The sequence below is a fragment of the Eutrema salsugineum genome, unplaced genomic scaffold (assembly GCF_000478725.1).
Source record: "Eutrema salsugineum unplaced genomic scaffold, Eutsalg1_0 scaffold_1, whole genome shotgun sequence".
Taxonomy (NCBI): domain Eukaryota; kingdom Viridiplantae; phylum Streptophyta; class Magnoliopsida; order Brassicales; family Brassicaceae; genus Eutrema; species Eutrema salsugineum.
This window is the reverse complement of record NW_006256909.1, coordinates 12,253,742-12,394,811: the sequence shown is the minus strand read 5'-3', so window position 1 is coordinate 12,394,811 and position 141,070 is coordinate 12,253,742. Positions and strand designations below refer to the sequence as shown.

Genomic DNA, 141,070 nt, shown 5'->3' with positions numbered 1-141,070 from the left:
AATTCAAATCTTGTAATAGTAATTTTAACTTTCAAATCATGATTCAACTCTTTATAACTCCATTACTTACGAAAGCAATCCTAAGTAACTTAGTGTGTTTGTCCTCCTTTAGTTTTAGATTAGTGACTCAATTTTGCATTTATATGTTTTTTCTACCATTTTGTTTTTCTTTTGCGAGGTGTTTTACGCTTCAATATGTTTTACAATGACTAATTCATTTTAGCACAATTAAAATGTTCAATACCTTTCTTTTTATTCTATGCCAAACTATCACGGTATTACCTAGTTTTTTAAAGCTCTAGATTTCATAATCCCTATTGTAAAAAGCATCGACCAAGACAAGAACTTGGCAATGCGATAGTATTTCAACAAGACATGCAGATAATATGAAAACTGATAAAAATTAGATCCCAAACGTCTTAAACATAAAAAAAAAAAAGGAATACCAAAGGCGGTTCTTGAAACAACATATATAACAGGTTTTCTCTTTTTATTACGATTGACTGGATTGAACATCATACCATTACGATATCGAGCTCTCTATGGCCTTTTGGAAGTTCGTTTAAGTTGGCCACTGCCCCCTCTATCTCCAACTTGTTACTTGGAGAAAACGACGATGGTTTGATTAGCATAGTCTTGCCTACCATCCCTTGTGTTATCAAACGCGAGACTAAAGTAAACTCTTCTTTTGAATCGCTAAAGTTAGACAGCCTTACAGTATATGCACTGAAGTTAGCGTGAGAAAATGGTTTTGTCTCTTCCCAAAACTGCTTCTGTGTTCTTGCAATAGAAGTCTCAACTTTCCTCGGAGAATTGCTTTTCTATATATGCAAAAGAAAATGGAAAAAAAGTCAATGTATCGGACATCTAGATAACTATAGGTATGTATATATAGCTTAAGCAAACGTTATGAAAAACACGAACATGGATTATTATGTATATCCGTCCAATTATTATTCAAAACATGAAATATGAAATGAACGTACCTTGAATAAGATCTCAAGTTCTTCCATTTCTCTAGGACATGCAGCTAAGATTTCATGTAGCATCTCAACTTCTTTTGTATTTGCCAAGTCTACACTTACTGACATCGATGCAAATTCACTCAAAAAGTCACGTGATCTCCTCATCAAGAATTCATGTCCAATGCTTTTTTTCTCCTTATATTCATAATTAATGTGTCAAAGATGTCAAACTAAGTATAGATTAGCTAAATACAATTGAATGCAAAGAAATAAATACCTGATCGGGGCATGATATACTATAGCTGATGTGAGCATATAATGTAGTCCAATAGTTTCTGTAAAACTGGAGTCTAGGACTCGCAATGACGACCTTCTCTTTCTCATACAAGAGATTTCCGATGGTGAGGATGTCAAGATTTGGTGAAGACACTTCAATGGCATCAATACTATAACAGGATAGATACAAGAACTTTAAGTTGGGGTTCTCAATTTTCAGAAGACCTCTTCCTTTGTGGCAATTGATATCAACTACAAGCACTTCAAGAGAAGGGCAAGACATGAGGACTACGTTAAAGACTCCAACCCCGGCGGAAATGCCAGTGAGTTCTAGCTTCTTTATATTCCAGCAGTTGTCGAAAGCATGTGAGGTTTCTATGTTATACCGACTTAAAGTCAGTGAATCTAGGGGTGGATGGGAAAATGATTCTGGAGGCAAGTCGAGTGTGATGGTAGGGTTTGGTCTAAAAGGGCATATAAAGTTTTTAAGTGTGAGATGCTTGATGTGTTTCACATGAATCAATGACCGAATCCAAGCCTCGACCATCCCGTCTTCACATTGATATGGGTAATAAATGATTGTGCATTTTTCCAAATGGCCATGGTGATCGTTTATAACCTACAAGGACAACTAATGATTTAGGACATGTATGTTTCTATGTCGCAAAAACAAACATAAAAATTGATATATGTAATTGATATATATATATATATATATATACCAAAAAAGTTGTAGGAAGACACAAATGTTAAATTGTTAAATACTAAATCAAACATGCAAACTATAATTTCATACAAAAATATAAAGAATATATTTTGTATGCAAGTAATTATATGTGGAACAAGGCAACATATTTATGCTTCCCTATAATTCCTGTTCACCACGATAATAATAAATTCATGACCTATATTCAATTTCAAATACATTTTTCTTTTTGTGCCAATATGGAAATTCCATATCTTGTTTACATCTATCAAAACCAGGATCAACCTTTGATAAATCATCATTTCCAATGGAAATCGAACTAACTGATCTTAATACATTGATTATAAATAGTTTTTGAAAAGTTGAGTTTTCTGCTCTAAATACTGTTAACAATTATCTTTCACATTGTAAATTCAAAATATAATCCAATAAATACATTACAATAACAGCCAAACATGTTAAATATCTCAAATAATTTGGAACCTCTTTTTTTAAAAAGTCATGTACTTTGATAGCAAACTATAGAAAATGTATTCATGGGTTATCTAGGTTTTGCTTTTGCACTTAGAACAATTAAGGGTAACCTAATTTATAGAATTCATGGGTTATCTTAGAGTTTTGCAACATAACAATAACCTAGATCATCAGTTTATAGATCAGACCTATTGTTTTTATCCAAAAAGCCATTGATTTAGCGGCATGATGATCAGTAGAATAGTACCAAAGAGGTCTGATTACGGCCAACTTTCATAGGTTGAAGAAGAGACGAGACACATCCTTCCACACATGCACCCGTCGATTTGATAGAACACGTGTCCTCATGGCTTCTTTGAGGGACAATCTTGATAAGATCTTAACCAATAGATCGTTTTGGAGTTTGCTGATGCGATCATCGGTATTGATCGCATCAACACTATTTTTTTCTCGTACATCAGATGTTAAAAGTGATCTCTCCATGGATAGGATCGATGAAAAGAAGTTTGGAATCTTTTGTGAAGAACAGAGACACGAAAAAAGAGAAAATGCTTTTTGATTGAGTTTCTTCACGTACGTATAAAGTATAAAGCGATATGAAGATGGAATTTTATATATACTTGATGTAGTTAATTACGTGGAGACACAAAAAGATTAATTAGAGATAAATACAATGTATGGGGTTGTTGTCAGAAAATAAAACCTTAGTTAATTTTGCATCTGGTAAATTTCAAATTATTTTCTTTTAGCACCCAATGGAAACAAAATAAAATATAATAAATGCTTTCTTTCTTGACAGATTTGTTACCAAATAAAAATTGTTGTCTCTGCAAAAAATCCCAAAATATATATATGCAAAATAAACTAATATTGCAAATAATTCATTAATTAAATTATGTGGCTCTATTACATTAATTGTATGGAAAGAGAAAGCACTTGAGAAAGAAAATCCTAGTATTTATAGAAAAAAAAATCCAACAATTTTTTTTTAATAACTATAATTATAAAACTGTTTTTAGTATTGAATCTTCGAATAAATTTAGCGACAAATGTCAATCTTGAATATTGGTAAGGAGTAACAGAATACATAATTTCTTAGAACCAATTTTTCTTCTCATACATACATCAAGGAGATTTATTACTTAAATCAGAATGATATATATACATATATATATTCCTTAAATGGATATTTTGTAAATTTTAGAGTTAATTAGCAAAATAGCAATATGACATCCGCCTCAACCCGATAATTAAATTTGGTGTTGCTCGGAGACCTATTCCGAACCTGCGCTAGTCCGGTTAGGTCGATATGGTCTACGCTAAAAAAAACCACAACTTAAATGGTAGTTTTATAAAGAAAAATTCTAATAATGCCCAAAAACGCTAAAACCACGTTAAGTCTTCATACCACAATCACGTTTAGACCAGCCTCTGTATTGTTCGGACTGTAACATGGTATCGTTTATTTGATTTTTTTTTTTTTTTTGCAACAATGAGTTGAGACAAAGAAAGGAGAAATAATTTTTGTTTTTAGTTGAGAGAACCAGGATTGGTTTTGGTTATACGATGAGAGGGAGGCAAGAAATTGTTATATAGCAAAGAGGTAGAGAAGCATTTTGGAAAACGGAAAACCTATTAAGTGACCTAAACAAAGTCGAGCTGAGAAGAACATAACTTTGAACCTGAGCTAATTCTCTGAAGTAATGATCATAAAAGCAAGATGTTAGATTCATGGAGTCATACAACAACATGTTGTGGTCTCGGGCCAGGAGTGATTATAGGCTTCGGCCCAGAATCTCTTGATAATTCCAAAAAAAAAATAATGAGGATATAAGTTTATATATGCTTGAAGTAGTTAATTATGAGGAGACCAGTACCCTCGTTATTACAAGTTAATTATCATTTGGTCGATTTAAAATTATATTTTTTGAAAACCAATGAAAACAAATTAAAATGGTAAAATGTTTTCCTTTTTGACATAATATTGACCAAAAAATTTTGTTTTGATGTAAAATAATAAATAGATGTGTAAAATAAAACCTAATGTTGCAAATAATTCATTAAGTGGATAAGATTACAAAATTCTATGGTTCTGATTACATTACTTATATGAAAATAAAACAACAAAAGATGAACTAAACAAAAATATACTTGAGAAAAAGAAGAAAAAAAAAAGCAAAAAGCATTTCTTAGAAAGAAATCCTATAAAAATTAATTTTTAATAATAAAATTATTAGTACATACAATTTTAGTAATGAAATTACTAATAAATTTAGTGACAAATATCACTTTTAAAAATTGTAGAGAATAATAAGATAATATCTTCATTTCCTTCATACAAATGCATCAAGAAGATTTCATGCTTAAATTAGAATGTCGTTTTTATATGTACATATCCCTGCAATCACGACATAATCATAATCGTTCCGAATTACTTACGTAATTTTCATAAACTTATAATAAATATTTATAATTTTCAACTTATTTTAATCTGAAATTCTGAATCATACTTTCTTAAAGTTGATAAATTTACCAATTATTTGAGTTTTCATTTGTAATTTAATTAAAAATCACAAATCAAACTAAATCTAATATTTGATAAAAATATATATATATATATATATATATTGAAGAAAATACTTAGATATTAACAGATACCAACTAATTATGTGGTTATCATAGTAAAAAGAAAAAGTGAGTTGTAGAGGTATTTAGTGAAGAAGAGGAGAACAAAAACATATTTTTCTAATTGTTTAAGTTGTTATGTGTGTTGTGTTGGAACAATTTGTTAAAGCTTGTGGGCTTTATACAAATGTGTGTGTGTGTGAATTGAAATGAAAGCTTTTGAGCTTAATGAAAAGCCTTATGAATTGACTAAACTTAAATAATGAAATATATCATTGGTCCCACATTGGTGGATTAAAATTTTTTTGAGTGATATAAATAAGGATTATGTTATATCCTTGGTCAAAGTGTGATGGAGAAGAGAAAAGACCACACGAGCGCCGCCGCCGCCTGGCCTGGCCGTGGCTCGTGGCTCGTTGCTGGTTGCTCGTTGCTGGTTGCTCGTTGCTGGTTGCTCGTTGCTGGTTTATTGGCTCTTAGGACTCTTAGGGCTCTTAGATCATGTTTATCGGTGACTCTTGCTGGATTTCTTGGGTATATTTTAATAATAAAGCTGATTAGAAAAAAAAAAGATCCTTATTTAAAGATCTGAAGGATCGATCCCCGTGATGATGTGGCATGCGATGGTTGGCTAGAGAAGAAGAAAACATTTTTCTCTCTCCTCTTTTCTTTTTTCATTTCTATATCTCTCTTATGACTCACCTTAATAAAAAAATATTATTTCTCTCTCCTCTCTTTTATTTGTTATTAAATATTATTTGAAAACTCTTTATTAGTTTCTCTGATAAACATGCTCTTAGGCCTCTTAGAGCTCTTAGGGCTCTTAGGGCTCTTAGAGCACCTTCAACAGGGTTTTTTAACCCATTTTGTGGCACAGTTTCATAGGCAAGATGATAAAAAAAAATTGTAAGAGCCCATTTTTCTTAAGGAGTGCTCCTTATATAAGGAGCTGAAGAGACCATCTCTTAAGACATGTGGCAAGCGTTCATTGGACGTTTATTTTTTTTTTCAATTTTGTGTAATTAATTTTAGGGGAAATTTTTTTTTGTCGGAGAAAAAGAAAAAAACTATTTATCTATCCTTTCTCTCTCGGTGGATGCGATTGTGAGTGCCCTAGTAGAATTCGGAGATCGTATCGCAAAAACGGTGTGTGTCGTGTGGATGCGATCGATGAAGATGGGTTTGTTCAATCGGATAGTCCAGAATGGATCGAGCTTTGCTCCAACGCTCCTTATGGCCCGAAACACTTTAGCGAGTTATGGTCAAAGCGATTGGCTCGATGATCAAAGGTTAGCCGGTGATTATGATCTGGGTCTACAGAAATCAGAGGAATACAGCGAAAGTGTAGCGAAAGAGAAGCATCTTGAGGAAGATTGGTTGGGTTCGAGTGGAGAAATGGAATTGATGAGCTCTGATGAAGGAACATTAATGGACAGTAAAAACATATTAGTTTCTTAGCTTTTTCTCTCTCCAAAAAAATTATTAAATTCTTTATATGAAACTCAACATGAGTAACACTAATGGAGATGTTCTTAGGGCTTTTAAGACTCTTAGGGCTCTTATGGCTCTTAGGACTCTTAGGGCTCTTAGAGCTCTTAGTCTCTTTGGCTCTTGGGCTCTTATAGGTAGCTAATTGCTGGGCCGTCAAGCAATTCTTTTTGGGCCTATTTTAGATCGCCGCCCTTCTAGAATATTCCGCAAATATTTTGAGAATATTTTTGTGCGTGTTGTTCAAGTCGGCGAAACTTGATCAACACGGTCGAACCCTAGCTCTCTCCTCCACTATATATAGACTCGCCTCTCTTGAGAGAAAGGCATCCACTTTCACACAAAAAAACACACCCAAAAAACTTACAGCAAAGTTCCTTCAATTCCCTATTGCTAAGAGTAAGTCTTCGAAAGTATCGTTGTTTTTAGTTCGTCAGATCTGTTATCAAGTGTCGTGATAACAGATTCAATGGTTGTATCCTGCGGTTCTAAAATTGATCTTCCCTCGCACTATGGGCAATTCTTTGAGTTACGGAAAGAGAGTTATCTCGCCTCCATTGTTTTGTTTATATAATCGCTTTTCAATATCTGTTTTGAACTTCTCTTTCTCGTAACGTTTATTTCATATTCGTGATTAAATCACTATTTTTATTTTCGTGCGAATTTTTTGGTCCTACATATTGTACTAATATTTTTATTATAAGGTTAAATTAAGTTTTGATTAGTTGTTAATTTATACTACATAAACTAACGTTTTCCTAATACTAAATAACAACTAGTAAACTTAACTTAAAAAATGGACCTTTCAATTATTTTTTAAAAAGTAGGCTCGTAGGGCAATGTTTATTTTTCATGTGCATAGGCATGGCCCTGTAAACAATACATTTTGTATGCAAGTAATTCTAAGTGGAACAAAGCAATAGATTTATGCTTCCCTAGAATTCATATTCAGTATTCACCGTGATAATAATAAATTCATGGTCTATATTCAATTTCAAATACATTTTTCTTTTTTGTCAATATGGAATTTCCATATCTTGTTTACATCTATCAAAACCAGGATCAGCCTTTGATAAGTCATCATTTACAATGGAAATCAAACTCACTGATCTTAATATATTGACTATAAATATTTTTTGATAAGTTGAGTTTTTCGCGCAAAATACTGTTAACTTTTATCTTTCACATTGTAAATTCAAAATAAATTCTAATAAATACAATACAATAACACCACCAAACATGTTATATATCTCAAATAATTTGAAACCTCGTTTTTTCAAAAGTCATGTACTTTGATAGAAAACAATAGAAAATGTATGTATTCATGGGTTATCCAGGTTTTGATTTTGCACTTGAACAACCAGGGATCAAATAATCTATATTATTCATGGTTTATCTTAGGGTTTATCAGCATAACAACAACCGAGATCATCAGTTATAGATCAGATCTATTGTCTTTATCCAAAAAACCAGATATATGAGAAACTAATGAGAAAAAAAATGGACCTTGGTAATCGATCTAGCAGCATGATGATCACATGCACCCATCGTTTTGAAAGAACACTTGTCCTCATGGCTTTTTTGATGGACAGTCTCGATTAAGATCTTAAGCAATACATCTTTTGAGAGTTGCTTAAGATCTTATCGAGACTGTCCATCAAAGAAGCCATAAGGACAAGTCTTTTGTCAAATCGTTGGGTGGATGTGTGGAAGGACTTGTCTTATCTCTTCATCGGTCTGCGAAAGTTGGCTGTAATCATTGGATATAAACCCAATAGAGAGAGAAAGGAGAGGGAGGATTAGTTTTGATATTGGAAACATATGTAAAGGCAATATATAACAGTCATAAGGTCGAGGAAGCTGAGAAAGAAAGAAAATATATGATTCTTACTAATTTAAAGTCGTTGACCAAAACAAAATTTTTGGAAAGACATATAGTAATCAATTAACATAAACCACGCGATTCAATGGATTCTTATAAAATTTGCACATATTTTTTTGTCAACAATTCCTGAGAGACTTATGTTTGATTGATTGGTCAAATGCATTTAATACAATTGATGTGAAAATAATCTCTACATTTGAGAATATAAAAAAAATCGTTGCTACAAAAACATTAATGTGTCAGAGGATTCTCAAGGATTTTTGGTTTTCTTTAGAATTACTAGAACTTAAGTTCCTATTAAAATCGTGGAAGAAAATGTCGTAATTTATTTTTAGTGAATATTTATTTAAAAACAGTTATACATAAAATTTTAAAGATCTAAAAAAGATGATCAGGAGACATGCATCAAAAAATTCTCTATTATTGTTACGATCAGAAGTAGGAAATTAAAAAAGATGAAAGTATGCTACATTTCAAAGCATTTTAAGGATTATTGAAATATGTAATGAAAATGTACAGACGACTTATAATGGTATGTGTGGGCTTTCATAGAATTTATGAGGACATCAAGTCATCATCAGACAAGGAGGACGGAATCAAGAAACAAGGAGAGGAGAACATGGACCCAAGTTCAGATTTATTACTTGGATTGCTCTGCATAACCGTCTCAATCTCACTAGAGGAGATCATATGCAAGCTTGGAATTCAAATATTCAAACTGCATGTGTACTTTGCCATTATTCACTTGAATCACGATTGCGAAACCACTTACTGCATGTGTACTTTGCCACCTACTCTAAACAGGTGTGGACAAACTTAGAAAAATGAATCCTTGCTCAAGACTTCTTCGGAATGGCTTGACATGGTCAACCTAATCTCAATTCCTCATCAAAATATATTGAAGGGATTCATTTTTCGATATCTTTTTCAACCCATCATCTAAACTCTGTGGAGGGAAAGGAATGAAAGAAGGCATGGATCATCACCATCTCCAATATCTATGCTGATTAAGTTCGTCTACAAAGATGTTTGAAATCGGTTTGGATCAATACAGATTCTCAAGGATAAACGCTATGAGAAAGGCTTACAACTCTGGGATTCATGGAGACCAGTGGACTAAGGAAAACTCAGCTAACAATCTTTTGTTTTTAATTTATGATATTATATTACAGCTCGCATTAATAATATGAAAAAAAAATTATTTATTCTTTTAGTTTAAATAAAATTTAATATTTATCCAAAAAAAAACACCCAAATCACTGGTCTTCTCATTTCCTTTTTCTTTATTAACAAGAAGAGGTTGAAAGGAACACAAGATTTGGTTCTCATTTATATAAGACTGTTGACCAAAGGAAATTATGGCAAGATTTGGTTCTCATTTATATGAATGAGCATTTACTTGGTATTACAATGAATCATATATATGAAAAGAGGTGAGCCATCTCCTACAGCTCGCCACATCAGCACTCTATAGACCAACAAGTGTCCATCTTAAAAATAAAGTTAATGATATTTATTCTAACTAGGAGAGAACTCGCGTGTATGCGCGGATCATGTTTTAATTTATATTTAAATAGTATATTTTAAAAATCTGTATTGAAATAATTTTATGTTTATTGTCAATGTTTTTGCGTTTAAAATATTTATATTTTCTTTGATTTCTTTTTGATGATACATTATTGTAATCTCTTCTACACCGGTTGTGCTTAATAGTCTAATTTTTCTTCCAAAATTATAAGGAATTAAAAATCTACTATTTAAATTTTTGTATGAAAACGTAAAAATTCACTTAAAAATATACGTTAAATATCAGAGAGGAATATTTATTTGTTCTTCGATCTTCATATTCTTTTTATTCTTGTAAATCTTACTAATATAATACTTGTTAACTTTTTCCATTTACCATTTTGAATTTTTTATTTATATATATATTATTGATTCCATTTTTTTATTTTAAAAAAAACCATGTATGACATTTTTATGTGCCGGCCTTTCTTTATACTATTGTTTTTTAATAATTTTTTATCTCTTTAATTGTTTATTAAATATTTTTTGTGTTTTATAATTTATTAGTTGAAGTTTTATATAAGAATATTTGAAACTTCTTAATTTATTCAATCTTAATTTTTTTCATTTGCATTAAAATTTAGAATAAATTTAAATCACTTGAAAGAAGAAAATAGAATAGTACGTTTAAAAATTTTTATATTATATAATATTTTTTGTTTTTTATATTTAAACTAAATTTGAATTACATTAATGTATATATATATATTTATTTATGTTTTTAATGTGTTTGGCTGTAAATTTAATTAATTAGTTATTTTTTTAATTTTTTGATGTGCCACATATCACTCTCTCCATTGCTGATGTGTCACTCAGCTCGAGAGAGTTGATTGTCTTTTATATATAAGTTTTTCAATTTATTAAGTGTCAATTTCATCTGAGAAATTTCATCAGTCTTTTTTTAAAGACTGTGGTGATACTTAGAAGTGATACAATTTAAGAGTAATTAAAAGCTGATTAGTGGAAGAATGAGAAAGGTCTAACGGTAAATGCTTAATGTTAATAATGGAACTTCAAAGCATAGTTAGTGAAAACGTATTTTGACATTGGAGATTGAAGATTAAGGGTTAACGTCATGTAAACAGCAGTTAATAAAGAAAAGGTATATTCGAAATTTGGATTTTAATTTTTGATTTTTTATATATATGAAAAGAGGTGAGCCTTCTCCTTCAGCTCACCACATCAGCACTCTAGAGACCAACAAGTGTCCATTTTAAAAATAAAGTCAATAGCATTTATTCTAATTTTTAATTTATTAAGTCTAAATTTCATCTGAAAAATTTCATCAGTCTTTTTTTTTTAAGATTGTGGTGGTACTTAGTGTGGTACAATTTAAGAGTAATTAAAAATGGATTAGTGGGAGGAATGAGAAAAGTGTGACGATAAATGCTTAATGTTAATAATAGAACTTCAAAGCATAGTGACATTGGAGATTAAAGACTAAAGGTTGAAGTCATGTAAACAGCAGTTAATAAAGAGAAGGTATATTTGAACTTAGGTTTTAATTTTTGAATTTTAATTGTATTGGTAAAGGTCACAAAGACACTTTTAACGTTCAAAATACATGTTTTAATTGTGAAGAGTTTAAATTTTAGTTTCATTTATTTAATTTAGTATATTTCATAAGCTCAAACATACTCTCAATTTTAGTTTTAATGGTGATACGTAGATTCATCTGAGAATCATGACAATTGTGCATGTTATAAACATAAGAACATTAAAATTTGGAAGTAATTATATATTTTCAAACAATTCAATCCAAAAATGTGGTTTTAATCTATGTTTTTTTACTCATACCCTGTTTATGATTTCTAAAATGGTAAGAATAATTTTCTTACTTGTCCTATTTCCAATCCTAAAAACAATTATTTTTAAAAAATATTTTGTTTTTAAAGATTAACTAATACTAAAAATCAAGCAAATTATCATATTTTATAAGGAATTATTTGTATATATCAATATAAATATATTTATAAATTTTTTATGTTAAACGAAACCGCATGTATGCGCAGGTACAAACCTAATTCTTATTAATTCTGGAAAGACGTTTGCTTGTTCAATAATTCCCGTTGAAATATTTGTCAATATACTAATCAGTCAACATTTTGTCAACATATTAATCAGTCAACTTTTTTTTTCCTTGTCAATCCCACTATTAATTAAACTTATTTAACCGGATGAACAAAAAACCACGTGAACAAAATTTACAAAAATATAAGTTTCAGAAATATTCTTACAACGAGTATATAACAAGTCCATCATCTTGTTCTAGAACACTGGCCACTCGTAACGGATTATGTGTCGTCATCATCATTTGGAATTCTAAAAGAGTCTATCCGAACATTCCAATCATTGATGACGTCGCATGACTTTATCGAACATCCCTCACGTTATGTCAATTCCGAGAAGAATTTGTTTTTTGTGGCATTAAGGATTTTCTAATCAGATTACTCAGTAAAACTATTATCATAATGTTCTATATATATGATCAATCAAAATATTTTAAAATGATAAATAAATATTTTATCGTAGAGTGTGTATTTTATGGATAAACACAATTTATAAGAATATATGTGAAATATTATAAAACATAAAATTAGGAGAGTTAAAAATGTAAACACAAAAATTATTAAGATTAATTTGAAAGTATATAACTAGAAGGACTGAAATGTAAATAAAAAAACCTTATAAAATATCACCTCATTGGAATGCATAAAACCTTATATTTGAAATTATAAGGTGTCTTTTAGAGATACTCTTATACAATTTCTCTTAATTTTTCAGAAAACGATAACTGTTTGTCAAACCACCAATTGCCATTTGCTCGGTCCTGTTATTACAAAAATAGTAACTAAACGTTAACATTATATGATATGATATTAGAAAAAAAAAAACAACACCAGGTATATACCCAAATAGAATTCTTTCTGCTTCTAATTGATAGCTTTTTTTGGATTTTTCACACATATTAAAAGCTTGAATGGTATATATCTTATGCATGTTTTAATGTTTTGAAAACGTGATTCGGCAGTCATAATATTAAGTATGAAATGATAAAACATTAAAACTAACAGTAAATATTTTTCATCTAGCATGTTTTAATTTATTACTAGGATTACACCTGGTGCTACGCACGGTTATAAAGATTAATTTAAAATAAAAATTTATGTGGCTTTATGTTTTTTTATGTGGCTTTATACGTTTTATTCCCTTATTACATACTATAGCTCAAATATTGACAACACAAAAAACTATTTGATCCAAAAAAAAAACTTAATTGAACATGGTCGTTAATTTGAAGAAGGTGGCATTATAAGACAAACAAAAAAAATTCAGATACAAACTTACTATTATATATATTGGAGTGGCTTGTTGTTAACTCTTCGGTTTGCATGTTACATGCATGGAGTATGATCTCGGCTGCCTCTTCATCTTTGTATTAACCACCTCATCTTGCCTTTAGCACCATCTCTGATCTCTTTCGTCGTTGTTCCCATGATCTCGTTTGTTTTTTTCATATTTACGCATCTATACTTGTCTTCTGAATCTAACCAACCCTTTCCATTTTCACAATATTAGTTTACTCACAGAATATACATATGGAGAAAAGTTCAGATTATAGAAGAGAGACCCATAAGCTCACACGAGAGACCAGTCCAAGCTTATCAAAGCTTCTTGACAGGACATCATCATCCACATCAAAATTGCAACTTTCGTTGAAGTTTTCGTCGATGAATGTTTCACTTTGCATGTTAAACTCGTCCTTTCTCGTGGGACGCCCTGGTTTAGCATGAATGAGTTGATGACCTCTTTAACCTGCATTTGATCAGTTTGTTAGCAAAACACATAAAGAAGACATAAAAGAATTAAGAAAGGGATTATTGATGAGCACCTCTTGTTGTATGACTTCATCATACTTGTGAAGCAGGGTGCCTCTTCTACTGTCTAGCTCTTATTATCCACAGATCTTGTGATAAGGCTCTGATAATCTACCAAATTCCTCTAAAACTTATATGTCATTCAGGAGAAGGGACAGATCTAATTAATGATTAATTTAACAAAAGTGAATGGTGTTGTCTGATGAGTATAAGGTGTAATTTACATGAAATATGCTTTAACGCAGTAGGCCACGACCGCAGAAGTGGAGAATGTGGGCAGTTTTTTCCCATAAAATTCGGATTAAATGTTGGATATGCTTCTTTGGCTAAAGGCTCAAGACATTATTAACAAGTCCGTTAATAATACGATAGGCCTAAAAGGAAGTTTTCCTAGTTCTATTAGAAGTAGGATTAGGGAATCAAGAAACCTATATATATGTGTTTATTGAGTTGTGATAAACACAAGATAAGCATAAGAGCTTAGATGTTTAGTTTTGATCTATTTTCTAAACATTAATAAGAAGAGTTATTTCTTATACGAAAGCTGTATTTTGCATATACGACTTTATTTGGTGTCAGAGCAAATCGAGAGGAATCAATTCCTACGTCGATCCAATGCCCGATGGTGACGTCTACAAATTATACAATATGGGCTATGAGGATGAGAGTAATGCTGCGACTTCATAAAGCTTGGGAAACGATCGAGCCAGACTCGACAGATCCTGATAAGAACGACATCGCATTGGCACTACTCTTCCAGTCAATCCTGGAAACCCTAATTCTACAAGTTAAAGATCAGAATTCTCTAAAAGCAATTTGGGATTCGATCAAGACACGAAATTTAGGGGCAGAACGCGTCAAGGAAGCATGGTTACAAACACTGATGTTTGAGTTCGAAAGAATGAAGATGGCGGATTCAGACACCGTCGATAGCTTTGCTGGGAAGTTATCTCAGCCTGCATCGAAAGCTGCTGCTCTCGGAGAAACAATTGAAGAATCAAGACTTGTTAATAAATTCTTAAATAGTTTGCCCAGAAGCAAGTATATACAGATCGTTGCTTCCCTCGAAGAAAAAGACAACAGGTTATGAAGACATTGTTGGGCGAATAAAAGCATACGAAGAAAGAGTCTCAGGAGATGACAAAGAAGATAAGACTCAGGGAAAGCTTCTATACGCAAAATCAGACCAAAGCAACTCGCGAGGTGGCAGAGGAAGCAGAGGACAAGGAGGACGAGGGAACAGGGGACGAGGCAGAGGAGGAGGATCTAATCCTCAAGCTCAAGAAAAATCGGCAAATCAAACCAAGGAGAAGAAGGACATATCAAGTGTAATCTGTTACAGGTGCGATAAGGCTGGGCACTTAGCCTCAGTTTGTCCCGACAGAAAACAAAATCAGGAGGCCAAAAAAGTAGAGACAGAAGAGGCAGACAAAGCTCTCTACATGCTCGAGTCGGTATTCCTGAATGAAGAGAACTTGGTACCTATGAAATACGAAAAGGAGAAAGGCGAAGAAGGTACCTGGTACTTAGACAATGGTGCAAGCAACCATATGACATGTGTGAAATCATTCTTTTTAGAGTTGAATGAAAACATAAAAGGCAAGGTAAAGTTTGCGGATGGCTCATGTATTGACATTGGTGGCAAGGGATCGATCTTGTTCGAAGGAAAAACAGGCAAACAAAAGATAGTTCCAGACATCTACTATATCCCTGCTCTTAAAAGCAATATTCTTAGCTTAGGACAAGCAACCGAACATGGTTGCGATGTTAGAATGAAAGAAAATTTTCTAACACTACACGACCCCGATGGAAGACTCTTAGTAAGAGTACTAAGATCAAGCAACAGGCTTTACAAGATAAACCTAAAAATTGAGAAACCAGTTTGCTTGCACTCAAAGATGGAAGAAGACAAATGGAGGTGGCATGCCAGGCTCGGTCACATAAGCTTTAAAACCATTAAAAGCATGTCAGCGCTCAAGATGGTTCAGGGTTTACCAAGGATCGAGAATGAAACACAACTTTGTGAGTCATGCTTGGTTGGAAAACAGACCCGTCAATCATTCCCAGCTGCAACTCGATACCGATCATCTCATCCTTTGAAACTCATACATGCTGACTTATGCGGACCAATATCACCAGCGACACCAGCTCGCAACAGATATATCTTTGTGATCATTGATGATCATACAAGGTATATGTGGACGATATTGTTAAAAGAGAAGGGCGAAGCATTTGTGAAGTTCAAAGGCTTTAACAATATGGTAGAAAAGGAATGTGAGAAAACGATAAAAACACTTCGAACGGACAGAGGTGGCGAGTTCACATCGAATGAATTCCAGGAGTTTTGCAGCATAAACGGAATTAATAGACATCTGACTGCCCCCTACACCCCACAGCAAAACGGAGTGGTCGAAAGAAAAAATCGAACACGAATGGAGATGAAAAGAAGTATCTTAAAGGCAAAGGGGGTTCTAAACTACTTGTGGGGAGAAGTCGTTCGACATGCAACATACTTGTGAAATCGAGTCCCCACAAGAGCTTTGAAAAATCAAACGCCCTATGAATGCCTTAAGAACAAGAAGCCTAGTGTCGATCATCTCAGAGTTTTTGGTTGCTTGGCTTACGCGAAAATCAAGCCTGTCGACATGAAAAAGCTCGACGATCAATCACAACAGTTGGTACATCTCGGAATAGAACCTGGATCCAAAGCGTATAGGCTTGACAACCCAACGACAACGAAAGTCGTTGTAAGCCGAGATGTAGCTTTCAATGAAGAAGCATCTTGGAATTGGAAGGGAGCCAATACAGAGGACAATGGTGAACGAGGGAGGTTTCGAATGATTTGGGGAGCAGTCACAGATGAAGGACAAGGTCCTTACAAAAAAGTTTCCATTCCACCCGAGACCAACGATGATAAGGAAGTTCAACAAGAACAAAATAGTGACAGCGATGCACACAAAGAAGCAATGGAAGAACAAAGTGATGAAGATGATCAGATAAACGATGATCACATCATCGAAAATCAGGCATGATTCACACGGTCAGGAAGACAAGTGAATTTACCAGGACATCTCAAAGACTTTGTTCTTCTGGCCGATATTGAGTCTGAGAGACTTCTCTTGTCACTAAATGATGAGCCAATGAACTATACTGAAGCAAAGGACTCGGATGAATGGACACAATCTTGTAAAGACGAGATCTCTTCGATTAATAAAAACAAGACTTGGACACTAGTCGATAAAACAAGAATTGTCAAGGTCATAGGTCTCAAGTGGGTTTTTAAAATCAAGAGAAACGCAGACGGCACAATAAACAAATTCAAAGGCAGACTTGTTGCAAAATGATATGTTCAAGAATCAGGAGTAGATTTTGACGAAGTATTTGCACCAGTGGCTCGAATAGAAACAGTGAGGTTGCTCGTGGGATTAACTGCTTCTCACGGGTGGGAGATTCATCATCTCGACGTCAAGATGCATTCCTACACGGAGAGCTGAACGAGGATGTGTATGTGTCTCAGCCTGAGGGGTTTGAAAAGAAGGGAGAAGAACAGAAGGTTTTCAAACTCTCAAAGGCTTTATATGTCTTAAGACAAACCCCGCGTGCATGGAACACGAAGCTTGATCAAATTCTGAAGGGTATGAACTTCAAAAGATGCTCAAAAGAAAGTGCTGTGTATCGCAAGGCTGAAGGTGCGAAGCTTTTAATTGGAGCTGTATACATCGATGACCTGTTTGTAACAGGAAATTCGCTTGGGATCATACATGAGTTCAAAGCAGGAATGATGTCAAATTTGAGATGTCAGATCTCGGCAAGCTTACCTATTATCTTGGTATAGAAGTCAAACAGATCAAAGAAGGAATTGAGATGAAACAAGAAGCATATGCTCGAAGAATACTAAAGGAAGCTGGGCTAGATGGTTGCAATCCAACACATATTCCTATGGAGTTTGGTTTAAAGCTGTCTAAAGCCCAAGAAGAAACACCCAAAGATGCCACTCTGTATCGAAGGAAGACAGGTTGCTTAAGATATTTTCTGCATACAAAGCCTGATCTTGCTTTCTCAGTCGGAGTAGCCAGCAGGTATATGCAGGATCCACGGCAGTCACATGGCAAAGCGCTGAAGCAGATTTTACGGTACCTCCAAGGAACAGCAGGCTTCGGCCTAACATATAAACGTGGAGGGACAAAGGAAATTGTGGGATATAGCGACAGTAGCTATAATGTGGACCTAGACAATGGAAGAAGTACCAGTGGTCATGTGTTCTATTTCGGTGAATCACCAATTACTTGGTGCTCGCAGAAACAACAAACTGTTGCGTTATCATCTTGTGAAGCTGAGTTCATGGCTGCGATGGAAGCATCGAAGCAAGCCATATGGCTCCAAGAGTTGTTGAGTGAGATCACTGGTCGGAGTTATAAGAAGACGACAATCCGAGTAGATAATAAGTCGGTCATTGCTCTAACTCGAAACCCTGTTTTTCATGGAAGAAGCAAACATATTCACAAGCGATATCACTTCATCCGAGAGTGCGTCGAAGATGAGCAGATCGAAGTGGAGTTTGTATCTGGAGAAGAACAGTGTGCAGACATTTTGACAAAAGCCCTTGCAAGAATCAAGTTCAAGACAATGAGGAGTTTGATCGGTGTTCAAGACCTCGCAGAAGTGGACTCGAAGCTTAAGGGGGTGATTGTTGGATAAGCTTCTTTGGCTTAAGGCCCAAGACATTATTAACAAGTCGGTTAATAATACGATAGGCCTAAAAGGAAGTTTTCCTAGTTCTATTAGAAGTAGGATTAGGGAATCTAGAGACCTATATATATGTGTTTATTGAGTTGTGATAAACAGAAGATAAGCATAAGAGCTTGGGTGTTTAGTTTTGAGCTATTTTCTAAACATTAATAAGAAGAGTTATTTCTTATACGAAAGCTGTGTTTTGCATATACGACTTTATTAAACTGATGCTTTTTAATCTTTGATAAATTCATTTTTTTTTCATTGTTGTATTTTCATAATTTTGGAAAACTTGCCACATGTGATCAACATTTAATTGCATAAATGACTTGTGCTTTAGTATATAAAAGATAACTAGTTTTTACAAAACTTCATTCATCTAGTAGATAGTAGTTTTTTGACGTTTTGAGATTATTCAGTGTTAAAATTTTATCGTCCTATTGATTCTGCTATTTTATTATGAGACACTTACAAATTATATCACTTTATGTCTTTTTATTACACAGAATATCAATTTTTGCTACTATAACACTTTTTTAGCTTTTACATTGGCTAGATTACAATTTTATCATTCTTTTACTCTTTATAATATCAAAAACTTGATTTTTTTTCTTTTTTTTTTTAAGTTGAAAACTGAAAAAGCGACTCATCTTAATAATTTCTTTTTTCCATCTAAATACAATAATTCGACTAATCTGATTTTTTTTTATTCTAAAGTTCCATAAAAGTTATATTCTCTTAAAAGAGAATTGACCAGCATGATGTGAGTGATTCTTACCTTTGTATAGACGAAGAGCCTAGAGTTGAGGTTGTCCTTGTAGTACAATGCTGGATTTACCTGAATTAGTGTGTTGTGTTTTTAGTTATTATATAAAGCCGAGGATTGAGGTTGCCCTTGTAGTACAATGCTGTACATGTTTTGTTAGGTATAAAGTAAAACCGACTTTCTGACATACAATGATACCGATTTGGATGAAATCATCTCCGACCTGAAAGTGAAGCCGAGCAGAACTAAATTGGTTAGGCTTAAATTGGATATACAAAGATCCATTGTAGCTCCATTGTAGCGCATTCCTATGTCCTTAGTTCGACCCGCGGCATACTAATTTCATTCAACATGACCAAAGATATTAATAATATATCAAACTTTACATCGATGATTAGGTTATTTTTAATTAAAAAAAGAAACAACTTATATGATGTTGGTCATGAACATCATTATTAGGATCATAAGTGGTAGTGTTCCAAGAACCACGAGGTTTACTATATTTATCGTCGTCTAACGAGTTTAAGCTCAAGAGATCGTCTTTGGTTAATCTTCGTATAGGAACTGTACCAATGGGACAACCCACACCATTCTCCCATAAGTAACCAAACCCGGTATTGTTTGTCTTACCTTTTCGGGATTCCACATCTGTCGCATCTAGGATATGACACAGAAAGAAACTATTATTGTTTTTTTTCTTCAAATGTTTCCAAGAATCTTATATATCGGGAATGGATCAAAAAATTTACACCATGTAATCGTATGTGTGTTTTTTCATAGAAGGGTGATCAAATGCTGGTTGCTTGAAAAAATCCACACAGACGTATCGTTCTCCATGGATAGTCTATCATTTGCAGCCACAGAATATAGAGCTTATTATATAATTCATTAATCATATATAGTTAATTACGACAAGATTATGAGTGGACCTTGATGATCTTGACAGCAGGTTTGTTGATTGTCTTTAGTTTCCTCTGAATTTCTAGATCTTCAAACTTAGACAAGCTTATGGCTTCGATAAAGCCTTTGTTATGACTTGTAATTATGTGACCAAAGATGTAACACATCAAAGTCAGCCACATCACTGGGTCTCTCACTTCCATTTTAACCAACAAGAGAGAGATGATTAGTTTCGATAGGAAGAAACATAAAAGACTTTATATAACATTCATAAGGTCGAGGAGGCTGAGAAAGAAAGAAAAGGTATGATTCTTACTAATTCAAAAGACCGTTGACCAAAACAAGATTTCTGGAGAGACATATAGTAATTAATTAACATAAACCGAGAAATTCAACAGATTCTTATTAAGTATGCACTTATATTTGGGTCAACAATTCCTGAGAGACTTATGTTTAATTGATTTATTACTCAGTTAGCATTTAATACAATTGATTCTGGAGAAAATAATCCCTATATTTGAGAATAAGAGAATTAATTATTGCCTAAGAAATCATTGACGTGTCCGAAGATTCTCAAGGACTTGTGGTTTATTTTAGAATTACTAGAACTTAAGTGTCACCAAAAACCTTGGAGGAAAATGTCCTAATTTAATTTTAATGAATCTTTATTAAAAAAAAAAAAACGTTAGAAAGAACTAAAAGTGATGATTAAGAGACACGCATCCAAAACATTATGTATTATTGTTAAGATTAGAAGTAAGAAAGTAAAAAAGATGAAAGTATTTTCAATTTCAAAGCATTTCAAGGATTATTGAAACAACGTAATGAAAATGTACAAATGAGTTATATGAAACCCTTCAAATCATTTTTATGCAAAAATACACTTTCAGTTTATGGACTGAAGAGGGATATTTAATATTTGATCCTGGGTTTTCTTGTGTTCAAAATGAAGAACATAGCGATAACAACATGTGTTTGCTCTCATCGAGGTGTTTTTGTGAAAACATTGTACCACAAAGGCCATATGAAGTTGGAACAAGTTGTAAAGAAGATCATATATACCCATACATGATACATCTTACGAGGAGGAAGATACTGGTTTTAAGACACCAAGGCTAATAGTGTCAATCATCAAAGGAGATAGTGAATATATCTAGTATCTACCAATGGAAGATCTTTGATCAGGATTACGCCGAAGCTTTACAAAAGATGCCTTATAGGTTAGACGAAGCGTGACTTCTTTCTAATAATCAAAGTCTTCTTCAACATACGTTTTTAGATGACAAATTCATGCTAGCACAATAAAAGTGTTGTACATATATTGTTATATTATGCCTAGCTTTTACGGTATTACCTAATATTATTTTAACTTGTTTCAAAATCCCATGTGTAAAAGCATTGACCAAGATAAGAACATGGCGATGAAATAATAACTTAACAAGATATTCAGATAATATGAAATTGATACAAATTAGACCCCAAAATGGGTCAAACTTAAAAACAAATACCAAAAGAAATTCTTAAAACAACATATAAAATTATCGAATTCTTTAAATAAAAAGACTGTAAAGGGGTTTCTCTTTCTAATACGAAAGGATGGATTCAAACCAAATTTCATTAGGCCATTATGATATCGAGCTCACTGTGACCTCCTGGAAGTTCCTTTAGGATGGCCACTGCACCCTCTATCTCCAATTTGTTACTTTGAGAAACCGACAATGGTTTAATTATCATAGTCTCCATTACAATCCATTGCCTAAAACGCGAGGCTAATATAAACTCTTCTTTTGAACCGCTAAAGTTAAACAGCCATACATTAAAAGTTAAACAGCCATACATTATCTGCACTGAAGTAAACGTCTGAAAATGGTTTTGTCTCTTCCCAAAACTTCTTCTGTCCTCTTCCAGCAGAAGTCTCAACTTCCTCCCTCGGAGTATTGCTTTTCTATACAGTAAAACCTCTATAAATTAATAATATTGGGATCATGATAATTTATTAATTTATCGTGATATTAATTTATCTATAAATTAATAATTATTAATTTATAGAGAAATTTTGTTTTCCGCATTTAATTTTCTAAAAAAAATTTTGGTAATAATGTTATATTTTAAAATTTTAACAAATCTCATGATATAAATTATGATTAATCATAACTATCACAATAAAATATTTTTTAACACCCTATTGGATTGTCCATGTAAAAATATACATGTTCATAAGTTTAAAATTTATTAAAAAAAACCATGGCTACTATCAGTATTACTGATAATAAAATTGAAAATAACACTACAATACATTTAAAAACACTTAAAGATAAGAAAATCAATTATCACATTAAAAAATCATCATAAATGTTACATGTATATAGTAAAAGAGCAATAAAAGCTACTGATATAACAATTAGAGAGATGAGAACCAATGAGATATCAACTTTAAGTAAAAATAAACACATTAGTCATATTTTAGAATTATATTTATATATATTTGCATAAATTTATATCATTATTAATTTATGTTTTTGTTGGGACCATAAATTTACATAAAGATTTCAAAAAAATTTATTATCTTATTATCTTATCGAATTTAATGGATTTTTACATTGGTCCGACTTGGGACCAGCAAAATTTATTAATTTATAGTGATTATTAATTTATCGAGTATTAATTTATAGAGGTTTTACTGTATATGCAAAAGAAAAAAGGAAAAAGTCAAAGCACGAAATGAACGCTATGAAAACCAGAAACATGGCTAATATTCACATAATTTTTATTCAAAGCATGAAATGAACGTACCTCGAATACGATCTCAAGCTCTTCCATTTCTCCAGGCCATGCAGCTAGATTTCTAGTATCTCAACTTCCTTGGTATTTGCCAAGTTTACACTTACCGACATCGATGCAAATGTTCTCTTAAATGTATGTCCAATGCTCTTTCTCTCCTTAGATTCATAAACAGTTTGTTAAAGATGTCAAATTAAGTATAGATTAGCATCATTTCGTTCTCTACCAAACCACAATGAATGCAAAAAAAAATAAAAAAGTATATTTTATATATATATATATATCGGGGCATGATATACTATAGCTTGTATAACAATATAAGTTCCTGTAGACCACTAGTTTCTGTGAAACTGGAGTCTAGGATTTGCAATGACGACATTCTTTATCTCAGATGAGAGATCTCCGATTGTAAGGATATCCAGATTTGGTGAAGTTATTTCAATGCCATCACTTTCATAACAGATAGATATCTATTATATAAAAGTTGAGTTGTGTCTCACAATCTTGACACATCAGCATCTATTATTTTGACACATCAGATTTATAAAATAATTTATAACTTATTGTATTGATTTTTAATTTGTTTAGAAAACACCAAAATCCTAAATCATTAAATACAATACAAAAAACTCTTAGGAACAATAAACTTCTTATATTCTTTTATTTTTTTTTTTGGTTCAAATTCTTCTCCTTTGATTTTAGTGAGAGAGAATATACCATTACTTCTTCTTATTCTATTGATTATTGATGAAGATAGTCCAACAAAAAATCAAAGTCCAACAAAAAATCAAATGTAATTTGAGAAAACAATAAAATATCAACTGCATAATCTCTGAAAAGCTTAATGAATATCAGGAAGTCAACAACATAAAGTTATGGAACTAAAGGTGAATGATCATCTCTTTGTTTATAGCCTACATTTGGATTACAAATCTTTATAGTTTGTATGTTGCCTTCAGATTTTAAATCTTGACAAATCTTTGTTCTGTTGTAATCAAACTTATTTGTGTGCTCAAAAGTCCAAATAATATCTCTTTAAAAGGAGTCAAGAAGATGAATACAAAATATTTAAAGAAAAAAAATTTTAGTTGTAATGACTAATGATGACTAAGGAATTTTTGTTTTGTAAAAAGTCGTATTTCTCTCATGCAACAAATTATGGGAAGTAATTGTAAAATTTACTAATATGTTTCTCTTATGCATAAAACTTCGCAACTTTAGACGTAAAAACCAAAATTTGTAACCAAATGAAGGGACTGATAAATCTTATTAACTTTAAAATTAGAAATAATACAACTAAAATCATGGAAGTAAGTAACTATTTTGGAAACAAATTTAAATAAAATAAAAATCCCATAATTGTAGAGATTGGATTTTTAAATTATTTTTTCGTATTCTATAGTCTTTTCAGACAAATTTCATAATTGTAAGATTTGGATTTTAAATTTGTTTTCAATTTTTATATGTTTCTTTGCCTAAAGTTGTAGATTTGGGTTTATATGCCAATTTTCTGTACCAAAGTTTTCTACTTCTACATAAAGCATCCCAAAAAGTAAAACAGATGTTAAGAGGATAAAATTATGTGACCAAAACCTCGATAATCTTTTCAAGTATGCAAGTGTTCTTAAGATTTAGCATATGGAACTATGGAACCATAAGACGTCACTTTGAAAAAATTTGGGCTGATAGTTTTTAAATTCGCTTTAGTTACCGAATATTAAAGATAGCGATTAAATTCAAGTGAAAGATTTAGCATAGAAGAGTACTATCTCCAACATGAGATTTATAATGATTTCATTCTAAAAACTTGGTGAAGAAAAATGGTCATGGGTTTAATACAATTTGGGATATCATAGTTAGAACTCCATAATATTCATTTTTGATTTCAGAAGAGCTTGTGAAAGCCTTTACCAATTAAAATAGAAAAATCCGAATAAATTTATCTATTTATTTATAGGATATGCCTCTTGAGTTTATAACCATAAGTTGATATTTTATACTTAGTATTTGTTGGATTATCAACTCTAGATTTTGTTTAGTATAATATGTGTTTGATTAGCTTCTTTGAAGACAAAATAATAGCTAAAAATAAACTAATAAAAAAATTATTTTTAAAAGAACTATATAACAACTTTTTTTTACATATATATGATAACATCAAAAAGAAAATTCTGAATTGAATTTATTTAAAGTTACAAAAAATCTTAAAAATATTTTAAAAAATATAAAAAAAAACTCTGTGCATTTGCACGGGTAATCATCTAGTAAGAACTTAAAGTTGGGGTTCTCAATTGTTGATATATGAATATCACACAAGGGGCAAAACATTAATTTAGATCGAAAACTCAGATTTTATTAGATCGGTCGAAATATAACTGAGTTCGTTTATTTGAGTAATAAACGAACTAAGACTTTAGAAACTAAGAAGCTAACAAATGGATTGAGTTCTCGGTCTCTAAGTCTCTTGGGAATTTCTTGTGTCTTCTGGTGTCAATTCCTCTTCTTTTATATATACACTCTACGTCGGTCTTTGCGGGTCTCCTCTGTGATATGGGACCGAGAAGACTTTTCTTTTTCCTCAGTAATTTCCTTTTTCCTTGGTAGTTTCCTTTTTCCATTTGGAAACTTTTCTGTTTTATCCGAACTCAAGATACTTCTCGATTCCTTCGAGAAGTTTCGACCGACTTTGGCTTATCGGGCCATGTTCGGCTCAAGAGCTCGCCCGGTCCAATTTTTTCGATACAATTCATTCGTCAACCGGGCTTAATTTGTGCCGATCTTGGTTTGTACCGGAGAAAACCGAGAGTGTGGTTTTCACTTCCAATAGTTAAACCCCCCCCCCTCAGTTCGGCGAAAGGGGGTTGCTTTTGGTCGAACTTATTCGAGTCATTTCCCAAAATTAGGTCACAAACCGAGCATGGAAAATTCAGTTCATCCATTTTCTCGGGTGTTTCATAATTCGAATTTAATGTAGCGCATGAATTCCGAGATTTCACGGAAATCGAGGAACCACGATTCCCACTGTTTATTTATAAGAAAAACCTACCTCGCATTCATTATTCTTGCATTCAGCATATATAAGGTACGTCGCTCTCCCTTCTCTCTAGTTTTGTTTCTCTCTCTAGATTCTCCACTCGCAGATCTCGTTAGTTCTCTCTAATTTTTCGCCGTGCTCTTTAAATTTCTCGGTGAACCTTCAAATTTTTCCGATCAATCTTCAAATTTTTCTGGTCCACATTCAAACTTTCCGATCAATCTTCAACCTTTTCCTCATTTTCTTCAACTATCTTTCAAATATTCTTCCGACCTCAATCTACCGAACTAAAATGTCTTCCGGCTCTTCATTTAATTCCTTTTCCCATCAAATCCGGAGGATCGTCGCGATCCTTCAGAGCCGAGCTCCTCTTCATCGAGCCCTTCTAGGTCGACGAACAATCCTCCAACTCTAGTTCGCAAAAACTCTAAGTTGGTGGGTGCCAGCAGCAGCCGACCTCAACTGAGAATGGAGGCGCCTGAACAATTAACAGCCGAGACTCGTGAGACCGGAACTCGGGTCGCATAAGACGCTGGAGACGGTGATAACGAAATCGAGGAGGTCGTTGAGCTCAAGAGGAGGACTCCTGAAGAAGGAAACAACGCTGAGGCCAATGATGGCGAAGACAACCCCAAAGCGGTGAACGCTGCCTTGCCACCAATGCCAAAACAGAAAGTTGTCCGGCCTTGCGATGTCTCCAACGGTGATTCGCTCCGCACTCGAGGCCTGCAGACTCACAGATGACGCTGTCTTTATCACTTCCGACGCCGGAGATCGCCCATGGGACGTCCCCGAAGACTTCATCTGCATTTACTTGACCTACTTCACGCAATGCGGGCTTACCTTCCTGATTCCTTTCCGCCTTCTTGGATACTGTAATCGTCGAGGCGTAGCTCTCACTCAGATGATGTCAACGTCAGTGACAAACTACACAGGCTTCCGATCCTTGTGCGGCGAGCTCAATGAAAATCCAACTAACCGACTCTTTGAGGACCTTTTCTCGGTTAACCTGCACGCGTCGAAGGATTGGTATTTCGCAGCTAACGCCAAACCTCAAAAAGATATCGTCACCGGGATCAAACCCAGTAAATACAATGACTGGGAGTCCCAATATTTCTTCCTCGAAATCAATGAGCTTACAGTCAGCGATGTTGACATCCAAACTCAATCGGAGTGAAGATTCCGATCGGTAGCTTTAGACGATCCCATTTTTCTTTTGACCACCACTCGCATATTTTTCTAACTCTTTTTGGCTTATCTTCGCAGGTCGTCATCTTCCAAGTCGTCTACTCAATTCCGGACTCACTCCGGAATTCCAGGCAGCTTTTAGTGAAGCCAGTAAGCGTCGCTCGCCCGAAGCTTGGGAGGAGATATTTCAACGTCGAGCTACGAAATTAGGTAAAAATACTTAGTTACTTTTCCTCTTCTACTTAAATTTCTCCGAACTCCTTATATTCTTTTTGCCTTTCAGCCTCAGTTAAGGAGCCAAAGCCTCTGAAACCAGAAAGCCGAGCTAAAAAGCCTCGTCGTCCTCCTAGACGGAAAGCGCCGAAACCAAAAAAGAAGCGTTCGACAATGCTTTCGTTGGATGAAATCACAACTTTCTTAGATGATGACGAGCCAAACGATGCAATGCTAAATCATTTTCCCACTACTAAAGGGGACGAACAGAGAGATGAGGAAATGGCTCCGATCGCGAACTCACCTAATCCGACGGGTCAAAAGAGATTAAAGAAGAAGACATCCTCAAAGAAGATCAAGAGGATCGAGGGCTCTTCTCATCCTCAGGAAACAGCCGCCAAACTCAACCCTCCGGTCCCTACTGCATCAGAGCTCGCTATTCCTTGGGATCAGGCTGAAGCCTCAAACACGAGAAAGAGGCAAGAAAGGGATCACGGCGAGCAGTCCTCTCAGTCAGAGCCGGTTAAAGGGGCCAAGGTCCGCTTTGACTATGACGACGAGGGTCCTTTGGAAGATAATATCGACGCTTGTGCTGAGCTCTACCACAAGATCTCAAGCGAGGTCCCGAGTCTGCCGAAGATCTCCGAGCTGCGGTTCCTGAACCTGTACAAGGGAATTGCACACACAACTGCCTTGGTAACTTTCTAATTTCCCCCTTTTTTCATTTATTTCCTAAGTATCAGTTCTGATTTTTTTTCTACTTGCAGCTCGCTAGTCAGACCAATACTCTGATCGCAAGATATAAAGTTGCCCTGTATGATGATCAGGTTAGGGTTGCGGAGCTGGAGGATCGGATCTCCAAAGTCGTCGAACGCCTTGCTACCGAACTCCAGATAAACAACGAACTCCATAATGCTGTCGATCTGCTGAAGCGGGAATGCTCGGACCTTAAAGCCGTCAAGGCTGAACTGACGAAGGCTTAGGCCCTCTTATCTCGGGAGTTTAAACAAGACAAGGAACGGTTGCAGGGTATGGTAGCTCTCTGGAGGGATCGGGCAAAGAAGGTTCACGCTAAAGCTTGTGAGCATTTGAAAAAAGTCATCAGAAGTTTGGATGATGCCGATCGTGCTCATAAGTCTTACAAGGTGGTGATTCAGCTCACCGGAGTTCTCGGCTTCATCAAAAAGCTGAAGAACAAAGGTCTGTACGAGGTCCCTCCCAAGATGGTGGCCAAGCTAGAGGCAAAGCACGCAGCGGCACTGAAAGAGTATCATTCTGCCAATGCGTATGTCCAACTGAAGATGACAAACGGATGTCGCCACTTCCTGAGGCTGATGAGGAAGCTCCCGCCGAAAATCCAATCGGAGGAGGACAAGAGCAGGCAGGAATTGAGCAATTCAGCTCGAACGAAGACAAGATCAATGCGGTTCAAACCGCTGCTTCCAAGACTGTTTAGTCCCTCTATCTCTCTTTCTTCTTTTAATCGAACTCAGTTGCCCTTGATGGGTCTTTATGTTTTGTACGCTTTTTTTAACCCTTGGAGGGTTTTCTTTTATCTTTTGAACTTGTCTGTCCTCGGTGGGTGATATATCATGGTTTTATGGTTTTTAACCATGGTATATGTCTTATTTATAGAGTCTTTTTAGTGTCTTTCGAGTCTTTTGGAGTCTTTTCAGGTCATAGGTACGTTTGGAGCTTAACTGGAGACTTTGGAGCACTTTGGAGCTTAATCAGGATCAAATTCGTCAAGTATGGATTTTGTGCTTTAGTGACGCTCGACACCATGGAGAGTGACGCGCGACACTTGTCAGAGAAATAAGGAAAAGGCGATTTTGTTTCCTATTTGAAGAAGGAGTTGGGCCCAAACGTTTTCAAGGAAGCCCAAAACGTGTCTTAGAGATATATATATATAGGATTTTTATTCCCTTTTTACGGACACACTTTTAGATTTTAGAGAGAGAGATACTCTGAGTTTTCGGCTTTTGCGATTTCTAAGCTTGGGGAGACAAGTCTGTACTCTGTTCGTTTAGAGAGAAGATTTCGAACCCCTTTATCTATTTCGATTTATTCTATTGCTTTCTATTCATCATGTTTGTTATTTCAATAACCATGTCTGAGTAGATTACCTGTTAGGTTTAGGGTTAATTAGGGTTTTCTTTGAATGTTTGATTAACTTGCCTGTTAGGGTTCATATCTATTTGTTCTTCACCTTAGGTTGTTCTTAAAGCTAATTCTGGACTGATCACCTAGAACTTAGATCTTAGGTTGCTTAATTGACACGGGAGTGTAATTGAATAACTCGAAAGAACCTGAGTTGAGCAAAGTAACTATTCGCAAAGGAATTTGGTTTAGGAGCTTTGTGAACAAATCGAACTTGTGCATTAAGGCTGGTTTAGATCTGTAGGATTTACAAAGGAATTTGGAATTCTAGGATTTTAACTTAGATAATTCTCACAACGGAAGTTGGTTAATTATAGTTCTGTGTTTCGAGTTCAAGAATCGTGCTTAATAACTGAATTATGACTTGTTAAGTTGATTTGCATTCATTGATCTCCTGAAAATCACCCTAGACCTATCCTTCATCACATCGAATTTACAATTGTCTTCATTGCTATTCTATTTACTTTTGTCGCAACACTATTTATTTCGCATATCTTGGCTTAGCGTAACTCTATCTACATAAGGTTTATTGAGTGACTTCTTGTCTCTGTGGTTCGACCCCTAGATACTACAACTGCACATCTGTGCTCTTGCAGAGTAGCTTAGGGATTTAACTTTGAGCATATCAAGTTTTGGCGCCGTTGCCGGGGACTTGATTTCGCCATTAAACCTAGTTTTTGAGTTTCGACTAAGTTTTTCGACTTAGTGTCGAGCGATACCACTTGTGGTGTCGCGCGACACCTTCTTTTCTTTAACCTAGTTTACTTATTTTCGTTTTCTCTCTTTGTTTTTGGTGTTTCAGGTTTATGCATACTCGTGGAACCAGGAGCAACAAAGACACCCCGCTAGTGAATTTGAGCAACGAACAGCTAGCTGAGTTAGAGCGAACGAAACGGAAAGCAAGAGATCCGGCAATGATGGAAAACGCCAATGGACTTGTTCGTGATGATGATGGAACCTGGAGAGACCGAGAGGGTCATCTGTGCAATGCGAGAGGCCAAAGGATTGATGGAGATGGTAACATCATTCCACCAGCTCCTTTACCAGTGGATGTTGTTGACCAGAATCCACCACCTGCACCGCGTGGGAATGCTGTGATTGTTCCAAATCAGAGGAACGTTCCAGAGGATCGGAATGCGAGGGAACCTGCACCTGCAGTTGGACGTGGACGAACACTTGGAGACTACAACAGGCCTGAGCAGTTCTATGCAAATCGTTCTGCGATTCGCGCTCCTGCGTTTCAAAGAAACGATTTTGAGCTGAAGCCTGTGTACTACACTCTTGTGGGTCAGCATCCATTCCATGGCCACTCTCATGAGCACCCTATGGATCACATCGAGAGGTTTGAGGATTTGGTCACCAGCATCAAATACAATGGAGTGTCCAATGATTTCCTCCTCTGCAAGCTGTTTCCTTACTCTCTTGCTGGAGAAGCAGCTAACTGGTTGAAGCAATTGGAGCCAGGATCACTCACCACTTGGGAAGAGACCAGGAACGCCTTCCTGCACAACTTTTTCGACGATGCTAGGTCTGAGGAGTTGAGGACGAAAATTTCGACTTTCTCTCAGGAACCTACTGAAGCGTTCAAGGCTTCTTGGGTGCGATTCAAATCGTACCAGCGAGACTGCCCTCATCATGGTTTCAGCGATGTGCAGTCGCTGGGTATTTTCTTCAGAGGCATCGACTGGAGGTATCAGATGGCGCTTGATGCAGCAAGCAATGGCAACTTCAACACTCGATACCCAGAAGAAGCTGTTGAGCTCATCGAAAACTTGGCATCCAGTAATAGCACCAAGAATGCTGATCTTGAGCGAAAGAAGCAAGCTGGGAACATGGATAGATCGCAGATCGCTGAGGTGAAAGCTAAACTTGATTCTGTGCACAGCCTTTTAGTGGGTAAGAAATCTGTCAGATTCGCACAGGAGGTGGAGAGTTTCGAACCTGAGGATGCAGCTGAGGAAGAGGATGTCAACTTTGTCAGTGGATCAGGATTTCAGGGTCAGAGGTTTGGTAATCAGCAAGGTAACAGAAGCTACAGTGGAAATTACAGTGGAAACAATCAGAGGAATACCTTCAACAGTAATCAGAACTTCTCTGGTTACACGCCTAAGCCTCAGTACCAGAAACCTTTTTCGAGCAACACTTTTTCCAGAAACTACAGCACTCCTTCATCTCAACCTCAAAATCCTGACAATGAGATGAAGTCTATGCTGGAACAGATTCTGGAAGGTCAGCAGAAGCTCACCGTGGACTTTAATGGGAAGATGGATGCTCTCTACCTCGATTTGAATGGAAAAATCGAAGCTCTGAACACCCATGTCAAGCAGCTCGATACACAGGTAGCCCAAACTGCAGGTTCTGTTAAAAGGCAAGAGGGTTTTCTTCCTGGGAAGACTGACACCAATCCAAGGCATCACTGCAGTGCTATCACGTTGAGGAATGGTAAAAATCTGAGTTCTGAGCCCACGAAGACGCCTCCTGCACCTGAAGTCGTGGACTTAGAAGATTCTGAGGCAGTTCCTGAGATTGCAGAGCCGGTGACGAGCGACACCACCACTAGTGTCGCGCGTCACCAATTGCAGAGCGAAGCTGTTGATGCTCCGAATCCGAAATCTGCAGAGGAGAAAGTCTACAAACCTAAAGTTCCTTACCCAAGGAGCCCTAGGAAGTCCAAGCAAGAGCTTGATGATGCACGATGCAAAGCTCTGATGGAAAAGCTTGTGATTGAGATACCTTTGGTTGATGCTGTAAAAAGCACTCCTGTCATCAGACGCTATGTGAAACGAATGGTAACCAATAATCTCAGCCATGAACAGGGAGTGATGATGATATCTGAGCAAGTCAGTGCAGTGATTCAGAACCGAATTCCAGAGAAGCTATCTGATCCAGGAAGCTTTGTCTTGGATTGCTCTATCTTCACAGAGAGATTCAAGAGATCGCTGTGTGATCTGGGTTCAAGTGTTAATCTCATGCCTTATTCGGTAGCTGTCAACCTCGGCATGACTGATTTCAAGCCAACAAGGATCTCCCTCATCCTAGCTGATCGTTCGACAAGGATACCTGAAGGGGTGCTAGAAGATGTTCCAATCAAGGTTGGAGACTGCATGATACCGACTGACTTTGTGGTTTTGGAGTATGGAGAGGAGCCTAAAGATCCTCTTATCCTTGGGAGACCTTTTCTAGCTACAGCAGGTGCTATCATCGATGTCAGGAAAGGCAGGATTGCTCTGAATGTTGGAGATCTGGTAATGAACTTTGACATGGACAAGCTGATGAAGAAGCCCACCATCGATGGTCAGACCTTCTATGTCGACACTCTCACAGAGTTTGCTGAGGAGTTTTTCCATGAGATGCTTCCTACAGACCCACTTGAGAGAGCTTCGACCACATCTGCATCTGAAGCTGAACACTTGGACGAACTTTCAGCATCTTACTCAAAGATGTTGGACTCTAGCGAGCATGTGTTGCAGCTGGCATCGCAGGTTGAACAGCTTGAGACTCCTGCAAAGGTGAAGCAGTTATCCGACTGGAGTGAGGAGAAAGCACCTAAGATTGAGTTCAAACAACTCCCTGCAGGACTAAGGTACGCATTCCTAGGCTCTAATTCTACTTATCCAGTCATTATCGATTCTTCTTTGAACAATGCTGAGGTTACCTTACTACTGAGCAAGCTGCGCAAGCATCGCAAAGCTTTTGGCTATTCTCTTGATGATATTTCAGGTATCTCACCAGACTTGTGCATGCACCGAATCCACCTGGAGGATGAGTCGAAGTTGTCGATCGAGCACCAGCGCAGGCTGAACCCTAACCTGAAAGACGTCGTCAAAAAGGAGATCATGAAGTTGCTGGAAGCTGGAATCATCTATCCAATTTCAGATAGTGCCTGGGTGAGTCCTGTGCACGTGGTTCCCAAGAAAGGAGGGGTTACAGTTGTGAAGAATGAAAAGGATGAGCTGATTCCGACGCGCACAGTGACTGGACACAGGATGTGCATCGATTACAGGAAGCTGAATGCAGCAACCAGGAAAGATCACTTCCCATTGCCCTTTATCGATCAGATGCTGGAGAGACTTGCAAGCCATCCCTACTACTGCTTCCTCGATGGGTACTCAGGATTTTTCCAGATCCCTATCCACCCAGACGATCAGGAGAAGACCACCTTTACATGTCCATACGGCACTTTCGCATATCGCAGGATGCCCTTTGGACTCTGTAATGCTCCTGCGACGTTTCAGCGATGTATGATGTCCATCTTCACTGACATGATTGAGGATTTTATGGAGGTCTTTATGGATGATTTCTCAGTTTACGGATCATCTTTTAAGGACTGTCTGGATAATCTCTGCAAAGTTCTGGCTCGCTGTGAAGAGAAGCACTTGGTCCTTAACTGGGAAAAGTGTCACTTTATGGTCAGAGATGGGATTGTGCTTGGGCACAAGGTTTCTGCAGCTGGCATCGAAGTGGATCGTGCGAAGATTGACGTCATGACGAGCTTGCCACCACCTGATTCTGCGAAATCGGTTAGAAGTTTTCTGGGTCATGCAGGGTTCTATCGTCGCTTCATCAAGGATTTCAGCAAGATTGCACGTCCTCTTACTGCTCTGCTCTGCAAAGATGCTAAGTTTGATTTTACAGATGAGTGCCTTGCTGCGTTCGAACAGATCAAGCATGCTCTGATAAGCGCCCCCATTGTGCAGCCTCCTGACTGGAATTTGCCTTTTGAGGTGATGTGTGATGCTAGTGATTTTGCTGTTGGTGCTGTTCTAGGACAGAAGAAGGATAAAAAGCTTCATGCCATCTACTATGCTAGTCGAACTCTGGATGATGCTCAAAGGAATTATGCTACCACTGAGAAGGAGCTGTTGGCTGTGGTCTTTGCTTTTGAGAAATTTCGGCCATACCTTGTGGGATCGAAGGTGATTGTGCACACAGACCATTCTGCCCTCAAATACTTGATGCAGAAGAAGGATGCGAAGCCAGGGTTGCTGTGATGGGTATTACTCCTTCAGGAATTCGATATTGAGGTCAAGGACAAGAAGGGGGTTGAGAATGGTGTGGCAGATCATCTCTCACGCATCAGGGTTGAAGACGACGTACCCATAGACGATTTCCTGCCAGAAGAGAATGTGTATTATGTGGAAACCAAATTCCAGAGCAGTTTTGACGAAGAATTGCAGGTTTTTCGAGTTGGAGGACCGTTAGTGACGAGCAACACCACCACTAGTGTCGCGCGTCACCTTTCTCAGGCGAACACAGAGACCTCCCAAATTCGCAACAGACTTCCTGAGACCAGTTCAGCTGCTGTATCCGCTACCCAACGCCCTTGGTATGCCGATATTGCCAATTATCTTGCTGCAGAGGCTGAGCCTGAGAACTTTAAGGGCTATGCAAAGAAGAAGTTCCTGAGAGAGCTGCGAAGATACCACTGGGATGAGCCATATCTGTACAAGCACTGTTCTGATGGGATTTACAGAAGATGCATTGCAGAGTCAGAAGTTCCAGAAGTGCTGTTTCATTGTCATGGATCCGAATATGCTGGACACTTTGCAACATTCAAAACAGTGTCTAAGGTTCTTCAAGCAGGCTTCTAGTGGCCTACCATGTTTCGCGACGCACATGCATTCATCTCGCAGTGCGATGTTTGTCAGAGGAGAGGAAAGATCAGCAAACGACATGAGATGCCACAGAATTTCATCCTTGAGGTTGAAGTATTCGACTGCTGGGGTATCGATTTCATGGGTCCTTTTCCCTCTTCTTATGGGAACAAGTACATCCTGGTTGCTGTTGATTATGTCTCAAAGTGGGTCGAAGCCATTGCCAGTCCCACCAACGATTCTTCAGTGGTCCTTAAGATGTTCAAGACCATCATCTTTCCTCGCTTTGGAGTACCTCGAATTGTTATAAGTGATGGTGGTTCTCACTTTATTAACAAGATTTTCGAAAAACTCCTAAGGAAGCATGGAGTTCATCATCGAGTTGCAACTCCTTATCACCCTCAGACAAGTGGACAGGTCGAAGTGTCGAATCGTCAGATCAAAGAGATTCTGGAGAAGACAGTGGGTAAAACTCGAAAGGATTGGGCTGCGAAGTTGGACGATGCACTCTGGGCGTACAGGACAGCATTCAAAACACCTCTAGGCACCACACCTTTCCACCTGCTCTATGGAAAGCCCTGTCATCTTCCAGTGGAGATTGAACACAAGGCAGCCTGGGCGATAAAGCTGATGAATTTCGACATCAAGTCTGCTGCAGAGAGGCGACTGATACAGCTGAATGAGTTGGACGAAATCAGGCACCATGCCTATGAGAATTCGAAGTTGTACAAAGAGAGGACCAAGGCGTATCATGATTCAAAAATCCTCTCTAGGCAATTCGAACCGAATGATCAGGTAATTCTGTATTCGTTTGCAATTGTTTCCTGGTAAACTTCGTTCTCGATGGTCAGGTCCTTTCATAGTCAAAGAGGTTCGCCCCTATGGCGCTCTCGTCCTCCTCACACCAGATGGTAGCAGAGAGTTCACAGTGAATGGACAAAGAGTGAAGCACTACTGGGCCAAAGCTGAGATTCCGGATGGACATATCGTACCTCTGGATGGTGCACCTCCTGCCTGACTCGCCATCAAGTCAAGCTAATGACTTTAAACAAGCGCTTGGTGGAAGGCAATCCACTGGTGAGTCTGTAAATAAGTCTTTTTGTTTCAGTTGATTTTCGTTTTTCTTTTCATGTTTCAGGTGAAACAGGGCTGGTGTCGAGCGACACCATACTCGGTGTCGCCTGTCACTTGTTACCTTTTATCAAAAAAAAAAAAAAAAAAAAAAAAAAAACAAAACAATTTAGGACCTAGCTTAACCGAAATTCCAGAACCGGAGGGGAATCAGAAGCGGATCGGGCACGAGGACAATACCATTCGCACTTTGCAAGTGTCGCGCGTCACCACCCTAGGTGTCATCCGTCACTCACAAACAGGTAAGTCTTCTCTTTCCCACGTTTATTTAAAACCTTCACCCTCACACCTTTTTCCTCCCTTCCTCCTCGCCGCACTCGACACTTTCGCCATAACCACCCTCACCACAACCGAAATTACTCAAATCTTCACCGATTTGAGTGATTCCAAAGCCTAACCTCATCCGATTTTCGCCCTCTATCTGTTTCTCTCATCGATTTGCCATTCCAACAAGATGCCTCCACGCAAGCGACAATGCAGGGACGCCGCCTCCAGTTCGCAACCTCCAGTCGAAGTAACCTTCCAACTCGGAGACCACGTCGAGGTTTTGGATGGTCACCTGTGGCAACGTGCAACCGTGAAGGCTGTACTCGCACAATCTCGTTACATGGTCACATTCCTTGACTCCCAGGAGTTGCAGGTGTTCCCGACTTCCCATCTTCGCCCTGCTGCACCACCACGAGCCTCCGCCTCACCGCCACCATCGCCTCCTGCACTCCCTGATTCACCTGACGAGAGGATTAGGCGCCCTTGGCCTAAACGAGAGAATCTGCGCATTCCAACACGCAGGATCTGGGACGAGCCACCTCGAGCTGTTGCTGAGAGCGTTGAGTGTCTACACAGGCCAATTTCCGATGACTGGGATGATTACGACACTTTCTTCTACAACGCCTGGCTCAATGTGAAGATACTCCCCACCAGGTTCTTGGACATTCTGGATATGAGGCGTTTGGGTTTGGATTCTGAGCTCCTGCGTTTGTTGACGAAGCTTGGATTGGGATCTATGGCTACCAGACCCTACGATCTGTTTCCTGACCTTGTTCGTCAGCTCCTCGCCTCTATTCGCATCTACTACACCAACGGACATGCTCCAAATGCGCAGGAGGGCACTCTGACTTTCATGATCCGCGGAGTTCATTACAGGCTCCCCTTTCGCGACCTATGTGCCTTATATGGGTTTCGCAAGGATCTCCCGAGAGTCACCCTCCCTACTCAGATGTTCGATGTGCAGGATTTCTGGTCCCATTTTGGGAATGGGCGTTATGATTCGAAGACTACGTCCCAAACCGACGTGCGCCACCCTGTTCTGCGATGCCTTCTACGTGTCCTGGGCAACACTATTCAGTGCAAGTCGACCCCGGGTAAGATGCGTCTCTCTGAGTTGGCTCTTCTTTATGTTGGCATTGGTGATTTGACAGATGGTGAGCATTACCGGAATTCCGCGCACGCTACTGATGTCAACATGGGAGCTGTTTTCGCTCATCACTTGGGTTCTTTGCAAGCCAAGCCTTTCTCTGGAGCAGGTACGACGCAGCGCACTGAGTCTGTTGGTAGCTTGCTGACCCCTATCTTCCAGTATTTTCGGATCAGCACGGAGAACAGCACCATTGTCACGACTCGCCGCACTATTGATTTGGATCACCTACGCCACGCTTCCTGGATTAACCACAACAATCAGTGGTCCTTTCGCACTACAGCTGGTTCATACCGGATTCAGGTCCCTGATCGTGCACGCACTGACATAGGCACCACCTGCGCCGCACTTCGTTTCATGCCCGAGAGGAGAGTCTTGATTACTGTGTCTCGCGGTTCTTCTTCTAGAGCTCGTGCTTCCACTTCCGAGGACGATCAGATACCTCGCTCCGCAGACACCACAGTACCTCTCCCTGATCTTCCCACTGAGCCAGAAGTTCCCATGGAGGTTGCTGCTTTCCAGCGGTATGTCATTCAGAGTTTTCAGAGCATCTGGAGTGCCATCGCTATTCTCTCTCGCTGCGGATGTGTTCGCCCTACTCGCCCGCGATCTCGCTCACCCACGCCCTCTGATGATGCTACTACTAGCGATGAGGACTAGTTCCTTTGTCATTCTGGTTCTGTTTTCTTGTCTTATGTTTTTCTTCTCTTTTATTTTCGTTTGTTTGAGTCTGTTGTGTCAGCTACACCTGTTGTGAGACTTTGTTGGATTTATGCATCTATGGGTTGTATTGATACTACTAACTTTTCTCTGAGTGATCTGACAGTGCTAACATAGATGATCGCGACGATTGCTCTCTGCACTATGGTGTCGAGCGACACCATCTTTGGTATCACGCGTCACCGCCCTTGCACTTTCGACCTAAGCTTGTTTTCATCTGAATCTGAGCTGTGTGTTGGTCGACCTAAATGAGTAGTAAGATATTCTAACCCGTTGCATTCTTCTTTCTGACTTTCTCTTTTGTCACCAACTTCGGATTTGATAACACTGGGGACAGTGTTGTTCAAGTCTGGGGGAGGTAGTTGCTGACATTGTGTTTGTTTTTCTTAAGAGTCAGTTGTGTCAAAACGTTTTTGAGTCAAAACTTGTTGGAGATCATGATGCTTTTCCTGGAATTATTGTGCTGACCTTTCATCTAAGTGACCACTGCTGCAGATTCAGTCTACATCCGACTAATGAAAAATCCAAAGGCTGACCAGCTGACTAGAGGCGTCCATGTTTCCAACAGAATCCACTAACCTGAGCTAAGTTCTGAACTTCACTTTTAACTCGTTGATGTGACTGATGCCTTAGAGCTTGATTCCTCGTTCGTACTTGATCAATGAAAGCCTGTGTGAAATTTAATGAAGTGATTTCTCTCCCTTGTGACGAGCTAAGAGAAGGCAAAAAGATTGAGATGATTTTCGCTTAGAAGTGAAGGGCTAGGAATGTTTCCAATGATCCCATTATTTCACTTCTAAGTTGGAATGATCACACAAAGGAAGGAAGTGAGGGGTAGGAATGTTTCCCATGACCCCACTATTCGCTGAAAACCTTTGATACAAGGTAAGGGGACAACTCGGGGACTTGGTGGCAAACACCATCAGTACTCGCAGCTTTATCTTTATCGAGTATGCGCCATAAGAAAAGAGATGATGAATGTGCGAAAGGAATAAGTCTGGGGGAGAGAAAAGGTACCAAAGTTTGTAAGGCTGATTTGTTTGAGTACAGAATGGGAAAGAATCTAGAAGGTTCTGGGCATTGGAATCATCAGTGAGATCCAGCGAAGAGGGTTTATGGACAATGTTGTGGAATTTTGGACTTAATCTGGAAAGCTGTGAATGTCTACGGAGAAGTACATGGTGGTTTGATTTGGAATGATGAAGCAGAAGTTGAGTTGCAGGGTGATCAGTCAAAAGCGATGTTCCAATGAAAGGTTGAGTCTCTGTGTTTTCAAACTTCTTTCTCTTGTTTGGTGTTCTGTTTGCTTGAGGGCAAGCAAATGCTAAGTCTGGGGGAGTTGATATATCATGGTTTTTATGGTTTTTAACCATGGTATATGTCTTATTTATAGAGTCTTTTTAGTGTCTTTCGAGTCTTTTGGAGTCTTTTCAGGTCATAGGTACGTTTGGAGCTTAACTGGAGACTTTGGAGCACTTTGGAGCTTAATCAGGATCAAATTCGTCAAGTATGGATTTTGTGCTTTAGTGACGCTCGACACCATGGAGAGTGACGCGCGACACTTGTCAAAGAAATAAGGAAAAGGGGATTTTGTTTCCTATTTGAAGAAGGAGTTGGGCCCAAACGTTTTCAAGGAAGCCCAAAACGTGTCTTAGAGATATATATATAGGATTTTTATTCCCTTTTTACGGACACATTTTTAGATTCTAGAGAGAGAGATACTCTGAGTTTTCGGCTTTTGCGATTTCTAAGCTTGGGGAGACAAGTCTATACTCTGTTCGTTTAGAGAGAAGATTTCGAACCCCTTTATCTATTTCGATTTATTCTATTGCTTTCTATTCATCATGTTTGTTATTTCAATAACCATGTCTGAGTAGATTACCTGTTAGGTTTAGGGTTAATTAGGGTTTTCTTTGAATGTTTGATTAACTTGCCAGTTAGGGTTCATATCTATTTGTTCTTCACCTTAGGTTGTTCTTAAAGCTAATTCTGGACTGATCACCTAGAACTTAGATCTTAGGTTGCTTAATTGACACGGGAGTGTAATTGAATAACTGGAAAGAACCTGAGTTGAGCAAAGTAACTATTCGCAAAGGAATTTGGTTTAGGAGCTTTGTGAACAAATCGAACTTGTGCATTAAGGCTGGTTTAGATCTGTAGGATTTACAAAGGAATTTGGAATTCTAGGATTTTAACTTAGATAATTCTCACAACGGAAGTTGGTTAATTATAGTTCTGTGTTTCAAGTTCAAGAACCGTGCTTAATAACTGAATTCTGACTTGTTAAGTTGATTTGCATTCATTGATCTCCTGAAAATCACCCTAGACCTATCCTTCATCACATCGAATTTACAATTGTCTTCATTGCTATTCTATTTACTTTTGTCGCAACACTATTTATTTCGCATATCTTGGCTTAGCGTAACTCTATCTACATAAGGTTTATTGAGTGACTTCTTGTCTCTGTGGTTCGACCCCTAGATACTACAACTGCACATCTGTGCTCTTGCAGAGTAGCTTAGGGATTTAACTTTGAGCATATCAGTGGGTTTTGTTATCTATTTGCTATATTTCAATATTTTTGTAAGGTTTTTATCTTCATATAATTTGTTCTTTAACGAATGAAGTAGTAGATCGGTTCTTTAACGAATTAAGTTCGAACTCAATTTTATTTTTAGGTAGCAAGTTGCGTTAACTCGGCTTATATTTGCAAGTGTTGAGAACTTTTCTTATAATGCGAATCTCAAGAGTTCGGCTTTGGGTGCAAGTGTTGGAGCTCGGCGTGGGGAACCCAAGTGAGTTGTATTGTACTGGAAGAGTGATTTGGTCGAACTCTTGTAAGCGCACGATACAAGCTCAAGGTTTTTCTAAGTCGACCCTAAGTGTGCGAGATGAGCTCGGCTTATTGTCCTCGGTGACTTATAATTTTTAGTGCGGGACTGGCCCCGGCTTTCATAATGTGGAGTTTACCATGACACCGTGTGGGTGTTAGCGAGACGGATCTCGGCTTTTTTAGTTCGCATTCATGTGGAATGCTATCGAACAACTGGCCAGGAAGTCGATGTAGATAAAGTAGGACTAAAACATAGACGTTTTCACTTAATAAAATTTTATTGATGTCATATCTGGACTCGGTGACGAGTTACCTACGTACCCTTCGAAAAGAGATCAAGCCATTCGTAGTTCTAAGTACAACAGGTGTCCTCTCCGAACTAAGTAGTTCGGAGGTTTTTTTTTTTAAAGATCGGAATGAACGATCTAATAATATTATCGTTTGAGATGCATTGAATTCCAGGATCTCGGGATCGGGGTTCCGTCTAGCTTCATCAGCTGGTAAACACTGGGCTTAACGACTTTCATGACTTGGTAAGGTCCTTCCCAGTTCGCATCAAGTTTTCCTGCATTCTTCTCTTTGCGAAGTACTAGATCTTCATCTTCGAAGTGACGGCCTTTAACATTTTTATTGTAGTAACGAGCTGCCAGTTGTTGGTAGTTCTGTATCCTGAGTAACGCTCGTTCGCGGTGTTCTTCGACTAAGTATATCGTGTCGAGCATCATGTCCTTGTTAACGTCGGGCTGCTGAGTGAGCATAGTTCAGCGGATACTAGGAACGTTGAGTTTGGCGGGACACATAATATCCGTTCCATACTCGAGAAAAAAAGGTGATTGACCGGTTGAACGTCGCGGCGTAGTTCGGTGAGACCATAAAACACCGTTGAGTTCCTCCGCCCATGTTCCCTTGGTCGTATCAAGCCGCTTTTTCAGACCATCGATAATGGTTTTGTTCGTTGCTTCGGCCTGCCCGTTTTCTTGCGGGTACCTCGGAGTGGAAAAACTTAAGCGTATTTTCCACTTGGTGCAAAACTCGGTGAAGATTATGGAAGTGAACTGAGTGTCATTGTCCGTGACGATCTCATATGGGACACCATATCAGCAGATGATGAACTTCCAGACAAAATTCTTGACGTCGATACCGTGGATCTCGGGATATGCTTTGGTTTCGATCCATTTGGTGAAATAATCGGTAACGACAAGTACCTATTGTTTCTGGCTTGTAGATCGGCGAAAGGGGTTGATAATATCCATTGCCCAGCGCATGAAGGGATATGGTGCGGTGGAAGTCATCAGGAGTTCGGTAGGGAAGTTGATCATCGGGCCGTGGCATTGGCATTTTTTGCAGCGTGCGGTATACTTTTCGCAATCGGAGAGCATAGTTGGCCAGTAATAATCGGCCTTTTTGATCTTGAATGCCAATGAACGAGCGCCGGAGTGATTTCTTACTTCTCCTTTGTGCATTTTCTGCAGAACTTCCATGATATCATTGCCGTGAACACAATTTAAAAGTGTGCCAGATGCATCCCATTGGAGGAGAGTGCCTTTGATGACCACGTATCGAGCTGCTCGAACCTTAAGTCGCCAAGCTGCCCATTTGTCCGCAGGAACCATTCCATCGCCAATGTATCCGACGATTCCAAAGTCCAGTCTACGGGCTCATCGTCGCCTTCAGCTTCGATGTCGATTGGAACGTGTTGTCCTTCAAATTTGTCGTCTGGATTGGATTCGTTGTCACTCTGTTCATTCATATCAACATTGAGATCGGTGACTGCTTCCGTAGTCTTCTTCTTTCTGGTGAGTGGTGGTGCGAGGTTTGGATGAGCCTCGTAGTCGCAGCATCGCGTGATGATGTTGCACACGGGGGCAGGTTCGATACTAGGTCGATCCATTGCCTCATTTGGAATTGTTCACTGATCATATGTAATTGGTATATATACATGACGGCACCAAGGGATACACAAATGATAAAGAAGTAAATACTAAGTATAACTTGAATACTAAAATGTAAATATGAAAAATATTTTGCTATTCTAGGTGGAACAAGGCAATATAGATTTATGTTTTCCTAGATTTCGTAATCCCTACGATAACAAAACTCATTTTGTTAGTATGGAAATTCCAAATCTAGTATACATCTCTCAGAACCGGGATCAGCCTTTGAGAAGTCATCATTTCAAACGGGAATCAAACTCATTGATCATAATATATTGACTATAAAAAGATTGAACAACCAAGTTTTTTCACGCGAAATACCGTTAGCATTTATCTTTCACAAACGTAACACAACCACAGCATGATTAATATTTCAAATAAAAAGGAACCTCTTTTTCAAAAAATCTTGTACTTTAATAGCAAACAATAGAATTGTAGTCATGGGTTATCCAGGTTTTGATTTTGCTCTTGAACAACCAGGTCACCTAATTTATATGGTTCATGGGTTATCTTAGGGTTGTGCACTATTAGAACAACCTAGATCATCAGTTTATATATTAAGTTATTAAACTTGTATATGTTTGTCCTACCGTTTTCTTTTATTTTTTAATGGTGTTTGACACTTCGATATGTTTTAGAATGACTAATGCATTTTAACTTATACAAGTTTAATATATATATATATATATAATTTTGTTTATCCACAAACTCTTTGTTTTTCTATATCATTTTATATGTTTTGATACTTAAATATGTTTTTGAATGAAGAATTCATTTTAGCACAATTAAAATGTTCTTGAAATTTTTATCTTATGCCTTACTATTATTACCTAGTACTTTTTTCTTTTACTCCTGATTTCACAATCCCTTGACAATGAAATAGTAAATCCACAAGACATTCATATAATATGAAAATTGATACAAATTAGATCCCAAACATCTCAAACATAAAAACAAATACCAAAGATAATTATTCAAACCAAATATAGAATTTCCAATTTATTATAACAAGAAAAAAAAACCAAACAGGCAAACAGTTTGCAAAGGGGTTTCTCTTTCAAATATTAATTTCATCAGAACATCATGATTTTCGGATCCAAATCCACCCATCGAATTGATAGAACTTTTGTCCTCACGGCTTCTTTGATGGGCAGTCTCGATAAGATATTAAGCAACACCTTGTCTGGGAGTGTGCTGATTCAATCATCGTCATCGATATTGACTGCATCAATAAAGACACTTCTTTTTCTAGCCCATCATATGGTAAAAGTGATCTCTCCATGGATTGGATCGCTAAAGAAGGATATGGATTCTTTTGTGAAGAAGAAAGACACGAAAAAGAGATATGATGCTTTGCTGACTTGGGGTTCTTAACATGTAAAGAGAGATGAGGATATAGGTTTATATATGATTAACGTAGTTAATTATGAGGAGACCAAAACCCTCGTCATTACAAGTTAATTATCATTTGGTCAATTTAAAATTAATTATATTCCTTTAACACCCAGTGGAAACAATTAAAATGATAAAATGTTTTCTTTTTTGACATAATATTGACCAAAGAAAAAATTTTTCGATGTAAAATAATAAATAGATGTGTAAAATAAAACCTAATGTTGCAAATAATTCATTAAGTGGATAAGAATACAAAATTATGTGGTTCTGATTACATTTCTTATATGAATATATAACAACAAAAGATGAACTAAACAAAAAATATACTTGAGAAAAAGAAAAAAAGAGCAAAAAGCGTTTCTTAGAAAAATATCCAATAAAATTTAATTTTTAATAACTAAAATTATTAGTACATACAATTTTAGTATTGAAATTACTAATAAATTTTGGTGACAAATGTCACTTTTAAATTTGTAGAGAATAATAAGATAATATCTTCATTTCCTTCATATACATGCATCAAGAAGATTTCATGCTTAAATTAGAATGCCATTTTTATATATACATATCTACGTATTATTTCTGAGTCAATATAATTCATCTAATTAAGAAAATGGAAACTTTTATAGATTACTATTAAAAATTGACATAATAGTACAGAAAATGATGGTGTGTAGTTGTGTAAGATTATTGACAAAAAAAAAAGTAGTTGTGTAAGATCGGTGTTAATATCAGGGCGACAGAAATAGTCACGTAGACTGTTCAGAAACTTGTTCAGCTACTTCAAAAGAGTTTTTAAAAAAATAGATTAGGAATGGAAACGAAAAAGAATTTCGATTACGACATGTGGCAGAAAGGGACATAGATTAGATGCATTACATGGTCATTTCAATATGTGTTTTAGGTTTCATGTGGAGAAAATGCCCGAAAAGAACATCATACATAGAGCTCTGGTCATAGAAACCTTGCATGTCAATATATTTTAGTAATGGATCAGTTCTCAAACCTTAAGAAACCTTTTACTAGTTATTTTTTCTCCTAGGTACAAAAACATTCCATCTCGTACGAAGAAATGCCTCCCATGATTGAACAAAGGCAAGGGGATTCAACCACCTGTTTACTTTTAATTTTAGGCTAAATTTTCAGTAACAATGTTAGAGGAGTTGGTTAACAGTTTTGTTAATTAATTTTTATCGGCACTGTATACAATGTTTATATTGTGCCTAGCTTTTACGGTATTACATTTTTTTAACTCGTTTCAAAATCCCATGTGTAAAACCATTGACCAAGACAAGAACATGGCAGTGAAATAATAACTTAACAAGATATTCAGATAATATAAAATTGATACAAATTAGACCTCAAACGGCTCAAACTTAAAAACAAATACTAAAAGAAATTCTTAAAACAACATATAAAATTTCCAAATTCTTTAAATAAAAAGAAAGGGTTTTCTCTTTTCTATTACGAAAGGCTGGATTCAAACCAAATTTTATTAGGCCATTATGATATCGAGCTCACTGTAACCTTTTGGAAGTTCCTTTAGGTTGGCCACTGCACCCTCTATCTCCAACTTCTTACTTGAAAAAGACGACGATGGTTTGATTAACATAGTCTTGATTACCATCCCTTGCGTTATCAACCACGAGGCAAACGCAATCTCTTGTTTTGAACCGCTAAAATCAGACAGCCATACAGTATATGCAGTGAAGTTAACGTCAGAAAACGGTTTTTTCACTTCCCAAAACTGCTTCTTTGTTCTTCCAATAGAAGTTTCAACTTCTGCACTCGGAGCATTGCATTTCTATGGAAAAAGTCATGTATCGGAAATTTAGATAACTAGGTGTGTATTGCTTACAAGCAAACGTTATGAAAAACAGAAACATGGCTACTTCTATTTCTATATACTACCCACATAATTATATATTATTCAAAACATGTAATGAACGGACCTTGAATAAGACCTCAAGTTCTTCCATTTCTCCACGCCATGCAGCTAAGACTTCATGCAGCATCTCAACTTGTTTTGTATTTGCCAAGTCTACACTTACCGACATCGATGAAAATTCACTCAAAAATTCCTGGGACCTGCTCATCATGAATTCATGTCCAATGCTCTTTTTCTCCTAAGATTCATAAATAATAAATATGTCAAGGATATCACGTTAAGTATAGATCAGCATCGTTTCCTTCTCTATCAAAATACAATGGAATGCAAAAGAAATTAATATATATATATATATATATATATATACGGATATACCTGATCTGGGCATGATATACTATAACTGGTGTGAGCATATATTTTTCCTGTAGTCCAATAGTTTCTATGAAACTGGAGTCTAGGATTCTCAAAGACAACGTTCTCTCTCTCACACCAGAGAGATCCAATGCTGAGGATGTCCAAATTTGGTGTAGACACTTCAATGCCATCAATTTTATAACAGGATAGATACAAGAACTTTAAGTTGCGGTTCTCAATTTTCAGAAGACCTCTTCCTTTGTCGCAATTGATAACTACTACAAGCACTTCGAGAGAAGGGCAAGACATGAGGACTGCGTTAAGGACTCCAGCCTCAGCCAAAATGCCAGTGAGTTCTAGATTCATTAGATTCCCACAGTTATTGAAAGAAAGTGGAGTTTTTATATGATACCGACCTAAGTGTAGTGATTTCAGGTATGGATGGGAAAATGAATTTGGAGGCAAGTCGAGTGTGACGGGTTTTGTGTTAGGTCTAAAAGGGCACAGATAGTTTATAAGTGTGAGATGCTTGATGTGTTTCACATGAATCAATGATCTAATCCAAGCCTCGACCATCCTGTTTTTACATTGGTATGAGTAATAATAGATTGTGCATCTTTCCAAATGGCCGCCACGGTGATCGTTTATAACCTAAAAGGCCAAAAAAGGATTTAGGACAAGTATGTTTTTAGGTGGTAAAAACAAAACAAACACAAAGTAAACCAAGTTATTATGGTGGAAAAAAAAAATCGTTGTACACTTAGAGAAATGAAAATGGTGGATTTAATATATTTCTCTAAAACATATTACGATTTGAAGTGAAAGATAGTGGAAAATAGTGCAACTAATTTCGCAAAAACAAAAAAAAAGTTTATTTCTCTACTAATTTCAAGAGAGAAGGATGAACAAAATTATGCTTCTATCACCCCTATTTCACTTCTCTCTAATCCATTTATTTTTACACCACAAATTCCTGTAATGATGACCATTTATGATATATGGCATATTAATGTCGGATTTCACAAAATCTGGTTTCATTTATAATGGTTGTCATAAAATTCCATACTAAGTATACATCTCTCAGAATTAGGATCAGCATTTCATTTCCAACGGAAAGAACTCACTGATCATCAGATCATAGAATATTTGAAAATCTGATTGTTTCGCCCTTAAGACATTTAACCTTTATTTTCGTAACAGAGAATCAAAATAAACCCAGTAAAACACAGTATAATAACAACACAAAACATGTTTTCTCAAATAAATAGGAGTCTCCCTTTTTTTCTGAAGTCATGTACTTTGATTGCAAACCAGGTTGATTTAGGGTTGTGTACTATAAGAACAACCTAAGTTTATAGGCCAGATCTATATGTGTAATTTCTTTATCCAAAAATCCATAAGAAAAAACTACTGAGAAAAAGAAATAGACCTTGGTCATCGATCTAACGGCATCATTATCAATAACATGGGGCAAAAGAGTTCTGAATTTGGCCAACTTTCGTAGGTCCAAGAAGAGATGTGGCATCTCCTTCCACAAATCCACCCATCGACATGATAGAACACTTGTCCTCACAGCTTCTTGGATGGACAGTTTTGATAAGATCTTATGCAATACCTCGTCTGGGAGTCTGCTGATTTGATCATTGGCATTGATCGCATCAACACTACTTTGTCTCTTCATGGATCGCTAAAGAAGGAGAGAGGAGTCTTTTGTGAAGAACATATACACACAAAAAAAAAGAGATTTGTATTTTTGACTTGAGGTTCTTCACTTGTTAAGCGAGCTGAGAATGGATGTTTATATATGCATATTGTAGTTAATTACTAGGAGATAAAAAAGATTAATTAGAAACAAATAAATATTTGGGGTTATTGTCTGAAAATAAAATCCTAGTTGATTTCCATTTGGTCAAGTAAAATTATTTTCCTCTAACACCCCAATGGAAACAAAATAAAATATAAAAGATTGTTTTCCCTCTTGGCATGTATTTACCAAATAAAATTTCTTTTCTCTAAAAAAAAAAGAGGTGAAAAATAAAAATTAATTGATCTGCTCAAAGTTTAATCCCTAAGCTACTCTGCAAGAGCACAGATGTGCAGTTGTAGTATGTAGGGGTCGAACCACAGAGACGAGAGATCACTCAATAAACCTTATAGAGATCGAATTACGCTAAGCAGAAATATTGTAAATAAATAGCAATGCAACAGAATTAGACTAAGCAGCAATAAAAACGGTTTGTAAGATTCAGATGGATGGAGATTAGGTCTAGGGCGTTTCTCAGGAAATCAATGCATGCAGATCAATCGATTAGTCAGGGTTCAGGTTTAAGCACAGTTTTTGAACTCAAATCTTGAAATTATAATTAACCAACTTCCGTTGCGAGAATTATCTAAGTCTAAATCCTAGAATTCCAAATTCCTTTGCAAATCCTAAAGACATAAACCAGCTTTAATGCTCAAGTTCGATGTTCACAAAGTATCTAAACCAAATTCCTTTGCGAATAGCTACTTTGCTCACCCTAGGTTCTTTCCAGTTATTCAATTACACTTCCGTGTCAATCAATTAACCTAAGATCTAAGTTCTAGGTGGCCAGTCCAGAATTAGCTTTAAGAATAACCTATGGTGAAGAACTAAATAGATTATGAACCCTAACTAATCAATCAATCCAACATCCAATGAAATCCTTTAAGAGAACCCTAAACCTAACAAGCAAACTACTCAGACATGAAGATTGAAGCAATAAACATGAATGAATAGATTGCAGAAAACAGTAAATAGATTAATAAACAGGGGTTCGAAATCTTCTCTCTCCGGAACAGAGTTTTAGACTTGTCTCCCCAAAAGCTCTCAAAAACAAAAGTTCTCTCTCAGAAAATCTAAGGTATCGATATATGGTGGCTAAAAACCCTATTTATAACTTAAAAACACGTTTTGGGCTTCCTTGTAATTATTGGAGACTTTTGGGCCCAACTCCTTCTTCAAACAGGAAACAAAATCACGTTTTCCTTATTTCTGCAACAAGTGTCGAGCGTCACTCTCCATGGTGTCGAGCGACACTAAAGCACAAAATCCATACTTGACGAATTTGATCCTGATTAAGCTCCAAAGTGCTACAAAGTCTCCAGTTAAGCTCCAAACGTACCTATGACCTGAAAAGACTCCAAAAGACTCGAAAGACACTAAAAAGACTCTATAAATAGGACTTATACCATGGTTAAAAACCATAAAAACTATGATATATCAACTCCCCCAGACTTAGCATTTGCTTGCCCTCAAGCAAACAGAACACCAAATAAGAGAAAGAGGTTTGAAAACACGGAGACTCAACCTTTCATTGGAACATCGCTTTGACCGATCACCCTGCAACTCAACTACTGCTTCATCATTCCAAATCGAACCACCATGTACTTCTCCGCAGACATTCACAGCTTCCCAGATTAAGTCCAAAATTCCACAACATTGTCCATAAACCCTCATCGCAGGATCTCACTGATGATTCAGATGCCAAGAACCTTCTAGACTCTTTCCCGTACTATACTCAAGCAAATCAGCCATACAAACTTTGGTACTTTTCTCTCCCCCAGACTTGTTCTTTTCGCACATTCATCATCTTTTTTCTTCTCTTTTTTATGGCACATACTCGATAAGAGTAAAGCTGCGAGTACTGATGGTGTTTGCCATCAACTCCCCGAGTTGTCCCCTTACCTTGTATCAAAGGTTTTCAGCGAATAGTGGGGTCATGGGAAACATTCCTACCCCTCACTTCCTTCCTTTGTGTGATCATTCCAACTTAGAAGTGAAATAATGGGATCATTGGAAACATTCCTAGCCCTTCACTCCTAATCGAGAATCATCTCAATCTTTTTGCCCTTTTTCTTTCTTTCTTAGCTCGTCACAAGGGAGAGAAATCACTTCATTAAATTTCACACAGGCTTTCATTGATCAAGTACGAACGAGGAATCAAGCTCTAAGGCATCAGTCACATCAACGAGTTAAAAGTGAAGTTCAGAACTTAGCTCAGGTTAGTGGATTCTGTTGGAAACATGGACGCCTCTAGTCAGCTGGTCAGCCTTTGGATTTTTCATTAGTCGGATGTAGACTGAATCTGCAGCAGTGGTCACTTAGATGAAAGGTCAGCACAATAATTCCAGGAAAAACATCATAATCTCCAACAAGTTTTGACTCAAAAACGTTTTGACACAACTGACTCTTAAGAAAAACAGACACAATGTCAGCAACTACCTCCCCCAGACTTGAATAACACTGTCCCCAGTGTTAGCAAATCCGAAGTTGGCGAAACAAAAGAAAAGAAACAGAGAAACGCAGGAAAAACAGAGAACTTACCTGGCTGCAATGATGGTGTCGCGCGACACTGATGATGGTGTCGTGCGACACTTTTTCTCTTCGTACCAAATTGCAGCAGACTAATCCGAATTTCTGGTTTGACTCCGGTTTCCTGATTTCCTAATTTTTTTTTTTTTTGACAGAAGCAAGTGACAAGCGACACCAACGGTGGTGTCGCTCGACACCAACCTCTGTTTCACCTGAGACACGAAAAAGAAAAACGAAAATCAACTGAAACAAAAAGACTTATTTACAGACTCACCAGTGGATTGCCTTCCACCAAGCGCTTGTTTAAAGTCATTACCTTGACTTGATGGTGATTTAGGCAGGAGGTGCACCATCCAGAGGCACGATATGTCCATCTGGAATCTCAGCTTTGGCCCAGTAGTGCTTCACCCTTTGTCCATTCACTGTGAACTCTCTGCTACCATCTGGTGTGAGGAGGAAGATGGCACCATAGGGGCGAACCTCTTTGACTATGAAAAGATCTGACCATCGAGAACGAAGTTTACCAGGAAACAATTGCAAACGAGAGTTATACAGAAGTACCTGATCATTCGGTTCGAATTGCCTGGAGAGGATTTTTGCGTCGTGATACGCCTTGGTCCTCTCCTTGTACAGCTTCGAATTCTCATAGGCATGGTGCCTGATTTCGTCCAACTCATTCAGCTGTATCAGTCTCCTTTCTGCAGCAGACTTGATGTCGAAATTCATCAGCTTTATCGCCCAGGCTGCCTTGTGTTCGATCTCCACTGGAAGGTGACAGGGCTTTCCATAGAGCAGGTGGAAAGGTGTGGTGCCTAGAGGTGTTTTGAACGCTGTCCTGTACGCCCAGAGTGCATCGTCCAACTTCGCAGCCCAATCCTTTCGAGTTTTACCCACTGTCTTCTCCAGAATCTCTTTGATCTGTCGATTCGAGACTTCGACCTGTCCACTTGTCTGAGGGTGATAAGGAGTTGCAACTCAATGATGAACTCCATGCTTCCTTAGGAGTAAATCTTGTTAATGAAGTGAGAACCACCATCACTTATAACAATTCGAGGCACTCCAAATCGAGGAAAGATGATGGTCTTGAACATCTTAAGAACCACTGAAGAATCGTTGGTGGGACTGGCAATGGCTTCGACCCACTTTGAAACATAATCAATAGCAACCAGGATGTACTTATTCCCATAAGAAGAGGGAAAAGGACCCATGAAATCGATACCCCAGCAATCGAATACCTCAACCTCAAGGATGAAATTCTGTGGCATCTCATGTCTTTTGCTGATCTTTCCTCTCCTCTGACAAGCATCACACTGCGAGATGAAAGCATGTGCGTCGCGAAACATGGTAGGCCACCAGAAGCCTGCTTGAAGAACCTTAGACACTGTTTTGAATGTTGCAAAGTGTCCAGCATATTCGGACCCATGACAGTGAAACAGCACCTCTGGAACTTCTGACTCTGCAATGCATCTTCTGTAAATCCCATCAGAACAGTGCTTGTACAGATATGGCTCATCCCAGTGGTATCTTTGCAGCTCTCTCAGGAACTTCTTCTTTGCATAGCCCTTAAAGTTCTCAGGCTCAGCCTCTGCAGCGAGATAGTTGGCAATATCAGCATACCAAGGGCGTTGGGTGGCAGAGACAGCAGCTGAACTGATTTCAAGAGGTCTGCTTCGAATTTGGGAGTTCTCTGTGTTCGGCTGAGCAAGGTGACGCGCGACACCAGTGGTGGTGTCGCTCGACACTGTTGATATGTGAATATCGACAAGGGACAAAACAGTAATTTAGATCGGAAGCTTGGTTTTATTAGATTGAGTCAAGGCGAAATACAAATGAGTTCGGTTATTTCGATAGGTAATAACGAACTGAGACTTAAAGCGATTAAGAAACTATCGTAATGAGTTCTAAATCTCTAAGTCTTCTTGGAATCCCTCCCTTTGCTCTGTGTCGATTCGTCTCCCTTTATATATATCTCCTAAGTCGGTCTTTAAGCACGCCTTAGACGATATGGGACCGAGAGGAGTTTCCTTTTCTCTCGGTTCCTTTCCTTTTCTCTCCGAAGTTTCCTTTTTCCGTTAGGAAACTTTCCTGTTTCGGCCGAGCTCAAGGAAACCTTCCATTCCTCTGAGAGGTTTCCCACCGACCTCGGCCTAATGGGCTATCTTCGGCCCATCTTCGCTCGGCCCATCTTCTCTCGGTACATCTCTTCGTAAACCGGGCTTACGGTTCGCCGATCTCAGTTTGTACCGGAGAAAACCAGGGTGCGGTTTTCACCTCCAACAGTTAGCCCCCCCTCAGTTCGGTGAAAGGACGTGACTTTCAGTCGAACTCAATTCTTCGGTTATTGGATCACAAACTGAGCTTGGTAATTGCTGTCGTTTCGCATTTCCGGACGTTTCGCGCCTATCTTCAATGAGGCGCGTGAATTACGGGATATTTCGCGAAAATCGAGGAACCCTCGATTCCCACTGTGTATAAAGGGCAAACTTCTTCTCGCATTCATTATTCTCGCCTCAAGCATATATAAGGTACGCTGCTCTCCCTTCTCTCTAGATTTCATTTCTCTCTCTAGTTTTTGTTCTTCGTTTTCTCTCGTTTCTTCAACTCTCGCCGCCGCGAACTCTTGATTTTTCCGAGCAACCTTCAAACTTTCCGGTTGATCTTCAAACTGTTCTTTATTTCCTTCAAATCTTCTTTCCCAAACCCTAAAATGTCTTCCAGCTCTTCGGTTAATTCTTCCTCGAATAAAATTCTTCCGGAAGACCACCGTGAGTCCTCGGAGCCGAGCTCCTCTTCTTCAAACCCTCAGCAGTCAAGTTCATCACGGGAAGAAAGCAATCTTCCCCAATTAGTTCGTAAGAACTCTAAATCTGCGGAAGCTAGCAGCAGCCGTGCTAGAGTCAGAATTGAAGCTACCGAAGATCTGACTGCAGAGGCTCGCGAAACGGTGGCTCGGGCTGGACCGAACGTTGATGCTAACACCCCTGAGATCGAGGAGATCGAGGAGGTCGAGGAAGAATTTCAGGGGGAGAACGTTGCTGATACTGAAGTCGACAACATTGAAGCGGTTATTCATGCTTCGCCACCACTTCCGAGGCGGAAAGTAGTTCGTCCCGACAACGTGCCCTCTTGTTCCCTTTCTCCTGGTGCCGTTCGAGCCGTGCTCGAGGCAAACGGTCTTGCGGACAAGATTATTTTCATCATTCCGGAGGCTAGAGATCGGCTGTGGGACGTTCCCGAAGGCTTCCTTTGCGTCTACCTGACGTACTTCACCCAGTGCGGGCTTTCTTTCCCCATTCCCTCTCGCCTACTGGGATACTGCAATCGGCGCGGCGTAGCTCTCACACAGGTGATGCCGGCCTCAATAACGAACTACGTTGGGTTCGTTTCCTTATGTGACGAGCTTGGCGAAGTCCCATCGAGTCAAATTTTCGAAGACCTCTTCTCGGTCAATATCCATAAGTCCAAGGAGTGGTTCTTCGCCGCCAATGCCAAGCCAAAGAAGAATTTAGTTATGGGACCTAAGCCCAGTAAATTCAACGATTGGGAGTCCCAGTACTTCTATATTGAAATGAACGATCTCACCGTCAGCAATTCTGACATCGCAATTCAGTCGAATTGGAAGATTCCGATTGGTAGATTAGATGATTTCACACTTAGATAAATTTTGACTTTTACTGCTTGCTAACTCGACTTCGTTTTATTTTTGTAGGTCGTCATCTTCCGAGTCTCCTTCTCAACTCCGGACTCACCTCTGAGTTTGAAGAAGCATTCAGCGAAGCCGGTAAACGTCGTTGGCCGGAGGTTTGGGAAGAAATCCTACAACGTCGAGCTAAGAAAGCGGGTATGTTCATCGAATTCTGTCTTTACTCACTTTATTCTGAATTTACTCCGAACTCCTCCTTAAACACATTTTCATTTCAGGCTCTGTTCGAGAACCCAAACCACGCAAGCCGAGAACTCGAGCTAGCAAGCCTCGAACCGCTCCCAAACGCCAATCACTGAAGTCGCGAACTCAACGCTCCCGAGCTGCCAGGATGCTTTCCATTGACGAAATCCCAACTCTCTTCGGTGAAGAGGAAACGGATGTGGCTGAGCCGACCCCAGTCCTTGCTGCTGAACAGACCGAAGTGCAGCCAGAAGAGTTGCCACCTGCTGCGGGCTCACCTGATCAGGTTGATCAGAGGAAGACGAAGAAGAAGAAGTCTTCGAAGAAGAGTAAGAAAGCAGAGGACTCTTCTCGGGTGCAAGATACTCCCGCCGAGCTCGATCCACCGGCAGCTGTGGCGTCGGGCCTCGCGCTCTCGCAAGATCGAGCTGAAGCTTCACACTCCCGAAAAAGGCAAACCAGAGACCATGTCGAGGGCTCTCAAGAGCACGGGCCGGCTAAGAGAGTCCGAGTTTGTTTTGACTACGACGAGGAGACTCCTTTTGAGGAGAACGTAGATGCCTGCGCCGAGCTCTATCATAAGATCTCCTCGGAGGTACCTAGCCTTCCCTCGGTTCCCGAGCTCCGGTTTCCCAACATGTACAAGAGAATCGCTCACACGACTGCTGTGGTAATTTTACTTACCCCTTATAGACTTGGATATTCTTCTAAGTATGACTTCTAATTCCTGTTTCCTCTGTGCAGCTCGCCAATCAGACCAATAACTTGGTCGCTGCATATGAAGTAGCCCTGTTCGACGAGCAAGTAAGGGTCTCCGAGCTCGAAGAAAGGATAGCCAAAGCAGAGGAGCGTCTCGCCACTGAGCTCCGAATCAACGAAACTCTGCACTCTCAAGTTGACTTGCTGAAAAAGGAGAGTGCAGAGCTGAAGGCGGTGAAAGACGAGCTCACCGAGGCCCAGAATTTACTCTCTAAAGAGTTCGAGAAGGACAAAGGGCGGCTACAAGGTATGGTGGCGCACTGGAAGAATCGAGCTAGGAGCGTTCACGCAACGGCTTGCGAACGCCTTGAGAAGGTCATTCGGAGTTTGGACGATGCTGACAGGGCTCGGAAGCCGTACTTGGTCTACAACCAGCTCACCGGGGTCCTCGGTTTCATCAAGCAGTTGCGGAGGAAGGGTCTGTACGAGGTCCCGCCAGAAATGGTTGCGGATATTGAAGCAAGGCATGCCAAGGCGCTGGAGGACTTCAAGGCGATCGATGCTTGCGTGCTCACTGAGGAGGACAAGAAGATGTCTCCGTTCGTAGAGGAAGATGACATTCCGGTCGTAAATGTGACCCAGAGCGCGCAAGATCCTGCGAGGGGCGAGCAGTTCGGCTCAAACGAGGACATACTCAACGCTGCTGCCTCGAAGACCATCTAATCTCTTCCTATTTTTCTTTTACTCTTCGAACTTAACTGCCCTTGCATGGGTTTCTTTTTGTAATTCTAATTCCGAGCCCTTGGTGGGTTCTGACTCTATTTGCCTCTCGGGGCTTTTTTATTTTAGAAAGACCTTCGGCATCTAACCTTCGGTTTAACTTTATGTCGTCGTTAAGATTTGCGGTTAATGCTAAAGTATTAGATCGGTATATAGTAGATATTCGAACGTGATTATTATCTTTTGATAGCGAATTGCGATAATTCGGCTTACGTTTTGCGAGTGTTGTGAACTCGGCTTACGGTGCGAATCTGAGGAGTTCGGCTTATTGTGCGAGCGTATGAGCTCGGCCTGGGGAACCCAAGTGAATCGTTTCGTACTGGAAGAGTGAATTAGATTCGAACTCCTGTAAACGCACGAAACGAATTCAAGGTTTTTCTAAGTCGAACCTAAGTATGCGAGATGTGCTCGGCTTATTGTTCTTGGTGACTTAGAAATTTAACTGCGGGACTGGGCCCGGCTTTTGATATGTGGCTTAACCACGACACCATGTGGGTGCTCGCGAGACGGATCTCGGCTTTTAAGTTTGCATTCATGTGGAATGCTATCGAACAACTGGCCAGGAAGTCGATGTAAAGACAAGGAGTTCGGTCCCTTGTGATTTCGAACTAACACTTTGTCATATCATGACAATAAAATTTTATTGATGTTATAGCTGGACTCGGTAACGAGCTGCCTATGTACCCTTTAAAGGGATCAAGCCATTCGTAGTTCTAAGTACGAAAGGGGTTTTCGCTCCGACTAAGTAGTTCGGAGGCTTTTTTATTTTTTTTTATTATTTTTTTTTTTTGGCGCTTCGAAACGAACTAGTAGTAGTATCGTTTGAGATGCATCGAGTTCCAAGATCGCGGGATCGGAGTTCCGTCTAACTTCATGAGTTGATAAACGCCGGGCTTAACAACCTTCATAATCTGATATGGTCCTTCCTAGTTCGCGCCAAGTTTTCCTGCATTCTTCTCTTCAGTGTTTTGATAGACTTTACGAAGTACGAGGTCGCCGTCTTCGAAGTGACGGCCCTGATCGGGATAGTTCGCCGAAGATCAGGATCGGAATTAGTCGTGAGTGCGGCTAAGGCGTCGGCAGTTGCATTCTCGTCTCGAGGTATCTTTGTAAGCTCGAAGGTGGAGAACTCTGAAGCAATATCCTTAAGAACTTTGAGATATGCGTCCATGCGGTCGTTCTTGGCCTCGTATTCGCCGTGAAACTGGTTGGCTACGAGTTGAGAATCGCAATAGGGGTGTACGTGCTCGGCGCCGATACCTTTAGCGAGTAGTAGTCCGGCAATCAATGCTTCGTACTCGGCTTCGTTGTTGGATGCCGGGAAGCCGAGCCGAAATGACTGCTCGATTACTTCTCCTTCGGGTGATTTGAGACGTATTCCAACTCCGGATCCTTTATGGGATGATGAACCATCGGCATGAAGAATCCAAGGTTGTACGACCAGATTATCTTCGACGAGCTCCGGTGGGAGTTCGACCAAGAAATCTGCTAGGACCTGAGACTTCGTTGCCGTTCTGTTCCGGTATTCGATGTCATATTCACTAAGTTCGATAGCCCACTTAGCGAGTCGTCCGGAATGACTTGGGCTATGAAGGAAAGTGCGAAGAGGGTGATCGGTCAAGACCACGATTGCGTGAGACTGGAAGTACGGGCGTAGTTTCCGTGCAGAAATAACCACGGCAAAGGCGAACTTCTCCAAAGTCGGATAACGATACTCCGATCCGTCGAGGGACTTGCTCGTGTAGAAAATTGGTTTTTGTTCGCCGCGATCTTCTCGAACAAGAACGCTGCTAACTGCGAACTCCGAAATCGCGATGTAAAGATAAAGTGTCTCGCCGGTTTCTGGTTTGGATAGAACTGGCGGAGTGGACAGATATTTCTTTAGCTCGGCGAAGGCTTCTTCACACTTCTCATTCCATTCGAGGTGCTTGTTACCGCGGAGAAGTTGGTAAAAGGGCAAGCACTTGTCCGTTGATCTAGATATGAATCTGTTAAGCGCTGCAATACGTCCGGTAAGTCGCTGAACTTCGCGTTTGGTTGTCGGCGAGGGGAGCTCGAGAATAGCGGCGATCTCCTTCGGATTAGCTTCAATGCCTCGCCGTGTGACGATATATCCGAGGAACTCTCCAGATGTTACGCCGAACGTACACTTAGTTGGATTAAGCTTCATACCATATTGATTCAAGATATCAAAGCATGTGCGAAGATGGCCGACGTGCTCGGAAGCGATGAGTGACTTTACGAGCATATCATCGATGTAGACTTCCATAGTTCGTCCGAGCTGGCTCGCGAACATCCGGTTTACCAGTCGTTGGTACGTTGCTCCAGCATTCTTCAGGCCGAATGGCATGACCTTGTAGCAATAGATGCCACGGTCCGTGATGAAGGATGTCTTCTCTCGGTCCTGCGGATGCATGAGAATCTGATTGTATCCGGAGAACGCATCCATGAATGAGAGTAGTTTGTTTCCGGCAGTTGCTTCCACAAGGCGATCGATATGAAGTAACGGAAAGCTATCTTTCGGACACGCTTTATTGAGGTCGGTGAAGTCGACGCAAATTCTCCATTTACCATTCTTCTTTTTCACGACCACGGGGTTTGCCAACCAATCTGGATACTTAACTTCGGTGATAGATCCAGCTTTGAGTAAGCGCTCGACCTCGTCGTTCACGGCTTGCGCTTTCTCTGGCCCGAGCTTTCGGCGTTTCTGCTTGATAGGCTTGTACGTCGGATCGATATTGAGCTCGTGGCACGCGATCTGCGGGTCAATCCCGGGCATGTCTTCTACCGACCAAGCGAAGGTTGAGGTATGCTGTTTCAGGAAACGAATGAGTGGTTCACGGATGACTGGGTCGAGCTCGGCACCAATTCCAACTTGACGCTCTGGCCTGAGTTCGTCAATGCTAACTTGAACGATCGATTCCTGCTTAGGCTTTGTCTTTTGGACGATGAGCTTGTCAGTTGGTCCGAACGAACTAATAACGCAAGCTTGGTTGGCCGAGTGGAGTCTGCACTCATTTATGTAGCACGATCGAGCAACGGCTTGGTCTCCTCGGAGTGTGTACACACCGTCGGGGGTCGGGAACTTCAAGCATTGATGGTACGTCGAAGCGACCGCTTTCATTGCGTGCAGCCATGGCGTACCGAGAATAGCGTTGTAGATTGCCGGTTTGTCGAGGATAAGGAACTGGATCATCTTTGCGATTCCGCCGACGTAGATTGGGATTATGACAGTGCCGATCGTCATACAATGTTCTCCATCAAATCCGGTAAGTGGCTCGATGAACGGATCAATCCTATCCGACGCCAACTCGAGCTGGTCAAGTGCTTCCTTGAAGATAACATTGACCGAACTGCCAGTATCGATCAGAATGCAGCTAACTTCGACGTCGTCGAGGAGTAGATCGACAACGAGAGCGCCATTATGCGGCTTGTGAATTCCGATCGTGTCAGCCTCGGTAAAGACCAAGGGCGCTCCCTTCGGCGGATCCTGCGGGGTTTTCAGTGTGCTAGCGGCTTGTTTGCTGTATTCCTTGATGGCTCGAACGGAATAACTGCAAGCTTCGATGGCCCCCATTATCATGTTGACACGTTTTCGCGCCTTAGGAGCAAGATTCTCCGGAGCTCGGTCATCGCGATTCCGTTTCTGTTGCTCAGACAAAGCAGGCAGATTCGGTGGCGGTGGTGGTAGTGTCGGTAAAGCCGGTGGAGTTGGTGGATCTTTGGCGAGTGCTTTCTCGAGATGTTCGTTGTTCGGTCGAGGCATCGAGAGTTGCCCACCGCTCTTAAGCGTGTTTGAGCGTCGGAGTTCGTCGACCGAGATCGGCTCCTTGCGATACAGGCCGAGTAGATATTCTCGCAAATGCCTGCATTCTTCGGTGCTGTGGCCCCTACGGTTATGGAATAACGACTCGTCTTGGTCTTCTTCACCGCGGACCCATTTATTATTCCACTGCTTGCTTGGTTGTTGGATTGCGTTAGCATAGAGTTTCTTGCGGTTCTCGTATCCTCGACCGTATCCCGACTGCGGCTCGTTAGTCGCGGGTTTCAGACGTTCGGGTTGTTTTGTTGAGTGACTTTGCTCGTACGCAGCTTCTTCTTCTTCTTCAGCAATGTAAGTATTAGCTCGGTGTAACGCATCTTCTAACGTCTGCGGTGGGTTATGCGTGATCGCGCTTCGGAAACTGGTCTTTATCCGAGCTCCTTTCTGAAGGCATAAGAGAGCGGCTTCGTCGATAATCGTGCAGTTGGCGACGATTGCCTTGAAGCGCTGGATGAAGTCGCGAAGGCTCTCGCTTGGTCCTTGAGCTATTTGCCATAGCTCGGAGTTCTTGGTATTCTGTCCAATGAACATGGAGAAGTGCTTGACGAAGGCCGTCGTTAACTCTTTGTAGCTGTCGATTGAATTGGCTTCGAGCCGTGAGAACCAGTCGAGAGCTACTCCTCCCAGACTTTCCACAAATAGTTGGCACTGAACCGTGTCTCTTTATTCGGCAGACTTAAACTGGTATCGGTTCATGCAGATACCGAACGATGTCAGGAAGTGTCGAGGGTCAGAGTTGCCCTCGTAGATTTTCATCTTCAGTTTCTCCATGTGCTTGACCGGCGTCCCTGCGATGCGCGATGTGAAAGGAGTCTTCTGTGTTTCCTGAATGACGCGCTCGATCTCCGGAGCCGCGCTTGTGGCTTGATGTATTTTTGAGGTGATATCGCGAAGCTGTGCTTTCATCGCTTCAAACTCGGCGTCTCGGCTTAAATCCGGTGCTGGTGGGTTTGCTGACCCGACCGCGGCAGACCTCATAGTTCCGGTTGGATCTCCGTCGGCATTGAGATCGTCAATGATGTTCCGAACTCGGAGAGGAGTTCGTGTCTGACTGAGTTCGGCGATCTGTGCCGCCATCTGACTGAAACGTTCCTCGCTCCTTTTGTTGATGGCTTCGAACTGAGCAGTGAACATTTGGAGTAACAGGTCGGTTACGGCTGCGGGAGTTTGCTCGGTAGCAGTTCCGGCGTTTTCTCCAAGAGTTCCTCCCGTTTGCCCTGTTTGGGCGTTGATGTTATTTCCCCTGAGAGGGTTTTCTTCTTCGTGAACGTTGGATTGGTCTGCCATCGCTGATTCAATCTTTCCGAAGTCCGATCTAAAATCTGAGATATCTGTTTAAAGCCTCCTTCCTGGCGCGCCAATTGTTGATATGTGAATATCGACAAGGGACAAAACAGTAATTTAGATCGGAAGCTTGGTTTTATTAGATTGAGTCAAGGCGAAATACAACTGAGTTCGGTTATTTCGATAGGTAATAACGAACTAAGACTTAAAGCGATTAAGAAACTATCGTAATGAGTTCTCAATCTCTAAGTCTTCTTGGAATCCCTCCCTTTGCTCTGTGTCGATTCGTCTCCCTTTATATATATCTCCTAAGTCGGTCTTTAAGCACGCCTTAGACGATATGGGACCGAGAGGAGTTTCCTTTTCTCTCGGTTCCTTTCCTTTTCTCTCCGAAGTTTCCTTTTTCCGTTAGGAAACTTTCCTGTTTCGGCCGAGCTCAAGGAAACCTTCCATTCCTCTGAGAGGTTTCCCACCGACCTCGGCCTAATGGGCTATCTTCGGCCCATCTTCGCTCGGCCCATCTTCTCTCGGTACATCCCTTCGTAAACCGGGCTTACGGTTCGCCGATCTCAGTTTGTACCGGAGAAAACCAGGGTGCGGTTTTCACCTCCAACAGACACTAACGTTTCTCCAATTCGAAAAGCCTGCAATTCTTCGTCAAACCTGCTCTGGAACTCGGTTTCCACATAGTATACATTCTCTTCTGGCAGGAAATCGTCTATGGGTATGTCGTCTTCAACCCTGATGCGTGAGAGATGGTCTGCCACACCATTCTCAACACCCTTCTTGTCCTTGACCTCAATTTCGAACTCTTGAAGGAGTAACACCCATCGCAGTATTCTCGGCTTTGCATCCTTCTTCTGCATCAAGTATTTGAGTGCAGAATGATCTGTGTGCACAATCACCTTCGATCCCACAAGGTATGGTCGAAATATCTCAAAAGCAAAGACCACAGCCAACAGCTCCTTCTCAGTAGTAGCATAATTCCTTTGAGCATCATCCAGAGTTCGACTGGCATAGTAGACTGCATGAAGCTAAACACATCACCTCAAAACGCAAATTCCAGTCAGGAGGTTGTACGATAGGGGCGCTTATCAGAGCATGTTTGATCTGTTGGAACGCAGCAAGACACTCATCTGAGAACTCAAACTTAGCATCCTTGCATAGCAGAGCAGTAAGAGGACGTGTGATAGATATAACTTTTTATGTCTCAGGGCTATCAATCCCCTTTGTCGAAGTAGCACAAAGAGGTATCAATCCAGACAAGTCAACGAGACACTAGACTATGATGTTTGTTCATTTAAGTCAAGACAAAAGGTGAAGGTTTCGAACTAAGCTAAGTGACTAACGATTAAGCATGAAAGGTAAAGCAAATGATTAGATCTAAACAGAGACAGGATGCAAATAATAGCTCAACAATTCAGATGATGATAATATGCAATAAAGCAAGGGACTTTAGACGAGATACTTGACTCGGGTGCTTCCAAGTTCAACTAGTTGGTTAATGAATCAAAACATCAAGCGGTTTCATTTAATTTTGAACTCAAGGCATGTTAATCTTCTCATGAAAGTATTAAGCATCTAAATTGATCCTCCTTCATACCAAAAATGTCTTTTGAGAAGCATCGAATCAATCAGCAATAAGAATCAGTTCAAAAATGTCATTTAAGAGAACAAACTATCACTCTCGCGATGAAAGACTCTTAAACCCTTAACCGAGTGGTTCAGACATTTCTACAAACACTTTTGATGCGAGATATGTCTCAGATCTGAACCTCAAGTGATGTGCTTGGATCCAGCCTAGAGATCTCGTCGGTTAAAGAATGAAACATGCAAGACTAGACACCTAAACCCACTAATCTACCTTGAAAGCACCCTAATCTACTCATCTAAAGCCGCTTAAACGACTACTCACTAATCATAACGAGCTCACTAAGTCCTTTGCAAGACGTGTAGCTGGTCATGATGAGGAGTTTAATGTTAGATGATAAAAGAAATAAAGAAAGAACAAGATTTTTCATGCAAAAACGAGATATCGGATTAGAATCATCAAGTTTCACCAAAGAGGCAAGTTCTTAAAGCTAAAAACAGATAAGAGATGAGATGATTAGGTTTTTAGTCTCAAAATGTATATATAGCAAAGGTAAAGTGTCGCGGGTCAGCCCGGAACAAACCGGGTACTGAACCGCGTTCTTGGGCTGATGGGTGAGTGCCACGGTGTGTCGGAGAGTGAAGCCGAGGTCTTCATGTCGAGGAGCGCACGTGAGTCCAGATCCAAATGAAGATCTCGTGAAGAACACGTCAAGAACATGCATGAACCCTAGTCTTTGATCCATCTTCACGTGTGTGTTCTTGGGCAGCTTTGTTCTTGATTCTGGGTTCGTGACAATGGACCTCGGCATGAAATGCCGAGGCGCTTGGTAGTCGAGGGGTTTGAGCGAACAGGGGCCGGCATGCACGCCGGGGTCATTGCGCCGAGGTGCACGTTCGACACTTAGTCGTTTCCAGCTTCATTTCTTACGTGTGCATGCCTTGATTCCAACGTGCCGAGGCGTCAGCACGAGGCCTAGTTCAGAATACTCCCAAAATATGAGCCTTGACTTGGCCGATGTCGAGGTAATGATGCCGAGCCCTGAGAAAACACTTAGCGCGTACCGCAACATATTTGGGTTCGTATCGACCATGTCACCTCCCGGAAACAGTAACTTTCAACCCACGACTCCAAATGCTCTGAGACCAGTTCCATAGTCAAGATGACTCAATAAGCTCGAACTTTGGTGAAGAAACCGTCGGAGCTTGGGAAGTGGAAGGCTTCCTGGATTTCACATCTTTGAACCGCATTGGAATCACCGGGGAATAAGCTGTTTGGACCGATGTGAACTCCGGAGACTTTATCTTTCAAACCACTCGTCCGAATTTAGCGATCCCAACCGTTCTGAAAAGGTCTTTCAAAGATCTCAAACTTTGATGAAGACCGGGCAAGCTGGTTCGGTCCGGAAAGGTTCCGTCCGCCGTGATCTTTGTACTCCACCGTTCGGTTCTCGGATGCGCGTAATGTTGGTGCATCTTCCGGAAGCTGTATCTTTCTCCCCACTGGTCCGAATTGGATGATTCCAACTGTTCTGGGATATTTGTTTGATTATCTCCAACTTTGCTGAAGACCCCGCCAACTGGTTCGGACCGGAAGGTTCCCCGGATTGCTGATCTTTGAAACGCGCGGACAAGGACAAATTTTGGTCGAGAAAAGCTTCCCGCGGTAAGGAAAATGGCCGAGGGCTGTGTACCGCGGTAAGCTTTTTGGTCGTAAAAATTCCTTCGCCTCGGCCAAAAACTCAACCCGCGGTATTTACACCTGATCTTCGACCCAGGCTGACTTTGGTCGATCGGTACGGACTTTGGTCGGTGCTGAGCGATCGGTAAGCTTTTTGGTCGAGGTTGAACGATCGGTAAGGATTTTGGCCGAGGTTTCTGTCCGTCCGGTACGCGATTTGGCCGAGAAATTCCTCCAAGCGGTTTTCACCATTTTTGACCTTTTTCTTCACCGTCTTCTTCTCTGCTCCTCTTCTTAGGCTCCAAATGACTCCCAAAGCACCTGATAAGGACTTCAAAACATGCAAAACTCTTTGGGACCTAATGCAAGCCCTAAATCCTATTTTCATGCCTAAAGACTCAATTTACATGGGAAAACACATGATGAGGACTCTAAAATGCACTCTAAATGATGTAAAATATAGACATATCAACTCCCCCACACTTGTCCTTTGCTTGTCCTCAAGCGAAGAGAACAAATGAGAGAAAGAGGTTGTAATGCAGATGGAGCTCATATTTCCTTTTTAGAGAGAAGTGATCACAAAGAGAACTTGGATTCATGCTCAAATATGCAACGTAAAGCCATACTCAGATATTCTATAATTAAAGCACAGAATCTCCACAAGTCATTATCACATTCAACTCTTTCACATTCATTAAGCTCGTAACCGGTGAATCAAATGATGCAATGTTCAAATAGGCTGGCTTGGCTAGGGTAAGGTCATGAGACAAAAATGATCTCATCAATATTCAAGCGGGTGTAATGCAACAATGGGATCACTCAATGAACGACCAAACTTTGGCAGAATGCTAAAGGTAAAAAGCAACCGATGCATACAAGGGCAAGACTCATCACACCCCACACTCCACTCAAAGCTTTTCTCACTTGCTCACCCTCTCAAGATCCTCACTCTCTCAATTGCTTTCTTTTCACTAGGGGACTCACTTTTGTTTTGATTTCCAAGTCTTGGTGTTTACCTATTCACACAGCTCTTTTCTTTTACAGCGATTACCTCTTTTCTTTTCTCTTTAGAACACTTGAGCCTTTTTGGCTTCTTTTCATTTCAGAGACTATACTTTTCTTTTTAGAACAACAGAGCTCTTCTTTTCAAATTCAAGACTCGATTCTTTTTCTTCCATTCCCCTAGCTATTTCCACTCTCTCTTTTTCTCTCAGCTCACCTTTTTCCACTCACCAATAGATCTTTTCCCCCACACTTATTTCTCGCCAATACTCTTAGTTCCTTGATGTTGGAACATAACACTCAGTGAGACATGCCCTTGTCGCTCTAAACCTAACACTTTCTGCTAAGTTCGGTCCAAGGTGGCCTTACAATTCACACACAAACATTGGCTAGAAAGAAAGTTGGGTTCAAGGTGAGGGAACCGATCCATGATGCGGATTCAGCTACTTGAGCTAAGGAAAGAGAGTGGTAAAAACAATGATTCTAGCTCAAGTATGTATATCGGTATCCACAAGCCAATTCAAGCAATGCATCAAAAGATATTTACAATTCAAGTTCAGGGTTATCACTTAGTTAGAGTTGAGTGTAATTTAGACTTGCTTCTCGGATTCAAATCGTTTCAAGCTTTACAAGCACAGAATGAGTTTCACAAGCATATTTAGTTCAAGTTCTCGAGTGATTTACTCTCTAGGAAAAAATCTATCATTGCTCCTTGCACTGATGCAATCCTACATGATGCAACCTAGACTCGATCTTAAAATGCGAGATGCAACTAGAATGATGCGGTTTTGCCATATGTACAAAGCTAGATGAGACTCAAGAATGCAAAAGTCAAATAAGAACAAAGAAAACAAGATCAGAAAACACAAAGCTCCTCCCCCACACTTAAACAACACAGTCCCGTGTGTTATAGAAGCGTGTGAGAGAAGTAAAAAGACAAACTAAACGAATGCAGAATGATATACACAAGATGCATATGTACAGGGTTTGAAGTCGATACCTTAGTCAGAGAGGTCTGATCCCAAGTAGTACGAGGGATTTGATGTTGAGCAGGAGGGTGTGGACTGACGTGGCGGGCTGCTATCCGAGGGTTCAGGTAAGAATGCCAAGGCAGGGTTGATCCAATCCTCTTTGCCTGGTGGAAACTCCGGGTTCCTTGCGTTTGAGCTTTCCCCAACCTCCTCTTGTGTAACCGGTGCGGTTGAGGTTGCTGAGTTCTTGTCCGGAGAAGATGGCCGTGTGAGCTGCTTTACCTTCTTCTTTAGGTGCCTTACACAGTCCACCAAAGCATGAATGGTCTTGTCTTGCCACTTACACCACTTTTGGAGAGTGTTCACTCGCAAATACAGCTTCTTGGTGTGGTATTCAGGCTCACCCCACTGATAGATAAGACTTTTAAGGGTCTCAGGGCTATCAATCCCCTTGTCAATGTAGTACAAAGAGGTTTATCAATCCAGATGTGGTGTTAGACACTAAGCTATATGATCAAGTTCTTAATTCAAGCAAACAAGAATAGGTTTTGATTAATCTAGAGACAACTATAAACATAAACAGGTTTAAAGACAAATGACAATGACAAATGATGTGAATATGATATGATGGAGGCATGAGATTCTAGACATGATAGTTGGTTAGGGTGCCTTGGTGTTAAACTAGAAATGCTAATGACAATGATGAGACATGATTCAAATGATTAAGAACTCTAATCTAGGTTAATCCTCTCATGAAGGTATTAACCCCTATACTAATCCATTTTCAAACCAAATTCCCATTTGTGAAACATGAATCAATATGCATTAACAAACAGCTCTTAATGATCATTCAAGCATTTAACAAATCATTCCCATGATGAAAAATTACTTAAACCTCTAACACAACTCTTTCAGGAATTTCATCAAACACTTTTGGTGCATGAAATTCCCAGAATCTAGATCTCAAGTGATTATCAAGGATTTAGCATAGAGAACAGCTGTTTAGAGAGATGAATCAATGAATCTAGCCCTAAGCACTCCTAATCTAACACTTTAGCACCCTAACCTACACATCTAGAACCTCATTAAGGTGACTACTCACTAATCATACTAATCTCTCTTAAACTTTTGCAAGTTGAGTAGATTAGCATGATTAATGATGAGAAATGGAGATGGAGATGATAGATTCAAAAGAAAACAGCTTTAAACACCCAGATCTCCTTAAACTCTCTTGATTAAACACTCAAATAAAGATATTTCTCTTCTTAATGGAGTCTTTTCACCAAAAAGGCAAGAGACAAAGGGAATAAAACTTAGTTCTCCCCCAAAAAACCCTAAAAAGTATTTATACCTTCTTAAAAACGAACCGGGTCAGCCCGGAACAAACCGGGTCCTGACCCGGCTTTAATGGATAAAGTGGGAAAAGCTGCGGGTCGGTTCAGTATGTCCCAGGCCGCACACCTAAGTCGCAGTAGATGAAGACTTGTCTTGTGAGGCTTGAATCACCTTGTCGGAGCCGCACGCCTATCTAGGAGTAAATTGCGAGTGTTTCTGCGGCATGGTCTCCTTCCTCTCCAACTCGCAGGGCTGAGCCGGTTTCTGGGGGATGTAGAAACTGTGCGGGTTGGTCTCTATTGCACTTAGGTCGCAGGCTCAAGTCGGAGTGAATTCCGAGTGATCGTGCGGCATAGATCCAGGCGCGGATGACTCGCATGCCTAAGTCGCACGATTGTGGACTTAGCATTTCTCTTGCTCGGGAGCTCCAGACCTCTTCCAGTGATAGTTTACCCGCACATTTCAACTCGCAGCATCAGCATTCAGGTGTTCATCTTCAGGCCTGCGGGTTAACCAAGTCGCAAGACCATCTCGCAGCATCCAGAGCAGCTTAGATCACTTCGCATTCCGGAGAGTGTAACTCCTGTGATACTTGTCCGAATTGAATGATTTCGGTTGCAGAAGACAGAGGACTCATTTATCTCCAACTTTTGTGAAGGAAGTTTCAGTGCTTGGGAGGTGGAAGGCTTCCTGGAGGGCACATCTTTGCAGTGCATGTATACGACCAGAGAGAGGCGTCTAGACATGTGTCCATTCCGGAGGCCGTATCTTCCTGCTCATAGATCCGAATTGAATGCTCTTGGACGTTCTGGAAAGAAAACTCAAATGTCTCTGATTCTCATGAAGGACCCGGAAGCTGAATCGGCCTGGAAGTGCACCGTCCTTCGCATCCTTCAGAACTGATCTGCTCGGTCCGGAATACCTGCGAGACAGGGGTTTCTTCCGACGAGCTTATCTCTCTGCTCACGCGTCCGAATTCTACGATTCCAATTGCTATGAGACCGTGCTTCAATTCTCTCCAACTTCTATGAAGGACCCGCCATCTGAATCGGACCGGAAGGCTCCCCGGACAGGTGATTTCTGAGACTCGTTCGCACCCGGAGATTTTGGCCGATATACTTAATTCGCGGTACGTGAAAATGGCCGGTAAAGCTTCCCGCGGTACATGAAAATGGCCGGTAAAACCTTCCTGGCCAGCGAGAATGGCCGATAACCTCCATAGACTCAAGTTTTCCACTTTTTCAAGCTCTGCTCACCATTCCACCTCCTGGATTCATCTTTTCAGCTCCATAATCACCTGATAGACACTCAAAACATGCAAAGACTCATTGGGACCTAATGCATCTCCTAAGTTCTAAAACAAACCCTAGGGACCTAAAATACATGAAATAAAACATGATTTGGAATGATTTATGCAACCTAAATGATGCAAATTATGAACATATCACCCACACGTATGGATCAAAATGATATCGGCCTGCTCCCATCCTTCTCTCAGGGTGCCGTTCTTCTTCATTCTCACATCCGGCCGGGCCGTTCTTGTTTTGAGGTTTGTTAGGTATGGTCTTGGTGCACTTGCGCATTGGTGGGCCGAGAGAGGGGTTGTACAACTGATCCTTGAGGACATAGAAGGAGATGTTACACTGCTTATCAAGCATGGTGAGGCCTCGGTTAGGCAGTAGAACTTGTGTACCGTCCCTGTGCATCAGCGTGAAGTTGTAAACCCATCTATCCCCTGACTTGCCTCCAAAGAAACCGCTTTTACTTAGGTATTGCTCATCAATGAGATTCGGCCTTGATGGTGAATCAGGGAATATGAACCCTTGAGCTCTCAAAATTGTAGTGACAATCCAACCGTTCTGAAGCCTCCTTGCTCCCTTCTTCTTTCTGTCACACCACACATTGTGTCTATAGGTGAGCATTTGGATCGCAAAGAACGCTCCTAAAGACGGTACATGCATTGGCCCTTGGTACTCCTTTTTGTTCTTCATTTGAGTGATGAGCGGCTTAAGTCCAAGTCCTAACAATTCAAGCTCTGCCGTGTGAATGACACCAGGGTTGTATGTAGAGAAGAACGTAGAGGCCAGGACCCGGTTGGTGTATCTGATTGCAGGGTTCCTGATGCAGCTTGTCTTGCTTTTGCCTCCCAAGTAAGGCCCAAAAGATATCGTTTCCCACAACGCGGCCAACTCATCACGAGGGTACACAAACTTGTCAAGCGAGCTTCCATTCCTTTCAAATCCAAATATCTCATCAAGCTCCTTGAAACTGACCTTGTAGTGCACGCCTTCTATGTCAAACTCTATGTGTCCGAATCCTTTGCCATGTAGAGGCTTGGGATCTCTCTTGGGGTAGATGACAACCTCCAAAGTGGCAAGAAACTGTTGTGTGATCCCCTCGTAAGCAACATCGCTCATCATGAAGAATTCGGCCAAGCCCATGTTTTGAAAGATGAGTGTAACATCATCGAGTATCTCAAGCTTCTTCAACAGCTCCATATCAGGGAACCGACCTTGAGCTACTCGTATAGAGTTAAAGTGGTCCAAGTACTCCTCAGTAGTCGGGAAGTGTTCTTCCTCGGGCTCGGTCTTTGGTTCCTTCTTGGCTTTCTTGGCATGGTCGGGTACATGGGGAACTATGGCTCTCAGCTCCTCACCATCGATCTCAGTGGCTGCCTGCTCCCCATTCCTTTTTGGTTCAAGGGTTGGAACCAGAGTGAGCTCGGCGTTCCTTGCTCGCTTGGCGGCTGGCTCACCATCGGATCTCACGGAGGGTTTCTTGCTTGTTCCACCATTGCGTGCTACGGCCACGGCTTTCCCTTTCGTGCTCCTCCTCTGGACCTCATTTTTGTTCGTCTCATGAGTGGGAACAGCTCGGTCGCCGGTCATCTGCAAGACAGATCCTCAAAGAAACCGTTAGAATCAAGTACAACGACAAGCACAGGTTTCTGAAGATAGCAAAGACAGAGCTTTTCTCTAACAAGATCATAGTTATAGCTTTGTCATACATCAAAGAGAGAAGTAAGAACAAGCCAGAACAACCGATTAGAGACAAGTTATCAAGACACTTCAGCTCAAGTACACAAATCATCATTAAGACCGATTCCAAGCGCATTTTCTCAAGAATTTTAAAAACTCAAGAACAAGTGATTTTCAGAGCAAAGACCGGTTTTTCTTATGTTATCTATCTTGATGGAATTTTTAAAATTGTTCCCAAAGGCCGACATGTTCTAAAAGAATCGATTCCACATTTCACAAACAATAAAGCTCGCAAAGAATGAAGGAAAAAGATGAGTTCTTTAAGATGCAAATACCTTTGGGAATCCAAGATTCAAGTTTAGTGGAATGCTTATGATGAATAGACAACACCCTAATGAGTCTAGAACGCTTGGAATCACAAGAAATGGATGAGAAATGAGAGAGATATGTTCGTGAAATGCAGAGAAAAGAGGGAAGAAGGCGAACTCTCGGTTAATGGCTCGGGATGGAGGCTGGTATGGGCGGTGTCGCGCTTTCCAGCTGGCGCTTGGACTGTAGTGGGACTGGTCCCCCCTTCTCCTCCAGCTGAGACCGTTGACCCGCGCCAAAAACAGCTTTGACCGGGCGTTTAAATTCAAATTACCGCGCAAAGGCTTCCAAATGGCGCGACAAGGGGGATGACGTGGGCCGTACGGACTAGAGTGATTTTTCTCGTGTTTTCTTGAGCGGCCTCGACTTGTTCCACCCCGAGGGCATCATGCCGAGTGTCATTTGCTCAAGTTAACCAGAATTTCTCCGCGGCCATCAAGTGTTTCTCCCAGGTCGCGCAAACCCTCTTCTTTGACTTAAGTGTCCCAAGTGTTCATGTTTTTGACCATTCTTGAACTGGGCACCTCGGTGTGCTCCACCACGAGGGTATCATGCCGAGAACACTTGGTGCTGGGGGTTTAAACGGTCCTGCCTTGGTGAAAACTGGTCGCGGCCTCGATCGAGGTTTTAGACCGTTTGAAGTGAACTTTGCCCCTCGGTATAATCATACCGAGGTGTTTACACCGTGGGTCTCTTCCACACTTAGTCATCTCACCTCATAACTTCTTAAGCACGGCCATGGTGAAATTAAGTCGAGGAGTTTAGCTGTGGTTCTCAAGCTATTACTCGGTAAAAGGTGACCGCGGTATGTATATACCAAGGGTCGATACCGAGGCTACGTACACTCTAGGACTTAATTCATCAGGCCGTGTCATTTTCGAGCTTTTTTTCTTATTCTCATCATCAAGATTCACCATCTAACTCCTGAAACACTTAACAAACCCTTCAAAAAGCTTCAAGTAAAAAGAAAAAGAAGATGAAAAACGAAATATTTACAAGGATAAGCTTGGGGTGTCTCCCAAGAGCACTTTGTTTATCGTCACTAAGTTTGACTTTCCATACCTTTTCAGGCTGATTCTGGTTCAAGAAGAGGAACTGAGGTAGCTCCCTCTCTTGTTTCTGATGCCAGGTAGTGTTTTACCCTCTGACCGTTTACTACAAAGCCTTGTCCATCTTTTCCTTTCAAAACAACCGCTCCATAAGGCCTTACTTCAAGAATTTCGAATGGACCGGACCATCTGGATCTCAACTTCCCAGGGAATAGCTTGAGTTTCGAGTTAAACAGCAGAACTTGGTCTCCTTTTTTGAACTCTCTCTTGTGTATCTTCTTGTCATGAAGCGCCTTGGTCCTTTCCTTGTAGATCTTAGAGCTCTCAAAAGCATCCAACCTGATTTCCTCAAGCTCATGAAGCTGTAGAACCCTCTTCTCTTGTGCAGTCTTGATGTCAAAGTTCAGAAGTTTCACTGCCCACAATGCTTTGTATTCCAACTCAACCGGTAGATGACAGCTTTTCCCATAGAGCAAGTTAAACGGTGAGGTTCCAATGGGGGTCTTGTACGCGGTTCTGTAAGCCCACAAAGCATCATCAAGTTTCTTGCTCCAATCCTTCCTAGATGAGCTCACGGTTCTTTCTAAAATAGCCTTTATCTGTCGGTTAGAGACCTCCACTTGACCACTAGTCTGCGGATGATAAGGTGTGGCCACCTTGTGCTTTACTCCATGCTTCCTTAAAAGACTCTCAAGAGTCTTATTGATAAAGTGGCTACCCCCATCACTGATTACTACTCTTGGAACTCCAAACCGTGGGAAAATGATACTTTTGAAAAGCTTTACCACCACTTTCGAATCGTTGGTTGGGGATGCAACAGCCTCGACCCACTTACTCACATAGTCCACCGCGACAAGGATGTACTGATTTCCGTATGAACTCACAAAGGGACCCATGAAGTCAATGCCCCAACAGTCGAAGACCTCGACCTCAAGGATTGGGTTTTGGGGCATCTCATTCCTCTTGGATACGTTACCGTGCCTTTGACAAGCCTCGCATCTCGATACCATATCTTGAGCGTCCTTGAACATAGTCGGCCACCAGAAGCCGCTTTGCAAAATCTTGGCAACCGTCTTGAATGCACCTAGGTGACCACCGTATGCTGAACCGTGGCATTCTTGTAGCACCGGATGGATCTCTTCTTCGGCCAAGCATCGCCTATAGAGATGGTCCTTGTTAAGCACGTAAAGATACGGCTCATCCCAATGATATCTCATCACATCTCTAAAGAACTTTTTCCTCTGATAGGCATCAAGATCCGGTGGCTCTAAACCGCAAGATAGGTAGTTCACAAGATCCGCGAACCATGGGAGGCTTCTTTCCTTGATCGTGTTGGCCTCTTCCACCTCTAAGTAAGACCGTACCAGCATGAGATGTTCCTCAGGTAAAGCATCGTCTATGGGGACCTTTTCTTCAATCCTCAGCCTTGAGAGATGATCTGCGGCCCCGTTTTCTATGCCTTTCTTGTCAAGTATCTCCATGTCGAACTCTTGGAGCAATAGGACCCATCTCAAAAGCCTCGGCTTAGCGTCTTTCTTAGACATCAAGTACCTCAAGGCCGCGTGATCAGTGTAGACCGTGACCTTTGATCCCACTAGATAACTCCTGAATTTGTCAAATGCAAACACAATGGCGAGCATTTCCTTCTCGGTGGTTGCATACTTTTCTTGAGCTGAGTCCAAGGTGCGGCTGGCATAATAAATCACATGGAGTTTCTTATCTTTCTTCTGCCCCAAGACAGCTCCCACGGCATAGTCAGATGCATCAGTCATCACTTCGAAAGGTAAAGACCAATCGGGAGCTTGTACAATTGGTGCACTGATCAAAGCCTCCTTGATCCGCTTAAACGCTTCCTCACACTCTTCATCAAAGATAAACTCCACCTCTTTGCACAATAGCCTAGTTAAAGGCCTAGCTATCTTGGAGAAATCCTTAATGAACCGCCTATAGAACCCAGCGTGCCCAAGAAAGCTTCTTATCCCTTTTACAGAATTCGGAGCTTGTAGGTTCACCATTACCTCGATTTTGGCCTTGTCCACCTCAATTCCCTTCTCTGATACCTTGTGCCCCAAGACAATGCCTTCTTGTACCATGAAATGACACTTCTCCCAGTTCAATACAAGCCTATGCTCCTCACATCTCTTTAGAACCTGAGAAAGATTAGCAAGACATTCAGAGAAAGAGGAACCGTATACGGAGAAATCATCCATAAACACCTCAACTTTCTCTTCAATTAGATCAGAGAAAATGTGCATCATGCATCTTTGAAAAGTGGCTGGTGCATTACACAAACCGAAAGGCATTCTCCTATAAGCATAAGTGCCATAAGGGCAAGTGAATGTCGTTTTCTCTTGGTCTCTTGGATCTATTGGTATTTGGAAGAATCCAGAGTATCCATCGAGAAAACAGAAGTAAGGATGATTGGCTAATCGTTCAAGCATTTGATCAATGAATGGTAAAGGGAAATGATCTTTTCTTGATGCAGAATTCAATTTCCTATAGTCAATGCACATGCGATGGCCGGTTATAGTTCTTTGGGCTATGAGTTCATCCTTATCATTTTTTACCACCGTGATACCACCTTTCTTGGGCACAACGTGCACAGGGGATACCCACCGAGAGTCAGAGATTGGATATATGATCCCTGCCTCAAGGAGCTTTAGTATCTCCTTCTTAACCACCTCTTTGAGGTTCGGGTTAAGGCGACGTTGGTGCTCAATAGAGGACATGGCTTGGTCCTCCAGGTGGATCCGGTGAGTGCATACATCAGGAGAGATTCCTCTTATGTCGGCCAAGGAATACCCTATTGCTTTCCTGAATTTCTTGATTTCATTAAGCAATGCACGTTCTTCATGTTCAAGCAAACTATCGTTTATGATCACAGGGAAAGTGGAGTTCAAGCCTAAGAACGCATACCTGAGCCCTGTTGGTAGAGGCTTGAGCTCAACAGGGGGAGCGTCTGCCTCATTCCAATCGGTATCAAAGCTACATTGGCCCGGAACAGCTTCCTCGGCTTTTTCCTTGTTCTCGCGCGGATTATCATCGGCCTCGATATGAGTTGCCACGGCCATGATATCCCGAGGTGTCTCCTCTGTTTCCATGGACCCCTCGCTGTCTAAAATGTCGAGGCCACTCTTTCTGAGCTCCAAGAACCTAGCCTCAGCTCCAAGTTCCTTCGGTTGGTCCAAAAGTTGCTTGTACACCTCGCTTTCCTCGTTCAAGTACCCGTGCTCGCTTTGTTCACGTGTAAGGACCACTTGTAACGGATCCTCTGCGTTCAACTCTTCCAGGAGCTCATCAGCTAGCTCCTCCATCACTTCCACATAGAAAACCTGACCTCCAATAGTCGGTTTCTTCATCATCTCTTTCACATTGAACTTCATATGCTCGGAACCGATGTGTAGTTCAATCATTCCTCCTCTCACATCTATAATGGCTCCTGCGGTCGCTAGGAACGGTCGGCCCAAGATGATAGGGTCCAATGGTTCCTCGTCCATCTCAAGAACTATGAAGTCCGTGGGGATTTCTATCTCACCGATCCTTAAAGGTAAATCCTCAAGCAAACCCACCGGTAAGCGAACCGATCTATCAGCTAGTATAAGAGAAATCTTGGCCGGCTTGTAACTTTTGTATCCCAATCTCTTCGCCACCGTGTATGGCATTAAGCTCACAGAAGCTCCTAGATCACACAAGCAGTTTGAGAACTTCAAGTGACCTAAAGCACACGGTAAGGTAAAGCTGCCCGGATCGGATAGCTTCCTTGGTATAGACCTCTTTTGTATTATGGCGCTGCATTCATGGCTCAGTATTACCATACCCTGGAGCTCCTTTTTCTTGTTGAGGATCGCATCTTTTAGAAACTTCCCGAGCTGTGGTATAGCTAAGAAAGCATCTATAATGGGTAAGGTGAGTTGCGTGTTCTCCAAGTGTTTCTCAAAGACCGCTTTGGCTTTGTCTAAGATTTTCTTCTTGAAACGCCCTGGGAACGGTATCTTGGGTTGATAAGGTGGTGGTGGAACGTATGGCTTTTCAAGCTCAGTTGTCTTTTCCACCTCTTTTCCTTTGTCCTTGATCGGTTCTTTCTCAAAATCCGCTTCTTTACACGCATCACCTGAGGCTGCCTCCCCCTCTGATTGCTCATTGGCCTCAATGAGCGTAGTCTTAGGCGTTGGAGCTTGTAGTTCTTTACCACTTCTTAATGTAATGGCGTTCACATACTCCTTGGGGTTTGGCTCCGGTTTACCTGGTAAAGCCGGGCCTCGGGATGATGTAGAGGCTTGATTCTGCTTAAGCTCTCTGATATCTTGCTGCATTGTCGCGTGCTGGCTCTCAACTCTTTGTTGACCCTGTAACAGTTGCTGTAATATCACACAGACGTCGTTTCCCATCTGATTCTGACCCGTTCCCTGATGCTGTCGCTGAGGACCCATCGGCTGCGGATTGAACCCTGGTGGAAACTTGTGATGCTGCGGTTGGCTGGTGAAGTTGTTACCCTGAGCTGCCTGATTTTGTTGAGTGTAGCCGTGCTGTTGCCCACTAAACTGTTGCTTGGGCTGGAATGTATTCTGATAAGGAGCCTTTTGAGCGTAGCTTTGTTGTTGTTGCGGAGCAGGGTAGACTTGATCGTGAGGGTTAGCTACATTTGGGTTTCTGTATGAGAGGTTTGGGTTACTGTTGTAGTTGTTGAACCGCTGATACCTCTGCTGGTTCCCTATGTAGTTCAGCTCCTCTTGAGTTAGACCATCTTCGTTTACATTATCAAAACTTGGCCCTTGCTCATCAAACTCGCCTACAAAGTGTATTGGCTTTTGAGTCGCCATCAGAACTTTGTCAAGCTTGCTCTGAAGCTCTCTGATATCCTTTTTCATACGCTGTTCTTCTCCAGAGCCCTCTGTACGGTTTGCTCTATCAAAGTCGTCGCCATAAGTATCATTAGACATGGCTAGGTTCTCGACTAGTTCCATTGCCGCATTGATCTCCTTCCCAAGAAAATTTCCATTTGAAGCTGTATCGAGTTGGTTTCTGATCTTGGGGAGTGCACCTCGGTATAAAGTACTCAAGAGGGATGCCTCTGAGAAGCCGTGGTGTGGGCATTGGTTAGTATAGCTTCTAAACCGTTCCCAAGCTTCGCTAAAGCTCTCGTTGTTGTGCTGCGTGAAGCTTGAGATTTGGTTTCTGAGCTTAGCCGTGCGTGATGTGGAAAAGAACTTTGATAAGAACGCCAGTTTACACTGCTCCCAGGTTTGTATAGAACCCCTCGGGAGGTTCTTTTCCCACTGGTGAGCTTTATCACCGAGGCTGAATGGGAACAAGCGTAGCTTGAAGCTATCTTCCGAGACACCATTGATCTTAGTTAGGTCGCAAACCCGATCAAACTGATCTAGATGCTCAAGAGGGTCTTCTCCGGCTAGACCGTGGAACTTTGAGTTCTGCACCATGTTGAGTAGGGAAGCTTTAACTTCAAAGTTGTTGTTTTGAACCGGTGGAGCTTGAATCCCAGCTCGGTATTGGTGCGCATTAGCTCGGTCGTTCTCTCCAACAAAGACCGGAGGAGGTTGTCTCTGAGCTTGTGGTGGTGGCGGATGAACATGGTGGGCTTGTTGCTCGTTTCTATTAGCTTGTTGTTGGTTTTGCTGAGCAAGCCTTTCGTTCCTCTGAGCATGTTGTTGGTTAACATAAGCTTGTTGTTCATTCCTGCCTGCCTGCGCTTGATTAGCATGAGCCTGGTGTTCGGCTTCGTGAGCCTGTTGCTCGATCCTTTGTTGTTCTGCCATTCCAAGTCGTTCAAAATGCCGTTCCCTCTCGCGAGTTCGCCTCTCAATTCGGTTGATGTTGTCGTCGTACGGTAGAGGCGGTTCTGTGCTCCGAGACCTGGTTTTCATGCACCTGAAAGCAACACAAGAACTTGCAAAGAAGTGAGTAAAACAAAGAAAGGTAAAATCTTGAACTCAAGAACAAACAAGAGACTAATGCTCCGACAAGTTGGCAACGGCGCCAATTGATAGATATAACTTTTTATGTCTCAGGGCTATCAATCCCCTTTGTCGAAGTAGCACAAAGAGGTATCAATCCAGACAAGTCAACGAGACACTAGACTATGATGTTTGTTCATTTAAGTCAAGACAAAAGGTGAAGGTTTCGAACTAAGCTAAGTAACAAACGACTAAGCATGAAAGGTAAAGCAAATGATTAGATCTAAACAGAGACAGGATGCAAATAATAACTCAACGATTCAGATGATGATAATATGCAATTAAGCAAGGGACTTTAGACGAGATACTTGACTCGGGTGCTTCCAAGTTCAACTAGTTGGTTAATGAATCAAAACATCAAGCGGTTTCATTTAACTTTGAACTCAAGGCATGTTAATCTTCTCATGAAAGTATTAAGCATCTAAACTGATCTCCTTCATACCAAAAATGTCTTTTGAGAAGCATCGAATCAATCAGCAATAAGAATCAGTTCAAAAATGTCATTTAAGAGAACAAACTATCACTCTCGCGATGAAAGACTCTTAAACCCTTAACCGAGTGGTTCAGACATTTCTACAAACACTTTTGATGCGAGATATGTCTCAGATCTGAACCTCAAGTGATGTGCTTGGATCCAGCCTAGAGATCTCGTCGGTTAAAGAATGAAACATGCAAGACTAGACACCTAAACCCACTAATCTACCTTGAAAGCACCCTAATCTACTCATCTAAAGCCGCTTAAACGACTACTCACTAATCATAACGAGCTCACTAAGTCCTTTGCAAGACGTGTAGCTGGTCATGATGAGGAGTTTAATGTTAGATGATAAAAGAAATAAAGAAAGAACAAGATTTTTCATGCAAAAACGAGATATCGGATTAGAATCAACAAGTTTCACCAAAGAGGCAAGTTCTTAAAGCTAAAAACAGATAAGAGATAAGATGATTAGGTTTTTAGTCTCAAAATGTATATATAGCAAAGGTAAAGTGTCGCGGGTCAGCCCGGAACAAACCGGGTACTGAACCGCGTTCTTGGGCTGATGGGTGAGTGCCACGGTGTGTCGGAGAGTGAAGCCGAGGTCTTCATGTCGAGGAGCGCACGTGAGTCCAGATCCAAATGAAGATCTCGTGAAGAACACGTCAAGAACATGCATGAACCCTAGTCTTTGATCCATCTTCACGTGTGTGTTCTTGAGCAGCTTTGTTCTTGATTCTGGGCTTGTGACAATGGACCTCGGCATGAAATGCCAAGGCGCTTGGACGTCGAGGGGTTCGGGAGAACAGGGGCCGGCATGCACGCCGGGGTCATTGCGCCGAGGTGCACGTTCGACACTTAGTCGTTTCCAGCTTCATTTCTTACGTGTGCATGCCTTGATTCCAACGTGCCGAGGCGTCAGCACGAGGCCTAGTTCAGAATACTCCCAAAATATGAGCCTTGACTTGGCCGATGTCGAGGTAATGATGCCGAGCCCTGAGAAAACACTTAGCGCGTACCGCAACATATTTGGGTTCGTATCGACCATGTCACCTCCCGGAAACAGTAACTTTCAACCCACGACTCCAAATGCTCTGAGACCAGTTCCATAGTCAAGATGACTCAATAAGCTCGAACTTTGGTGAAGAAACCGTCGGAGCTTGGGAAGTGGAAGGCTTCCTGGATTTCACATCTTTGAACCGCATTGGAATCACCGGGGAATAAGCTGTTTGGACCGATGTGAACTCCGGAGACTTTATCTTTCAAACCACTCGTCCGAATTTAGCGATCCCAACCGTTCTGAAAAGGTCTTTCAAAGATCTCAAACTTTGATGAAGACCGGGCAAGCTGGTTCGGTCCGGAAAGGTTCCGTCCGCCGTGATCTTTGTACTCCACCGTTCGGTTCTCGGATGCGCGTAATGTTGGTGCATCTTCCGGAAGCTGTATCTTTCTCCCCACTGGTCCGAATTGGATGATTCCAACTGTTCTGGGATCTTTGTTTGATTATCTCCAACTTTGCTGAAGACCCCGCCAACTGGTTCGGACCGGAAGGTTCCCCGGATTGCTGATCTTTGAAACGCGCGGACAAGGACAAATTTTGGTCGAGAAAAGCTTCCCGCGGTAAGGAAAATGGCCGAGGGCTGTGTACCGCGGTAAGCTTTTTGGTCGTAAAAATTCCTTCGCCTCGGCCAAAAACTCAACCCGCGGTATTTACACCTGATCTTCGACCCAGGCTGACTTTGGTCGATCGGTACGGACTTTGGTCGGTGCTGAGCGATCGGTAAGCTTTTTGGTCGAGGTTGAACGATCGGTAAGGATTTTGGCCGAGGTTTCTGTCCGTCCGGTACGCGATTTGGCCGAGAAATTCCTCCAAGCGGTTTTCACCATTTTTGACCTTTTTCTTCACCGTCTTCTTCTCTGCTCCTCTTCTTAGGCTCCAAATGACTCCCAAAGCACCTGATAAGGACTTCAAAACATGCAAAACTCTTTGGGACCTAATGCAAGCCCTAAATCCTATTTTCATGCCTAAAGACTCAATTTACATGGGAAAACACATGATGAGGACTCTAAAATGCACTCTAAATGATGTAAAATATAGACATATCAACGTGCAATCTTTCTGAAGTCCTTGATGAAGCGACGATAGAATCCTGCATGACCCAGAAAGCTTCTAACCGATTTCGCAGAATCAGGTGGTGGCAAGCTCGTCATGACGTCAATCTTCGCGCGATCCACTTCGATGCCAGCTGCAGAAACCTTGTGCCCAAGCACAATCCCATCTCTGACCATAAAGTGACACTTTTCCCAGTTAAGGACCAAGTGTTTCTCTTCACAGCGAGCCAGAACTTTGCAGAGATTATCCAGACAGTCTTTAAAAGATGATCCGTAAACTGAGAAATCATCCATAAAGACCTCCATGAAATCCTCAATCATGTCAGTGAAGATGGACATCATACATCTCTGAAATGTCGCAGGAGCATTACAAAGTCCAAAGGGCATTCTGCGATATGCGAAAGTGCCGTATGGACATGTAAAGGTGGTCTTCTCCTGATCATCTGGGTGGATAGGGATCTGGAAAAATCCTGAGTACCCATCGAGGAAGCAGTAGTAGGGATGGCTTGCAAGTCTCTCCAGCATCTGATCAATAAAGGGCAATGGGAAGTGATCTTTCCTGGTCGCTGCATTCAGCTTCCTGTAATCGATGCACATCCTGTGTCCAGTCACTGTGCGCGTCGGAATCAGCTCATCCTTGTCATTCTTCACAACTGTAACCCCTCCTTTCTTGGGAACCACGTGCACAGGACTCACCCAGGCACTATCTGAAATTGGATAGATGATTCCAGCTTCCAGCAACTTCATGATCTCCTTTTTGACGACGTCTTTCAGGTTAGGGTTCAGCCTGCGCTGGTGCTCGATCGACGACTTCGACTCATCCTCCAGGTGGATTCGGTGCATGCACAAGTCTGGTGAGATACCTGAAATATCATCAAGAGAATAGCCAAAAGCTTTGCGATGCTTGCGCAGCTTGCTCAGTAGTAAGGTAACCTCAGCATTGTTCAAAGAAGAGTTGATAATGACTGGATAAGTAGAATTAGAGCCCAGGAATGCGTACCTTAGTCCTGCAGGGAGTTGTTTGAACTCAATCTTGGGGGCTTTCTCCTCACTCCAGTCGGATAACTGTTTCACCTTTGCAGGAGTCTCAAGCTGTTCAATCTGCGATGCTAGCTGCATCACATGCTCGCTAGAGTCCAACATCTTCGAGTAAGATGCTGAAATTTCGTCCAAGTGTTCAGCCTCAGATGCAGATGTGGTCGAAGCTCTCTCAAGTGGGTCTGTAGGCAGCATCTCATGGAGAAATTCCTCAGCGAACTCTGTGAGAGTGTCGACATAGAAGGTCTGACCATCGATTGTGGGCTTCTTCATCAGCTTGTCCATGTCAAAGTTCATCACCAGATCTCCAACATTCAGAGCAATCCTGCCTTTCCTGACATCGATGATAGCACCTGCTGTAGTTAGAAAAGGTCTCCCAAGGATAAGAGGGTCCTTAGGCTCCTCTCCATACTCCAGAACCACAAAGTCAGTCGGTATTATGCAGTCTCCAACCTTGATTGGAACATCTTCTAACACCCCTTCAGGTATCCTTGTCGAACGATCAGCTAGGATGAGGGAGATCCTTGTTGGCTTGAAATCAGTCATGCCGAGATTGACAGCTACCGAATAAGGCATGAGGTTAACACTTGAACCCAGATCACACAGCGATCTCTTAAATCTCTCTGTGAAGATAGAGCAATCCAAGACAAAGCTTCCTGGATCAGACAGCTTCTCTGGAATTCGGTTCTGAATCACTGCACTGACTTATTCAGAAATCATCATCACTCTTTGTTCATGGCTGAGATTATTGGTCACCATTCGCTTCACATAACGTCTGATAACAGGAGTGATTTTTACAGCATCAACCAAAGGGATCTCTATCACAAGCTTTTCCATCAACGCTTTGCATCGTGCATCATCAAGCTCTTGCTTGGACTTCCTAGGGCTCCTTGGGTAAGGAACTTTAGGTTTGTAGACCTTCCCCTCTGCAGATTTCGGATTTGGAGCATCAACAGCTTCGCTCTGCAATTGGTGACGCGCGACACCAGTTGTGGTGTCGCTCGTCACCGGCTCTGCAATCTCAGGAACTGCTTCAGAATCTTCTAAATCCACGACTTCAGGTGCAGGAGGCGTCTTCTTGGGCTCAGAACTCAGATTTTTACCACTCCTCAATGTGATAGCACTGCAGTGATGCCTTGGATTGGTGTCAGTCTTCCCAGGAAGAAAACCCTCTTGCCTTTGAACAGAACCTGCAGTTTGGGCTACCTGCGTATCGAGCTGCTTGACATGGGTGTTTAGAGCTTCGATTTTTCCATTCAGATCGAGGTAGAGAGCATCCATCTTCCCATTAAAGTCCACGGTGAGCTTCTGCTGACCTTCCAGAATCTGTTCCAGCATAGACTTCATCTCATTGTCAGGATTTTGAGGTTGAGATGAAGGAGTGCTGTAGTTTCTGGAAAAACTGTTGTTGGAAAAAGGTTTCTGGTACTGAGGCTTAGGCGTGTAACCAGAGAAGTTATGATTACTGTTGAAGGTACTCCTCTGATTGTTTCCACTGTAATTTCCACTGTAGCTTCTGTTACCTTGCTGATTACCAAACCTCTGACCCTGAAATCCTGATCCACTGACAAAGTTGACATCCTCTTCCTCAGCTGCATCCTCAGGTCTGAAACTCTCCACCTCCTGTGCGAATCTGACAGACTTCTTACCCACTAAAAGGCTGTGCACAGAGTCAAGTTTAGCCTTCACTTCAGCGATCTGCGATCTATCCATGTTCCCAGCTTGCTTCTTTCGCTCTAGATCTGCATTCTTGGTGCTATTGCTGGATGCCAAATTTTCGATGAGCTCAACAGCTTCTTCTGGGTATCTGGTGTTGAAGTTACCATTGCTTGCTGCATCAAGTGCCATCTGATACCTCCAGTCGATACCTCTGAAGAAGATACCCAGCAACTGCACATTGCTGAAGCCATGATGAGGGCAATCTCGCTGGTACGATTTGAATCGCACCCAAGAAGCTTTGAACGCTTCAGTAGGTTCCTGAGAGAAAGTCGAAGTTTTCGTCCTCAACTCCTCAGACCTAGCATCGTTGAAGAAGTTGTGCAGGAAAGCATTCCTGGTCTCTTCCCAAGTAGTGAGTGATCCTGGCTCCAACTGCTTCAACCAGTTAGCTGCTTCTCCAGCAAGAGAGTAAGGAAACAGCTTGCAGAGGAGGAAATCATTAGACACTCCATTGTATTTGATGCTGGTGACCAAGTCCTCAAACCTCTCGATGTGATCCATAGGGTGCTCATGAGAGTGGCCATGGAAAGGATGCTGACCCACAAGAGTGTAGTACACAGGCTTCAGCTCAAAATCGTTTCTTTGAAACGCAGGGGCGCGAATCGCAGAACGATTTGCATAGAACTGCTCAGACCTGTTGTAGTCTCCAAGTGTTCGTCCACGTCCAGCTGCAGGTGCAGGTTCCCTCACATTCCGATCCTCTGGAATGTTCCTCTGTAGTGGAACGATCACAGCATTCCCACGCGGTGCAGGTGGTGGATTCTGGTCAACAACATCCACTGGCAAAGGTGCTGGTGGAATGATGTTACCACCTCCATCAAGCCTTTGGCCTCTCGCATTGCACACATGACCCTCTCGGTCTCTCCAGATTCCATCATCATCACGAACAAGTCCATTGGCGTTTTCCATCATTGCCGGATCTCTTGCTTTCCTGTTCGTTCACTCTAACTCAGCTAGCTCTTCGTTGCTCAAATTCACTAGCGGGACGTCCTTGTTGCTTCTGGTTCCACGAGTATGCATAAACCTGAAACACCAAAAACAAAGAGAGAAAACGAAATAAGTAAACTAGGTTATAAAAAGAAAGGTGTCGAGCGACACCACAAGTGGTGTCGCTCGACACTAAGTCGAAAAACTTAGTCGAAACTCAAAAACTAGGTTCAATGGCGAAATCAAGTCCCCGGCAACGGCGCCAAAACTTGATCTGCTCAAAGTTTAATCCCTAAGCTACTCTGCAAGAGCACAGATGTGCAGTTGTAGTATGTAGGGGTCGAACCACAGAGACGAGAGATCACTCAATAAACCTTATAGAGATCGAATTACGCTAAGCAGAAATATTGTAAATAAATAGCAATGCAACAGAATTAGACTAAGCAGCAATAAAAACGGTTTGTAAGATTCAGATGGATGGAGATTAGGTCTAGGGCGTTTCTCAGGAAATCAATGCATGCAGATCAATCGATTAGTCAGGGTTCAGGTTTAAGTACAGTTCTTGAACTCAAATCACGAAATTATAATTAACCAACTTCCGTTGCGAGAATTATCTAAGTCTAAATCCTAGAATTCCAAATTCCTTTGCAAATCCTAAAGACATAAACCAGCTTTAATGCTCAAGTTCGATATGTTCACAAAGTATCTAAACCAAATTCCTTTGCGAATAGCTACTTTTCTCACCCTAGGTTCTTTCCAGTTATTCAATTACACTTCTGTGTCAATCAATTAACCTAAGATCTAAGTTCTAGGTGGCCAGTCCAGAATTAGCTTTAAGAATAACCTATGGTGAAGAACTAAATAGATTATGAACCCTAACTAATCAATCAATCCAACATCCAATGAAATCCTTTAAGAGAACCCTAAACCTAACAAGCAAACTACTCAGACATGAAGATTAAAGCAATAAACATGAATGAATAGATTGCAGAAAACAGTAAATAGATTAATAAACAGGGGTTCGAAATCTTCTCTCTCCGGAACAGAGTTTTAGACTTGTCTCCCCAAAAGCTCTCAAAAACAAAAGTTCTCTCTCAGAAAATCTAAGGTATCGATATATGGTGGCTAAAAACCCTATTTATAACTTAAAAACACGTTTTGGGCTTCCTTGTAATTATTGGAGACTTTTGGGCCCAACTCCTTCTTCAAACAGGAAACAAAATCACGTTTTCCTTATTTCTGCAACAAGTGTCGAGCGTCACTCTCCATGGTGTCGAGCGACACTAAAGCACAAAATTCATACTTGACGAATTTGATCCTGATTAAGCTCCAAAGTACTCCAAAGTCTTCAGTTAAGCTCCAAACGTACCTATGATCTGAAAAGACTCCAAAAAACTCGAAAGACACTAAAAAGACTCTATAAATAGGACTTATACCATGGTTAAAAACCATAAAAACCATGATATATCACTAATATTGCAAATAATTCTTTAATTGCATAAGAAATAAAAAAAATGTATGCTGTCTTGAATACATTTTATGAAAATAAAAATATCTAAAGATGATAAAATTATACACTTGAGAAAAAAAGGTGCAACAAACATTTTAGTACAACAATATTTTTTTAAAAAACTAAATAACTATACTTATACCTCCGAAACTGTTTAGGTATTAAATTTACAAATAAATTTAGTGAGAAATGTAACTTCTGAATAGTTGCAACGAATTATAAAATACATCATTCTTAGATATATGAACAAAAATATCTACATCTCCTTCTCATACATGCATCAAAGAGATTTTTGCTTAAATTAGAGAATGATATATTAAACACATATATAATATATATATATATATATTAAAATATATATATATATATATATATATTTATCTATAAATTGAATTATTTTGGAGTCAATATGATCCTCTAATTAGGAAAATGGCAGATTGTATAACTTGGTACAGGTCCATGCATGCCTTTTACCATAGGCTACATTTTCAGTAACATTGGTTGAGTTGGTAAAGGGTTTCAGTTCTCTGGTTAAGGGTCTCTACGAGACTTTGTGTTCATGAATTCAAATCTCGTAATAGTAATTTTAACTTTCAAATCATGATTTAAATCTTTATAACTCCATTACTTACGAAAGCAATCCTAAGTAACTTAGTGTGTTTGTCCTCCTTTAGTTTTAAATTTAGTGACTCAATTTTGCATTTATATGTTTGTTCTACCATTTTTTTTTTCTTTTGAGAGGTGTTTTACGCTTCAATATGTTTTACAATGACTAATTCATTTTAGCACAATTAAAATGTTCTATACCTTTCTTTTTATTCTATGCCAAACTATCACGGTATTACCTAGTTTTTTAAAGCTCTGATTTCATAATCCCTTTTGTAAAAAGCATTGACCAAGACAAGAACTTGGCAATGCGATAATATTTCAACAAGACATGCAGATAATATGAAAACTGATAAAAATTAGATCTCAAACGTCTTAAACATTAAAAAAAAAAAAGGAATACCAAAGGCGGTTCTTGAAACAACATATATAACAGGTTTTCTCTTTTTATTACGATTGGCTGGATTCAACATCATACCATTACGATATCGAGCTCTCTGTGGCCTTTTGGAAGTTCGTTTAGGTTGGCCACTGCCCCCTCTATCTCCAACTTGTTACTTGGAGAAAACGACAATGGTTTGATTAGCATAGTCTTGCCTACCATCCCTTGTGTTATCAAACGCGAGGCTAACGTAAACTCTTCTTTTGAACCGCTAAAGTTAGACAGCCTTACAGTATATGCACTGAAGTTAGCGTGAGAAAACGGTTTTGTCTCTTCCCAAAACTGCTTCTGTGTTCTTGCAATAGAAGTCTCAACTTTCCTCGGAGAATTGCTTTTCTATATATGCAAAAGAAAATGGAAAAAAAGTCAATGTATCGGACATCTAGATAACTATAGGTATGTATATATAGCTTACAACTTACAAGCAAACGTTATGAAAAACACGAACATTGCTTATTATGTATATCCATCCGGTTATTATTCAAAACATGAAATATGAAATGAACGTACCTTGAATAAGATCTCAAGTTCTTCCATTTCTCTAGGACATGCAGCTAAGATTTCATGTAGCATCTCAACTTCTTTTGTATTTGCCAAGTCTACACTTACTGACATCGATGCAAACTCACTCAAAAAGTCACGTGATCTCCTCATCAAGAACTCATGTCCAATGCTTTTTTTCTCCTTAATTATATTCATAATTAATGTGTCAAAGATGTCAAATTAAGTATAGATTAGCTAAATACAATTGAATGCAAAGAAATAAATACCTGATCGGGGCATGATATACTATAACTGGTGTGAGCATATAATGTAGTCCAATAGTTTCTGTAAAACTGGAGTCTAGGACTCGCAATAACGACCTTCTCTTTCTCACACAAGAGATTTCCGATGGTGAGGATGTCAAGATTTGGTGAAGACACTTCAATGGCATCAATATTATAACAGGATAGATACAAGAACTTTAAGTTGGGGTTCTCAATTTTCAGAAGACCTCTTCCTTTGTGGCAATTGATATCAACTACAAGCACTTCAAGAGAAGGGCAAGACACGAGGACTACGTTAAAGACTCCAACCCCGGCGGAAATGCCAGTGAGTTCTAGCTTCTTTATATTCCAGCAGTTGTCGAAAGCATGTGAGGTTTCTATGTTATACCGACTTAAAGTCAGTGAATCTAGGCATGGATGGGAAAATGATTCTGGAGGCAAGTCGAGTGTGATGGTAGGGTTTGGTCTAAAAGGGCATATAAAGTTTTTAAGTGTGAGATGCTTGATGTGTTTCACATGAATCAATGACCGAATCCAAGCCTCGACCATCCCGTCTTCACATTGATATGGGTAATAAATGATTGTGCATTTTTCCAAATGGCCATGGTGACGTTTATAACCTACAAGGACAACTAATGATTTAGGACATGTATGTTTCTATGTCGCAAAAACAAACATAAAAATTGATATATGTAATTGGTATATATATATATAACCAAAAAAGTTGTAGGGAGACACAAATGTTAAATAGTTAAATACTAAATCAAACATGCAAACTATAATTTCATACAAAAATGTAAAGAATATATTTTGTATGCAAGTAATTCTATGTGGAACAAGGCAACAGACTTATGCTTCCCTACAATTCCTGTTCACAAAATAATAAATTCATGACCTATATTCATTTCAAATACATTTTTCTTTTTTTTCAATATGGAAATTCCATATCTTGTTTACATCTATCAAAACCAGGATCAGCCTTTGATAAGTCATTATTTTCAATGGAAATCGAACTCACTGATCTTAAAACATTGATTATAAATAGTTTTTGAAAAGTTGAGTTTTCTGCTCTAAATACTGTTAACAATTATCTTTCACATTGTAAATTCAAAATATAATCCAACAAATACATTACAATAACAACACCAAACTTGTTAAATATCTCAAATAATTTGGAACCTCTTTTTTAAAAAAAGTCATGTACTTTGATAGCAAACTATAGAAAATGTATTCATGGGTTATCTAGGTTTTGCTTTTGCACTTAGAACAACAAAGGATAACCTAATTTATAGAATTCATGGGTTATCTTAGAGTTTTGCAACATAACAACAACCTAGATCATCAGTTTATAGATCAGACCTATTGTTTTTATCCAAAAAGCCATATATATGAGAAACTAATGAGAAAATGAAATGGACCTTGGCCATTGATTTAGCGGCATGATGATCAGTAGAATGGTACCAAAGAGGTCTGATTACGGCCAACTTTCATAGGTTGAAGAAGAGACGAGACACATCCTTCCACACATGCACGCATCGATTTGATAGAACACTTGTCCTCATGGCTTCTTTGAGGGATAATCTTGATAAGATTTTAACCAATAAATCGTTTGGGAGTTTGCTGATGCGATCATCGGTATTGATCGCATCAACAATACTTTTTTTTTGTGCATCAGATGTTAAAGGTGATCTCTCCATGGATAGGATCGATGAAAAGAAGTTTGAAATCTTTTGTGAAGAACAGAGACACGAAAAAGAAAAAATACTTTTTGATTTGAAGTTCTTCACGTACGTATAAAGTATAAAGCGATATGAGGATGGAGGTTTATATATACTTGATGTAGTTAATTACGAGGAGACACAAAAAGATTAATTAGAGATAAATACAATGTTTGGGGTTGTTGTCTTCATCTAGTAGATTTAAAATTATTTTCCTTTAGCACCCAATGGAAACAAAATAAAATATAATAAATGTTTTCTTTCTTGACAGATTTGTTACCAAATAAAAATTGTTGTCTCTGCAAAAATCCCAAAATATATATGCAAAATAAACTAATATTGCAAATAATTCATTAATAGAATTATGTGGCTCTGATTACATTAATTGTATGAAAATAAAAAGATCAAAAGATGAAAAAAAATACACTTAGAGAAAGAAAATCCTAGTGTTTATAGAAAAAAAAATCCAACAAATTTTTTTTCAATAACTATAATTATAAAACTGTTTTTAGTATTGAATCTTCGAATAAATTTAGCGACAAATATCAATCTTAAATATTTGTAGGGAGTAACAATATACATAATTTCTTAGAACCAAGTTTTCTTCTCATACATGCATCAAAGAGATTTATTACTTAAATCAGAATGATATATATACATATACATATATATATATATATATTCCTTAAATGGATATTTTGTAAAATTTTAGAGTTAATTAGCAAAATAGCAATATGAGATCCGCCTTAACCCGATAATGAAATTTGGTGTTGCTGGGAGACCTATTCCAAACCTGTAGTCCGATTAGGCCGATATGGTCTATGCTCAAGAAAACCACAACTTAAATGGCAATTTTATATATATATATAAAAAAAAATCTAATAATGCCCAAAAACGCTAAAACCACGCTAAGTCTTCATACCACAATCACGTTTAGACCAGCTTCTGTATTGTTCGGACTGTAACATGGTATCGTTTATTTGATTTTTTTTTTTGCAACAATGAGTTAAGAAAAAGAAAGGAGAAAATTTGTTTTGGTTATACGATGAGAGGGAGGCAAGAAATTGTTATATAGCAAAAAGGTAGAGAAGCATTTTGGAAACCTATTAAGTGAGCTCAACAAAGTCGAGCTGAGAAGAAGATAACTTTGAACCTGAGCTAATTCTCTAAAGTAATGATCATAAAAGCAAGATCTTAGATTCATGGAGTCATACAACAACTTGGTTCTTTCAAAGCCAATAATGAAGCAATGATGTAAGAAGACCCAGCTCGTGGAAGGAATGTTCACAAAGGATTCTACTTTCTACCTCATCAACTAATCCGCAAACTACTCAACCACAAGTCCCCGGAGATTCAGACAAATCGTATCTATTGACTGCAACCGTTGAGCGAGTCCCATTGATTTTGACCTTCAAGCAGCTAAGCCTCTTCTTCTCCTGTCAGTCTCTATCAAGGTCCTTGAAATATTGAAGGTTTTTACTTGCGGTTACCAACAGGAGCAAAGACTGGAAGCTGGTTTGAGGCTGAGTCTCTTCTGAATCTAGCTTCTCGAGGCAATGTCAATGTCATTCTCTCTTGTCCCTCTCTTCCCGAGTCTCCTTCATGTCTAAGGCTATCTCTGTTCGGAATATTCACCAGAGGACCCCCAAAGAAGATTGAGTCACCTGTATACGTAAGTCTCTCTCCTTGCTGCAATGGAGGAGGAGCCTTACCAGATGAAGGTGGAAGAACAACGGGTCTTGGATTCTGAGTGTTACCCATGTGTGAGATAGGAAGTGGCTGGTTCTGTGAGAACAATCTGGTTCTTGCCTCAGATGTTGTTGCAGGAACTGATACATACCTACCTGCTTCTTGGTCCCAAACAACTGATGTTCTTCTCACATCTCTCAGAAGAGAAGCTGAAGGAGCAGTGTGAAGCAATGGATCGGGGTTGTTTCCTTTCTGCATTATCTTTGCATCAAAGGTTGAGTGGATCAAGTGGTTGGTCGCTGGATTAAGAGGTGGACGAGGAGCATTTAATGATGCCGGTGCAGTGAAGCGGTGGCCAGCTGTATGAGACTGAGGGAGAGGGCTAAGCGTGACGGCCTCGTGAACATGGCTAGGACTGCTGAAACTGCTCATACTGTGTGTCCCTGTCTCGTACTCGTCCCTGCTACCTTGGCTTTGAGCAAAAGAGTTTCTAGAAAGAGACAACCTTGGATCATTGTTTCTCATTTCTTTACTCAACACAGCTCCATTTGCATCTGTGCTTACACTGCTGATGACACTGATGGTGCCACTAGAACTAAGGTCATCGTCTTGTCCATGACGGTTTTCTATCGGTCTTAAGACAGACGAGGATGCTCTGGCTCTGGCTGCTGCCCTTGTAGCTTCATTTGAATTCAGCTTTGCGAGTTTCCAAGCACTGATTTTGACAGGTCTCTTTGGGATCTTGTTACCCCTCTCTGCTGATTCAGCTGCATCTGGATCTATGGTCGATGGGACCATTCCAGGGTCCAAATGAGGAATGACTTCATCCTGCAGCAACAAGTTAGAAGCATCAAACCAACATATCACATTGAACAGAAACTCGGTGTAAACTGTTTGAAAATTCATACCTGATAATCAACAAAGACTCTAGGAGGAGTGCACCAGGCTCCCTTATATGGTAGACCAAGAGAGCTTCCACCACTAAAACCAGTCGTGGCAGATCCAGAGGGAGAATACAAAACGTTAGGCATTTCCTCATCAATCGAAGCTCCAGCTGGCGCCTCGCTCATTGCTCTCATTGCCACAACATACTCATAAGTTGTAATGCCCTGTTGGTATTAAACAGAGAAAAAATGAGCTCACACTCCTTAGAACATGCGATCAGGACCAACTACAAACGAAGCAGATGACATAATTTGTATACCATAACCGGTGAGACGTGTTAGAGGAATTGTTCATATGGTCTTAATCATAAAGAAAAAAGGCTGTCAAAACAAAATAAAACAAGTCTATCTTCACAACTATGAAGATTGCATTTTCATGTGCTACCATGCATGTAGATTGTCTATGAGATTAAAATACGTTCTTAGCAAGATTCATACCAATAAGTTCTTTCGTACTCACCTTTTTAATGAGGAGCATATGGAAAAAGAAAAGTTCACCGAGTGGAAACAATGCCAGAATGGAAACAGCAGTGCAGAGACTCTGCATAGATTGTAAGCAAGTATCAGGTACATCAACAAATTGAAACTAACCTTATTGCAACTTCTTTTACACTAAGAATACTTACAACAATCGTAGCAAAAGGTGCCCGAGAAAACCCATTTCCGAGTCTATTGACGATCTCGGTTTCCATGCCTTTCTTATTAACAAATACCCGCACTATCACTGCAATTCCAACTGCTGCTTCAATAAGGAGCTGAGAAGGAGAGAGATTTTATTTGATTACTGGTTAAGCAAAAAAAGTGAGTTTGATAAATAACATATCAGGAGGAGCATATACGTACCCAGAGAAGACTAGCAGCCATCAGGGATATAAAAGTGATATAATTCTTGCGACCAACACAGTTGTTAAGCCACTGTAGCATTAAAATACAGTTGTGTCATTTGATCGCACCAATAAAACTCTCTAAAGAACACAATCTACTTTTGCAACAGTGTGAAATACTTACTCGGCAATGATGATCGAAACAGTCTACACATTTGTCGCAACTTCGACAATGCTTGCTAAACTTACGGACCTGTCACAAAGAAGGGATTAAGGTGAATCATTGATTTTCATTCCTCTCTTCAACATTCCTAAGCTAAGCAACAAAGGATCCAAGCATAATTCAATATCAAAGTATGTAAAAGTGGACATGAAATTTAGTAGAATTATTCAACCAGTTGCATAATTCCCTACCTCAGCATTGCACAAAGTGCAAAACAGAGCTTCTTCCCTGTCCCCTTGCTGTTCATCTATCTCTTCTTTCTTGCGACAATCTTCGTAAACAAACACACCACACAGGATCGCCAAAGGATTAAAGCAAGATTTTTCTCCAGCTGATTCCAGTCTTCTTTGAGCATCTCCAACAGAGCCTTTCACGCTAGAGGTTGCTGGTAAAGTAGAAGCCTTGGAGGCAACAGAAGGAGAAGACAGCACCTGGCTGCCCGTTTCATTAAACTTCCTCGAGACATCTTTGTCGTGTCCCATTTCGGTTCTGTCTGCACCTCTTTCGAATTTCGACATGATTCCTGGATCCGCAGGATTGATTGCAGTACAACGAACATAAAGAACAAAGACAATGAGAGCCTGCAAGCATCAAAATATGATTTGTTTGCATCAAATAAACCACTTAGCCATCAAAACTAACCAAAGAGAAGCTTATCAATGATTTAACCCAACAATCTCCAACTCATGATCAAACAAAACTATAAGATTTGTTTGTGATTAACATACCACTGGAGAGTAAACACCGAGGAGAATAAACTCCCATAAGCGTCCTCCAACGAAAGGAGCGAAAAAAGCATAGAACGCTACACCCAATAAGCAGAAAACTGTAATTGCAACCACCTGAAACAAACAAAAAAAAAATCAACAAAAACACTTTTTCCAATAAACAAAAACAACAACAACAACAAAAAAAACAGAAGCACAATGTATGTAATTGAGAATTAGGTTGAAATCGAGACCTGGAATTTGTGAGCGGGAAGTTGCCAACCATGTTTCCTCACCATTTTTGATCCCAAAAAGCGAAACGAAACCCTAACTTCAACGGCGCCGCTGCAAATCGTAAGGAGAAATTTTGCTCGAAACCCAATAAATGGGGAAAACGGACTGAGAAAAAAATATCTTCTGTCTCTGTATTCGTCTCTCTTATTATGGTAGGTCAGTCATAGTAAAGTGACGAAAGAGGAAAGTAGACTGAAAATTAAAAAATAATGAGAAATTGTCAAATTTTCGAATTAGCAAAAAGCTGGGTAATATACTGAGGAAGAGCTTACTGAATAAGGAGAAGAAGAAATTGAGCTGAAATTGAGTTAACTGATATTATTCCATGGCGAGAGTCCAAAGTAGCTGGAGAAAAGAGAAGAAAATTGAAATTGAAAGGAATTTTTAGAAGAGAGAAAAATGACAAAATAGAAAAGCGTTGACAGACTAAAAGTCGAGAACGGACAAGTGAAAGTGGTTACCAAAGCTTTTATTCTTTGCTGACGTGTTTATTACAATCTCTTTGATCTTTTCCCTTTCTCTTTTTTTTTTCTTTGTTTTTTCTACTTTTTTTTTCATCAATCTATAGAGTGATTTTTTTTGTTTCATCAATCTAAAGGGTCCAAATGATAGTAATGAGTAAAACTAGTTGAAAAATAAGGGTAGAAAATAATTGAGTGAAATAAAATAAAAAAGTCATCTAATTATAGATGATTCAGTTAATTCTCCTCCAAAATATTAGAGTGCTAAATAGTAGAGGAATGATTTCCTCTCAAATTTTCATTTTTCAAAAAAAAACGAATGGAATTAGTTGTATTAATTTTTTCACACTTTCAACTTAAATAGAGGAACTGTGGATGAAGGTTTAATTCCATCAACTTTTATCCAAGCTAAATGATAAAAAATTAGTGGAATGTTTTATTTCCACCAATTTTTGTTCCTTTGAACAAACAATCATATGTACTCTAAGTGTGTTTGATTAGTTTTTCTGAATTCACAATTGAGGTTTGTTTTAGAGTGATCTTCGAAACTATGGGTTTGATTACCAACTATTGTGATTGGTACCAAAACATTTTTTAAGTTACCAATTAAATTGACGGTTAATAGAAAAAGATGGTAGCAGAAGATTGTTGGAAGAAAGAGTAAAACAAAGTATTATAGTTTAGTTGAAAACAAAAAAAAAAACTATAAAGTTATTAAGGAGAATATAGGGCTTGCTAAGTCTTAAAAGTCTTAAAAACTATAAAGTTAGTAAAACAAATTTTATAAGATAAAATTTACTAAAAAACTATATGTATTTTTAAAATTTAAAATGAAGTTCTCAAGCTTTCTAATAGCGACGCGCCTAAAACGCCAGACGCGCCTTGAAGGAATCGCGTCTGTAACAAACGCTGTATTGAGTGAGAAAGAGGCGAGTAGCGATTCTAAGAACAACAAAAAAAACATATCAAGATCCCTAAAAATTCCAAAAAAGGAACCCTAGATTTTCTCTCCTTCACGCTCCTTGTGTTCTCTCACTCGCTTTGCTTTCCCCACTCGCCTCCTGTACTTCTTCTTCTTCTCTGCTCTGCTCTTCTCACGTGAGATTTTACTCTCTCTCCCTCTCTACTATCTATCTCCTTTCTCGCTTAGATTCCTGAATTTCGTGGTTTCTTAGTTTGGATATTAGGTTTTTGTGCTTTATGATACCAAAATTCTGTATACCTTTTGCTGATACTTATGAAAGTAGACTTCTTTACTCTCTGCTGCCGAAAAAATCAAGGCTTTTTGAGAAATTTTACTCATTTCTGGCTTAGAACTGGAACTTTCTATCACTAGAAAATATGTTGTTGAAATTCTTCACTTCTATAAGTGTTTCCAAAAGCTAACAATAGCAAAGTTTGGTTTTTGTGGATGGATACATAATAGATGTCTCCTATGTTCTTATCAAGTTTGATTGTGTCATTTTCAGGTGCTAAAGTAAAATTATATGTTGGAAAGATTTAACTTTCCAGTTTCATGGGAGACAATGGTGGGGTCTGAGTAGTTGCTTCTGAGTGTGTTAAGGTCTCTAGTGAATCCAAATGTGGCTAACTTGAAGATGGATCTGCAAGTTAGTAATCAGGTCAGTGATGCAGGGCATGAAAACATGGTTGGCGTTGTGGTTGAATCTCATAGTAACAGAGATGTAGGAATCGTCGTTGATGATCTCAGAACAGGAGGTCTTGGCTTTAGTGGTGATCTGGATCTTGAGCCACGGAATGGTATTGACTTCGACACACACGAGGCAGCGTATTCGTTTTATCAAGAATACGCGAAATCAATGGGTTTTACTACCTCGATCAAGAACAGCCGACGCTCCAAGAAGACTAAAGATTTCATCGACGCCAAGTTCGCTTGTTCAAGATACGGTGTGACTCCAGAGTCCGAGAGTGGTAGTAGTAGTAGTAGTCGAAGGTCAAGTGTGAAGAAAACAGATTGCAAGGCGAGTATGCATGTGAAGAGAAGACCAGATGGGAAATGGATAATTCATGAGTTTATAAAAGATCACAATCACGAGCTTTTACCTGCTCTTGCTTACCATTTCCGGATTCAGAGGAATGTGAAGTTAGCTGAGAAGAATAATATTGACATCTTGCACGCGGTTAGTGAACGTACCAGGAAAATGTATGTTGAGATGTCGAGACAGTCTGGGGGATATAAGAACATCGGGCTTGTTCCTCAGACAGATGTCAACAGTCAGGTTGATAAGGGTCGGTATCTGGCTTTGGAAGAAGGAGATTCTCAATTACTGCTTGAGTACTTTAAGCGTATTAAGAAGGAAAACCCCAAATTCTTTTATGCGATAGACTTAAACGAGGAGCAACGGTTAAGAAATCTGTTTTGGGCTGATGCTAAGAGCAGAGATGATTATTTGAGTTTCAATGATGTTGTATCCTTTGATACTACTTATGTGAAGTTTAACGATAAGTTGCCATTAGCTTTATTTATAGGTGTGAACCATCACTCCCAACCTATGTTGCTTGGCTGTGCATTGGTTGCTGATGAGTCTAAGGAGACATTTGTGTGGCTGATAAAAACGTGGCTTCGAGCAATGGGTGGTCGAGCTCCTAAAGTTATACTCACTGACCAAGATAAACTCTTGATGGCCGCCGTTTCAGAGCTGTTACCAAACACTCGTCATTGCTTTGCGTTATGGCATGTGTTGGAAAAGATTCCTGAATATTTCTCACATGTGATGAAACGGCATGAGAATTTCTTGCGGAAGTTCAATAAGTGCATCTTCAGATCGTGGACGGGTGATCAGTTTGAGATGAGATGGTGGAAAATGGTCAGCCGATTCGGACTTGAGGAAGATGAGTGGCTGCAATGGTTGCATGAACATCGCCAAAAGTGGGTGCCCACTTTCATGAGCGATGTGTTTCTTGCGGGAATGTCCACATCTCAGCGTTCAGAAAGTGTGAACTCTTTCTTCGATAAGTACATCCACAAGAAAATCACGCTGAAAGAGTTCTTGAGGCAGTACGGTGCGATTCTGCAGAACAGGTACGAAGAGGAATCTGTTGCAGATTTCGATACTTGTCACAAGCAGCCTGCGTTGAAGTCTCCCTCGCCGTGGGAGAAGCAAATGGCAACAACTTACACACACACGATATTCAAGAAATTTCAAGTCGAGGTATTAGGGGTTGTCGCTTGCCATCCTAGAAAGGAGAAAGAAGATGAGAATATGGCGACGTTTAGAGTTCAAGACTGTGAAAAAGACGACGAATATTTTGTAACCTGGAGCAAAACTAAGTCCGAGCTTTGCTGTTTCTGCCATATGTTTGAATACAAAGGGTTTCTTTGTCGTCATGCTTTGATGATTCTGCAGATATGTGGTTTTGCCAGCATACCGCCTCGGTATATATTGAAAAGATGGACAAAAGATGCTAAGAGTGGAGTATTGGCTGGTGAAGGAGCAGACCAGATACAGACCAGAGCTCAGCGTTATAACGATTTGTGTCGTCGAGCCATTGAACTGAGTGAGGAAGGTTGTGTGTCAGAAGAAAACTACAATATTGTATTGCGCACTCTGGTTGAGACCCTGAAGAATTGTGTCGACCTGAATAATTCGAGAAGCAACATCACTGAGTCTAATAGCCAGCTTAATAATGGTGCTCACGAAGAAGAAAACCAGGTTATGGCCAGCCTAAAAGCAACAAAAAAGAAGACCGTTGTTAGGAAAAGAAAGGTGAAATTTTTTATTGAAACTTCTATTCAATCTAAACCTATACTCGTGCATTTGCTTAGTTTAAAAGACTTAAAAGAAATACTCAAAATGATCTGCATGCAGGGACAACCAGAGGCTAGCCAAATGCTTGAATCTCAACAGAGCTTGCAACCAATGGTTTGTTCTTTGATTTGATCTTCTCTAATTAATTTGATCAATGTAAAAGCGCATTTGAAGAGTAGTATGTGTTGGAGATGGCTCTGTAGTTTAAACATTTTGCTTTTATTGTTTGTGCAGGAAATAATTAGTTCAGAGGGACTGAGCATCAATGGTTTCTATGGTCCTCAACAGAACGTTCAAGGATTGGTATGTTATGTTGGTTGTTTATTACAAACCTGTCTAAGCGGATCCGACATCTATACTAAACCTGTTTTAACTGTGGATATAGTTAAATCTAATGGAGCCACCACACGAAGGCTACTATGTAAATCAACGAACCATCCAAGGCCTGGTGGGTTATATATATGTTTGAAAAAAAAAAAAAAAAAAACAACACCAATGATGTGCCAAGTATAAGTTAATGTGAAATGATAAAGAATTGTCGTGTTTTGGTTGTTTTGATTTCAGGGACAGTTGAATTCCATAGCACCGGTGCAGGATAGCTTCTTCACGAATCAGCAAGGCATGCCCGGACTGGTACATTATCCTATCTTACCCTATAAACTCCTCGAAAAAGTGATTTTAGAAGTGTGTCATGAATGATGTTATTGTAAATTTTTATTGGTGCAGGGGCAAATAGATTTCAGGCCTCCCCCAAACTTTACTTACAGTTTACAGGTCCCAGCTCCATGATCCTTAGCTGTTTATCCTTGAATGATGATTGTCTTTCTTTGCTTGAAATATTGTTTTTTTTTTCTTATTTCTTTCAGGATGAGCATCTGAGATCTGCCCAATTGCCTGGTAGTTCATCAAGAGAGCTGTAGTAACATGTTAATGATTATATTCAAGAGAATCCAAGCATTTGCAAAACATGAGAAAAGAAAGAAAAAAACTCACAGATCTTCCATTGAGCTGAGTTGCAATTTATAAGCTAAATATCTTTTAGATTGGTTGTGTATATTAGGGGTTTTCTTTGATGTATGAATATGTCTGAATTGGTGTGTATCTGACTAAATAATTAATTTGAGCTCTGTGTCATTAAAATAGAAGCAAACCGTAACACTGAATTTCTCATGTTGGTAAAGAACAAATCCATTGGTTTTGAGTAGGTCAATGTTGTCGATTTTCCTTTTCGTATCCTTTCTTCTCTCTGCTGCTGATTTTTTTTCTTATTTATGGTTGTATTTGGTTCTTTTGGGACTCCTTGTAAGCGTCTTTAAATTTATCTAATTAATGAAAAATCTTTAACCAAATATATAGTATTGGACAACTAATCTCATTACACTACACAGACAAGAGAGAAAACTTTGTTAATTTATTTTTGGGATAATATATGAAAATAAATCTGATATATTAGATAAAAATTCAAGGGATACACTTTTTATAATTAAAAAAAGTACATAATATGATCCAATATGGCTAAAATGTCGTGAATCATGTGGTTAAGCTCCAAAAAAAGGATGAGATAGCCGATTTCGTCTAGAAGCCCAATATTTAAATTAAAAAAAAAAAAAAGCAAGTAACCATTTCGTCTTTGTAGCGACTGTTTTACTTTTACTTTATCTATGTGCGTTGTTTACAAACTTCTGAAAATATATCTTTTTTACTATATATAGAACACGTCAAAAAATTAGAAATACTGTCCTTAAAAAAAATGAATTGGAATATCTCGAATCATATCCTCTTTTAATATATCCTTGCGTTATCTTAATAACTTCCGACAGGGAATGTAACAGATCTCGAGATAATAATTTGACCCAATATGGCTAAAATTTTGTGAATCAATGTGGTTAAACCCGAAAGAAAAAAAAAACGTATATTTCCCCGGTCAATTTGGGAGTTGTGTTAGGTGGATGGGCCCTTCTGACACCGATATGTCTTTTTTCAGACATACCGATTTGTTTTTTTTAGTAGTTGGTGAAAAACATAAGAAGAGAAGGAAAGTTTGAGTTTTGAGAAAAACAGAGAGATATCAATGGAGAGAATAAATCAAACATTCTTCTTGTCTCATGGATCTCCGACTTTGAGCATAGACGATACATTGGAAGCGAGACAATTCTTCAAATCATGGAGCCAAAAAGTTTTTCCACAGAAACCCAAATCGATCTTGGTCATCTCTGCACATTGGGACACCAAATTCCCATCTGTCAACACTGTTCTCCGCAATTCCACCATCCACGATTTCTATGGCTTCCCTGATCCCATGTACAAGGTCTCTTTCATCTTTTCTTTCCAAACAAACAAACCAAAACCCTAATTTTGTTCTGTCCCAGATTCTTAGATGAACAGAAGTTTTTTATTGAATATCGTTGAAGAAATGCATCAAATTTTCGATGTTGGGGTCGATTACATCAAAAATGTCTCAGATTTTCAATTTTGGGGTCAATTACACCAGAAAAGTTTCAATGGGTCACTTTTGAATTTTGCAGCTGAAATATGAAGCACCAGGAGCTATTGAATTGAGAAAACAAAATAAAACAAAAACCCTAACTTTGTTCTGTCCAGATAGCAGATCGTTGAAGAAATGCATTTGGGAGTAAAAAAGTTTCAATTTTTTAATATTGAGTCAATTTGAATTTTTGGCAGCTGAAATATGAAGCACCAGGAGCTATTGAATTGGGAAAAAGGGTTAAAGAGTTGTTAATGGGAGAAGGAGGATTGAAGCGTGTTGATGAAGATAACAAGAGAGGGCTTGATCATGGAGCTTGGGTTCCTCTTATGTTGATGTATCCAGAGGCTGATATACCGATTTGTCAGCTCTCTGTTCAGTCATCTCAGAGTGCGAGTTACCATTACAACATGGGCAAAGCATTAGCTCCATTGAAAGACGAAGGTGTTCTTATCATTGGCTCTGGAAGTGCTGTTCATAACCTGAGGAAGCTTGACTTTAATATCACTAATGGCTCAGCCGTTCCTTGGGCTTTGTCCTTTGATCATTGGCTTAGAGATTCTCTCCTTCAAGGAAGGTAAAAGAATTGCAAACAATCTTGTTTTGATGGTTAATGTGTAAGAGTCTCTCACTGATTGTTTGTTTTTGGCAGATATGGAGATGTGAATGAGTGGGAAGAGAAAGCTCCAAATGCGAAAATGGCGCATCCATGGCCCGAGCATTTTTACCCGTTACACGTTGCAATGGGTGCAGCAGGTGAAAATGCAAAGGCTGAGCAAATCCACACGAGTTGGCAACTTGGGACCTTGTCTTATTCTTCTTATAGCTTCACTTCTTCTTCACATTGAAACAATGCATCTCGATCTCCTTTCACTTGCTGTGTTGTCTCTTCTTCTATAAAGCTTTTGTTTGTGCATCTCTCTGTAATAATCTAAATCATGTATTGTATACAAAAACGACTCCTCTCTGTACTATTGTATGAATATGCTATGTGAATTTGAAGCTTCTGCAGTTAATAATCTGCACCTCCAAAATCTCAAGAATGTGTTTTTTTCTTTCCTAATCATAAAGCAATTCATCTTTCACTTGTCACTTTGATATGTAAAGTTGAATAATTTGGATTTTTTTCTCAGTCAATTAAGCATTCAAGAACACGTCTTTTGCTGGATCATGAAGTAATTCATCTCTCATTTACACTCTGATTCCCTCTTGCAAGTTGCAAGTTAAAAGTACTGTATTGCTTTTTCACCAATGCAAACCCAAAAAAAAATGGACTTTAATATTTTGCCTCTTCCTATTTTCACTTTGATCTTCTTTTTAGTTTGCACCACATCCCATTTTTGGGTTTAGGGTTTAAGTTAAAAAAGTACTGCTTTTTTTTCACCAATACAAAACCAAAAGAAATGGACTTTTTTCTTTTGCCTCTTACTATTTTCACTTTGATCTTCTTTTTAGTTTGCACCACATCCCATTTTTGGCATGAATCGTTGCGCCGCTCACGAGTTCAACAGATTCCGGCGATCCACGCAGCTCCACGTCGAATTTCTGCAACAACATAGCTAGTGCGACGGTCGATTCCATTAGTGCAAACTGGTCTCCTATGCATTTCCTTGGTCCTCCACCAAATGGTAAGAATGCAAAGTCTGCTATGATCTGTTCTCATCATAATAATACCACACAATGGAGGCAAACTCATGTTACAAAGCATAACAGGGCTAAGTGCAGAAGATTTCAGTTTTACTGATTTACTATTTGAGAATGATGATCCAAAGATTTAAGCAGCAACTAAAAGATGATGACCAAGGGAAAAGATTTGCAAGTTTTAAAATTTTCACCTCGTTCGGGTAGAGTGCACCAGGGCTTCGAGATGGATCAAAGCCTGCCCAGCCTTCGATACCATTGCTCTCCTTTGTTCTTAAGAACCTCTCTGGCTCAAACTCGTCCGGGTTATCCCAAAAGTATGGAGATCTATGGAGATTGTACACCTGAGAGTAAAGAAAGAAAATTATAGAAAAGCAGGTTCCACTGAGGAAACATAAACGAATATAGAAACTACCACTTACAGAAATGAAGATATCAGTCCCTTTTGGAACTTTATGACCTTCTTTTTCACCTTTGTATCCTCCTACAGATGCAAGCAGTAGAAAGACATGGGGAATTAGAGATATATAAGCTCTGGACTAAGTCATCATATGATCATAATGGAATCTTTGTCTGTTAATGAAAGCAACTTTGTATATGGAGCGCTTAAGAAAGTTCAGAATTTGAAACAAACCTGGCAAGGTTTCTGCTTTGAGAGTGCGTCTGATGAGCAAAGGAGGTTGAGGATAGAGACGAAGGACTTCTACAACGATCAGTCGTATGTACCTGCAGAAGCATGAGGCAAAGAGGTCAATGATTCAAATAGAGACCAAAAGAAAGATGAAAGAAGATATCTTTTGAGTTTAACGCACTCGAGCTTTTTCATTGATTCATAAGTGGGTGCACCTTCACCAAGCACGGCATCAATCTCAGCTTGAGCTTTCCTAATTTTTGCTGGATTCTGCAAGTTTTAGAAGCAGAACGTTAAAACTATACAGTGAGATTTTCAAGCAGCAAAGGAAAAAAGAGACAAAGACATGTAAGTGCATACTTGTGCAAGAAGGTAAACAGCCCAAGTAAGAACTGCTGCTGTTGTCTCGTGACCCGCAATCAGCATAGTCATTAGGTCATCCCTCAGCTGTTGAAACAATTGTTAAATGCAACGCATAAGAAGATAGCAAGATTGTTAATCAGAAAGTGATATAATCTTGCCTGCCGGTCATCAATATCAGCACCCCGCATATCAACTAAGAACCGCAAAAGACTTGCATCCTGTGGATACAAGAATACACAATCAGAAGAATGTTTTAAAAAGGACGGAGTCTTTAGTACACTTGCAGGAGATAAACGATAAGAGAACCTTGAGATTAGAGTAGTCTCTTTGCTGGAGTTTCTCTACATCTGTTTCCTGGGAGAAAAAATAACAAAATAAGGAACAAACAGCAGAATGAAGAGCAGAAAAAAAGTGAAATACCTGTCTTGTCTCTTTAGCATTTTGAATGAGTCCATCAAGGCAATCGTTAATAATCTTCAGATCGCTTTGGAACTTTCTTTGCCTAGGTACTATCCATCTGGCTGGAGGAAATTTCCAATAAGGGAAGTAGAAAGTAGATCGATGCTCTGCTTCGAATAGAGTTCCATAAACTGCCTGTGATATAACAAAAGAGATTCAAAAAACCTGGTGAAGAGCCAATATAATAGTAGAATGATTCTAAAATCAAAAACCTTGATCACAGGGGACTCTTTTGTGACAGAGCCAAAGTCATAGTTGAACACGCTAAGTCCAATAATATCAAGAGCCAGACTCGAGAATTCTGCTTCTAGATCCAACTCGATCGTATCCTCTCCACTTGAAACTTCTTTCTCCCTCAAGAGTTTCTCAGATTTCAATATCATTTTCTCCGAACAGTCACTAAATACTTTGACCATGGCCTCCAGATACAACGCATGGAACGCAGGAGTAATAGCTGCAACACAGATTAAAACGAAACAATCATTAATGCATTGGTCCTGCAATCTCTGAAACATAAAGATCACAAAGTGAATTTACCTCTTCTTCTTAACTTCCAGGTATCGAGATCAGCCGGTATCAACCCTTTCCCCATAATCGGCTCTAAGATCTCAGCAAGAACTCCCTAGAGAAACACAGAAAGTTACTTGACGGTAATAAAATGATAAGAAAACAAAAGAAACTGTTCTTTCTCCATCGAACACTCTGTTACCTTGTCATAAGAAAACGCGTTTTCACGGAGGACATGCCTTGCAACAATCGGATCAGAGATCACAACAAAGGCTTTTGGACCAAACGCAAGTTTATACACTCCTCCATGCTTTAGATAAGAACATCACAGAATCAAACAAAGTTGATCAATTCAAGTAAAGCATTAAGATGACTTCTTATAGCATATCTAATGTACCTCCAAGAACCAGTCGTAAAGAGATAAGAAGAGAGGCTTTCCAAACAAATCAGAGACTGCTCCTTCAGCAGTGGGCATTGACCCCAAACTTCCACCGCTTAACAGATTCGTAAAAAGGTTGCTTGCATTGTCCAGTATGTTACCATTCGTCTTTGGCTCTTTGGTATTAGTAGATTGACACCTAAAAGAAAACGCCTCCACATAATCAAATTCCATTACTACAATAATACCAGTCCAAAAACTGTTACTTTGTCTTATTTGGTTCTGAATTTCACAATCCACATCAAAATTTTACACCTTTTCGAATTTATCCTAATTCCACAGAAATCTATAGTTGCCATGCCATATCTCTAATTTGAAGCAAAGAGCAGCAGAAAGACCCCAAATTTCATCAATGGAGACCTAATCTGAAGGTGGAATTAAAAGAAGAGAATTTGGAAGGGAGAAAAAGGCAGGGAAACCCACCTGATGGAAACAGAAGCTCTCCGAGAATTTTCAGTTTGAGGGTAGAGACCGAAGAGGCAGTAATCGCTCCTACCCACATGAAGACCGCCATGGAAGTAGCTCGAAGGGGCATAATGAGTAGCAGCGGCAGGAAAGGCCATGGCTGCCATCTTTCACATGAATCGAAAATCTCTAGAGTTTGAACAAGATTGAACATCTTTGCTTCTTCAGTTCTTCTTATCTTGCGCTGAACAGAAGACGGCCACCACAAGCAGACACAAGACTGCATTTGCAAAGAAGATTTGTGCTTACACTGACACGTGTTACCCATTACATTCTTTTCCATTCTTTTTACCGGAGGAAAAAAGTTTGAGAATTTTATCTGCAATATCAATTTCTGCTACTAAAATATTTTTATTAGATATTATATGATATATAGGTGAAAATATGTGTTTATATATATATATATATATTTGTATATATGTATATATTATAATATATTAGAGATGAGAGAGAGAAGAAGAAGGGGAGAAGAGACGACAAGGGAGAGAAATCATTTCTCTTCAATTATTAATTTCTTCACAAGTACATAATACATATTCCCTCCGGTTGTTTTACTTGTCGTTTTAGAGTTAATTTTTTATTATAAATTAATTATCGTTTTGAATAAACAATGAAACTTATTTTAATAATTTTCCATTTTAGCCCTTAATTAATTAAACACAAACATTCATACGATGTAAAAATATGAATCGTCTTTTTTCTACTAAACACAATCAAACAAAATGAATGCATAAATATTGTTATAGTTTATCATTCAAAGCAATATGGCAAATCAACCCAGAAAAACATTGAAAGTAGAAGATGATAAAAACTTCCATGATGTTCAAACCGAAAAGTCCAGCATCAAAGTAGTGCACGCTTTCGACCTCAATGAACTCCCCAACGAAGATGATATTCAAGCGAGCAAGATAGTCGACATTCAACCTGAAGTCAATCCCAAATTTGTTCATGATTTCGATCTAAACATACCAAGCAATGAAGAAGAACCACATCATGACAACGGGATTCAAGATCTGATAATGGAGATTCTTAAAATTTATTGTCCATCTGCTTTTAAAAAAGCTTAAATGTCTAGTACTCCTATTTCTAATTCTGTTTTTTTTTTCCTTTTTGGAGCATCAATAAAATTGTAGTCATGGATATCCCTTGTACTTTTATAAAATCTAAAACTTCAGTCTACTCAATTACATTTACTAGTTCTCCTGTTTCTAATTTTGTTGTTTTTGTTTTTTTAGAGCATCAATAACATTCTAGTCATGTTGCTACCAGTTTACACTATCTACAGAGTACTAATGACTTAAAAAAAAATACAAATAAAATAAAGTAAAACAATCTGACATTTGTTAGTGTTTTCAAGATGGTCATGTCGGTAGAAACCTGCTTTAAAGTTTTTTCCACATAAACTTGGAACATCCAATAAGATAGCATTAATCAAAAATGGAATACCGCCTGATTGAAAGTAAAAATTTATTAACACAATTGATAATCTTATCAAAACGACAGCTAACCTTAATATCTTAATTGATTTATTACATTGTTTACAATGGAAGGATCACATTTAATTTGTCTCGGAAGCATGCGCTCTCGTTCCAAGGCTTCTTTTTTAATGTGTGGGATCTTGTAATTATTAGATCCTCCAATCCTCATTGTCTCTTGCATGCAGAGTTGCAGAGTTAAGAAGATGTGGTTTATCTTCCTAGCTGGGTACTCTTCAAAAGCTGTATTGACTGCATCTATAAGCTGTTATGTGTTCTTAGGACAAACATGATGTTGTAGTGCTTGTATTGCACTAAAGAAACCAAGATCCAGAACATTCATATCCGGTGAATTAGGCGGTTGACACATCAGTCTGATATCAAATCCGTTCTGTGAAGCCTCTAGTTGAAAATCTGTATCAGTTGGAGCCACATGGGTTCTAGCGTTATCCTGTTGAATAAAGATTATTTTTCCTTCATCTTCAACAGACCATTTCTCACGAATCTTAGGTATAACATCTTCCAGAAACATTTTTCTAACATCATCTCTCTTAACTGAAGTAACTGGTTTGATCTCCATTGTCCCAGCTTCTCTATTTCTACTCCTCCTTTGAGCAGGCTGAAGTTTGACAAAAGGAAACACGCCTATCTTTCCAGAGAAAGTTTCTACTCCATCAGCATTGAACCTTGGCCTAGCCATTGCAACTAGCACCATGACATTCCCAATAAAATTCTTGCTTTGACATGTCCTTATAGGATCATCTTCTTCAGGTAAAAGGTAGTAGTTCTGGGTTTTCTTGGTCATGTAGAATCACTTTTCATCAATATGTACAATGTTGTACATATCAATAAACTGTGGTTCATGACTCAAGCTTAGAGGATCCAACATCTTCATGCAAAACCTTAGCCTTGCCACCTTATTCTCTTCTTTTAGATGTGGTTTGAGAGCATTAGAATGCCGCCTCATCAAACCTTCTTTCACCCTCTTATATAGGGTTGAGTGACTAACTCCTAGAGCTTCAGCTAGCGACCTCAAAGTTGTTCGTCAGTGTAGAGGAGTGTCCAAAACACGTTGGACGTCTATCTGAATCCGCTTGCGACCACATCTGTTCTTCCTTCTTTGAGAAACATCAACCAATGCACCAGCTGGAGTGTCTTTTGCTTGTTTCCAAATTCGCTGGACAATTCTAATATGCATAAAATGCAAATTCGCTACTTCTTTAACAGTCATTCTACCTAATTTCCCTCTAACACTCCTTTCAAGCAAAGCATTATATACTGCCCATCTATGACGATTAGTGTAGTTCTTCTTACTTGTAGAGCTACCAATTGCATTAGGTCCTATTTCAAATCATTTTAGTTTTTATCAGTAGACATATGCATCATCAAAACACAATACTAGTGATATTGCTAAGTTTACAAAATACTAAGTCTATGTTCTAGGTTAAGATACATACCTTGATCGCCATGGAATTCATTTTGACTATCTCCGTTATCATTTTGACCTGCTATACATTGACATTGAGGAACCACAGATCAACAACTGTATTTAAAATTGTAATCGCTTACAAAAAAAAAACATTAGCGACATCAAAACAGTAGTCTATTTAACTAAACAACACATCGAGTTTAAGAGCATAAATACCTTGTTCTCCAACAAAGGGGTTTTCGATATCATGGTCTTCATTTGTTCCTGTCCAACAAATGAAGTGATCATAGAATATGAAAATACAATGTGACATCATGAATCCTAAAATAAAGAATAAGACAAGAACTACATAATTACCTGTGTCTCCGTCGAAGGGATATTGTGTTTCTTCATACAGCTGATGAACATCTAACTCTAATATTTCAGAGTTATTATCTTCTGCTGGATTCACATTTAGATCAAGTATAATTGTACTTTCAGAAGACTCTAGAACGGTGACATCTACATCCAATGGATCGAGATTTGCTTCCTCAGCCACAAAAACAGAGGCACCTTCGTCTCTCAAACCTCCATTTTTAAAATCTTGATATTCACTAATTCCTGGAATGATATTCAAATCAAAAGAGTGGCTTTCATTGTTAGTAGGTGAAAGGTTTAAATCAAATGTAGCCATGGAAGATGATCAGAAAATGTTCTTGTTAATGGTGTATATAATGCACGAGTAAAAGTTTTGAATTTTTATATTTGCCTCCATCTGAATTGGTTATTTTGTTCCCTCCAATTACACTTAGTCAAAAACGTGATTAATCCGTTGACTATGAGGAATACTAAGAGGTCGTTAGTATTGAAATTAAATTTTTAAAACCAATAAAAATCTGTTTTGTAAAGAACAACGACGACTAGTAAATGAGAATCGTAAAAGTTTTGTTCAAAACTTTCTCAGTTCCAATTATATAGACCAATTTTGTCCCTAACCTTTTAACGGCAAAGGTTTCATGAAGTCATAACCTAGAGCAACACTACATGGTATGAAAAGAAGCACAAGTATTCTATAACCAACTAAAATTCATGCAGCAAGCCTTATTCCGATATCAAAACCCAAACCTATTTTATTCCGAAGGTCGTTTCCCATTAAAAGCCAAGTAATCTGCAGAACAAGAGTTATCTAATCTAGGGTAACACTGCCATAGACAGGATTGAAATGGCGTAGCATAAATGTTGTTGTGATGGGACATAATGTTGTAAGAGGATTTTCTTTTGGTTTTACTTACTTCTTGTATGACTAGAGGATCGTCGGAGAATCGTTGTGCAAGTTTGATTAGCTTGTCTCGACCTCGCTTCTCAACTATGGTACTCTTGTTAGAGTCACTTCCTGCCAACTAGAGATTCAAATATACATTTAGACAAACAATTCTCACCCGTCAAACAATGCTAATTTACATTAGTGTCCATAGGCTTTGGAAAAGCTTAGAACTCAATAACATGCATTCGTAACTCTTTTTCTATTGGAAGAACATGAACATACGCCGCTGTATTATAATGGTACGGTAAAAGCTAGAACCCTGAAATTTGAAGCAGGAGAATGAATAATTGAAAGGCATCCAAAATTAAAGAGGCAACTTGCAGAACAGTTACGAAGCTACACACCTTTGACAACAGGGAACATAACGTCTTAGCAGCAGTTTTGTTGCCTTGTTCACCGCTATCATCTATGCATCGAAGAAGCGTGTCTATTCCACCAGTTTCAGCAATCGATTTACATATTTCATCCTAGTTACAGCAAAAAAAAAAAAAAAAAAAAAACAGGACGCAAGATTAGGAATTTGCAGTGACCTAAGCAATAGTGTTATGACACAAAGACTTCTAGTAGGATACTTACATTTACAGCAATTTATTTTAATGCAATACTAGCTGTCACCAATGCTATCAGATCCAATCCCTGCCTGCAATGCTTCGGTGAGGGCTCTTGCGATCCATAATTTGGCAAATGTCCGTGCATAACCATAAACCTAAAACAAATGAAAGCAAGAAAGAGATGGTCTAAATAAAAAAAACACACCAAGACATTGTAATCTCCTTATAAGCGCGATTCAAAATCAAACTTCCAAAAAAAAAATCAAAAAGAGTCAATCATGGAAGCAGCTCGAGAGAACTCACGAGAATGCCATTATCCGTCGGCGGAGGAGGAGCAATATCGATGGAGGAAGAAGAAGACATCTTAATCCTGAAACTGAACCATACAGGAAGAGAGAAGAATCTATTAGAAACTGGGTCAGAGCATGAGCAAGTAACGGAGATTGTAAATCGGAGCTCGAAAAAGTGAAAACTGAGAAATCGACCTCGTGAATTGACGGGAAGGCGGAAGAGATATGCCGGAGAAGAGAGGAAGAGGTGTGAGATGAGTGAAGCACTTCATTTCTCTTGGTCTCTCTATATAAACCCACTTTCAAGAATTTTTTCTGGGTTTGGATTTCTATTTCCTATCATTGTGATGACATGCATCTGCAGAATTTCAAAGAAGAAGCTAATCTAAGAGAAGCAAATTTGGTTTCGGGGAAGAGATAATGAATTAAGTGGTTTTTTAAAAAATAAGGTAAATGAAGTTTTTTAAAATACAATCGTAAATTGTTGTTTTTATGAGGCTAATGTAGTCTTTGTATAATTTTTCTTAGTAAACGTGCATAGCTCAAAAACGACAAGTAAAAAAAACCGGAGGGAGTATATATAGAGGAATGAGGCGGTGGCAATTGAAGGCGGTGAAAGTGTGGATAATAATCCATATTTCATAACACTCCCCCTTAATTATCCATCACCATTATTATTCTGTCATCTCTTCTTTATCGATATAATCTAGCTCTTGAATCAATAGTCTCTTCTTCGGATTGATGATTCTTGACTTCTACGTCATTGGAATTGTAATACTTTCTTCCGATGTCTTGGATATCTGTTGCGTATTCTTTGATGCTTTGTTAAAACTTTGTCATAGAAAAACCCAAAATGACAAAAAAAAAACTATGGCTAAGAAAAAAAATACATCAACGCATTTCATAATACTTCTTCCGGAAGTGTATTTCTTTAGATGTTTATCTTTTTGCGTTTTTCTTTGCTGCCTCGTTAAAAACCTCGTCATGGAAAACCCCATTGGGATAAAAACCATGATAAGAGAAAAAGAGTGCAGCCACGCATGTTATCATAGTTCTCCCCCTGGAAGCATCATCTTCAGGATATGCATTCCATTTATATACACCATCTTTTTGAGATCTTTACAAATAGAGCCTTTGTGAACAAACTCGTATGATTGTCATTCTCGGGTCATTGGACGTCTGGTCTACAGTTTGAGTTGGTCATGCTCTCTTGTTTCAAAATTTTCTTTTGATTAATATAAATTTACCAAATAAATTTTCAGATGCTTCGGGCATTCTTGATCCTTCTAGGATTTTTATCAATATATTACTGAATGTGATTATATCCATGACCGAGGAACATCAATTTTCGGTCTTTGAGAAAAACTTTTGTGCCACAAACAAAATTTTATATCTTGTGACTTTGTTTTATCATTGCTTCCAAACAAAGACCCATTTGGTCTCGAAGGATATTACATCTTCAGGTATAATGACCATAAGTCCAAAGATATTTTCTTTTGTTGATTCTTCTGAAATATTTTCATTTTATTCTTTAATTTTCTTTCTCTTCAGAAGAATTTTAGATTCCATTAGCCTCCCCCTTTTTTAACTGAACCTTACATTCATTTACTTTACTCCGATAAAATTTTGTTCTTCAGGAACATTAATATTCGTGGAGCACATCCAAGTTTTATGAACTTCAACTTCGAAATATTTTGTAGGGAGGATTAAATAGCACTTTCTTTAGAAATGCTTAAATCTGAGTTTTTCTATCTGTTAGATCCTACTAGGATCTTTCAAGATAAGATGTTTAATTGGGATACCTGCAAAACAAAATAAACATAGTTTTCCTAAAAAACATCATATGTTAGGACTAAATCAATGATCACTTTCTTTGATCTATCTATTGGTTAATCTTAACTAAAACTATTAAACCCCATGCAACATATACTCATCAAATAGAGTTCCCGGGAACATAATTATGATATCATTAATCCTTCAAGGATTCTTTCCTTCGCAATTCAAGTCGCTCATTTTCTGCCAGACTTGATATTACTTTTAATGTTTGGACTGCTGGTCCAAAAATTTCTCATTTTTCAAATTTTATTAGATTTCTTTATATATATGAAAGAACCACAAATATTGTCCTGAAGAAATATTTGTAAAAGTTCCCGAAGAAGTGCATAAAGAAAAATGTCTAGAAGACATATTTAAATGTTTCAGAAGAACTACATAATTTTCATCCAGAAGATGATTGTTTTAATTATAATTTTTGAAATACATAATATGAAAAATCAAAAAATGAGAAAGTGAGAGAGAGTATGAAAAATACATAATATAATTTTCATCCAACTAAACCCGGTATCTCTACCCTCCCTCCTGAAACTTTACTTCTCAATTCCTTTAAACGTTTCATAGCTTCTATTCCCTCAACTTCATTTATACATGTATTATCGAATTGTTATTTACAGTTATAGTTTCGATCGATTTGTTCGATTCCTAGATTTTAGTTTTGGGTTTCAAAAAGAATACTCTGGTCAATTTCCTTTCGCATAAACTTCTCAGTTTACTAAGCGATTCATAGTTTTTGTTACCTTCTACACTGCATTAGATCGGTAATCTCGAATTGCTATTTACAGTGCATGTTTTCAATCTTTTTGTCCAATTTCTAATTTTGTATGTTTGAGAGTTTGGTAAATTCACGTTGAACATGTCTATCTACTAAGGCTTTTCAATCTTTTTTTCCAGTTCTGAGTGTCTATAATTCATGTGTTGTGTCCATGCATACCTGTCCACATCATAATAATTACAAACGAGTATTCTAGAATACATGGCCAGGTACATAGACTCAATTATTCTTTGATGGAATATTGGGTCAAGTACATATACACAATTATTCTTTGATGGAATAACATCTCATACAATTCTAATCAGCCCTTCTATTTGCCTTTGACATATCTTGCACACTTTTATTACCAATTATGCATCACCTGATGGTGAAAGTTTACATAGCAACCATATATTGCATTCCATAGTAGAAATCCAATTTACATAAATCATAACAGAGAAAAATTGTTAATGTTTGCACTCACCAAAGTACTGGTTCTTCGAACACAAATTCAATGATAACATACACAAATTCAATAATATTGTTTACCATAATCTCCTCCCCATTAAATGTCATCCATTTTGCTGAATCCATTTCCATTATTCTCTGTCCAATGGAACCATGTCTCACCAAGACAGGATTAGATAGTAACCACATTATTGCTTTATAGAATAAAACACAAATTTACCAAAATAATAACATTGATAATCTCTCAATGTTTGCTCAATACATCCAATGTACTGGTTCTTCGCATATGTTATCACTTATTTTATTTCATCATTTCCCTAAGGAGTCTACGATCCTCAATATGTCGTCCCCTCATTTTGTACATACTAAATTTTGACTCACTACCACTATGAATTCTATGTATCTTATATATAAAATACCGTCTATTTAAAGACATCCATTTTTACCACTATGAATTCCATGTATCTTATATATAAAGTACCATTTATTTACAGAAATAACAATATTATTAACACAACAATACACAACTAAATTCAAACACATACCAAACATACGTAAAAACAACTTACCATTGTAGTTAGACTTCTCACTCTTTCAGCAAGATCAATGAAAAACTGGTTGTCAATCACCAATTTTTTTTGTAATTTCATGCTTCTTATTCAATGTATTTAGATATAGCGATTAATAACATTCTAGAAAATTTAATACACAATTACTTGAATTAAATCATATATTTCCGGATTTCTTTTCAGTAATTCCAGGAACATTGTGAAATATTGTTCTTCAACATTTGGGAGTAAATAGTGTGGCTTCAATACAGAGTTGCTCTATATATAGCTTAACATGTCATTCTCTTCGCAAGTTAGATCCAACTGTAAAATTAAGGGGTTAGAGCGTGTTTGAGCGAATCTAATTGCTTCTATAAATTAAAAACTGTAACATAGTTGCTAATTCATTTCTTACCTGACTTTTACCCTCGCAAACATCAACATCCTGCGTATCAGAGTAAACGACAATTGATGTATCCAATGCCGGGTCCTATCAATATTAAACCATTGTAGAAATTATAAAAACATCTAAGTAGGAATCACAACATTTTTACAAAAAAAAGTCAAAAAAAAATTATTATGCATCCACGAATAATCACCTTCTCTATCACACACCCCATCGCTGGTGCACCATCATGCGCATTACTAACGACATACTCAGAATCTAAATAAAGCATGAAATTATAAATATAAGAGTTGATTACACTCGAGAATCCTGTTGATAAGTGATATCTCCTGACAACGTACCTTATCAACAGACACTTCAGTTGAAACGTGAATCAATGGAGTATCCGATTTACACATGACATAGGCATCTACTGAAATCATTTTAAACTAATTATTCCAAAACAACTAAAACATACAATATATCATTATATGTTCCCAAGTGTTAAAACAGACAGTTGAACTACCTTAATGGGGTCAAATCGGAATGAATAATTACTCGAGTCGTCGGTTAGCATGGTTTCACTAGTCCCAGTTGCGAGTGTACGTACCTATTTTGACATTATGCATTATAAAAAGTTAGAATTTCTTTTCTAACATTATCACCCATCAAAACACCTCATGCAAATAATTTCAAGATGACCTTCCCAGAATACAAGGAATACAACGCTATTGCTCTTGCGTTTACCTCATTGACCTCCATCTTTTGCAGCATATCATTATCTGTGTATAGCCAAGTATCTAGGAAACCCATAACATGCTGTATTGCTGCATCGCTTTCAAGGCTGGCAAGATTCTAATTTCACATCACAAAAATGAATTAGAACCATTTTATTATACGTATATTCCTAAGTTAAATTCTTCAAAGCTATTGGTATATTACCGGATCCTCAACACGAGAATGATAACCTTCCTCATTGGATTTATGTACAACCTCACCAGTCTACATAAGTACTCATAATAGTTAAGTAATATCCATCTAGAAATAATAATTTTTTTTTTGGTACATGTGTACTCCGTTTACAGATTTTGGGTCCTGTACAAAATTTTCTTCCACCGCATTTCCTTTATTGGTTCTACCACTTTCCACACCAACGTTTTCACTTATCTGCATCCAAAGTAGGAACAATTATAAGGATACGCATTGGTCATACCTGTCTGAAATTATATATATATATATTAGTAACTATCGAAGTGTACAAACCTTTTTGCGAGGTTCCCCAGTTACCGTTTCTGCGTTGGGGATTAAATTATCATCCACATCATTCACACCTACCTTTTCCATGCACTGCATCCATAGTTAGGTAATAGCCGTCTGGAAATAACATATTTCTTATTTGGTACATGTGGATGCGTACAAACCTTAATGCAAGGAGATGGATTTACAGATTTCAGGTCGTGGACTAGATTTTCTTCCTCCTGGTTATGATTTCTCCTGAGGTGATCTGGTTTATCTCGGTTCCGGTTACTACCTCCCTCTCCATCAGTTTGCCTCGGCTGCACTTCAAGCTGTTCCATCCGCTGGTTCATCCGTTCTTTCAGTTCGGTCAGTTGGTTCACTCTAGCATCCATTTCTTTGGGATTGACCCACCGAATGTGATTACTGTCTCGGAAAGTGTAGTATAAAAATTGACCGTCAGATAGATCAGATGACATAAAAGGGGTACCTCGCAAAAGAAACAAACATGTTAGCAAATATTCCTTAGTGTTTTCTTTCTTGAATTCACTCACACTCTTAAGGTCTTCACAACACACAAGAGTTTCTCCTCGGTTCTAAATGAACTAAATCGTCCACTTGACTTAAGCCTTTAACCAAACAGCAAAATCAAGCAGATTGTAAGACTACAAGAGGATAGATAGGTAGAAAAGAATTTGATTCGTTTTTTTTTTAAACTTCTCTTTTTGTTTTTTTTTTACTTTTGGACTTTTTTTTTTCTGAGCAGATCACAAGAGATAGATGAGAAAAGATGGAATTTAGAAAACAAAGAAGGATAGTACCGAATTACTACAAGTGAGTGGCTCTGATACCACTTGATAAGATCTTCTCAAGATTTGTCACGCACTTGGTTCGGTGAGATTGACAAACTCCTTGGTTCCGATCGATTCAGCGAGAGAGACTCTAAGGCGTGGGAGAAACCCCGAAAATTCCTAGGCCCAATCCCGAGAGAATAGAAGAGAAACGAGGGAATGGAAACAAAGAAGGAAAAGTTCGCGATATTGGATGTTGGGGTGTGAGACAAGTCCCAAAATTCCCTAAGCCCCGAATATGACTACGAACACTCTCTCTCACTTTGTCGGCGAAGGCTACGTCAAGTAAGATGAGAATTACTTGATAAACTGAACGATCAAATGGATAACCACCAAGTATCGAAAAGTTCTAAGAAGAACAAAACAGAAAACTCAAAGAAAATTGATAGATAAAAATCTAATGAAAATCTGAGTACAAAGAAGCTTTTATATAGAGGCGTATAAGACCATCGGTCGTTCATAGAAAATGACAAAGAAATAAATAAAGTCCAAGAAAACATTTAAGAAGGGGTTGAAAAATGGTTAAGCTTCCTCGGATGACTCTTCGCATACTTAGCCGAGAAAACTCTTGAACTGCCAAACCATGTACCAAGCCGCAGACGAACCAAGGTCGTGAGATGGGTAATGCCTTAACCTCGTTAAAATCCCATCCGGTAAACCCAGTGGGACAAACCCGGATGTAAGGAAAAAGAGTATCAAAACAATACCCCCAACCAAGTTAGTTCGGACCTAAGTACATGAGAATGGTCATGGCCTTGTGGTTTGTTTCCGTTGTTGGGTTTGTTGCTTGGCTCCTAAGACAGGTAAGCACACGCTGGATCGATCTCGTAAGCATCCGGGTATGTGACCTGGTCATCAGCTCGGCTGTTACGATCAGGGCAGCGTCTGGGTTGCTCGTTGGTTCTTGTTCCTCGATCCACGGTACGCCGATATATCTGAACCCACAGTACGTCTGATATGTCCGATGGTTCTATGATTCTATCATCCCCCTCCTCTTGAAAAGGACGTGTCCCCAAGTCTGCTTCATCTGCGTGAAAAGGCATGATATCAGCTATATTGAAACTGCTAACTTACAGAATACTTTCTGTGTAGATCAATCTTATAAACGTTGTTGTTGATCCACTCCAAAACAGTGAATGGCCCGTCAACCCTTGGCATGAGTTTTTATTTTATTTCTTCTAGGAACCTCTCTTTCCTTCAGTAGAACCATACTTGATCGCCAGGCTCAAACACTTTCTTGTTTTTCCCATTGTTGGCATATTTCTGAAACTGCTCTGTTTTTCTCTCAATGTTTTGCCGTGCTTTCTCATGCATCTTTTTCATCAAGTCAGCTTTCTTCTTTCCGTCCATACTCACACGCTCAGACAAAGGTAAAGGGGTCAAATCCAAGTGTGTAAGTGGATTAAATCCATAAACTAACTGAAAAGGAGAATAAAGAGTAGTGGAATGAACAGCTCGATTATAAGCAAATTCAACATGAGGCAGATAATCCTCCCAACTTCTAAGGTTCTTTTTAATAACCGGTCGTAAAATAGCTGACAAAGTCTTATTGACTATTTCAGTTTGGCCATCGGTTTGGAGGTGGCAGGTCGTAGAGAAACACAACTTAGTTCCTATCTTGGCCCAAATGGTTTTCCAGAAATAACTAAGAAACTTAGTATCTTTGTAAGAAACAATGGTTCTAGGAACCTCATGCACGCGTACCACTTCCCTAAAGAATAGATCGGCTATGTTTGAGGCATCGTCTGTGTTATGGCATTGAACGAAGTGTGCCATTTTAGAGAATCGGTCCACTATGACAAAGATAGAATCCTTACCTCTGCGGGGCCGTGGCAACCCGAAGACAAAATCCATTGAGATGTCAGTCCATGGCTCGGTAGGGATGGGTAGCGGAGTGTACATACCTGATCCCTGGCTGCGGGCTTTAGCAAGTTTACACACGGTGCACCGGTGGCAGATTCTTTCTACATCCTTCTTGAGGTGCGACCAATGGACCACACTTAGTGTTTTCAAAACACCAAAGTGCCCCATCAGCCCTCTACCGTGAGCCTCCCTAACTATCAACTCACGCAAAGAAGAGTTAGGTATGCAAAGTTGGTTCTCATAGAATAAATAACCACCAGTCTGATAATATTTTCCATGAGGAAATTTAGAACAGGCGAGGAAAACTTCCTGGAAGTCCGGGTCAGTCACATATGCTTCTTTAATCATCTCCAACCCGAGCACCTTAAGCGTAGTGATTAATGTGTACCGTCGTGACAAGATGTTGGCCATAATATTTCTTTTCCTTGCTATACTGGATCGCATACGGAAAGGTCTCGATGAACCTAACCCATCTTGCATGCCGCTTATTCAGCTTTTGTTGCCCTTTGAGATGATTTGACGATTGATGATCACTATGTATCACAAACTCCTTAGGCCACAAATAGTGTTGCCACATCTGCAGGGCTCGGATAAAGGTGTAGAGTTTCTTGTTGTAGATAGGGTAATTTAAGGTAGCACCGCCAAGCTTCTCACGGAAATAAGCGATTGGTAACTTTTCTTGCATAAGTACGGAACCAATGCCCATACCGGATGTGTCACACTCGATTTCGAAGGTCTTAAGAAAATTGGGTAGGGACAAGAGAAGCGCATGGGTCAGTCGATACTTAAGCACCTGGAACACTTCCTCTTAGGCTCGTTCCCACCTGAACCCAACATCTTTCTTTATGACTTCAGTTAGCGGTGCTGCGATGGTATTGAAATCTCGGAATAGAACCCCGCTAAGTCGTGAAATCTGCGGACCTCTCCAACCGTCTTTGGAATTGGCCAATCCCGTATGGCTTTAATCTTTTCTTCGTCCACCTATATGTCCTGTGAACTCACAACAAACCCTAGAAAAAACATGTTCTCTGTGCAGAATGAACAGTTCTTAAAATTTCCGAACAAACCCTCCTTCCTAAGTATTTCTAGCACTTGTTTCAAGTGGCTCACATGTTCCTCTAGGCTTTTACTATAGATCAGGATGTCGTCAAAGTATACAACTACGAAAACACCAATGTAAGCCATATGAACATGATTCATTAACCGCATGCATGACCAGCCATTCATATAAACCATGCTTGGTTTTGAATGCGGTCTTCCATTCATCTCCCTTCTTCATTCGGATCTGATGGTATTCACTTTTTAAACCTAATTTTATAAACACACTAGAGCCGTGAAGTTCATCTAACATGTCATCTAAGCGCGGGATGGGATGGCGATATTTTACCGTGATGTTGTTTATTGCTCGGCAGTCCATGCAAATTTTCCGGGTCCCATCTTTTTTGGAACCAATAGAACAGGTACAGCACACGGGCTCATGCTTTCCCTAATGTAACCCTTCTCCATTAGGTCATCTACTTGGCGCTGTAGTTCCTTGGTCTCCACCGGGTTGGTTCGGTAAGCAGACCGATTTGGGAGAGACGCTCCGGGTATGAAGTCTATCTTGTGTTCAATTCCTCGGATTGGTGGTAGACCTCCTGAATTGTATTCTGGGAAAACATCAGTGTACTCCTGTAAAACCAAAGAAACATTGCTCGGGAGCTCCGGCTCAAGTTTAGTGGTGCTAACTAAAGCGGATTAAAACATAAGCAAAATTAAAGGCTGCTTAGTAAGCATAGCCTTTTTGATCTCACTCGGTCTCACGAAAAGAGTCTCTCTTCTCATGGGTTTATTGATTAAGGCCTTTTTTGGTGGTTCACTTGAACTCTCACTCTCATTTTTTGTAAGTGATGTGTTTGGGGGATCGCTCTGAGTGGATTTTCCTTTGCTGCTTTTCTCAAGTTGGATTCGGTCTAAGTAAACTTCGCGGGGTGATAAAGGAGCTAGGATGATTTTCCGGCCCTTGAGTTTGAATGAGTGCTTGTTAGTAAAGCAATCGTGGATCCCCTTATGGTTATACTGCCACGGTCTTCCCAACAGAATGTGTCCGGCCTCCATGGGTAAGACGTCGTACATGACTTCATCCTCATACCGCCCATTCTTAAAAGGCACCAAGACTTGTTTGCTGAATTTGAGTTGCCTCTTGTTGTTGAGCCATCTAAGGTTGTACGGGTGCAGGTGCTTATTGTCTTGATACCTAACTTTTCCACCATACTTTGGCTTGCAACATTCGTACAAGTTCCTCCATCTATGACCATGCTTCAGGTCTTTCCAATCACCAGGCATCGAGTGTGAAATAAATTCTCCTTTTGATCCTCTTCCCATACCGGTTTCTAAGACACTAGAACTCACTGGGCCACTAACAGTTCCCCTTCAGCCGCATACTCTTCGCCAGCTTCATCATTGTATAATGGCTCAGGGACTTCTTCTCCTTCGGAAACAATTTTGCTGGACTCAAGTAGATCATAGCCCTCTGGTTAGGACACTTGTTTGCATAGTGTCCCTTGCCCCTGCATTTGAAACACTCGATGTCTCTACTCCGTACTGGGTTAGCCTCAGCCTTTCCTCAGTCGTCGGTGCTAGGCAAACTTGGCTTGTAATCGGTTTTGGTCTTAGCATCGTTCCTTGCTAGATAGATTTTGTCGTTCCGGTTGGCTGGTCGTGATCCTGATCCATAAGTGGGTCGGCTCAGGTCCTTTCTCTTTAACTGCAGTTCCAAGGGAATCGCCTTATCCAACATCTCAGACATACTTGTGTATTCCTGTAGCTTCATCCGATCTTGGATATCCCGGTTCAGTCTACTAAGGAATCTTGCCATGGTCGCGTCTTCTGGTTCCTCTACATCGGCTTTCAACATGGAAATAATCTTCGAGATTCTTGGCTCCTTGGGTCAGCCTTCTCAGTTTGGTATGAAACTCCTGATGGTAATGAGTTGGCACAAAACGCCGTCTCATAAGGCTAACCATCTCATCCCATATCTCGACCGATCGCTCTCTATTTCGCCTCCGGTTGGTGACAATCTGATCTCACCAATCGATCGCGTAGCCATTGAACTCAGATGCGGCCAAGTTGATTTTTTTTCTATCCTGGCAACCGAAGATAATTAAGGTCTTCTTCTCCCATTTCAGGAACGCGTCAGGATCGTTTTTGCCATAAAATGTAGGAATCCGGAGTTTCATTCCTCTCAGATCATTATCGGGTCGAGTTCGTACAGGTTCCGCATTGTACCGCTCTCGGCTGTGATTCCGGTTGTCTCGATCATCCTGTCGGTCGCGTGGTCCATTCCGTCGGAAAAAATCGTCTCGATTACACTGAGCTCCTTGACCTTGCCAGGGTCTATTGCGGCTTCCGCCAGAGGTGTGTCCATCCGTATAAAAAGGTTTCTCAAAGACTTTCACCTGGTTACGATTTCTCCTAAGGTGATATGGTTCATCACGGTTCTGGTTACTACCTCCCTTTCCATCTGTTTGCCTCGGCTGCACTCAAGCCGTTGTTCATCCGTTCCATCAGTTCGGTCAGTTGGTTCAGTCTAGCGTCCATTTCTTTGGGATTGACCCACGGAATGTGATTACTGTCTCGGAAAGTGTAGTATGAAAATTCACCGTCAGATAGATCAGATGACATAAAAAGGGTACTTTGCAAAAGAAACAAACACGTTAGCAAATATTCCTCACTTAGTCTTTTCTCTCTTGAATTCACTCACACTCTTAAGGTCCTCACAACACACGAGAGTTTCTCCTCGGTTCTAAATGAACTAATTTGTCAACTCGACTTAAGCCTTTAACCGAACAGCAAAATCAAGCAGATTGTAAGACTAGAAGAGGATAGATAGGTAGAAAAGATTTTGATTCGTTTTTTTTATTTAAACTTCTCTTTTTGTTTTTTGACTTTTGGACTTCTTTTTTTTTCTGATAAGATCACAAGAGATAGATGAGAAAAGATGGAATTTAGAAAAACAAAGAAGGATATTACTGAATTTCTACAAGTGTGTGGCTCTGATACCACTTCATAAGATGTCAAGCACTTGGTTCAATGAGATTGATAAACTCCTTGGTTCTGATCGTTTCAGCGAGAGAGATGCTAAGGCGTGGGAGAAATCCCGAAAATACCTAGGCCCAATCCCGAGATAATAGAAGAGAAGCGAGGGAATGGAAACAAAAAAGGAAGAGATTGTGATATTGGATGTTAGGATGTGAGACAAGTTCCAAAATTCCCTAAGCCCCGAATATGACTACGAACACTCTCTCTCACTTTGTCGGCAAAGGCTACGTCAAGTAAGATGAGAATTACTTGATAAACCGAACTATCAAACTGCTAACCACCAAGTATCGAAAATTTCTAAGAAAAACAAAACAGAAAACTTAAAGAAAATTGATAGATAAAAAGCTGATGACAATCTGAGTACAAAGAAGCCTTTATATAGAGGCGTAGAAGACCATCGGTCGTTCATAGAAAATGACAAAAAAATAAATAAATTCAAATAAAACATTTAAGAAGGGGTTGAAAAAAGGTTAAATTTCCTCGGATGACTCTTCGCATACTTAGCAGAGAAAACTCTTGAACTTCCGAACCATGTACCAAGCGGCGGACGAACCAAGGTCGTGAGATGGGTAATGCCTTAACCTCGTTAAAACCTCATCCGATAAACGCAGTAGGACAAACCCGGATGTAAGGAAAAAGAGTATCAAAACAGTACCCCAACCAAGTTAGTTCGGACCTAAATACATGAGAATGGTCATGGCCTGTGGTTTGGTTCCGTTGTTGGGTCTGTCGCTTGGCTCCTAAGGCCGGTAAGCACACACTAGATCGATCACGTAAGCATCCGGGTACGTGACCTGGTCATCGGTCCGGCTGGTACGATCAGGGCAGGGTCTGGATCGCTCGCTGGTTCTTGTTCCCCGATCCGCGGTATGCCCGATATGTCTTGTTCCTCGATCCGAACCTCAACCCGCGGTACGTCCGATATGTCCGATGGTTCCATGATTCTATCAAACCCGTTTCAGCTGTAATCTCTAAAGCATATTTGCATTGTAACAAGACAATACCTTCTTCATTACGAGATACCTCTAAATCCAGAAAATATTTGAGCTTTTCAAGATCCTTCATCTTGAAAAAATGTTTCAAATAGTCTTTAAACTTCGTCAAAGCAACCGATTTATTTATGTAAATTAGCAAGTTATCAACATAGATAAAGACTCGAATCTCAACACCATCACAAAATATATCAAAAGAGAATAGTCATAATATGATTAAATAAAACCAACCTCCTTCAAATGGACAGTTAGTTTAGCAAACCAACAATGTGGTGCTTGTTTGAGACCGTAGAGAGATTTCTTCAAGCGACATTCTTTCTTTGGATTCGAGCTGGAATTGTGGGTCTCTCTTAACTCCATGGTTGTTGAATTAATTCATGTTGATGTTTGGGGTCCGTACCGAGCTCTGTTCCTGTCGTTGTGGGTTTGGCAATCGAACCGTCAATAAACATAATTTTTTCTTAGCTCGGGATGCATTAATCATCTCCTCTGCCCACTCATTAAAATTCTTTCCAGTCATAACCACCGGTGTAATCAAAGCACCTGGATTATTAGAGGAATACAAGATGTAAGGTGTGCTAGCGCTGGAATCACCAGTCGCTGCAACAATGGTACCATCAGTAGCCATGTTTTATCAAAAAAAAAAAACGGTTGTAGCTACCGACAAAATAAAAACTAAGGGCGAGCAGAGAAGAACTCGAACGCAAAATGAAGAAAGCAAAGAGTTATGGTTCATGATTTTAGCTCTGATACCATATAGAAAATACTGAATACACTTTCTTATACAATAAACAACTTATACATATGATAAATATACATCACATATCAACCAAAATTTATCTCAACTTCCAATGTGGGATATTTCTCAACCTAATCCCTAATGTAATACTTATATAAACCCAAACAATAGAATATGACCAAATAATGGTTATTTTAACTCTAAAAATAAAATCAACTTATACATACTATATATATATATATATATATATATCTCATATATTACCCAAGATTTCTCTCAACTTCTATTGTGGGATATTTATTTGCCAAATGTAATACTTATATAAGCCCAATACAATAGAATATGGTCCAATAATGGTTATTTAACTCTAAAAATAAAATCAAAAATCAAAAGGTTAGAAAATAGAAAGTGACTACAAATTAAAAATCCCAACTTAAAATGTTAAATGGTGCAGTTTGATTTTTTTTTTAAAAATCGATTATTACTATTAACAGATTACCCATGCTTTGTGTGAAAATTTGTTTTGTTGTTTACAATCATTTTTTCGGAGTTTAGTTAATGTGTAACTTCAGAATAATTTTAAGCAAAAGAAATTTTATGATATGCTTAAAAAAAGATAACATACCTTAAGGAAAATATGACAACGTACATTGGCAAAACAATATTTACTTATTATTTAGATTGTACATTAATCACCCCAAAAATATCCTATAAAATATTTCATAAGTTTTTTAATAAAATTTGTTAAAATATGACTAAAAATTAATTAAATACATATCAAAATCTGATTGTTTAACTTGACATATGTCATGATCAGACGAGTTATTAACTTTAAATATTTTTCTTTATATAATAAGATATATTTTAAAATTATAACAAAACAAAATATAAAAAGGAGGTTACAATGCATAACGTAAAAGGGAAATTGTTTAACCCCACAAAAAACAAAAATTCAAAGCTTGCAATTCTTTGATCTGATGGCTAGTCGTTCTTATAGAAATTTAATAATACAACTATTTTAATATATTAAAGAGGGCCAAATCTCTCCAACTTTTTGACACGTTAGCAGTAGGGAGAATGACACTTAATTATTTAAGTTTTAATTAATAAATTTTAATATTAAATTTTAAAATACTCAAAAAAATTAAAAAAAAATTATTAATTAACTCTTATAACTAATATTTATGTAGATGTTGAATGAGAATTTATGTCATAACTAATTAAAAATATTGATAGATATTTATTTAATTTTGATATAACTTTAGATTACTTAATAATATTCAATATATATTTTAAATTATTTTTTAAAGTTATTTATAATAACATATAAACAAGTAACAAATGATGATTATATTAATTTTTACGAAAATATAAAAAATATATAAATTTAAAATAGTTGAAAAGAAAGTGGAAACAACGTAACCAAAAAGGTTACATGCAGATATTCATCTAATTATAACTAATTAACTTTTGGAAAGAGGGAAAGTGAAAACAACGTACCCAAATCTAGAGATATATGTGGTATTACATTATTGCACATCTATCCATTTATGTATTGGGTATGCCAGGTTTGCTAAATTTCTTATGAATGCTTTCAAATTTTTGTTTGAGTATGCCTACCTCACTTTGGATAATAAAACTTTTGGGGTTAAGACTAGTTGAATATAAGTCAGAAGGCGAATTAATTAACTTTTGCAATGATGTGTTTTCACTAAAGTGAGCAAACACTGTAAAAGCAATATTCAAAACTGAAAAGAAAAAAAAAAACAAAATTGAAAAATATTTAATTATTTGAGTTAAACATATTAGTACTCACAGTTTAATTTATCGATGAAAATGTGATAGGGTCAATAAGCTCAGTCTTTTGTTGTTGTGTTACCAATAGAACAGTAAATGGCACAATTAATTTGTCGCAAGCCCAAACGGTGAAGCCCAACAGTGAGCTCAATCTGCCACAATGGTCGGCCTCTTTACTCTATGTCAAAAGTCCACTTCAAGACAAATTTCTACCCTATGACAAAAACAAAAGTAAAGCAGAGCCAAGGACGATGATTAGCTGCAAAGCTGCAGCAGATACAATCACAATGCAAAACCCTTTTGATGCTCACGTGCAATGTTGACTGACTCTAGGAGCAACAAGTTTAGCAGTTGTAAGTTCACTAGGGTTTTGAAAATACACTGTGTAGAAATAACAAGTAAGCACCATTGTAACATTAAGTGAAAATCAATAAGAAAATTTTTCACCATTTCAAAGTTCGGTCAGAAGAGATCTACAATGCCGCTATTCAGCGGATCGCCGAGCGGAAACCCAGGCCACACCTGACGGTACTATCCAAGTACCGTTAACCGTCGCTGAGCAAGACCAGATTTTTGAGGAGGTATGATCTATTTCAAATTTTTTAAAATTTATTATATTTATTACTTAATAATTAATTAACGTTTTTATTTTCATTTGTAGGTTGCTCCGAAGAAGTAGGGCCGAACCTTAGGGATGGGCTCTATTAGAGACTGTCCTGCCGTCTCGGCTTCCGGATTTCCCACGCAGGAGGATCCGAGTCATCTTCGCCAGGAGCTTGCTACGACCAATGCTGAGATCACCACTCTCAGGCATGAGCAAGTGGCCCAGAAGCAGGAGCTCACCGAGATGCACGGGCTCTTCGACATCATTGCGGAAGCGGTTCCGCAGTTGGCCACCGCAATCCGAGAGAGGCAATGGCGAGCACGAGGGATCTTTGAGGCCGGTGGTACTTCCGGTGGACCATCGGACCAGCAGACGCAGGTCAGACGCAGGGTCAGACTTCAGCTCCAGTAGTGCAGATGGGAAACGACGGTCCAACAGCGACGGATGGCCAAGACAGAAAGCCTCCTCGAGACGTCGATCTCAACCTCGACGATTATGAAATCACATTGTAGATTAGGTTTTTTTTATGTAAAAAATAATTTGTATTTCATTTTTTCTTTTATTTATAGATTATTTTCGAAGTTAAATTTTAATTTAAAATGTTTTTTTCTATTTTCAATTATTTGATTATTTTAAAAATTCATTAATTAAATTAAAATCAAATTTAAATAATTAATTTATAAATCGACGTAAATTCGTCGTAAAGTTACGTCGATCTAACGTCGAACATTTTACGACGAATTTACGTCGAATATGTTTACGTCGAATCTACGTCGAAAATTTACGACGAATTAACATCGATAATTAAAAAATTAATTTCCTTTAATTGAAATAAGTGGTCTCCTAATCGTTGTTAAATCAATGTAATTTTACATCGATTTTACGTCGTTCTTATGATGGACGTATTTCGTTGTACTTTCGTTGGAAAATTTACGTCGACTTTACGACGAATAGTTTCCGACGATATTACGACGATTTTCCTGGGTTGGTAATTTTACGACGATTTTACGACGAATTCTATTTTACGACGATTGTTTTACGACGATTTTTCATTCGTCGCTAATTCGACGTAAATGCACTTTTACATCGATTTAACGTCGATATCTGCCGACGTAAAACCCGATCTTTCTTGTAGTGTGTTTAATATTGTTTTGTGGCAATTTTAAAAAATTAAGACAGCAAAAAATTTCATTAAATCCTAAATTTAGATTAACTTTTTCTTCCCTTGATGATCTTATATTTGACATCAGATTGTTTAAGCGTATGCTTTTAATAAGTACATCCATTTCCTAGAACCCCAAACAATGATTAGTAATTTATATAAAAAACCGATAGTGCCTAATCCAAATGGGATAACAATTATTTTAAAACAAAGGTTTATTTACCATTTTGAAATCCCATGCACCTTATTATGTACATTGATTGTGCAAAAAAACTCACAAACTTGGCTTTGAGGATAACATATCATTTAATATGTGATTATGTTGCAGGAGGCATATATATATAATATTGATCTTGATGACTATAACTCAATTTGTTTTTCAATGAAAGCAAAAATATATTAATATTAATTCCTGTTTTTTTTTTTTTTGTTCATTATGTTGTTTATGAGCTATAGAATAAAAAGTGATCATGTCCACTCTGCCACAACAAAAGAAACTAGGTTCACCAGCTTCGCCTACCAAGCAACATTCTAAGGCAAGTCATTTCAACAATAGTGGTATACAGTTCAAAAAATGCTTTGTTCCATCTGAAACAAATCGCCTAAATTTTCTGTGGCCTGAGACTAATTTGGTCGTCATAAGGAGTGTGTTGAAATGCAATTCAATGGAACACATACCCCAATTTGTCCTCTTAGGTGAAATGTCTTAGCTTATAGAAGTAAAAAACTGGAACTTACAATAAACAATGGTTAATTAATGACTAAATTCGCATCCTTATAAATGTTTTCAGTTGTGATCACCATCATCAATGAAAAATATTGGTATCTAAGCCCGATTGCCTGAAAATCTATATACTAGAAAATGGGTTTTCGGTTACGCTAATATTCATGAAATTAAATGACTTTAACAAATGATACTTCAAATATGGTAACAATTTACTTACTTGAGTTGCTTAGTTTAGTTAATGTTGGTCAAATCTATACTAAGGATTACTTGAGATGCTTACACGGATTTACTAACGAAAGTGTTACGTGCTGTTACTAGATTTCACTTAAAATTGGTTGCCTATGTGATATATATATATATGGATAAACACATATACAAGCTTTAGATACTATTGTATACAATATTTAAACGGTGATTTGGACGAACAAAAAAAAACACTGATTTACGAAACTACAATTATTCATCATTTTATTGAGAAGATTCGTATTTAATTTTTGAAATAGAAAACTCAATTCGCTTTGTCAAATACTGAAATGAAATTTTAAACAATGGTCAATTCAACGGTAAAAAGACTAGGTACAATAAATCTTTTAAGTCAAAAATACTAATATCAGATATCATCATATAAGTTGAACGATATGATCATTGTCAATCAATGATCGTAGAGTTATCTTAAAAAATTATTGTTGTTTCTAGTGATAAAATATTTTAAAGAGATCTGTTAGAACGAGTTGAGAAATGTAACGGGTCGAAGGCCCCCACGGTACGATTTTCTTTTATGGCTAGATTTAAGTTTTCTTTTTTCTAGTGGATTTGGGAATCGGGTTTTTAGGGTTATAAATTCAAGGCTTTAGGGTTATAAATTATTCATTCACACACATAATAAGAAAACTCTAAACGGATGTTTGCCTCAATTTACAATTTCTTTCTAAATTTTATTGTTTTCTTGTACTTGATTTACAACAATAAAAGGTGAAATATTGAACAAAATTTCTAAACATTAGCCGTACGTTAATGTGGGTGAAAGATCTAGTTGGAAAAAAATTATAATCATTTAGTGCAATTACAAATTTATTTTACTTCAACCAAAACAAGATAAATGTTATAAAGAAAATATAAAAAAACAAAGACAATATAGAAATAGAATTGAGAAACGCAAAACGACGACAAGAAACATTAGGCGACAACAGCTAATTTTTAATCGACGTGTCCCAGAAAACATACCAAGAAGCAGCGGCTACGATTCGTTTAGCTGATCTTCTTTTGACCAAGTCGAACGCATTTAAAAACTATACAATAAAAACAAATCAAGAGAGAGTCTATAAATACACAACAAGGTCTAGTCTATAATCTCTCCCATAACAATAAGAATATGGCCAACCCCAACAACGATTGGTCTCAGTTCTACAACAACCAAACCTTCTTCACCACCTCAACCACCACCACCACCACCGCAACGTCAGATAATTCTCCCGTGAGCTCAGAAAACCGCCGTGTTGCAAAGGCAACACGGCGGAGGTCTAGAGCCTCTCGACGTACACCCACTACACTTCTCAATACCGACACAACCAACTTTAGAGCCATGGTCCAACAATTTACAGGTGGTCCATCCGCCGTGGCTTTCGGTTCACCGTCCTCTGGTTTTAGTCTCACCTCGTCCGTTCCCGACGCCGGAACCTCTTCTGTGGGCTATCAATACGCTAATTTTCAGAATCAAGCGGTTAATCACGAGCTACCGCAACAACAGCGACCGTATATGTTCTCGTCGGAAAACCACGTGAACACTCATCTTGGCTATCCTAATACGGTGGTTCCCGATGGTTTTGTGACGGCAGATGAAAGTAGAGACGGTGGAAGAGGAGGAGGAGGAGGTTATGGTCCATCATTGGAGAGGAATAGCAATACTACTTCATGGTTGCAATGAGGAAACAGTGGATTATTCTTTAGAATTGTTTTTTTTTTACACCTAAATAAACAAAACATAAAAGGAAGAAATGTTAGGTACTGACTTTGTTTGTAGCAGAACGAAAACTTTGACCATAATTTTTTTTTGGTTGTGCTTTGTTTAGTTTTCATATCTTGAGAATATTTCTTTGTGTTGTAATCACTATGTGGTTGCATATATAAATTGAATAAATTTAAATTGCATTTATCAAAAATCAAATTGAAATAATGTAAATTGAAATAATGTAAATTGAAAAGTACACAACCTCACTTACTTTGTGTAAACGTAATTAGAAACAAAAGAAACTGTAAACTTCTTTTTTTGGTTCAACACCATGGTTGAGTTATAAACTAAGTTTTATAATGAAATGATGTTGATAAAAAAAGTGAGAAAAGAAAAGATCAATGCAAACTGATCGATGTTCTAAGATAATATGATGCTGTTATTCAATTTGGAGGAACAAAAAAAAAAGAATATATGGAATGAATTAATTATTTTAGCACAACTAATGTAAGCTCACAAAAAGTCAGTACACCCTAATAATATGTTTATACACATATATATATATAGGTTGTCCTATAATAAGAGGAGATGCCAATACTGCTTTAATATTTCACCATGGAATATGAATGTCATAATATAAGGTCTCCTATTATATTGACATTGAATCCTTGATTCGTTCTTTAACTATATGGGATCCATGATTTTGGTTGGAAGTGTGAAATAACTTTTGAAAAACTAATCAAGAGTTTAATCTTGAACTTCTTTTGTCGTTTGGCAATAGTTTCGAGTATCATATGACATCTACATGGAAACTTGTGATCGTCTTTTTCTTTTCTTTCAATGTGACTAGCTTTAAGAAAAATATTAGTTGGCTTTTGTAATTTAATGAAGAATTTTCTCTAAAGAAAGAAGAAAAAAATAAATATCCTACTTCGCCGTTGCTTTTTGTTCGGAAACAGGAGAAAGTGAGTTGGTGAAGGTAGGCTACCAACATGTGAAGAATATCACGTGATGTTTTTCTTTTTTCCCTTTTAATCTCACAGTTTAAAAGGTAAAAATTATATTGGAAACAAAAAAAAACAAGTGACAAAAAAGGGCCAGAAATCACATAAACAGAATTAGGACTTTAAACTGAATATCAAAATGGTTTATTCTGGCTTGTTTTTATTTTCGGTTCTCTAGGACATTTTTGGTTTTTAAAGTAGTGAAGAATGATTGTAGAGAAGCGAATCAACGTAAAAGACGAGCAGAGGGAGAAAAGGAAGACAAGAGAATAGATACAAACGGCAAAGACGAGTTAGAACTTATAAGAATATGAAACTCTATCATAATCCTTACTACACTTAAGCAGTTAGTTATTAACCAGAGATTTCCATTCTAATTCCATAGATTTCTAAAGAACCGATGGATCGTTTTTTTTTTTACTTTTGCAAAGTATTTTACTATTTATTGACATGAAAATGTTTGTAAATATTACAAAAGAAGCTAAACTAGTTAGGATACGCTTTGCTACAGAAAAAATATATAAGGAGAAAGCTAATAAATCAGGACTTGGGAAAATTCTTAAACGTTGATGAGTCAAATTTTGCATCAAACCGAAAATCTTTGGCCTTAAATTAATCATTCTTTACTCAACACAGTTTCACAACTTTCACTGGTTAAAGCAAAACTTAAACGGAATATATAAGTTTAACTACATAAAATTGTTGGAAAAAAAAAATCAACTATACTTTTTGCATTAATTGGTTCAATTATATGGTTTAGTTGTCTTAAATATTTTTACTAACATAACATCATTTGAAGAAAATGGATTGCTCTCATACAGAGTGGAGCCGTGAACGTTCAACAAACTAAAATCATGGTCTGGCTACAGTAATGACATTTGCTTTTTTACAAAAGAAGCTAAACTTAGTCACAAAATCACTAATTAAGAAGTCTAATATAAATCCCTATAAACAAACACTACAAAAGCTATCGCTATACCCCTAGTGAACAAAAGTGTTTTTTTTTTTTCTTTTTCTTCGAACAACTTCTTTGAACATTCTAATCAGCAAAAGTTGATATATATACCTAAGAGCATCTCCAGCAGGAGATTTAAAAGAAAACGTCGGCACAGTTTCATATGGGTCGGCCATTTTTTAATCATTTCTCGGCCAAAAACTCGACGGATCGCTCCTTATATTAGGAGCGGACGAGACCGTCTCGTCGGACACGTGTCGGCTTCTTAGTGGTTGTTTTAATCTTTTTTTTTACAATTTTAATTGCAAAATGTTTGGGGGGTAAAAAAATTAGGTCGCGAAACAAATCCTTTTCCTTTTTTCTCTCTCGAAGGCGACGATAGAGGCGATATCGTCGAATCCCGGAGATCGTGCTATCCGGTCGTTTTCGGCGCCTCCGATCCATCTCTTCCGTCATCTGCGTAAGGTAATCATCTCTCTATCCATTTATTTTTGTGATTTGATGAACTTTTGGGGGAGATTAGGGTTCGTCGATTTGGGGAAAATGTATCGGTTAATCATCGGTGCAAATTAGGGGTTTTTGTGTATTGGCGTGTGCATGTAGATGTTGTTTCCCATCGATTACAGTCGAATCATTGGTTATGTTAAACTAGATTATCGAATTTAGGGTTTCTCGAATTTGGGGGAAATTTGTTGACATGTTTGAAAGTTCAAATTAGGGGTTTTGTGTTTAGGCGGTTGCATATAGATGATGTTTTCACAACGGTTCACTCGAATTGTGGGGTTTGACGAAACTGCAATTTTTAATTTAGGGTTTGTCGATTGATTTTGTTGGTTTAGTTTGTCACGATTCATAAACTAAACGATGATGGGCATCGGTTGATTGTTGTCTTTAACTAAACGATGATGAGCATCGGTTGATTCATAAACTAAACTAAACTATTGTTTTTGTTTGATTCTTCGCTAAGCATTTGACTTTGAGCATCGGTTGATTGTTGTCTTTATTAGCCAATGTTCTTTTGCTTTGTGAGTTGGTAGTTATGTGGATTTCTTTAGAGATTTAATAAGTGAGCCGCATATGTGACTTACTTGTTCTTCTTTGTTAATTGAATAGTTATGTTACTTGCTTTAACTTGACGACTTGTTTAATGACTATCATCGCAGGCAATGCCTCATTATAGCGAAACATCATCCGAAGAACCAGAAATGGATTTAGGATGGGCCTACGCGGATGCAACCTACGGGATACCAGAAAAATGTTTCTGTGGGAAACGTGTGAAGCTTGAAACTTGTCCTGGTGGTGCTATGGGAATTGCAGGCCGCAAGTATTACACATGCCTTGACTGGGTCTGTGAGGTAAGTTGTAGTTACAAAGTTCTTAAATACATACATGTTTTTCGATGAGGATTTAATATTTACTCTTTACGCAGGGTCGTGGTGAGCACAAGAGGCAATGGTGGGATGAAGCTGTGACGGAGCAGTTCTCCATACTTGAGCTCAGGCTAGACGAGCAAAAGGAGATGCTCTTCAGCGTCGACAGGCGCCATGCTACTAATCCAACCATTGCAGAGTTGAAGGAAGATGTCCGAATGCTGCAAGAAGACGTGTCTATGCTGCAAGAACACGCGGGCATCTTCAAGACGATGTGACGATGCTGAAAGCCCACAATGCTAACCAAGGTGACGCATTCATGTTCCTTGTTATATTTGTTGTATTCGCTGCCGTTTGCTATATGTTTAAGTAGGTTTTTATAAGTATGACAATAAAAATCGTTCAATGAATGTTGTCTATTTAAGAGGAACAAGTTAAATTGTCTTCTTTTCACTAAGTCAGACCATGTCTTGTTGTAATGTTGAATTATGTTGAACTTTTAATCTTAAGGGTTTATGAATGTCTTCTTGTTCGCTTTTTTGAGTTTGTTTTTGTTGGCACTTGTTTGAGTTTAATGCTAGTTCGATATTGGTTAGGTAGAGGAGTTAAGACTTAGTCGTTGGACTGTATTGAATGTTATATTTTCATTACACTTATTTCAATTTTTTTTCGAGTGTAACATGGTGGGATTATCGAGATAACAACTGATGCACTTCTATCATCGAGTCTTTTCAACGAGGTTAGCTTCCTTTTCCCCTTTGTCTTTGCGGAATTAGATAGGCATTGAAGTGGTATAAATGCTTGTTGAGGTTGTCAGCTGAAAGTTGTTTAGTTTTAATGCCTTGAATGAAAGTAGAAGTTTGCGTGTGCTTTGGCATCCATTGTGATCAATGCCTTGAATGAAAGTAGAAATTAGGTTTAGGGTTAGTAAATGACACACTGCTTCAGTAAAACTCCATTTAAAAACTTGTACTACATATAAAAACTTAAACTACTCTAAAAAACTTTGTAAATACTTAAACTACTTAAACTACTTAAACTACTCAAACTACTCAAACTACTCTAAAAAACTCAAACCCCTCAAACTACTCTAAACCCTAAACTTAAACCCTAAACTCTTCCTTTTTCTTCAACACCACCGAACCTTTGTAAACCCTAATGGATTCCGGCAACAATTACGGCCAGGCTGAAGGTTTTGTAAATCTTTTAACAAGCCAGCTCCCTAATGACGGCTACTCGCACATCATTGACCTTGGATCATCAGAGGTCCCTGTGTTTAGTACACAGACTTCTGATTCTCCAAGCGTAGGAGGGAAGACACCTGCACAAAGAATCAAGTGGACACCGAAGGAGGATGTCATCCTCATCTCCGCGTGGCTGAATACGAGTAAAGATCCGGTTGTTGGTAACGACCAGAAAGCTTCTGCTTTTTGGAGCCGCATATGCTTGTACTACAACAACTCAAAGCATCTCGCCGGTCAGCCAAAAAGGGAAGTCGGCCAGTGCAAGCAACGTTGGTGTAGGATCAACGATCAAGTTTGCAAGTTCGTAGGATGCTATGAAGCAGCTACGAAAGAGAAGACCAGTGGGCAAAATGAAAATGATGTCATGAAAGGTGCACATGACATATTTTTCAATGATCATGGCTTCAAGTTTGTCTTAGAACATGCATGGCGCGAGTTAAGACATGACCAGAAATGGTGCAGAGCCACCGCTTTAAAAGACAGTGCAAGCTCGAAAAGAAAAAAGGTGGATGATGTACATGGATCGGGTCAGTCGTCTAACAATGTTGAGGCCGGAGTTGATGTACATGATGCTGCAGAGATGCGACCACCAGGAGTGAAAGCGTCTAAAGTAAAAGCCAAGAAGCAAAACGGCTGTAAAGAAGAAGGTAAGGCACTTCTCGATTTTCAGAACTTGTGGAGTATTAGGCAAAGAGATCTGGAGTTGAAGGCAGAAATTGCTAAGAATAGACAACAAGATATGGAGATGAAGTCAAAACTTGCTAAGCACAAAGCCCTGGACAATCTCCTAGCGAAACCTGAGCCACTCGCTAACATTGAAAATGCCCTCAAGAACAAGTTGATTTCTGAGTTGTTATCTTGAAGCCGGTTATGTATTGGGAAATATTTAAATTTGTATTGGGCACTTTTATGATGTTTGTTTTTGTTTCCCCGGTTATGTATGTCTAATGTCTAATGCTCGGTTATGTTTAATGTCTAATGCTCGGTTATGTTTGTTTCAATGTCAAGTTCATGTGTTACTCGTTAATTGCAATGATTGATTTGTTATCTATGCATTTTGTCATCTTTTTCAGGCTTTTGTGGAGTGCTTTATGTGGGATACAAGACATTTTTGGGGTCTTCCATCATCGTTTTGGTTACTTGTGTCACGAGTGTACTTGTTCGCTTTTCATTTTATCTTCTGTAGAAATTCATGATGGGTACTTTTAAATTATTGTAATCTGTTACTTGTGTCACGAGTGTACTTTTATTCACGATGGTATCTGAGATAATGTTTTCATTATATAATCTGTTTTTGCCCAAGTATTTCGTTGTAACTCATTTCTCCAAGTCTTTCGTTTTACCCCAAATACTCTCTTCTTCCAGTTTTTTTAACCATCTTCATCTACTCTCTTCTTCAATTCTTTTGTTTCACACACCTCTATCTTCTACATGGCGTCTTCATCACACTATAGGTCTGATGATTCTGATGACTTTGAAGATGATGATTTTGAAGATGCACTTGATGAATCTTTTAATGCAATATTTGAGCAAAAATTCGAAGAAGCATATGAAGAGATCATCGAACGTCTTGCAACCGCCAAGAAGAAAAAAAAGAAAAAGGCATACATTGAACGAGAACGGGAACAAGGTCAAATCCGGTTATGGAATGACTACTTCTCGGAAGATGCAATCTATCCCCCACACATATTTCGACGCCGTTTTCGCATGAACAAGACTTTATTCATGCGGATTGTGGATAGGCTATCTGAAGAGGTTCCATATTTCCAACAAAGACGGAACGCTACCGGTCGATTAGGGCTGACAGCACTACAAAAATGTACAGCCGCAATTCGGATGATGGCGTACGGCTGTGCAGCAGACGCGGCGGACGAATACTTGCGTATAGGTGAATCTACCGCAATTTTATGCTTGGAAAATTTCACTTCAAGCATAATAGAATTGTTTGGAGATCAATACCTTAGACGTCCCACACCAGAAGATCTCCAACACCTGCTCGATGTTGGAGAGTCACGTGGCTTTCCCGGCATGATTGGAAGCATCAACTGTATGCACTGGGAATGGAAGAATTGTCCAATCGCTTGGAAAGGTCAATACACCCGGGGTGCAGGAAAACCGACAATCGTTTTAGAAGCTGTCGCATCATACGATCTTTGGATATGGCACGCATTCTTTGGGCCTCCAGGTACATTAAATGATATAAACGTTCTTGACCGTTCACCTGTTTTTGACGACATATTACAAGGTCGGGCTCCGAAAGTTAGGTATTCTGTGAATGGTCACAACTATAAGTTGCCTTACTATCTAACTGACGGTATCTATCCAATATGGGTAACGTTTATCCAATCTATTAACCTTCCGCAAAGTGAAAAAGAACAAAAATTTGCCAAAGTTCAAGAATCTATCCGTAAAGATGTCGAGCGTGCTTTCGGGGTTCTTCAAGCTCGGTTTGCTATCATTAAAAATCCGGCACTCATCTGGGACAAGGAAAAGATTGGAAAGATTATGAGGGCATCAATCATATTGCACAATATGATTGTAGAAAACGAACGAGGTAACCGCAGTTTGTACGATATATCTGGATTCCAACAACCAGACGGAAGCAGATCATCACATGTTGATATGGAGTATTCAAGAGATATGTCTACAAACATCAACAATATGATCGGCATTCGTAATGAAGTTCGTGATCAGCAAATACATAAACGTTTAAAAGATGATTTAGTGGAGCACATTTGGAACACAATTCCCGCCTAATTCACATCTTAAATGTATGTTCTATATTTTCTACTTTAATAATTATTTGAGAGATGTTTGTATTGTTTAATGTTTTCTTATTCAATAAGTTGTATGTTTAAAAATTTATTATTGAATAATAATGTAATTTAAATTAAGAAAAAAAATATTATTTTATTGCTAAGAGACACAACTAAAAGAACACTAGTAGACACTACATAAACATAAGTTTCTTGTTTTTTTCTCTTTCTCTAAAAATAATACTAAATAATTGCTAAAAGACACTAATGAATATCACTAGTGAAGATGCTCTAAGGTACTATAAATACGCACGTAGACGGCCCAAGCCATGTATGATGTATTTTGTATGATTGTATCGTTTACTGTGCATTCAGAGAGAAAACGAATAATAAAACTCAACTCATTTACCAAGTTCGTCACTTAGGACACTAACAAAAACATAAAATATGGTCATCTGCTACACGTTGATCTAAAGTTTTATACGTCGATCGTTGGGGGATTATGAGCATGAATGACATGCTTTGTACACGATAATCACATGTACCTAGGCCAACATGTCGCCATATTAATACAGCTTGAAAGCCCATGATGTTCAGTATAGTTGTGATCCGGGACAGATATTTTTTATATGAAATTAAATAAATCATATTGTCACGATAAGAGGATCCGTGACTTTCTTACAAAAAAAAAAAACTGATTTGATCATATTTGAAATTAAAGAGCTCATTTTTTTAATAGAAAAGAGGCAAAAACATTTAGATTAACTCCATCGATGACAACTTGACAAGTGTTTGTCTTCCAGTGTTTTTCCTGTTTACAAACGAATCTGATGGTAAAAATATTGATTTAATCGAAAAGGCATTATATTAGTGTTTCAAAATTTTCATGTGTATTGAGCTTTTGCTACTTATGCAAGAGAATTATCATGTATAACTTAGATCTGCTCCAAACTACTTTTCCTCAACTATTAACTGGTGGCCTAATGGTAGCATAAGGAATTGCTTTTTTTTTTTTTGTGACCCAAATTCAAACCTCATTTAGAATAGAAAGTGTGGATCTGTTCTTTTTCGGGTCGCTGTGTCAGCGGCTGCTATAACTTAAAATAAAATGGTAGTGGATGTAAAAAGTAATATGGGTGTTTGGAGGTTTTGTTATAAAAAAAGAGTTGCCACTACAGTGGCCGCATTACCAAAAAACCAACACTAGAAATTTCCAACACTATGAGTGACGTCGCTAATAACACTTGTGATCATCTCTAACAACATCTGCAGTCATTCAGCGGTAATTATTCTCTTTGTTGTAACTGTTTTACGATTGTCGCAAGCTGCCAATACAGCGACCGAGAAAAGAATAGACCTTGTTTCTTCAAATGGGAAGATTTAAAAGCTGACTCGAGATATTAGAAGAGTATGAGTTGGAAGTCCATAAATACTTAAAATGGTTTAAAAATTAAAACGGAAAGTGTAATTTGTTTTATTTGTCATTGTATTACAATGATAACATTATTTAATGTATATACTTATTATTTATTAGCCGGTAGTATTATTTATTAGCCGGCCAGAAAAAATGTGTGTATCTTAAAAAAAGACTTGAGTAATCATTTGTATCTTGAAAATATCAGTGTTCAAACATGGCCGACTACAAAAGCTCATCATCTTTCCATTTAATTTTACAAATTGTCTTTCTCTATCACTTTTGGTTTATGCGTGTGAAATGAGAGATCATTAATTATTTTAGGAGCAAATAAATTCGAAACAAATTACAAAACTGAAAAGTCGTAGAAAAAAAATCGAAGAAAAATGGAGAAAGCCAATTTAGAAAACTGCGCGATTGGAGGGAAAGCCATAGAAAGAAACTTAGCAAACAAAAACATTTAAGAAAGCCAAAACCAAACAAAAAAAGCTTCGTCAAAATTTTCAAGGAAGAAGAAGAAGAAGAAGAAGAAGAAATGAGCGTTAATGGTGACAAGGTTTCAGGAGATGGACCAGCTTCAGATCGGCCGGTTAGAGTCTACGCCGATGGGATCTACGATTTGTTCCACTTCGGTCACGCTCGCGCCATCGAGCAAGCCAAGAAATCGTCAGTACCATTCAATCTCTGCCTCCGCATTTGTTTTTTCTTCGATCGATAATTGTTTTGCCGGAATCGAGAAAATAGGTTGAGTTTTTGCGTTTTCCGGCGCCGGTTTGGCTCGATTTATGGATTCAATTTCTATCAAATTAGGTTTCCGAACACATATCTGCTTGTTGGATGCTGCAACGACGAAATCACCAACAAATTCAAGGGCAAGACGGTGATGACAGAATCTGAGCGCTATGAATCTCTCCGACATTGCAAGTATGTTTAATCCTGTGAATCCGGAGCTTGTTGAATTTTTGGAGAGCTTGTTCATGGTTTTGATTAAGTTTTTAATGTATAAACAGGTGGGTCGATGAAGTGATTCCAGATGCTCCATGGGTTCTCACCACAGAGTTTCTCGACAAGCATCAGATAGACTACGTTGCTCACGATGCTCTTCCGTAAGAATTTGAACAAGTTTTTAATAATCATGGGTTTGTGTTTGTTGTCATCGTTTAAAACTGTATCTGTGACTGTGATGCTTTATTTCTTCTCGCAGCTACGCGGATGCTAGTGGAGCTGGAAACGATGTCTATGAGTTTGTGAGTAATTATCTACATAGGAAAGGTTCTTTCTTTTGGTGTCTCTTCTACTTCTTAGCTGTTTCTTAGCTTGTTTTGGGGCTTGGTTTCTCTGCAGGTAAAGTCGATTGGGAAGTTTAAAGAAACTAAACGAACAGAGGGGATATCGACATCAGACATAATCATGAGAATAGTGAAA

General features: G+C 39.1%; 15 protein-coding genes, 3 non-coding genes and 3 pseudogenes across 18 annotated transcripts in view; 11 read left to right on the top strand and 10 right to left on the bottom strand.

The window, feature by feature from the left end:
* Nucleotides 1–515: 515 nt before the first annotated feature.
* Nucleotides 516–2,904, bottom strand: LOC18028870 (annotated as a pseudogene).
* Nucleotides 2,905–19,300: 16,396 nt separating this feature from the next.
* Nucleotides 19,301–20,463, bottom strand: LOC18028869 (annotated as a pseudogene).
* Nucleotides 20,464–26,766: 6,303 nt separating this feature from the next.
* Nucleotides 26,767–28,459, top strand: LOC112081980. Its single transcript, XM_024149056.1, has 4 exons — nt 26,767–27,160; nt 27,342–27,413; nt 27,547–28,172; nt 28,244–28,459. The coding sequence occupies exons 1-4, from the start codon at nt 26,767–26,769 to the stop codon at nt 28,457–28,459; spliced, it is 1,308 nt and encodes a 435-aa protein (XP_024004824.1).
* A 2,712-nt stretch (nt 28,460–31,171) lies between these two features.
* Nucleotides 31,172–31,278, bottom strand: LOC112082575. The gene has a single exon (XR_002897242.1). It is a non-coding gene; the product is annotated as a small nucleolar RNA R71 (small nucleolar RNA).
* A 3,958-nt stretch (nt 31,279–35,236) lies between these two features.
* Nucleotides 35,237–36,248, top strand: LOC112081979. The gene is made up of 3 exons (XM_024149055.1): nt 35,237–35,490; nt 35,590–36,025; nt 36,102–36,248. The coding sequence occupies exons 1-3, from the start codon at nt 35,237–35,239 to the stop codon at nt 36,246–36,248; spliced, it is 837 nt and encodes a 278-aa protein (XP_024004823.1).
* Nucleotides 36,249–46,152: 9,904 nt separating this feature from the next.
* On the bottom strand, nt 46,153–48,580 carry LOC18028867 (putative F-box protein At1g67390). The gene is made up of 4 exons (XM_024149054.1): nt 48,329–48,580; nt 46,921–47,550; nt 46,610–46,783; nt 46,153–46,461 (listed from the first exon to the last, which is right to left on the bottom strand). The coding sequence occupies exons 1-4, from the start codon at nt 48,578–48,580 to the stop codon at nt 46,153–46,155; spliced, it is 1,365 nt and encodes a 454-aa protein (XP_024004822.1).
* A 5,359-nt stretch (nt 48,581–53,939) lies between these two features.
* On the top strand, nt 53,940–56,540 carry LOC112081978 (meiosis-specific protein ASY2-like). The gene is made up of 4 exons (XM_024149053.1): nt 53,940–54,864; nt 54,942–55,073; nt 55,154–55,788; nt 55,863–56,540. The coding sequence occupies exons 1-4, from the start codon at nt 53,940–53,942 to the stop codon at nt 56,538–56,540; spliced, it is 2,370 nt and encodes a 789-aa protein (XP_024004821.1).
* A 961-nt stretch (nt 56,541–57,501) lies between these two features.
* LOC112081977 lies at nt 57,502–61,707 on the bottom strand. Its single transcript, XM_024149052.1, has 2 exons — nt 61,125–61,707; nt 57,502–61,034 (listed from the first exon to the last, which is right to left on the bottom strand). Exons 1-2 carry the CDS (start codon nt 61,705–61,707, stop codon nt 57,502–57,504), a joined length of 4,116 nt encoding a protein of 1,371 aa, XP_024004820.1.
* Nucleotides 61,708–77,755: 16,048 nt separating this feature from the next.
* On the top strand, nt 77,756–77,862 carry LOC112082618. Its single transcript, XR_002897283.1, has one exon. It is a non-coding gene; the product is annotated as a small nucleolar RNA R71 (small nucleolar RNA).
* A 6,317-nt stretch (nt 77,863–84,179) lies between these two features.
* Nucleotides 84,180–84,286, top strand: LOC112082574. The gene has a single exon (XR_002897241.1). It is a non-coding gene; the product is annotated as a small nucleolar RNA R71 (small nucleolar RNA).
* Nucleotides 84,287–87,510: 3,224 nt separating this feature from the next.
* Nucleotides 87,511–89,944, bottom strand: LOC18028866 (annotated as a pseudogene).
* A 1,143-nt stretch (nt 89,945–91,087) lies between these two features.
* LOC18028865 (probable protein S-acyltransferase 19) lies at nt 91,088–95,029 on the bottom strand. Its single transcript, XM_006414504.2, has 10 exons — nt 94,919–95,029; nt 94,607–94,838; nt 94,374–94,487; nt 93,837–94,226; nt 93,607–93,675; nt 93,442–93,513; nt 93,225–93,353; nt 93,059–93,139; nt 92,563–92,763; nt 91,088–92,482 (listed from the first exon to the last, which is right to left on the bottom strand). Exons 2-10 carry the CDS (start codon nt 94,649–94,651, stop codon nt 91,442–91,444), a joined length of 2,142 nt encoding a protein of 713 aa, XP_006414567.2. The 5' UTR covers nt 94,652–94,838; nt 94,919–95,029; the 3' UTR covers nt 91,088–91,441.
* A 1,041-nt stretch (nt 95,030–96,070) lies between these two features.
* On the top strand, nt 96,071–100,017 carry LOC18028864 (protein FAR-RED IMPAIRED RESPONSE 1). Its single transcript, XM_006414503.2, has 8 exons — nt 96,071–96,205; nt 96,577–98,835; nt 98,938–98,991; nt 99,112–99,180; nt 99,263–99,325; nt 99,442–99,510; nt 99,604–99,651; nt 99,744–100,017. Exons 2-8 carry the CDS (start codon nt 96,706–96,708, stop codon nt 99,795–99,797), a joined length of 2,487 nt encoding a protein of 828 aa, XP_006414566.1. The 5' UTR covers nt 96,071–96,205; nt 96,577–96,705; the 3' UTR covers nt 99,798–100,017.
* Nucleotides 100,018–100,885: 868 nt separating this feature from the next.
* On the top strand, nt 100,886–102,390 carry LOC18028863 (extradiol ring-cleavage dioxygenase). Its single transcript, XM_006414502.2, has 3 exons — nt 100,886–101,185; nt 101,560–101,939; nt 102,015–102,390. Exons 1-3 carry the CDS (start codon nt 100,949–100,951, stop codon nt 102,208–102,210), a joined length of 813 nt encoding a protein of 270 aa, XP_006414565.1. The 5' UTR covers nt 100,886–100,948; the 3' UTR covers nt 102,211–102,390.
* Nucleotides 102,391–102,556: 166 nt separating this feature from the next.
* LOC18028862 (cytochrome P450 97B3, chloroplastic) lies at nt 102,557–106,129 on the bottom strand. The gene is made up of 14 exons (XM_006414501.2): nt 105,826–106,129; nt 105,361–105,541; nt 105,166–105,273; nt 104,994–105,078; nt 104,669–104,910; nt 104,418–104,591; nt 104,304–104,351; nt 104,156–104,215; nt 103,995–104,081; nt 103,816–103,904; nt 103,638–103,729; nt 103,426–103,487; nt 103,198–103,347; nt 102,557–103,015 (listed from the first exon to the last, which is right to left on the bottom strand). The coding sequence occupies exons 1-14, from the start codon at nt 105,972–105,974 to the stop codon at nt 102,797–102,799; spliced, it is 1,746 nt and encodes a 581-aa protein (XP_006414564.1). The 5' UTR covers nt 105,975–106,129; the 3' UTR covers nt 102,557–102,796.
* A 1,481-nt stretch (nt 106,130–107,610) lies between these two features.
* Nucleotides 107,611–108,147, bottom strand: LOC112081976. Its single transcript, XM_024149051.1, has one exon. It carries the CDS (start codon nt 108,145–108,147, stop codon nt 107,611–107,613), a length of 537 nt encoding a protein of 178 aa, XP_024004819.1.
* A 12,104-nt stretch (nt 108,148–120,251) lies between these two features.
* On the bottom strand, nt 120,252–121,178 carry LOC112081975. Its single transcript, XM_024149050.1, has 2 exons — nt 120,647–121,178; nt 120,252–120,580 (listed from the first exon to the last, which is right to left on the bottom strand). Exons 1-2 carry the CDS (start codon nt 121,176–121,178, stop codon nt 120,252–120,254), a joined length of 861 nt encoding a protein of 286 aa, XP_024004818.1.
* An 8,963-nt stretch (nt 121,179–130,141) lies between these two features.
* Nucleotides 130,142–131,103, top strand: LOC18028861 (VQ motif-containing protein 22). The gene has a single exon (XM_006414500.2). The coding sequence runs from the start codon at nt 130,327–130,329 to the stop codon at nt 130,876–130,878; it is 552 nt and encodes a 183-aa protein (XP_006414563.1). The 5' UTR covers nt 130,142–130,326; the 3' UTR covers nt 130,879–131,103.
* A 4,286-nt stretch (nt 131,104–135,389) lies between these two features.
* Nucleotides 135,390–136,337, top strand: LOC112081974 (glutathione S-transferase T3-like). Its single transcript, XM_024149049.1, has one exon. The coding sequence runs from the start codon at nt 135,390–135,392 to the stop codon at nt 136,335–136,337; it is 948 nt and encodes a 315-aa protein (XP_024004817.1).
* A 569-nt stretch (nt 136,338–136,906) lies between these two features.
* LOC112081973 (putative nuclease HARBI1) lies at nt 136,907–138,232 on the top strand. Its single transcript, XM_024149048.1, has one exon. The coding sequence runs from the start codon at nt 136,907–136,909 to the stop codon at nt 138,230–138,232; it is 1,326 nt and encodes a 441-aa protein (XP_024004816.1).
* A 1,790-nt stretch (nt 138,233–140,022) lies between these two features.
* LOC18028860 (choline-phosphate cytidylyltransferase 2) overlaps nt 140,023–141,070 on the top strand; it is a 1,978-nt gene continuing 930 nt past the window's right edge. The window contains 5 exon segments of the mRNA XM_006414499.2: nt 140,023–140,311; nt 140,456–140,569; nt 140,656–140,751; nt 140,850–140,892; nt 140,990–141,070. The exon segment at nt 140,990–141,070 is cut by the window's right edge and continues 75 nt beyond it. Of these exon segments, the coding sequence (XP_006414562.2) occupies nt 140,181–140,311; nt 140,456–140,569; nt 140,656–140,751; nt 140,850–140,892; nt 140,990–141,070 (465 nt within the window). The 5' untranslated portion in view covers nt 140,023–140,180.

Excerpts from the sequence above, each read along its gene's own strand:
- LOC112081980 (XM_024149056.1), top strand. The coding sequence starts at position 26,767 with ATGTCTCCAACGGTGATTCGCTCCGCACTCGAGGCCTGCAGACTCACA. Across the intron at positions 27,161-27,341 it reads CGTCACCGGGATCAAACCCA|GTCGTCATCTTCCAAGTCGT; the intron begins GTAAATACAATG and ends TTATCTTCGCAG. Across the intron at positions 27,414-27,546 it reads GGCAGCTTTTAGTGAAGCCA|CCTCAGTTAAGGAGCCAAAG; the intron begins GTAAGCGTCGCT and ends TTTGCCTTTCAG.
- LOC112081979 (XM_024149055.1), top strand. The coding sequence starts at position 35,237 with ATGTTTCGCGACGCACATGCATTCATCTCGCAGTGCGATGTTTGTCAG. Across the intron at positions 35,491-35,589 it reads TCTTCAGTGGTCCTTAAGAT|GAAGCATGGAGTTCATCATC; the intron begins GTTCAAGACCAT and ends AAAACTCCTAAG. Across the intron at positions 36,026-36,101 it reads AATTCGAACCGAATGATCAG|GTTCGCCCCTATGGCGCTCT; the intron begins GTAATTCTGTAT and ends ATAGTCAAAGAG.
- LOC18028867 (XM_024149054.1), bottom strand. The coding sequence starts at position 48,580 with ATGAAGAGACAAAGTAGTGTTGATGCGATCAATGCCAATGATCAAATC. Across the intron at positions 46,784-46,920 it reads GTATATCATGCCCAGATCAG|GAGAAAAAGAGCATTGGACA; the intron begins GTATATCCGTAT and ends TATGAATCTTAG. Across the intron at positions 46,462-46,609 it reads AACTTGAGGTCTTATTCAAG|AAATGCAATGCTCCGAGTGC; the intron begins GTCCGTTCATTA and ends CTTTTTCCATAG.
- LOC112081978 (XM_024149053.1), top strand. The coding sequence starts at position 53,940 with ATGTCTTCCAGCTCTTCGGTTAATTCTTCCTCGAATAAAATTCTTCCG. Across the intron at positions 54,865-54,941 it reads GAATTGGAAGATTCCGATTG|GTCGTCATCTTCCGAGTCTC; the intron begins GTAGATTAGATG and ends TTATTTTTGTAG. Across the intron at positions 55,789-55,862 it reads TCGCTCACACGACTGCTGTG|CTCGCCAATCAGACCAATAA; the intron begins GTAATTTTACTT and ends TCCTCTGTGCAG.
- LOC112081977 (XM_024149052.1), bottom strand. The coding sequence starts at position 61,707 with ATGGCAGACCAATCCAACGTTCACGAAGAAGAAAACCCTCTCAGGGGA. Across the intron at positions 61,035-61,124 it reads ACACTTCCTGACATCGTTCG|CTCTCGACTGGTTCTCACGG; the intron begins GTATCTGCATGA and ends TGGGAGGAGTAG.
- LOC18028865 (XM_006414504.2), bottom strand. The coding sequence starts at position 94,651 with ATGGTGAGGAAACATGGTTGGCAACTTCCCGCTCACAAATTCCAG. Across the intron at positions 94,227-94,373 it reads TCGGTGTTTACTCTCCAGTG|GCTCTCATTGTCTTTGTTCT; the intron begins GTATGTTAATCA and ends TGATGCTTGCAG. Across the intron at positions 92,483-92,562 it reads GAGTCTTTGTTGATTATCAG|GATGAAGTCATTCCTCATTT; the intron begins GTATGAATTTTC and ends TTGTTGCTGCAG.
- LOC18028864 (XM_006414503.2), top strand. The coding sequence starts at position 96,706 with ATGGATCTGCAAGTTAGTAATCAGGTCAGTGATGCAGGGCATGAAAAC. Across the intron at positions 98,836-98,937 it reads CCGTTGTTAGGAAAAGAAAG|GGACAACCAGAGGCTAGCCA; the intron begins GTGAAATTTTTT and ends ATCTGCATGCAG. Across the intron at positions 99,181-99,262 it reads AACAGAACGTTCAAGGATTG|TTAAATCTAATGGAGCCACC; the intron begins GTATGTTATGTT and ends CTGTGGATATAG.
- LOC18028863 (XM_006414502.2), top strand. The coding sequence starts at position 100,949 with ATGGAGAGAATAAATCAAACATTCTTCTTGTCTCATGGATCTCCGACT. Across the intron at positions 101,186-101,559 it reads TCCCTGATCCCATGTACAAG|CTGAAATATGAAGCACCAGG; the intron begins GTCTCTTTCATC and ends AATTTTTGGCAG. Across the intron at positions 101,940-102,014 it reads GATTCTCTCCTTCAAGGAAG|ATATGGAGATGTGAATGAGT; the intron begins GTAAAAGAATTG and ends TGTTTTTGGCAG.
- LOC18028862 (XM_006414501.2), bottom strand. The coding sequence starts at position 105,974 with ATGGCAGCCATGGCCTTTCCTGCCGCTGCTACTCATTATGCCCCTTCG. Across the intron at positions 105,542-105,825 it reads AGAGCTTCTGTTTCCATCAG|GTGTCAATCTACTAATACCA; the intron begins GTGGGTTTCCCT and ends GTTTTCTTTTAG. Across the intron at positions 104,082-104,155 it reads CTGATATTGATGACCGGCAG|CTGAGGGATGACCTAATGAC; the intron begins GCAAGATTATAT and ends TTGTTTCAACAG.
- LOC112081976 (XM_024149051.1), bottom strand. The coding sequence starts at position 108,147 with ATGACCAAGAAAACCCAGAACTACTACCTTTTACCTGAAGAAGATGAT.
- LOC112081975 (XM_024149050.1), bottom strand. The coding sequence starts at position 121,178 with ATGCCTGGTGATTGGAAAGACCTGAAGCATGGTCATAGATGGAGGAAC. Across the intron at positions 120,581-120,646 it reads GACTCTTTTCGTGAGACCGA|TTAGCACCACTAAACTTGAG; the intron begins GTGAGATCAAAA and ends AATCCGCTTTAG.
- LOC18028861 (XM_006414500.2), top strand. The coding sequence starts at position 130,327 with ATGGCCAACCCCAACAACGATTGGTCTCAGTTCTACAACAACCAAACC.
- LOC112081974 (XM_024149049.1), top strand. The coding sequence starts at position 135,390 with ATGGATTCCGGCAACAATTACGGCCAGGCTGAAGGTTTTGTAAATCTT.
- LOC112081973 (XM_024149048.1), top strand. The coding sequence starts at position 136,907 with ATGGCGTCTTCATCACACTATAGGTCTGATGATTCTGATGACTTTGAA.